The sequence below is a fragment of the Rhinatrema bivittatum genome, chromosome 3 (genome assembly GCF_901001135.1).
Source record: "Rhinatrema bivittatum chromosome 3, aRhiBiv1.1, whole genome shotgun sequence".
Lineage (NCBI taxonomy): Eukaryota > Metazoa > Chordata > Amphibia > Gymnophiona > Rhinatrematidae > Rhinatrema > Rhinatrema bivittatum.
Window position 1 is genome coordinate 471,475,544 of NC_042617.1, and position 144,179 is coordinate 471,619,722.

A 144,179-nucleotide genomic window follows, 5' to 3' on the forward strand; every position below is an offset into this window, starting at 1 on the left:
GAGGGCTAGGAGTGAAGACCACTGGCCTAGAGCAACAGTCAGTAATGCTGATAGTGTGATAAATAAATCTAAAACGTGATAAAATAGATTTTAGTGTTTGAATTTTTTAGAAGCTCATTCTTCATAGTTGCTACTGCAGTTCTAAATATAAATAAACCAGGGCACTGCTGTGCTGATCCTTATTAAAAAAAAAAACAAACCCCATAGAAGAATCACACTGATACAAAGTATGACTACAGCATAAACAGCTTAAAAGGGAGTTTAGGGAAGGAGGGGTGTTTTTTTTAGATTCGGTTGCTTGACCATAGCAAAAGGTCAAAAATTCAAAATCCTCTGCACTCAATCATCATATATATTACTTTTGATCTTTTAACAATAAAGTATAGAAGTGCTGAATTGTCAATTATATAGAAATTTGAAATTTTTTAAAATTTTGGGACCTTCATCATAATTTGACTTCACTTTGTACACATTACGTTTTCTCTGCTAAAATCTTAATCATTGGTGCACCTGAACTTAAATTCTTTTTCAAAACAATATGAAATGTGCAATTAAAATCAGTTCAATTAAATAACCACTTAGCTTCTTATAACACAGAAAGGCCTCAGTTTGTTAATGATGCTGAACAACAGCCACCCCAACATGGACCGTGTTTCAGAAGAATAAAATATATCTGGGGAACTTTTCTTCTCTCACTGTTTCTGTAAAGGAACCAAACGTCATCATTATTTAAACATTCAAAGTCCAATCAGATTTCCTTATGCCGTGGAAAGATTTATTATTAATTGTATTACAGAGCCCGACTCCGGCCGAGTTTCGCCGATTAAGGCTGCATCAGGGGATGACTTCTGATGTCAAACGAAATTACATAGGTAAATTCTTTTGTCAAGTTTCAATCTTAATCCTGTATATAATTATTTCCACTCCGCCGTCTGGCAGATATCACGCTCAAAATTATGTAGAAGTTTTGCAATACGAGAACCTGTCTTACTGCGTTGAGATATTGCAAAACTTCTACATAATTTTGAGCGTGATATCTGCCAGACGGCGGAGTGGAAATAATTATATACAGGATTAAGATTGAAACTTGACAAAAGAATTTACCTATGTAATTTCGTTTGACATCAGAAGTCATCCCCTGATGCAGCCTTAATCGGCGAAACTCGGCCGGAGTCGGGCTCTGTAATACAATTAATAATAAATCTTTCCACGGCATAAGGTTGTCTCCTTGTTTTTTTGCCTTGGCTACGTGGGACCGCCTTCCGATTTGCTTTATTGGACAATCAGATTTCCTTACATGATACATTCCTATAGGTAGAAGTTCAAAATCCTCTCCATTATTATTGGACAAGATGCAAATCACAGCAGTGAATACTATTCAACTCCAATATTCAATCTTTTGGAATGAACTGTATTTAAATTGTGTATCCAAAATTCATTCAGCTTAGCCTCCCTATTGCTCCCCACCCACTCCCTAGCATGACTCAGGTACATGATCTATCACGAACCATTTAAATGATATTTAATAAATGTCTCAAAAGAATGTTCTTTAATTCAACTATATTGAGCTAATGGAGCATTCAACTTCTTAGAATTAATACAATGGTGATGTTCATTAAGACGAATTCTAATTGCCTGTTTCATTCTTCCAACATAAATTAATTGACAGAAGCAGAGTATCACGTCGAAGACCCAAGTGGTAGTGCAACCTGTGAAATACAATAGACTTGATCTTTTAGGAGATCTTTGAAATGACTGATACCAAACCTTCTTTGGTTTGTGAACCACCCCGGCATTTAAAATTACCTCTGTTAGATGTTGTCTTGATGTGATCATCTCTCAATGCTACTTGAGTAACATATTTCTTAATATTTTGGTGTCTAGTAAACGTGACGTGTGGAAGTTCTGCAAATACTTTAAAGTTACAACATGCTAATGTTTTCGATGATCTTCACCATCTCCCCTGATTGCTCTGAATGCCTCAAAATATACTTCAAAGGGGTTTCACCTATTTTAGGATGATATGCCAACAACAGCTGTCTGTTAGCATATCAAGCTCTCTTATATGCCTTCCTTATAGAGAAGCCTGGATAACCCTGCTGCAATAATCTTTCAAACAATATCTATGCTTGAGCTTTAAATTCCATATTAGTAGAACATAATCAGCATAGTCTTAAAAATTGCTCAGTAGAAGATACAAATGGGGAAACTGGATACACCAAGTGGTCTTAATCTGCTAACATCTCCCATGTTTCTATATCTTAATAGCATATGTATAGCCCCTCTTCTAGATAGTCCTGAGAGTACAGAGGCCACACTTAGTCTGGGGGTGAAGTCCTGACAAACAGGTCGATCCAGTATCGTCCGCTCGAGGATTGCCCGTCTGTAACGTGCTCGTAGCGCACAATTCGGGCGCGCAAGGCAATTCGGCGATACAGTCTCCAGTTTCACGCGTCCGTATCGCTTCTGAAAACAGACGCATAACCCTTTCCGCACCCGGCATGTAAATGAACGAAAAAGCTGTATAATGAAGGAATTAGCTATTCCCCTGCGATATTGTAACAGGCGCTGATATTATCTCCTCCGTAACCCGCTGTTCTGCCGCGGCCTTAACCTGCTAGTTTACCGCCTCCCCCTAGTAGGAGTTAGTGTAGTGTAGTGTAGGGTAAAAACATTGCTTACCCGCCCTGGTCCCGTCCGGTCTCCTGCAGCCCCGTCCGGACCGGACGGGGCTGCAGGAGACCGGACGGGACCAGGGCAAAAAAAACAAACGAAAAAGTAGCAAGGCTCGGGCCTGCTATGGTAAGTTTAAAAAGTGTAAAAAACAAAAAACCTGTGTGTTATATAAAAAAATAAAACAATTTTAAATACCTGTCGGAGGGCCGTGGGTCCCGGTGGGCAGCGGGCAGCCATCAGCGGCATCCGGTAGTCCCTTCTCCCTTCCTCCCTCCCTCCCCTGCCTGGATGAGCGCCAAAATCGCACGGGCGGGGCGGCAGCAGGATCCGGGAGCAGCGGGTAGGCGGCAGCGGGGTCCGGGGGGGCAGCGGCAGCGGCAGCGGGGTCCGGGGGTGGCAGCGAGATCCGGGGAGCCAGCAGCGGCAGCATGTTCGATCGGGTAGGCAGCTAGGTGGCAAAGTAAAGATGGCCGCCTGCACGGGAAAATCGTGCAATTGGCTGCTGAAGACGTGATGTCACGACGTTTGGCGTCACGGGGTGTGACGTCACGTCTTCAGTGGCCAAATGCACGATTTTCCCGTGCAGGCGGCCATCTTTACTTTGCCACCTAGCTGCCTGCCCGATCGAACATGCTGCCGCTGCTGGCTCCCCGGATCTCGCTGCCACCCCCGGACCCCGCTGCCGCTGCCCCCCCGGACCCCGCTGCCGCCTACCCGCCGCTCCCGGATCCTGCTGCCGCCCCGCCCGTGCGATTTTGGCGCTCATCCAGGCAGGGGAGGGAGGGAGGAAGGGAGAAGGGACTACCGGATGCCGCTGATGGCTGCCCGCCGCCCACCGGGACCCACGGCCCTCCGACAGGTATTTAAAATTGTTTTATTTTTTTATATAACACACAGGTTTTTTGTTTTTTACACTTTTTAAACTTTTTTACACTTCCTGGTGCCTGTCATTTCAAATGTCATTTGAAATGACAGGTACCAGCGCACCCAGGTTACTGTATAGGCGCTGTTACAGCGCCTATACAGTAAAATGGGTTGCGCGGGCATAACCCTTCCCTAACGCTTCACAGCCGCGGCATGCATTTGCATGCGATTAGAGGAGAGTATCGGGGAGTTAGTGAAGAGAACTGTGCGTGCGGGGAGGAAGGGTGCGCCTGACACTACCTCACTGTTTTTACCGCGGCCTTACTGGATCGACCTGAAAGTCTCTAACAGACTTGGGGTGCATTCTCCATAAGAGGGAAAGGATATTCCTCCATAGTGCAGAATGTGAGGAGGAGAGCTTTTCAGTGGGTGATGGGCTCAGAAAGTGTAGAGTGAATGGATGTGAGTAGCAAACAAATAGGCTGGATGGATATTCTGGATGAGTGATCCAAATTACTGCAACAGATCTTCAGGGATAATTAATTGGCACCATACACATTTTTTCCTTGTTACATCCATATCCCAACTTATTCTCCAAATTTCTCTTTAACTGTGCAAGGGTCCCTCAATATCAGGCTCCTGAAATTGTTTCAGCCCCCAGGGCATGGAATGGTGAGCATCCCAGGTGGGCAGGGTTTCTTAGATCAGTGGTTCTCAACCCAGTCTTCCGGGACCTCCTGGTCAGTCTGATTTTTCAGGATATCCTTCATGAATAAGCATGAGATATATTTGCATTCACTGGAGGCAATGCATGGAAATATATCTATTCATTAGGGGTATCCTGAAAACCAGAATGGCCAGGCAGTCCTTAAGAGCTGGGTTGAGAACCACTGTCCTAGATGCTGTGGAAATTCCTTTCCCAAAAATACCTGATGTCTATATAATCTCCGAGTCTCCCAACCTTCTTCTGTTTTCCCAGGGCAGAGACTCTGGTAGGTCTCCAGGTGAAAAAAGTCTCTCATTCTCTTTGTTCTCCTTTTCAGATGGTAAAATGAGATCTTTCAGGGTGAAAGTTCCAAAACCCACAGCAGGGAAAGAAACTTCCTTTTTCCCCTTCTGAACAGGAAAGGTGACAGCAAAACATCCTCCTAAATCAAAAAGGTAAGAATTCCACAAAAATATTCAGATTCACTGATTCACTCAGCACAGAGTCACATATGTCCAACCACTGGCTGTGAGATTAGCTGTGAGATTAGCTGTGAGATTAGCAGTTAGTATAGCTGTGTTTAAAAAAGGATTGGATAAGTTCTTGGAGGAGAAGTCCATTACCTGCTATTAAGTTCACTTAGAGAATAGTCACTGCCATTAGCAATGGTAACATGGAATAGACTTAGTTTTTGGGTACTTGCCAGGTTCTTATGGCCTGGATTGGCCATTGTTGGAAACAGGATGCTGGGCTTGATGGACCCTTGGTCTGACCCAGTATGGCATGTTCTTATGTTCTTATGCTCTTATTGGTTCAGAAGATATTCTCTCTTCCTGTTCTTCCCAAAATAGGGGATTTCCCTCCCTGAGCCAGGATGAGGAGATCCAGGAAAATTCCAAAATCTCAGAGTTCAAAATATCCACAATATCCAAAAAATGAGACATCCTCACTAATAAGTTTGTGGACTGGAGAGGTAACTGTTTCCTTCTTACCCTGTGCAGCCAGGGATTAAAGGCCCAGCCCTCCAGAAATAAGGGAACCAAAAAACAATATAGATCCTTTTTCAGTTTCCAGCCAGAAATGTCACCCTGATCATCCTACCTGCCTTAGCAAGCAGGAGCATACCACTACAGCTACTACACAGGAGTGTTGTGAAAAGTGGTTTACTCCACTTCTAATCCTCTAACCTAGCTCTTAATCCCAAGGCTATCTAGTACAAATCCCAAAGGAGTCTCTACATAAGCAATGTTATTGCCATCTAGTACAATTTAAGAGTTCACCAAAGAGAGAGGTGATATTCTTGTGGAGAGTGATTTATTTAATTAATTAATTATTTTCTATGCCGACATTCATGGCACAAGTCATAACATATCGGTTTACATCGAACCAGAGTAAAACTCACATTAAAAATGTATAACAATATGTATAAGAAGCAGATACAGTAGAATGCTGCGTGAGACATAGCAGAATTGAGGGTGTGAGGTGGGTGGAACCAAAAATAATTCTATTATTTTGATGTAAGTAAAAGTATTTACACACAAGAAAAAGTATTTACACACAAGACCTCAAAACAGTCATCCAAGCCACTTTAACCTCCAAGCTCGATTACTGCAACTCCTTGTACCTGGGCCTTCCTCTCTCTAACATCAAACCTCTCCAGATTTTACAAAATGCAATGGCAAGGATGATAAGCAATGCTTGTAAATCAGACCATATAACCCCCATCCTCAAGGACCTACACTGGCTCCCCATCACATACCGCATTCTGTTCAAAACGCTAACTATCATTCACAAAGCCATCCACAACCATAACTCCTTGTGGCTCAGTGATCCCTTACAACTTACTCATTCTTCCCGCCCCTCCAGAGCGAACTGCAAATACACCTTACAAGTCCCCCCACTTACAGCCCCCCCACTGACAGCCACCAGGGACCGCGCCCTGTTGATTGCTGGCCCCATGCACTGGAACACTCTACCCCTTAACCTTTGTTTGGAGCCATGCCCTCTTAGGGTCAGAAAAATGCTAAAAACCTGGCTCTTTCACCAGGCTTTCCCTGATTAATTTTCCTCGTTTGACAACTATACACCTCCCCGGCACTCTTACTCCTCCCGTCGCTCCATGACACCTTTCAACTGCTCTCTGATGACTCCATGTAGCCACTTACTACTGCTTGTATATTTGTAGATATGTTTTTACATTTTGCATACTGTATTCTCTTTAGTTTTCATTTTTCATTTTGCTAAATTTCGCCTCTCTGTGCTTCCTTTTGTATTTATCAGTTGCCCAGTTCCCCCTTTCCCTGTTTATTGTAATTTTCCACCTTTTTTACATTAAAATGTAAACCGATATGATGTGTATTTTAATGTCGGTATAGAAAAGCTGTTAAATAAATAAATAAATAAATAAATAAATAAATATTGAATGTTTTTAGAGATTAGTTTCTTAAATATATCAACTCTAGGAAGGGATGTATGGAGCCTCCAACTACTTTTGGATTTCTCTGAATGTCCAAATTCCAGTTATTGAAATGATGTGGTAATCACGCAGATATGTAATGTTTGTGAAAGTTACAGGAAGATATCATCTATTATAAATAATGACAACAAAGCAATAAAATCAATGCAACTTAGTAAGAAATGTGACTTGGTAAGAAAAATAAGTGCAATTCCTGACCCCCACCCCCCAGACATCTCCTACCCTATAGCAGGAAGAAAACTCAGGTCCTTAAGTTCCTCAAGCCAATCAAGTTTTCAGGATATCCACAATAAATAAACATGAGATGCATCTGCATGCAATAGAGGCAGTGCATGCAAATGCATGTCATGAATATTCAGTGTGGATATCTTGAAAACCAGACTGGCTTGTGGCACTCTAAGACCAGAGTTGCCTACTCCTACCCTATGGAGTGAATGAGCAATCGCAGAAATTTAACATGCTTAGAGACCTTGGAGAACCTATCCAATATTTTCCAATCTCCAATCAATATTAAAAAGCAGCAGAGAAGCCCAACAGTTTGAAAGACTTTGAAATGAGTGTCCTGGCCTGCACTGAGGAACAGCTATTTAAGAGCATATTATCATGGTAGTCTATAGAGGTGAATTATGTATTTATTTATAAATATTTGATATTCCACCTTTTTCCAAGAATGACCTCAAGGTGGATTACAATAAAATTTAAATTAAACTTACAGGTACAATAATAATATTACGCCTTTATTTTACAAGTTACGCCTTGGGCAGGCGTAACTTGTAAAATAAAGGTAGGGGGGAATTAGTTAGGGCTGGGGGGTGGGTTAGATAGGGGAAGGGAGGGGAAGGTGGGTGGGGCCGGAGGGAACGGAAGATGGCTGCACGGCTCAGCGCACACAGGCTGCCAATTTTGCGCAGCCTTGCGCAAGCCGACCCTGTATTTTATAACATGCGCATGGCAGCGCACGTATGTTATAAAATCGGGAGTAGATTTGTTCGCGACGGGTTGCGCGAACAAATTTACTCCTGCACGCACCTTTTAAAATCTACCCCTTAGTGTTTTAGCCAGAGAGTGAGATAACGCAGGTCATGCAAATGTCAAATGAAATTTAATGTGGACAAGTGTAAAGTGATGTACTTAAGGAAGAGTAACACAAATCATAGCTACACAATGTAAGCTTCCACATTAGGAGTCACCATTCAGGAAAAGGATCTAGGTGTCATTGTTGATAATGCATTGAAATCAATGGGCAGCAGCAGCCAAGAAAGCAAATAGAATGCTTGGAATTATTAGGAAAAGAATGGAGAATAAAACAGAGAATATCATAATGCCTCTGTATCGCTCCATGGTGCATCCTCATGTTGAGTATTATGTGCAGTACTGGTCACCACATCTCAAAAAAGATATGGCAGAATTAGAAAAGCTAAAGAGGTTAGGAGTTTTTCAGTTTGAAGAAAAGAAGGCTGAGGGGAGCTATGATAGAGGTTTATAAAATAAAGGAACGAGTAAACATTAATCAATTGTTTACTCTTTCAAAAAGTATGAAGACTAGGGGACACAAAATGAAGTTACTAGGTAATACATTTAAAACTAATAAGAGAACATTTTTTTTTACTCACTGCATATTTAAGTTCTGGAATTCGTTGCCAGAAGATATGATGAAACTATTAGTGTAACTGCTTTTAAAAAAAAAGGTTTGTGCAAGTTCCTGGAGCGAAATGGTATAGTAGCAGAAATCCACTGCTTATCCCTGGGATAAGCAGCTTGGAATCTATCTACCCCTTGGGATCCTGCCAGGTACTTGTGACTTGGATTGGCCACTGTTGGAAACAGGATGCTGGGCTTGATGGACCTTTGGTCTGACCCAGTATAGCAAGTCTTATGTTCTTAGGTCAAGGGGAAGGGGTAGCCGTCCCTCATTCCAAATTACTAGTGCATAGCAGCTGAAAACACGTTGCGCGAGTCAATCTGGCAGAAGCTAGACGAGGAGAGGACAGAAGGGCCATTTGGGAGGATCAGAATTCTCTAGTGGGCTTGTAGAAGGAAAGAAGAGACACTCAGGGGCCTTCTTATTCATGTATTTAGAGTGAAAGCAAAGGGTTTTAAATGTTAAGGATGGTTTGGAGGTTGCAGTAGAGAAGAGTATGGCATGGAGATGTAGGGAGGTGTTTTGCCAGATTTTAGTCTGGAGATAAATGACACGGGAAAGAGATTTTTAAAAAAGTGATGTCACAGTGGGATCCTAAAGAGCTTGCTTCCAGATAGATACGTGAGAGATCTGCTTTCTAGGGAACAATCCAAAAAACAGGTCATCCTTGCAAGTATAATTGCTGTCACTTCCTAAGAGAACTGTCAGGTCTGGTGCTAAATCAAGCAATACAGAAGTGTCTTTTGTGGCATCACACAAACTTGAAAAGTCTAAACAGAACCTTCCACCCCTGAAACTGAAATAAAAACCTTCCTTACCATGATCATGGAAGAGCCGCAATCCCTAAAGGTAATGATGCCAGAGACTCATGATGCAACTAAAGAAATTAAAATAGAGGTTGCTCCCCATACAGCACAACTCTCTTTATTTCAAAAGAGAACAGATGAATTGGAAAAAAGGAGTTACTTTTTAAAGGATACTGTGAAAACTGTTGCAGGCCAAAGTCAAAATCATTGCTGAACTGAAAAGAGACTTTGAAGTTGCAAATAGGAGCTGGAGACAGAATCTGAGAATATGGGGGATTTCATTGTTCAAGTGAAATTTATGGGTAGATTTCTGACAGTTACTGGAAATTCAGGGGGTAATTTTCAAAAGGAGTTACATGCGTAAATGTAGCTACTATTGTAGCAATTTTCAAAAGCCATTTACTCAAGTAAAGTGCACTTATGTGAGTAAATCCTATAGACAAGTCAATGGCATATATTGTAGCAATTTTCAAAAACCCACTTACTCGAGTAAAGTGAATTTATTCCAGTAAACCTGGTTTTTACTCGAGTAAATGCTTTTTAAAATCAGGCCCTCAGTTTATGAAGGATTTTGAGGCTGAAAGAGCACATAGAGTTATTTCCCATAACACCAGCAACAAAAAATACTTGTGAGCAGTGGTGATTCCTACCTTGAGATACCCTAATACAGGCCAGGTCTCCTGTCCTGGCCTGTATTGAGGAAAAGCTATTTTAAGATTGTTCAATCCAGCAAGGATGAAAGTCATTGTGAATAATGTGAGCAACTCTGAATAGATTATGTTGTTTGCTATGTTTATCCTGTGTGCATTACAGCTCATTTTTAAAATGAAGCCACTTGCATAGTTTCCCTTTGAAAATTAATAGTGGCAAAATATATGTGGTTAAATTGCTTTGTACCTTTGTTTTATGCAGGTGGCCAAGCGTGGGCAAAATAGAGTGCATATATATATTTGAAAATACAGTGTATGCAAGCTGTTTTCTTCTCCTGATCTAAACATGTCCCTGGGAATGTCTCTTTTTTTGATCTGTGTGATATGAAAATCAGCATACACTTTCAACTGGGCAGAGGAGAGCCTCCATGAAAACAGAGAATCAGGTATGGGGGGGAGGGGTTCCCCTAAATGGTTTCAGCCCCGCAGGTAGGTAAAACAGCAGGATATCACAGCTTGAGAGGGCCTCAAAGTTCTCCAGTGAGAGTTCCAGAGTCTAACTAAATTGTTGACCTCATAGAAGCTCTCCTTGCCTAGACCACGATTCTGGGTGAAGATTCTAAATACCTGTTGTGGTCTTTGACAGCAGTGATCATCAGAATCATACCTTTTTGTATGACCTTGTGGAATTCTTAGACATGGTAAGCCTTTGTGCCTTTTACATTGAGGAATGCTATATCACCTTCATCATTCAGCCACAATAATGTATGCTATTAGTTGTGTCCTTCAACAGAGTGCAGGCTAAAAGGTTAATATCTAAATTGAGGAAGTTGTTAAATTTTTGGCTTTAGCGAGTGCATGGTAAAGAGTGGGTGAAGGAGAATATACCATACTATATCCTCTGTGCATGAAGAACCTCATTTGTATGTGATGTCCATTTACAGGCATCCACATGTTAATTTACTCTGGTTTAGCATGCACGCTAAGTTGTTATTGCATATCATGCTTTTTTCATTGTGTGCTGAATGGATTTATTGTGCGCGTTAATTCATTATTGTATAGGCCACATATTCTTGAAGAGTATTCTCAGCTCTCTCATTCATTAGATGCGACTGCTTTGGGAAGAAGGAGATGATGTACTGTATAACAGGGAAAATGACCGAACGATGGTATAGAAAAGATTTTAAATAAATAAATAAATATCTGAAACTCAAGATCTGAGTGCCAGTGCTCTTCAATGTGCATAGATCCCCCACTGTGATCATGGCAGGGGGAGCCGTTCCATGTGGTGGGTTAGCAAAAACAGCAGATGCTAAGGCAAGGATGGCGAACTCTAGTCCTCAAGTGCCAAAACAGGCCAGGTTTTCAGGAGATCTACCATGAATATGCACGAGAAAGATGTGCAATCACTGCCTCCATTGTATGCAAATCTATTTCATGCACATTCACTGTGGATCTCCTGAAAACCTGGCCTGTTTGCGGCACTTGACTGTGCTAAGGGGTTACAGGTAATTCTCGTTTACCAAATTGTGTCTACACATCTGCTTTCCCTCACTTATTCCACAATGAAAAACAGCAGCTCTCAAGGCACTTTAAAAACAAATTCATTGAGTGTAATCATGTGTCAAAAATTTACACTGATCACTAGCTACGTGAGCTGTCACCATCTGCGTGTTATTATATCTTCATATAAATAACCGTATAAATCATAATATCATTATTCTGAGACATCAAAATACATCTGCCCATTTGAACAGCTCTTCAGTTATAGGAAGATAAAGTATTTTATTTTTTATTTTGATTTTCTGCTTTTCAGCCACTTCAAAGCGGATTATGTTCAGGTACTGTAGTAGTAGTTGTTACTAGTGCAACAATTATAGAGATGCCCTTTTGCACTTCTGAAAAAGTAGGTTGAAATCCAACCTCACAGTCAAGCAGTCCTCTATTAGTGTATTCTCAATAGTATTTACTTTACACCATTTATAGGATCATGCCTGCCTTCTGATGGGATTAAATAGGATTACTGTATTTAATAAGCAATTTACAGCCAGAAAGCTCATAAAAATGGACAAGTATGGTAACTAATCTGAACATACGAAGAAATATTAAGCTTCCAATTCTTGTATCTTACTAAGAAAAGTACCAAACAATACTTTAGCAGTATTGTTTGTTTGCATGAAGCTTTCCGAACAATCATTGCAGAGTGAGACTGAAAGAAGAGTAGCAGACCATCGAGTGCAACCACCCCATGGCTAAAGAAAGCTGAAATGACTTCTTGTATCTGCCACCTATTCTATATCAGAATTTTGTTTTTAAAGTCCTTCTTTAATCAAGGTTACCAAATGACAGCAGTACTTCATTAAAGGCTGATCCAGTCCTAGTTTAAACACCATTGAATGCATTGTAGTTCATGCAGTCTAGCCCCTGACCTCTCACTTCACTCTAAATTAAATTCCTCACACATCAAAACAGATCATAAATGTAATAACTGAAAGGAAACCCAGACACATCCAGCACAGTTCTTTCATTCCATTTCATTCTTTCATTACTACCTTTTATAATGAAAGCTGATTCCTTTTTATTGGACTAAATGTATTTGCGGATAGCTGTCAAAAGAATTATACATATGCCCTTCATCAGGCAAGCATGAAATGGGTTCTTTTTTATTTTTACAATTTTTACAAAAGCAACTACACTATTTTATTCAGAATTTAAAAAAAACAGTACTGTTGTAATTCAATCAACAATTTATTTGTGTATTTAACCTACATCACACTTATCTTGTTTTGCACCAATCTAATTAAGGGAGTCCAACTCTTGAAAGCATGTCACAAATGTGTTGTTATTTCACTGAAAAGGAATTAACTATAGCAAGCTTGTTGGTCTTCATTTCTATTTGGCCACTAGGGGGAAACTTATACCTACTTTAGAGAAATGTTTTCAAGATCTACTTAAAGCAATGTTTCCCAGCAAGAGTGCCATGGTATACTGGTGTGCCTTTATACCTGTGTCACGGATAAGTCACCACTGCCTGATTCTCAGATTCAGGCCACAACCTGGGCTCTGTTTTCAGGACCTCACAGCAACAAGAGACACCAGCAGTGACTCTTAAACATGCAGGAGCTCTTTTCTGAGAACATGTGTCATCATGCATACCTCTTCTTCCCAGCTACAGCATGAGCACTGGAAGGTGGTAATTAATGGGCAGCACGCAGGGGATAAGTGGGCCCCATTTTGTGCTGCACACATAGGGGCAGATTTTAAATGCCCTGCGCGTAAATCCAGCCGGATTTACACGCGCAGGGCCCTCGCGCGCCGGCGCGCCTATTTTGCATAGGCCGCCGGCACGCGCAGAGCCCCGGGACGCACGTAAGTCCCAGGGCTTAGTAAAAGGGGCAGGGAGGGGGCGTGTCAGAGGCGTTCCCGAAATGACGCGGCGTTTCGGGGGCGTGACGCGGCATTTCGTGGGCGGGCCCGGGGGCGTGGTGCCGGCCCGGGGGCATGGTCGAGGCCTCCGGACCAGCCCCCGGGTCGGGTGATGGCGCGCCAGCAGCCCGCTGGCGCGCACAGATTTACGTCTGCTTTTAGCAGGCGTAAATCTGCCAACAAAGGGGTAGATTTTATAATTTTGCGCGAGCGCGTACTTTTTGTTCGCTAAAAGCAGACGTAAATCTGCGCGCGCCAGCGGGCTGCTGGCACACCATCACCCGACCCGGGGTCTGGTCCGGAGGCCCACGCAATGCCGCATCATTTAGGACACGCCCCGACACGCCCCCGACACGCCCCTTTTACAAAGCCCCGGGACTTACGCATGTCCCGGGGCTCTGCGCGCGCTGGTGGCCTATGCAAAATAGGCGCAAGGGCCCTGCGCGCGTAAATCCAGCCGGATTTACGCGCGCAGGGCATTTAAAATCTGGCCCAAAGGTAAGGGGGGGGTTTAGATAGGGCCGGGGGGTGGGTTAGGTAGGGGAAGGGAGGGGAAGGTGGGGGGAGGGCAAAGGAAAGTTCCCTCCGAGGCCTCTCCGAAATCGGAGCGGCCTCGGAGGGAACAGGCAGCGCGTGCTGGGCTCGGCGTGCGCAGGTTGCACAAATGTGCACCCCCCTTGCGCTCTCGACCCCGGATTTTATAAGATACGCGCGGCTACGCGCGTATCTTATAAAATCCAGCGTACTTTTGTTCGCGCCTGGTGCGCGAACAAAAGTACGCGATCGCGCAAATTTTTTAAATCTACCCCATATTGCACCAGCACCTTCTCCTCTGAGTCCTTCCAGCCTCTGTCTATCTCGAGGCTGAATGAGAAGGATAGAGCATGCACTGAGCACTGGATGAGACTTCCTCTGAGTGTTAGGAGTAGACGCAGTAAAGTAGCTCTGGCAACTACATCTGGCAGCCAAGGTAACTGAGCCGCTGTCCACACCATACTGATGTTTTCCTTATTCTGGACTTGTATATAGATGGAACTGGTTCATCATGATGGGTTCATATGTGTCTCTAGTACCCCCTCTCTCCCTTTGTTTTAACATTTGGAAGAGAGTGCTTCTGTAGCTCTTCTTTTGACTATATAAGTCCTCTCCAAGTCAACACTGCCTGCTCCATGGAGACTGGTGTGTCACATAGCATTTTTTTTAAAGTAGGTGTGCCTTAAGCTTGAAAATGTTGGGAAACACTGACTTAAAGCATAGTCTCCACAATAGTTTTACATACAGCTCTTACTATGGGACCTATTTAATACCCTGTGGTAAAACATGTTCATGCACTGTTTCAATGTGTGAATTAGTTCCCATGGGATTCACAAAACTGCTATACATGAGTACCACAGTTTAGTGAATCCTGCAGTTTGCACTGGAAATGCACGTTGCCACAGTTGGAAAACTCTCGTGTGTTACAGGCAATGGCAAAAAGCAATCTCAGTGCCCTTTGTCCATGATCTTAAAAGGGCACGAAACTCCCCAAAACGTGTCCCACCCTACCCATTAACCCCTCCCCTCCAGAATCACTTATGTCACCAAAGTACAAGTTCACCTCAGCCCCCATCTTCCCCCAGCACATCCCTATATTAACCCATCCAGGAAGCCCCACTGCTGCCAGCTCACAACCCACCTCCTACCCAATATAGCCAAAATAGGGCTCTCCTATGTTGGCCCTCAGTCTCCTCAACCCCTTCAAAACTACCCCTTATCATCCAGAGCCCATGGGTCCAAATAGGGCAGGAGCAATCCCTAGTTCCTCCCACATCATCAGCACCATAATCCAAAATGGTGCTAGCTAACCCACTGCTTCTCCTCACATGCAGAGCAAGGGGGAGCCATGAGTCAGCTGGCACTATTTTGGAATGTGGAATGGCAGGGCAGTAGCAATTGGGGATTGTTTCTTCCTCATTTGGACTCAGGACATTAAGGGAGGAGAATCCAGGTTGGGGGTGAGGGGAGGGATAGGAGGGACTTCTTGAACATATTGGGTGTGAGTTTGTGAGCTGGGATGGGACTTTTTTTGGGAGGCTTGACATGGTGACATAGTTGGCTTAGTGGGAGGGGTTATCAGCAAGGGGGGGGGGGGTCAGGTCTCTTGGGGCTTTCTGCTTCTTTAAAGTCATGGTCAAGATGTAGTTTACTTTCCATGGAATAATGTGGATGGCAAAATTTATCATAATTTGCTTAGCTCCATTTTAACATTCATGAGCTGCTGTACATACATTTGCACGTGTAAACTTCTTTCGCTGGGCACACCCTGAAAAAGGCAAGGGATCAGCTTCAAATGCTATAGGGTTGAGAAAAAACAAGCTGCAACTCTGGATCGGGATTCTTCCAAACAGGACAGCAAAGCTATAAGGTCCAGGGGGATCACTCACATAATCTCTCAGAAACAAATGTTGACAACTGGGTGTTGTTTCAAAACAAAAATATACTTTACTTATAACAAAAGTAAAATGTGTAAGTAGTACAAAAATAGGAAAAGACACTTTATAGAATTTTAACACTCTAAAGCATGACAATACAGCTTCTCATCCCTCTTGATTTAATTAGTAGGAAATTGTATCTTCCTCATGCTCCCAATGGGATCATTTCTCCCTTAAAACCTTTCAGGAATTTGTGAATCTTCCTTTTCTGTTTGGAAAGTGTTACGCTCCTGCCTACAGCAGCCCCGTGGTGCGGCCCTCTCACCTCTCTACACAAGCTTCGGGATCCAGCTCCTCGTCGCTGGCAGCGGTGGGACGCCAGTCCCGACCTCGGACTTCTACCAGTACCTCCGGCCCTGCTCCGCTTCCCGGGACCTCCAGCCAGGATGCCTCCATCCGTCGGCCCTCTCCGCAGGGATTGCAGAGAGATGGCGCCGTGCCCCTCCTTAGGCGCTCACGCGCGCACACCAGTGAAACCTTTAAAGGGCCCGCGGCGGGAACCTGGCCGTGGGCCCGGATGCTGACGTCAGTTGCCTCAGTGCTTAAATGCTCAGGCCTCACACTGAAGCATTGCTTTTGCAACAGGTCTCCTTGGTCTCCTGTTCCAGGTTTCCTCATACTCGTTGCTTCTCCATGAGTCTTGCTTCGTGTTTCTGTTTCTCCAAGTTCCTGGTCCTGTTCTGTGTTCGTCTCGTCTGTGTGCTGATTGTTTTCCTGGTTCTGACCATTGCTACATCTGACCACGCCTGCCTTCTCTGTGCCTTGACCATTGCTACGAACAACTTCGTCTCAGACTTTCTTGAGTTCAGAGTTCCACGTTGCTTGCAACACCTTCCAAGTGCTGCCAGCTTCCCTTCAAGCTTGACAGTGACGCCTCTGTCCCTATCCTCTGGACACGGACTATTAAGGCTTCAGACTCCCTATGCTCAGGCACCTTCAGTTCCTTCTTGTTCCTTGGTGCTTGAGTTCCTGTTCCATATCCTGTCCAGGATAGGACCACGCCATCTGCTAGTTGCTGTCTCTGGGCTGAACCATCTACTACCTGTATCTAACCTTGAGGCTCGCCTAAGTCCTGCCGGCCCTGGCACCCGAAGGCTCAACCTGAGGGAACGTGGGCTGGTATAAGTGAAGCTCCAGTGGCCTCCAGCTTCAGCCCACTCCACTTGCTGACAGTGGGGACCTGTAGGCCCTCGCCTACGGGTTGCATCAACCCCTCCTCAGCCCTAGGATCCACTTCCTACGCAACAAATACCTCGATATAGACAAAGTCTCCAGGCTGCATGTCTGGTGTCTCTGTATTTGGTGACTCTTTGAAGACAGGAGCAATCTGCTGATGAATTTTCTTGGTTTGATGATGCAACTGTGAATTAGTTCCTCTTATGCAAAATTCAAATCCACTGGCAATTTAGGCATAGTGGGTACAGGCATAGGTCTGCCAAACAAAATCTCATGTGGAATTCATGTTTAAGATTTGGCATATTTCTCATTAAAGCCAAAGGCAAAGCATCTGGTCACTTGTCTCATCACATATCTTAGCCAGTTTTATTTATGAGTCTGATTTAAACATTCTATTAAGCCAGGTGCCTCTAGTCTGTACAGGCAATGAAAATGCAATTTAATCCCTACTGCTTTGCCCACTTCTTGCATTCCCTATCTAACAAAGAGGGGTCCTTGATCACTTTCAATTACTTCAGGGATTCCAAATCCAGGTATAAATTCTTTTAATAGTTTTTTTGCAACAGTCTCTGCATCAACCTTAGCTGTGGGAAATGCCTCGATCCATCCAATAAACATGCAAACTACCATGAGAATATACTTCCATTGTAACACTTGTGTTATCACAACAAAATCCATTTGCAATCTCACATATGGGCCCCAAGAAACAATGAGATGTAAGGATGTAACCCACAACCCTTTCCCTATATTGTGGATTGAGCAAATAGAACACCTCTTAACCACATTTTGCATTATAGGCTCCAACTTAGGGGCCCACCAATGAGAGAGATTTTCTTTCATTACACTTGGCTTGCTGGAATAAGAACAAGCATGTACTACCCTGGCCAAAAAAGGTAACAAGTTAGAAGGGGGCAACAGGAAATGAATTTGGGCCCCTCCATAAACCATCAGGTATTTTGGTGCATCCTTGCCTCTGCCACGATACATGCTTTGAGACTGCATCTTGTTGTAATGTACAAAGTAAAGCAAAAGTCACTTGTTCAGCTATCTATGTCATGAGGTAAATTATGTGCTGCTGCATCAGCAAGGGTATTGCCTTTTGCTTCAAAGGAATCTTCTTTGGACTTTCCAGAACACTTCACCACTGCTAGCTGTTTGGGTAGAAACAAACTCCTGGATTTGTTGCCATAAAAGATTTCTGAATTCACACTGTGCTGTTTTTTGTCCCTCCTGACACAGCCTACTGGCAAAACATGGATCTACGTCAGGGGACGCACAAGTGTTCAAACACTTTAAATATTTGGCAACAATAAAAGATGTATGCATTTGGAAATTTAGAAAATACTCTATTCACTGTGTGGACTTTAAAACTACAATATGCTTTCTTGTGTTCTACCTGGGTAAAAACAAAGCCATTAGTAATTCTTGTATAAATTTAGAATTTTTAATGGGTGATCCCAATGAAGTAAGGAAACCTTGGCTTTTCCATATAGCTCCAAAATTGTACACAACTCCAAAGACATATTGAGAATCTGTATAAATGGTAGCTGTGACATCTTTAGTCCTCTAACAGGTTCTAGTCAATGCCATTAACTCTGCTATCTGAGCTGAATTACAATGTAGAAGGAGATGTGCTGATTCCATCACCTGAAAAGGAGATCAAATGGCATAACTAGAAATCAAAGCCTTTGATGGATCTCGGCTACAAGAGCCATCCACATAAAAAGAAGATCTGAATTTTGAATAGAAACAGGTAAAACATCAGGACAAAACCTAGATTCTTCACAAACATGTGGGTCCCCATCCTCTACAATAGGCAGTAGTGATGTAGGATTTAAAGGATGGTTAGTACAATTTTGCTGACCTGTAAGTAAAGGTTCATAACAAGTAAGTCATGCATTAGATAGTAACTGAGTTTTTGAATGAGTCAACAAGATCATAACAGAATGTGGGACATATAGATGTAAACTGTCATTCAAAACAAAAAGCTAATTCATCTCAACCAGGTCTGCAGCAGCCATAACAGCTTTCAAACAAGTAGGGAGTGCCTAAGCAACTGAATCTAATTGATATGACAAATAAGCCACAGGCCTATAATGACCTCCATGAGGCTGGGTCAAAGCTCCATAAGCTACCCCCTTCATGCTCATGATAGAATAGAGTAAAAGGTAATGTACAATTTGGAAGGCCCAATACTGAGGCTGATGCCTGGCACTGCTTTAACTTCAAAAAGGAATTCTTTGCTTCTGTATTCCACAGAACTTGCTATGAGGATGAAATCTGTGCATCCTATAACAAAGTATATAGTGGTCGTGTCAATGCTGCAAAATCCAAAATCCATAATCTGCAAAAATTTACTGAACCCAGAAAGGAGTGTAACTGTTTAACAGTAACAGGCCATGGAATATTTATTATAGCCACAATCTGATGTTAATGAACAAGAGTCCTATGATATTTGAAATCCCAAATAAATGATTGAGGAGAACAAAGTTGTGATTTACTTTTGGATACTTTGAGCTTGGCTGTAGCTAACTGAAGGAACAGCTAGGCTGTGTCTGTAACTGACACTGTGTGTGAAATGGAGCACAAGAGAAGATCATCAATATATTGTAACAAACCAGACTGACAAGGAAACATAAATGATTCCAAAACCATGTGCAAGGCCTATGAAAACACAGAAGGGAAATGCACAAAACCCTTGTGCAAATGAGTCCACGTATATGTTTGTCCTTCAAAAGAGACAGAGAACAAATAGCAAGATTTGTGGGCTATTTCTATAGCAAAATAGGAGGAGCATAAATCTACCACTGTAAACATGTGAACTTCAGATGGGATCATAGGCAAAAGAGTATAAGTGTCAGGTACTACTGAAGTACTATTCAAAACCACTGCATTAATTCAGCGCAAATCCTGCGCAAATATATACTTGTCAGAATGTGGTTTTAACACAGGCAAAATAGGAGTATTGCAAGGGATGGAATCTGCAGGTGACAATTTAATTAAAACCCCTTGAATCAGCAGATCCCTTATTAATGGCCGAATTCTCTCAACAGCCTCCAGTCTCAATGCAAACTGTGGTTTCCATGGCAACCGTTTTCTGGATTTACAGAAATTGCAATAGGATCAATATGCAAATATCCTACATCATTACTCCCCTTAGCCCACAAGGTATCAGGCCCTTGTGAATGATCTATTGTGAACCTGGCTATTCTTGAAAGCCTTTCCAGATACCAACTGAACCCACTCTCAACTCAAGCAACTAAGAACTCCCGTCAGGGTAATCAACAACCTTTGACAACTCAATAATGTTCTTTCTTTTTTAATTTGGCAGGTTTTATTTACCTTGGTTATTCTTTTGTTATCTCATTGTTAATCTCTCTTTTGCCTTCTCTACATTCAAGTTGCATTTTATCCCTGTTTTATTGTAACTGCTACCTTATTCTTCTATCACATGTTAATGTTTTAAGTTATTAAGTATTTATTCTTTTGTCACACCTTGTTATTTGTAAACCGGCATGATGCGACTCCCATCGCGAATGCCGGTATATAAGAAATTTAAATAAATAAATAAATAAATAAATAAATAAATAAATCTAAATCAGGGGGACACACACATGTTGATGAAGCTAACCCTAAAAAAGATGAAGGGGTAAATCTAAAACTGACTGTACATACACAAATTTTATTCTGGAAAGGTAAGAAAAATCCCATATCGAGAGCAAGAAATAGTACAATTCAATTTACATAACAGATCCCTCCCTAATAAATTCAAAGGAGAGGAAGATGACAGTAAAAAAAAACATGTGACATCTGCAGGGGATCAATCTGTACAGATACTGGACTCGACAGAGGAAGAGTCTCCACATTATTGGTTACACTCACAACCTTAATCTTTTCAGATGACAGTGGAATTGCTGCTGCAGAGTCCATTCTCAAAGTAGAGCGAGAAGCCCCTGTATCCACATGGCATTTAACGGATTTCCCAGAGACGGACAGGACAATCATAGGTTCTGAATTAGAAGCAGAAGATAAAGTGAGGGCAGCAAAATTCCTTGCAGTCTCCGCACACCCCTAGTATGTTTATGGCATTTTCACAATACTAGGACATAAAGGCTTGGCTACCAGTGACAATGCTGAGTGACTTTGTTCTCTAGGAGGTGGAGAAAGAGGTGCCAAAAGAGGGCAATCTCTTTTTCAATGTACAGTTTCATGACAATAATTATAGTACAAGGAAAAAAACCCCAGGCAATTCTTCCCCTACCTCTAAATCCTCCTCTACCCCTTCCTCTTCCACCTCCCTTTGCCCCTCATGCATTTTCAAACTGATTTATTTGCAAAGCCAGCTTATCAGCTTGCACGTTTTAGCTGCAACCATCTGTTCAAAGCGCGCTTGCACCACTGCACATACTTTAGAAGGCATTTCAGTTGCCAAAGTAATGCATGCATTACTTCTTGCAATATAGAGATGTCCCATATAGAAATAATTTGTCAAAGCTTCTTTTCTATGATCATCAATCCCTGAATGTGTCACAAATACCTCTATTAACATGCTTACTGTAAATACTCAGCCGGCTCCTCTGTAGTTAACATTTTACACATAGTAATCTTAGATCAATCTGTCTTAGGGGGAAACATTTCTAAAGCTGCTTTAAGTAACTCCACAATTTGCTGACCATTGGGGCGTACCAGATTCATTGGGAGATCTACCCCTGAAGGCCATTAAGCTTTCTTATATCGCATGGAAAAACTGTCAACAATTGAATGACATCCCTAAATGTTGGTATATATGCTTGGATAATACTTTCAATCTCTTTAATCCATTTTTTGGGTTATTTTCTAAAATTTGGTAATGAGCTTTTAATAGCCAATAAATCAGTACATGACCAAGGGACATAAACTGTTTTTACACCATTACTTGCAGCTAAGGTTGCATTTGGCACCTCACACAAAAGGAACATAACTTCTTGTTCCCCTGTGAGCAGTCTCTGCCTTTAAGTGTAATTTCTCTGAGAGAATCATGCTTACAATCAGGAAATTTAACGCAACACCTTTCAAGTCCAAGGTGTGGAGCTGATATTACCTCATTTAATGAAGTCTTTAAACTGTTTAAGGCTGGCCTCAGATTTTCAGTTTCCAGATCTATGCTTAAATGAGGATAAGTCTGGCTGCCTCTGAATGAGGAGTGGCTACTTGAGAGTCTGAACCACTATGGACAGGAGTGCAATATGTAGCCCAAGGGTCCTGACCCCCTCGACCAGGGGAGTATAATTAGAGCTTTTTGACATAGCTAATGGGGAATGCTCATGATCTATTAAAGGAAATGATGGCATCTTACATTATCCCCCTTGATAAGCTGGGTCCTCTAGTACGTATTTTAGGTGTAATTTCAGCTGACTCAACAGGTTTTGATACAGTCAATAATTGCTTAACAGGATGTAATGAAGCAGTAGGATACTGTAGCAGTGGATGTTCATCCGATCCTTTGGGCTAACATACTTTAGTTCATAACTCATTTAACTGAGCCTTAGTAGACCAAGTCTTTTTAGTTTTCTGTAAAGTGTTGTTCAATCCTCCATTAATTGATCTTTGTTTACGTAAGTATGCTTCCTGCCACCAAATCTGAAATATACCAACTTCATCTAGTGAAGTTGAATTCAGTGCTCCCTTCAAATTCTCAGTTTTGTCCCAGTCAAATCTGCCTTCTTGAAGAAATTGCAATTTAGGATTATCCTTAGTTTCAAAATGCTATTTCTTTAAATATTTCAGTTTCAGGCTTTACATTTTCCCATATGTACCTAGAGGGCATATGTAGCTGTGGAAGAGGCAATAATGATGAGTCTCTCCCCATGATAAAAAGCTAAATCAATAAACATGTCTTTTAATTGTAACTGCAGGGCAATCAAAAATCATTCACACAGCATTCCTAAGGTTTGTGCCAAGTGATGTTGTCCCATTCTGCTCTCTGTTACACTCACACCTCATAAAGAAAAGCACTTCTAAATAAGCCACAGTAATAAAGTTAAGAATTATAAGAACAAAAATTGCAGTATCAATCTTTTGCCAAGCCATGATAGAACTACTAAAAAGGGCTTTCAACCCTTAAATACCTTACCTTGCTTTAATCAAATATCAGCCTCTAACAACTGATCAAACCCTAGATCATCCAGCTACCAAAGTGAAAACTGGAATACCCAGTTTCTGGAATCTAACTGGTAAAAAGTAGGTAGGTCATAAAAATAGGTGCACCAAAACCAAACCTGAACCAAAAAGATCCGTCTTATTCCAAAACATAATAATAAAGGCAATTAAAAAATACTGACAGATACAAGCACCCCCCATTAGGATGGCACAACATCTGCCAGATCATAAGGAGAATGGGAGCAAAGGAGAGGGGAGACAAGGACTCCCATCACAAACACCACACAAGAAAAAAAAAAAAGAAAAACAGCATGTGGAAAAAAATCAAGATAGTAATACTTACAGAAGAGGAGAGAAAAAGGAGTGGTGGGGAAAACAGCCATCCAAAGATATGGGTTACTCGGCCCCAACGGAGGAAATCTTCAATAATTAGGTCTTTGGTCCTTCTCCTAACTTAGGTGAAATAAAAATCATAGCCAAGTTAACTGTAATAATAAGTATTATGATTTATTGGATGTGCACACACCAAGAGAATCTCTGACATGAACCAGTCTTATTAGAGTTCTAAAAAAGACATAAACAGACTTTCTCTTGTACTCAAAAAGCTAGCATGAATTACGTACCTTAGCTTTCTTAGGTCATCTTCACCAGTAAATTTCCATTTCTCCTTTTTTCTTTCAGCAAGCCTACATAATTACTTCTGGCATATTTTTATATTTTCATTGCTAAGCATGTCAGAAAATCTTTCTTCTATAACCTTTATCTTGCTCCTCTTTTCATCCTGTCCCAGACTTCTGAGGGTATAGCCTTAAAGTATGTTTCCCTCACAACTTTAAGACCTTATACATGCTAAATAAATATATTCTACTAATTGCTTGTCTCTATATTGCACAGTCACTGACTTCTGGCCCACTTCTGATAGCTAACACTGAGCAAGCTGAAAGCTTGGACTGGCTACTCACAATAGACCCTGATTATCAGTTGTAAGTTTCATATTCATCTCTGAAGACTTCCACTGCTGAAAGTTTACATATTCTAAGAATATAGTGAGGCTTAGTCAGGCTTACACATGCAATGCATCCCATGAATATTTTACTTGTTTTGGGCCGAGTTTTCTTTATGATATCGGCAATATTCATGCTAGTGTTGCAGATACTGTACAATGACATATGTTGGAGGTAATTTTCAAAGAATTACATGAGGGTCGTGCACATAATAATAGCATATATACAAAAGTAGTATATACTGCCTATTTTAGAAACCTCAAACATATTCATGTACTTGCAATGCCACGCATAAATGTAAACCTGGAAAAGAAGTGATAGTATAGGGGTGTTCTGGAGAAGGGAACAGAATTCTCAACAGAAAAAGACCAAATGGTCCATCCAGTCTGCCCAGCAAGCTTCCCATGGCAGCACTGCGGCTCTGTACAGGTTACTCCCAAGTGTCAGCCAAGGGCAGTAACTACTGCTCGGTGCAGGTTAACCCCCAAGACTTATGTTAAGAATAGTATATGTACAACAAGACTAAGCAACTGTCAAACCAATAACAAAATTACTGTAACGTTTTTACTTGCTGAGCAGCCTTCTTGATAATTCCGACAGTACTGCTTTAATGTTCCTTGCTTTTGAACTTGGCCATAGAAGCTTTATCCCCAATGTCAGCATATCAGTACCCCAGACCGTAAAAGTCAGGCCCAGCATGCAAGTTGCTATTTTGTAAGTGGTATATGCACATACTGTACATTGCCAAATTTATCCATACACCTTTCACTTGCTAATTGACTTGCTTTTTTGAAATTGGACTTGTCTTTTGACTGCAGTTTTTGGGTGAGAAGTCTGGGTGAACTGGTGGGTACTCAGGTTGACGTGTTAGAGGGCCTAGGTGAACCTGTTGAAGTGTTGGTGAACTGGTGATTGCAGGTACGAATGCAACTTAGTACTTTCAAAAGTGGAGTATACACATTCTTTATAAAATACCTGCCCCTGTGGTTAGTTCTGGGTTATTATGTGCAAACTTTTACAATTCTTATGTGAGTAAAATAAATGGGTAGAAAAAGTATGCATGTTCCTGCACTACAAATTTACATACATGCATACTTTTGGGGCAGAAATATGTTGTATTTTATAAACTGTGTGGCTCCTGACACACAGTTTATAAAATACTAGCATAAATCTCTGCATGTCTACTTATACACGCATTTGGTGTCTCTCAGTACATTTTTTCTAAAAAAGAAAGTTGCTGGTTCTCAGAAGCAGGTTCATCCTAGTTAAGGGTTGAGGGGGAATTCTGGGCAACTGCCTCACTCTTTGCAACTGGCTGTAGGTTTCAGTCACTGCATTATCCTCCTCTCTTTCCATCCTCCCTCCCGCAGGGAGCAGGCTTATAGTAAGAGAGTATCACTTTTGCCCCCTGTATCACCTCAACCACCATTATGCATGGGGAAAGCAGTGGAGAATGGAGATTGAAAGAGAGCACTACTGGTGCTTTTCTCAGATTTAGATTCAGGAAGCTTTGCCATGACAAAATTTGTGCATGTGTTACCAAAATAATGCATAAAGTAGTTAAAAGGAGAAAAAATATGTAATAGTGCTAATAACAGTAATTAAAATTACAGGGTTCAGAATGGTTAATAGTATGGTCAATTACTAGATTCCAGTGCTTGTCTATATTATCCCTGCAGAGAACAGACTGGAGCAGAGTAAAGCTATTCTGCTCCCTAATCTAGCCCCTCTCCTCCTCTCATTTCTCAAGGGCTGATGCAGATGAGGAAAAAAAGGTGCTGATTTTAAATATAAAGGATGTGCATTTGTTTCTTCCGTTTCAGCAGGTACGCATGTATCTTGCCAACTTTCTAGAACATGTGAAAAAATGGATATTATCACATGAATTTTTAATAATGAATTATGTGCATAATATCCATTTTTTTTCACATGTACTTGAAAATTGACAAGGGATGTGCTTACCCGCCAAAACAGAAGAAACAAATGCACATCCCTATTAAGTACTATCAAGTACTGGCAGAAAAATGTCCTGGTGCCTCCTATGTATTTTTGAAAGTTGGGCTCATTAAACACGGAATTCTGTGTTTAACATGCATTATTATGTTATTTCATCTTAGTAAATAGGCACCTAAACTAGAACAGGTGCCAGTTTAACAGGGTTATTTATCATTTCGCGTTAGGGCGTTATTGTGCGTGTTAGGACCCTAAAGCGCGCAATAATGCCTTAACGTGCGCAATAAATACCACAACACAAAATGTGTATGCAAATTCAAAATTAGTATTTGAGTGGGAGGAGTTTGGAAAGAGTAAATGGAAATGAGGGTTTGCTAGTGCTGCATGCGATAGAGTAATGCACAGTATCGCGGGATTTATTGCCAAAAATAACTACATCTTTTTTTTTTTTTGCGGTATGGTGAAAAAAATATTTATTGCGGCCGATATCGCAGATTGCAATATTATCGCAGCAAATATTGCATGTAATAAAAAGAGGAAGGATAATGGACACACCTACCAGGCCTTCCAGGCCCAATAAAAATACCTGTTCTTACCTGGTCTACCTTCCTAAAGCCATAATATTTGTTGCAAGTTTAATTGTTGCTGGATACTAGATGCGACGGCAGGCTTGCTGCAGATGATAAATGGAACAACAACAACAACCTCAAGAACAGGCAAGGCCAGTTCCAAGCCCTCTTAGGGAAGTCCCTGCATTTCAGGCAGAGCCATGGGCCCTGCAGTGTCACATCCCAGGGCAGTGCCTGGTACGCAGGTGGCCACGGCACAGGAGATACAGTTGTTGCATCCGTCGGTCGCAGACGGCCGCGACTGCTCTGCCTTACCTCTTTTTCTCCCCGTTATCTCTCTTTGGGCAAGATGGCTGCCTCCGGTGCCGAGTGTCTCGGCGTTTCCAAACCAGCATGGGCGTCCCCATCTGCCATGCTCACTCCCATGGCCTCCTAGGGCACGAGTGTGCGCATCTCCTACGCTCAAATACACGTCATGGCGGGAACCTCGGGGGCAGCTCCACCACATGATGTCAGTACTTTTGGTTATATCTAGCCTCCGCTTCCACTACAACCTTGAGTTAGCAAGGACTTCGGTTTAAGCTACTCTGACCGCTCTAAGCTGCACGCTTAGACTCTGCTTTACTCCAAGGGCCTCGCTCCAGTAGAAGCTCAAGATACCCGCTCCTCGGGGGTCTCTCGCTTCCAACTACCCTTCGGGGCCCTCTCTAACCAGACAACCGCTCCTCAGGAGTTTTTCTCTCTCTTCTACATTTCAGGATGTCAGACCATTGGGTACTCACTCCTCGAGGGCCTACCAAGCCATTATATCCTGCACCACGGACCTTCGGTCCCAACTTTCCACCATCAGGAAGATGTCATCATTCCTGTGAGTACCTCTATGATCCGGTGCTCCAGCTCCACCCACCAGCTGCAACATTACCCGTACTGTGGGCTTCCACCTATCATGAAACATCTGGGTTAGACTTCACATCTGAGCCTGTTGAACGTACTGGCACTTCTTGGATCAGTGCCTTACCTTCATGCTTACCATCTATCTACAGCAGTACAATAAAGCCTCTATCCATATTGTTTCTGCTATCTGAGTTCAGCCTATCGCAGTGGTTCCCCATGGGCGGAGTCATTTCCATTGCGATCAAGGGTTCACAATGCCACAAACACAACAGTGAGCGTATCTTTCCTCCATGAACATCCTTGCTGGGCATGCCAGAAGACTATGTGATTTGCAGATATCACCTCAGCTCTCGGGCACGATTCCTTTATACTTAGGCAGTGGAGCCTCTTTGAAAATTTCGAGGATGGCCTGTACTGTGATGGTTGGCTCGTAGGTAAGACAGATGCTTCTTTCTATATTCCATCTCTGGCTATGTGTTTGTGCCAAACAGCATGGAAATGGGCAGTGGTTGGGGGGCAGGAAAGCATCGCTGCCATGACAAGTGGCTTGTACAGTTATGTCTGCAGGCCATAGGTCCATGGGCCTGTATTTTTCAGTCCATGCTGCAGATGCCTGCTAATCTTGTCACCGGCCCTAAAGCTTGGGGAGTGAGCAAGCACTACACACTTTCAACATGTTCTTTTTTAAAATGGCCCCATTCCTATTCTCCCATTGAGAGATATTTACATCTCACTGGTTAATCATTGCTGGCACAGGATGATCACATGTGGCCAGTTATTGAGTCGTCATCCAAATTGTTGGCCAGTTAGTCTTTCAGCATCACACACCTCACCCTGAAGCAGTGTCCTGTGCATGTTGGTGGCGTGCCGTATTTCCTGTGTCGGGCCTCACAAATGGGTTTCTATTGAGGGCATACTGCCGAACCTGCAGGGACATTCACAATCACAACATGACGTACCATTTTTGCAGTTAACACAGGTTGCCAGCTATTATGTATTGCTTCAAGGTTGGCAGCCTGATACATACCAGTAGCCTTAGCTCTTTTAGGAGGGCTTGGCATGCTATTGTTGCAATACCCAGATGCGATTTAGGGTTCCTGAACAGCTGAGCAACTTTTGCCTACTGCTATCCTGCACATATACTGGCCTACAGCAATGTCATATGCACTTAGGTTTGGCCAATCAGCCTTTAAGGTTCTGGGAAAGGTTCAGGCTACCTTATATAGTCTTACAGGATGCTATGGTTTTGCTAGCCAGATCTACAAGAGACAATGATATGATTGATGGCTGAAAGCTGTCATTGACACAGGAGATTCTGGGTACAGTTGCAGGACCTGGCTTCTTACCCCCTGTTGCCATTCCCAGCATGCCAGCAGAGACAAGGTACAACGAGGCCTTATGTGCTACCTGCGGTGTCATTGAACGTACCTTCAGAGTTCTCTGAGTTCTCAAAAGTCACTTTCGCAGTTTGGACAAGACAGGTGGAGCTTTAATGTATGTCTCACCCAAAGTTGCAGATATAGTGCTGCTTTGCTGTGTCTTTCATAATCTTGCTTTAAACCATGGACTACGAATGGAGATACATCCGGATCTCCCCCAGATCCCCCATGTGTCCCCGCATGAGCCCACAACACCATGCTGAGTGGCAGCCAGCTTCGCCAAAATCTTATACAATGCTACTTTGCCTGATAGTTTCACCTACCACTTCTCCTTCCAGGGAAGGGAGGCCACTAGAGTGTTAGCTACAGCTCTTCTCACTATCATATAAATTTCTCTTTCTGCTTCTCAGTGTAGGTCAGTGTGTAACAGAAAACATGTACGCCTACTCAGGATTCGTCTTGACAATGGAGCAGTAGACTGTACTTGAAAAACTGTTGTGAAAGTAAAGAATACATTAAATACATGTGACTGTCATAATGTGTTCTGCCTGATAGTGACACAAAAAGAGGCTTGTGCGGCATGTGACTTTGTGGCCTAGCTAGCACCGTGTGGCTTGCCAGCCCTCCCCAGCAGACCCCATCCTAGCACTTACATGTGGATGAGATGGTGCCACAAATGTGATGCCACCCTAGCTGCACCTTGAGCAAGGAGAGCTACAGCTCTAGAAATGCTGTAAATCACAAATAGCTATGAAGCTTAAAGGCACAGCTTAAAGGTACAGGTAAGCAATTTAAGGTTTGAGTGACAGATTTACCTTTTTACTGCCTTATTCTGTAGCTGAGAAACATGTGCATGTGAAGTGATACACTTGTACTGAGTATGCTTACTGTCACATGGGTGTGCCAAGACACAGCTGACACCTCTGCCTCACCAGTTTCAGAGGCACTGCTGACTAGGTTTTCCAACTGCATCCAGATTTACAGGACATGTTGATCCAGTCCTGGTCTTACTCCCATGCATTCAGGTATTGATAGTCTTGGTTTTGCTCAGAAAACCTCTATGGAAATCAGATGTAATCCCAGCATGTAATGGGTTCCAAACCATGACATGATCTACCTGTCCTGAAAATTGAAGACAATTGCTATCACTACTGCAGACAACAGAGTGCTCTATTACCACTTACAGCCATGGGTAAAGCACCTGTGCTACCTGGTGCCATTCCCACAAGGCACACAGCTCCTTCCAAGCTAACATTCCTCTTGGTGGTTGTATGCACCCCAACACAGTTGCACCTAGCTGTGCTATTTAGAACTGATAATGTGCAGAAGGTGACGGCCTTGGCCATCGGGATGTCATGTAGGCTCCATTACCTTCTCAGAGAGCCTACCCCAAGATGCATGTCTGGCTCTGTGAAGGCAGGATAGGGAATCAAATGGTGTCCTGCCTTCACCTGTCTTTTCCAATGACCTCTGAGATGTCACCATCACAGTATAGTATTTAAGCACTCTTAGAGCAACCACATCTCTCCTGAGCCAAGGTTGACATAATAGAAGCCAACAGTAAGGTATGTTTGAACCTTGTTTGAACCTGCTGTTACAGGTAGCCTTACTCAGAAATGGTGATCTCAAGATGGTGCAAGGCCCTTGGCCATTATGGGTTGCTGATAGTCATGTGGTGCAGCTGTTTGGACATTAGTATGTACCAAGAACATATGCAGAGTTTTTACCTTTTAGCTATAGTTAGTATCTCTTACAGTACTGGTGCGATCAGGAGCAAAGGACCCCAGTCCACTGCCGGCATCTCCCATGATGGCCACCCGTCACCCGGAGATCCATGGCCGGCAGAACAGAAGGCTCCGGAGCAAGCATGAACACCAAGGAGGGCTAGAACACCAGGAAAGCTGAGACATGAGGAAGCATGGAGACATGAAGACGCTGAAGACCAGGACGATGAATATCTGGAACATGGAGACAGCTGAAGACAAGGACATCCAGACTCGGCCGACACCAGGACTGGGAACAAGAAACATGAAGACACTGAACATGAAGCCATCAAAGCAAGAAGTCCATGGAGGACCTGGATTGACGAAGAAACACAGACAACTGTGAGACTCAATCTGAAGGCTGACATCAGGACTGAGGACAAGGAACAAGAAGACACTGAACACGAAGCCATCAAAGCAAGGGAAGACCACGGAGGACCTGGATCGACGAAGGAACAGAGATGACTGTGAGACTCAATCCAAAGGCCCTGAGAGACTGACAAAGAATCCCTTTTATAGGGCTGAAGCAGGAAGTCATCATGAGGTGGAGCCAGCAACACTTCCTGTGGCTGGCCCTTTAAATGCTGAGAAGAGGCACGCGCCGGCACCTAAGAGAAGGCTGGAGCAGAGAGCAGGACCATGGTCAGTGGCATCCGGCCTCACAGAAGCAGGGAGGAGCTGGCTGGCTGCAGGCACCGGCAGGGACAGCCTCCCTGCCGGTCGAGGACCCCGGCAGTGGTGAGGATGGCTCCCTGCTGTCTGAGGACCCCCGGAGGAGCGTCAAAAGAAAAAAAATCCAACAAAGTACATAGAATAAAGTAGTATTGTAGGTGAATGATCGAGAAGACCGGTTGGTTTCAATAGAAATACGACAGGCTTGCTGACACCTTCATTAAGGCTGATTAATATTTGATTTGTGTGTTCCCATTTTTTGACTGAGATATACACTTGCTTGGGTAACCTTGTTGAATCTAATGATTACAGTTGAGATTTCAATTACCCCAATATTGACTGGGTAAATGTAACATCAGGACTTGCTAGAGACATAAAGTTCCTGGATGTAATAAATGACTGCTTCATGGAGCAATTGGTTCAGGAACCAACAAGAGAGGGAGCTATTTTAGATTTAATTCTTAGTGGAATGCAGGATTTGGTGAGAGAGGTAACGGTGGTAGGGTCACTTGGCAACAGTGATCATAACATGATCAAATTTAAACTAATAACTGAAAGGGGAACAATAAATAAATCTGCAGCTCTAACACTAAACTTTCAAAAGGGAAACTGATAAAATAAGGAAAATAGAAAAAAACTGAAAGGTGCAGCTGCAAAGGTTAAAAGTGTTCAACAAGCATGGACATTGTTTAAAAATACATATGTGTATTCCACACATTAAGAAAGGTGGAAGGAAGGCAAAACGATTACTGTCATGGTTAAAAGGGGCAGTGAAAGAGGCTATTTTAGCCCAAAAAAAATCCTTCAAAAATTGGAAGAAGGATCCATCTGAAGAAAATAGGATAAAACATAAGCATTTTCAAGTTAAGAGTAAAACATTGATAAGACAGGCAAAGAGAGAATTTGAAATGAAGTTGGCCATAGAGGCAAAAACTCATAATAAAAACTTTTTAAAATATATCCAAAGCAAGAAACCTGTGAGGGAGTTGGTTGGACCATTAGATGACTGAAGGGTTAAAGGGGCTCTTAGGGAAGATAAGGCCATTGCAGAAAGACTAAATTAATTATTTGCTTCCGTGTTTACTAATGAGGATGTTGGGGAGATACCAGTTCCGGAGATAGTATTCAGGGGTGATGAGTCAGACGAACTGAAAGAAATCACTATGAACCTGGAAGATGTAGTAGGCCAGATTGACAAACTAAAGAGTAGCAAATCACCTGGACCAGATGGTATGCATCCTAGGGTATTGAATGAACTAAAAAATGAAATTTCTGATCCTTTAGTTAAAATTTGTAACCTATCATTAAAATCATCCATTGTACCTGAAGACTGGAGGGTGGCCAATGTATCCCCAATATTTAAAAAAGCTTCCAGGGGCAATCCGGGTATCTATAGACCAGTGAGCCTGACTTCAGTGCCGGGAAAACTATTCTCAAGATCAAAATCGTAGAGCATATAGAAAGACATGGTTTAATGGAACACAGTCAACATGGATTTACCCAAGGGAAGTCTTGCCTAACAAATCAGCTTCATTTTTTGGAAGGGGTTAATAAACATGTGGATAAAGGTGAACCGGTAGATATAGTGTATTTGGATTTTCAGAAGCATTTGACAAAGTCCCTCATGAGAGGCTTTTAAGAAAACTAAAAAGTCATGGGATAGGAGGCGATGTCCTTTTGTAGATTACAAACTGGTTAAAAGACAGGAAACAGAGAGTAGGATTAATTGGTCAATTTTCTCAGTTGAAAAGGGTAAACAGTGGAGTGCCTCAGGGATCTGTACTTGGACCGGTGCTTTTCAATATATATATATATATCTAACTAGATAAATGAAGCTTGACCGACGTGCCCGCAAATGCGCAGTAGAGAGCAGCTCTACTGCGCATGTGCGGGCGAGCACGTCAGTCTTAGGCAGCGTCAAAAAAACCCAAAAAACATGGCGGCAGCGGTGGTGGTAGCGGCGGCGGTAGCGGGCGGTAGCGGCAGCGGGGGCGGGCGGTAGCGGCAGCGGGGGCGGGCGGCGGCGGTAGCTTGCGGCAGCGGCGGTGGCAGCGGTGGTGGGCGGTGGCGGTAGCGGTAGCGGGCCGGCGGCGGTAGCGGCAGCGGGGGCGGGGCCGGTAGCCGGGCTGCAGTGGCGGGCGGGCGGTGGCGGGCGGCCGGCGGTAGCGGCAGCGGGGCAGCGGCAGCGGCCAGTAGCGAGGGAGAGAGAGAGAGGGAGGGAGGGGACGGACTAAGTGGGAGGGACGAAGAGAGAGAGTGGGAGGGAGTGACTGAGTGAGAGGGGAGGGATTGAGTGAGGGGGGAGGGAGTGAGTGAGGGGGAGTGAGCGGGACTGAGGGAGAGGGAGGGAGTGAGTGGGACTGAGGGAGAGGGAGGGAGGGAGTGGGACTGAGGGAGAGGGAGAGAGGGGGAGGGGAGTGAGTGAGACTGAGTGGGAGGGGGAGGGACTGAGTGAGAGGAGAGGAGGGCTGGGGAGGAGTTGGGTGAATGGGTGGGGAGGAGGTAGGGGAGAGAGAATGAGGGAGTAGGGGAGAGAGAATGAGGGGGAAGGGTGAGAGAACAGAGGGATGTAGCCCGTTTTTAACGGGCTTAACGGCGTGTATATATATATATAAATGATCTGGAAAGGAATAACGACGAGTCAGGTTATCAAACTTGCGGATGTATACAAATTATTTCAGATAGTTAAATCATAAGTGGCTTGTGATACATTACAGGAGGACCTTGCAAGACTGGAAGATTGGGCATCCAAATGGCAGATGAAATTTAATGTGGACAAGTGCAAGGTGTTACATATAGGGAAAAATAACCCTTGCTGTAGTTACACAATGTTAGGTTCCATATTAGGAGCTACCACCCAGGAAAAAGATCTAGGCATCATAGTGGATAATACTTTAAAATCATTGGCTCAGTGTGCTGCAGCAGTCAAAAAAGCAAACAGAATGTTAGGAATTATTAGGAAGGGAATGGTTAATAAAACGGAAAATGTCATAATGCCTCTATATTGCTCCATGGTGAGACTGCACCTTGAATACTGTGTACAATTCTGGTCACCACATCTCAAAAAAGATATAGTTGTGATGGAAAAGGTGCAGAGAAAGGCAACCAAAATGATAAAGGGGATGGAACAGCTCCCCTATGAGGAAAGGCTGAAGATGTTAGGGCTCTTCAGGTTGGAGAAGAGACGGCTGAGGGGGGGATATGATAGAGGTCTTTAAGATCATGAGAGGTCTTGAACGAGTAGATGTGAATCGGTTATTTACACTTTCGAATAATAGAAGGACTAGGGGGCATTCCGTGAAGTTAGCAAGTAGCACATTTAAGACTATTCGGAGAAAATTCTTTTTCACTCAACGCACAATAAAGCTCTGGAATTTTTTTGCCAGAGGATGTGGTTAGTACAGTTAAGTAGCTGGGCTGTTCAAAAAAGATTTGGATAAGGTTCTTGGAGGAGAAGTCCATTAACTGCTATTAATCAAGTTTACTTAGGGAATAGCCACTGCTATTAATTGCATCAGTAGCATGGGATCTTCTTAGTGTTTGGGTACTTGCCAGGTTCTTGTGGTCTGGTTTGGCCTCTGTTGAAAACATGATGCTGGGCTTGATGGACCCTTGGTCCTGATCCAGCATGGGCAATTTCTTATGTTCTTATGCTTGTAATGCTAAAATGTAGGCCAGAAGTCAAAAACTATGTTGATTTCAGCCTTAAGATTCTTTCCTGTGGTCTGGGCTCAATGTACAAGAAATCACATGAGTTACAAGAACCCAACTTCATTAATATATATGAGATAAAATTATAATACTACAGTATTAAGAGAATGTTTTGTTAATGTTAACCAATTAGTAAAATGTTATGCAAACAAACTAGCTCATTGCTGTTTAAATTGGATTTAATCTATGATGTAAACAATGCTCTCTGAGATTGTTTCTCAAGTGCCTTGCTGGTAATCTCACATTCCCCTAGGATTTTCTATACCTTATCTAGAATATAGATCTTTCTTCAAGCTGCCAGTATTTAAATATTTATTTATAGAACTACAACACTCCTAACCAATTTAATTCAAATCCATCTTTTCGATTAGGGAATAAAAGATTCCAGCTTGGTATAGCCAAGTGATTAAATCCAGCAAGTTGCTACTTGGCCACCACCCTAAGATAAAGGGCTTTTTACTCCCTTCCCATAGAAGCATAATCACAATTTGGTCAAAGATGCCATTCCTGTGGATTTTACTCACAGATCCCATGGCGGTGTGTTCCAAGGTATTGGTAAATTTGCAGCTTCTCCAGTTGCTAACCCTATTTCTTAGGATTGCCAATTGTGATATGGTCTTACCCAAAATAGGGAGGTTATAAGGTCATGTTGAATTCCAAAGAGTTTCCCAAATATTTCCTGCATCCTTGTACCAAGAGATCACTACAGCTCTTCTCACTCTCTGCTCCTGGAGAATCCTATAGTCTTTTCTTCGGGTCCTGATACATCTCCTGCTGGCAAAGCACGCATGCTGAGGATCCAGAGGGGTGTACTTGACAGCACCATTGCCTCTGTGAAGGTATGAAATTAGATTAAGTTAAGCAGTAAGGCCTGACAGTGGAGAAAGAAGGTAGCACAAAATAGGGCATAGAATAAGGAAGCAGAGCATGGAGAACAGAGGCAGTTCAAGAAAGGTAAAACACAAAATAAGTGTAGAGACAAAATTACAATTAAGAAAGAAGCAGGGCATGGCAGAGAAATGATGGAGAAGAATAGTATAGTAAAATAGCAACACAGAAATTAATGTTCAATGGGATCTAGCTGGCTAAGTAAGGACTTAACTTGCTAAATCAAAGCCTTTGAAAATTGACAAGGCCAACTGGCTAAACTTAGCCATCTAAATCTCAGTCGGTGGCTAAATGTATCCATTTAAATTCTGGTTGGGCCTGGGGGCGAGACCAGAAAGTTAAGTAGCTTGCTCCAATTTTTAGTGCTAGCTGAGCAACTTGCTGTTGCGCTCGTGACTGCTCTTCGCCCTCGCTCCACCTCTCTACCTCTGTGGCAACTCCCTCCGGGTCTGATGGACGGCTTGCTGCCGCGGCGTCTCCATGCCGCTTCTCCCTGGCGTCCCCGGACCGGCTCGATGCTGTGGATCCGCCATATTCCTGATGACGTAGGGCGCGCGCGCGCTCCAAAATATGTACCAGCAAGGGCGTGAACCTCAGGGTTGTCCCCCTGTATTGACGTCATCCGCTTCCAACATAAAAGATCTTCACTTGCGCTTATGATGAGAGTTAGCAAGGATTGATTGCGGGGATTCATCTGGATCTGCTTCTCTCTACGCTACTCTGCCTCCTCGGACTTACCAGGGGTACCCGCTCCTTGGGGGCCTGGCTCTCTTTTCTTGTTTTCAGATTGCAGTCAGGAACCGGTACTCGCTCCTCGAGGTCCTGTGTTCCTGAACACTCAGAAGACTCTCTATTGCCTGGAAGCGATCGCAGATACAGACATTGTGAGTTACTATTTCAGATTACAGATAGGAACCGGTACTCGCTTCTCGAGGACCCATGTTCCTAAACACTCTGAAGATTCTCTACTGTCTAGAAGCTATCGCAGATACAGACATTTGTGAGTTACTATTTCAGATTGCATATAGGAACCGGTACTCGCCTCGAGGGCTCATGTTCCTGAATACACTGAAGATTCTCTACTACTTGGAAGCCATTACAGATACAGACAATTGTGAGTTACCATCGCTCTCTCAGAGCTTTCCCTGGAACCAGGTACTCGCTCCTCGAGGACTTAACTCTTTCCAGATACTGGGCCTTCTTAAGAATCTATGGCTATGTATACAGCATATCCTGTCTACTCACTATCTATAGTCTCTCTACAGCTCAGCAACTCTGGGATCGCATGTTATGAACTGCTGCCCGCGGGTTCCCCCGCGAGCAGACTCACTCACCATGCCGCTGCCGTCTTCACCCAATGCGGCAGGACGCCGCCGTCGGGCCTCCAACGTGGCTGGAGCCGCGGTCTTGCCTTCCCCTCACGGCCCGGATGCCGCCCCGGATCGTCATCTTTGCCACGGCCGGTGCAGCGGACTTTCTGCCTTTCTCCGTGGGGCCGGGACTGCCCCCATCGCCATTACCACCCTCGCAGCGCTAGGCCGCAAGCCCGGGTTCCATCAGGTGGCTGGAGCCGCCCCTGTGGCTCCCCGCAGTGGCTGGAGCCGCTGCCGACGTCAGGGCCTGCTCCTCAGGCCCTGCCTGCTCCTCAGGCCCTGCCTGCGTCTCTATGTGATGACACTGTGCAGGCCGCTGTCCACGGTCCTGCACAGCCCTGCTCCTGCTTGCTTCTTAGGCACTGGCCCGCGCCTCGCTGCCAGATTTAAAGGGCCAGACACAGGAAGTGTGCTGGCCCCACCTTTACGTGGAGTTCCTGCTTGAGCCCTATAAAAGGGCTGTCTTCTCAGTCTGTCATGGCCTTGCAGTGGAGTGTCATCCCTCTGGAGGCTCCTGCCTGCCAGAGCCTTGTAAGGTCTTCTATTCTTCGTGGAGGTCCTCGTCTCGTCTGCCTTCTACCATGTCTTCATGTCTTGGTGTTTTGCCTGAGGTCCCGGTCCATGACCTGATGTCTCGTCATGATCTTCCACCTCCTGATGTGCCTGCTTTCCAGGATGTTCTTCCCTGCATCTTCATCTGGTGCTCCTGAGCCTTCTGATCCTGTAGACCTGTTCTCTCGGATGATGTGTGCCTGAGAATGGGGTGGCTTGCAGGTGGGATTGTCCCTGTGCTCCTGAGCCTCTGTTCCCGCCAGCCATAGAGGGAGCTTCGGGTGACATTGATTCCGTCTTTGGAGTTCCTCTTTGCCTGGATCTTCCCCGCGCTTGTCCCGCTCTCCTCATAGTCCGTGACCAGCCTCCAAGGGCTGTGTAGGGCGCACAGTGGGACAGGGTGGTCCGTGACTCAGTCCCGCGGGTGGCCTGAGTAGGGCGCCCTGAGAGACAGTGCAGATGTCCTTCCTCCCAGCTGTTGTCAAGAACCAAGTGTCTTCATCAGTGATGCCGTCGCATCAACCAAGTGTCTCCATCTGTGATGCCGTCGCATCAACCAAGTGTCTTGTCCGTGGAGCCATCGCATCAACCAAGTGTCTTCGTCAGTGGTGCCATCGCATCAACTAAGTGTTTTGTCTGTGATGCCGTCGCATCGTCCATAGTCCTGTCTACGTGTCAAGGCCTGTCTGCCCTCAACCTCAGGCCAGGCCTGCTGCTCCATGCTGTACCTCGCAGCAGGTCCAAAAGGGCTCGGAATGGTCGGAGGACCATTCAACTTCCAATATCATCCTGTGTTGGCCTTGGGAGCTTGCAGGCCTGGCAGAGGGTCAGACCGTTAGCCATCGTGGGACATGCCGTCAACCCTTGGCTCGGCCCTGAAGGTCTGGGCCCGGGCTGAGGCCTAAGGGCCCACTAAACCACCAGAGTGTAACAGAATGCAAGGCCTTTAGAGGCCGTCCTTCTTGACATCGCAGTTCCAGTATCTGAAGGACTTCAGCCCTGCTAGGCATATCAGCTCACTACTGCCACCTCTGGTGGTTCTACTAACCTGTCTAATAAAAGAACTATCTGTGTCTGTCTCCATATCCAAGCCTAGCCGGTGGTCCCTCTCAGGATATCCTCCTGGGGCGCTGTCATCTGCCATCGGCCCAAGGATTCACCTATTTATATTAGAGTGCTCACTTCTCCCACTTCAAGAGCTGAGCACAACAGACTGCTAACTCTCATCTGCTTGCTCCTCTCATCAGCATAGCAGATCCTAACAGATTGCTAACTCCTCCCCTCTGGAGGAGCCATTTGATACAGATTGCTACTCCTCCTCCCTGGCAGAGCATATCATAACAGATTGCTAACTCCGCAGTCTAAACCCTAACAGATTGCTAACTCCTCCCTCTTTCAGGAGCCCGCAACACAGATTCTAACAGATTGCTAACTCCTCCCCTCTGGAGGAGCAGATTCTAACACTTGCCTGTTCAAATGTAGGGGCTACAACTACAGGACTAAATTTGTCTAGCCACTCACCCTCCCGGCTCTTTCAAGTAAAGAAAAAAAATACTCTACACAACCCAAGTCATTCCTTCCCTCTATCCTGCTCTTTAAAAATTAAAAAAATGGTCCCTTGGGTAGCCCGATCCCTTCCTCCTTCCTTCCTTCCCTACCTCTCTCTCCCTCCACTTTTTGAAATATTTAAAAATATGGACCTGCTGATGATAGTTCCTATCTCTTCCTCCCTCTACATTTTAAAATATTCAAAAATGCTGCTGGTCCTCTTCCTTTCCTCCCTCTGCTATGGCTGTCAAAATAGGGCCAAGGTAGCAGAGATTCCAACTCCTTCCCAAAAGGACAGTGATGGCTGGGGATTATTTCTCCCTCCTATCCTAAAAAAAAAAGATTTAGGAGAATATTTATCTGAAAACCTAGCCAGAGAGGGTCTGCTGAATATTCGCCTAAAAATAACTGGCAAAAATTAGACAATTATCTTACCTGCTCAGTGGGACTTTGAATATGGATCTCAAAGCAGATGATAACAGATATAGACCCATTGACCCATCCAGTCTGCCCATTTTTTCTGAGAAAAGCAGAGGCAGAAAAAGAGTGCAGGAAAAAACAGCCAAAGGAGAGCAAACAAAACATGCTCAGAAAGAGGAACGGAAGTAAGAAAACAGTGGAAGTTTGCCTGAATATAAATGAAACTTAAATTGTTCACTCTAATGGTGATTGTATTATTTGTATCTTAATGTATTGACGCACAAGTAGGACTTTCGTGTCAAGAAAAGGGAGAGAGGTCTTTTGCTTCTAGGGATAGGGGGCTCAGTAGCAGCTGAGTGGGTGATTATGGAAGGAGAGCTGTGTGGATGTTGGGAGTATAGGAGAGGAGAAGTGTCAGTGTGTGACTGAGCTCTGTGTGCGTGTGTGCCTAGGAGAGGGTGGGGAACAGAAGATTATGTGTGTTTGCGTGCGGGCACCGGAGAGAGGAAGTAGTATAAATGTGTTTATATGCCTGTGTGTAGGAGAGAGGCAGCTTAAGCTGTGACTAAACTGTGCAGCTGTATCTCTGTGGGTCTTGGAAAGGAAGTGAAATTGTTTGACTGGAGAGTGACTACCTGGCTTCAGGTTATATGAAATAGGTGAGTCAGTTCTATTTGTTGTGGTGAGATTTTTCTCATCAGGAAACTCACAGAATGTTTTGAAAGCAAGGGCTGGAAGACCAGGACTGACTCACCTCTTCCTTAAAACTGTAAGAAGGAGGTGTGTCACCATGGGGAGGATGGAGGGATAGTATAATCTGGGTAGGGGAGAAGATGGGCTGTTCATATAATTTTGAGGAGGAAAGGGGCAGCGTTTGGTGAGACAGGCTCTGTACCTTTTAGGAAGATGTGGGGGTGGTACCTTCGAGTATCCAATTAATAACTTATTGTGGAGTGATGCAGGGTGGCCCTCACTATGGAGCCTATGTACTAAAACGTGTGCTTTCAGACCCTCTGCCACACATAAGCAACCTTCTAAACACGCATACACCCCCTTCCTGCTCTCCCCCACCCTGGGTTGGCAAGAGGACAGCATCTTCCTTCCTAGAACCTCTGCCTCTAGCATCCGTCTGTCACACTTGCTGCTGGGAGGATCAAAAGGATGGGTCACAGTGCGTAGGGGGAACGTCCATTGTTGCAATGCCTTCTCCCTGTTTCTAAACTGCTTGCATGCCAAAACGTTTTGTGATAAAAATGTAGCTTGAGTATTGTGCACACTTCTTGTTACCCCATCTCAAGAAAGACATAGCAGAACTAGAAAAGGTGCAAAAGAGGGAGACAAAAATAATAAAAGGGGTGGAAGGGCTCTCCTATAATGAGAGGCTATGCAGGCTAGGGCTCTTCAGCCTGGGAAAGAGATGGCTGAGAAGGGACATGTTAAAAGTTTATAAAATCATGAGTGGGGTGGTTGGGTAAATAAAGGGTGGTTATTTACCCTTTCAAATAATACTAAAAAACAAGGGGACATTCCATGACATTAACAAAAACAAATCATAGAAAGTACTTCTTCATTCAAGCTGTGGAATGTGTTGCTAGAAGGGTTTAAAAGAGGTTTGGACATATTCCTGGAGGAAATCTCCATAACACTTTACCAGCTATCCCTGGGAATGAGTACCAGGAATTAGATCTATTTTATGGGATTTGCCAGGTACTTGTGACCTGGATTGGCCACTGTCAGAGCCAGGATGCTGGGCTCGATGGACCTTGCTCTGACCCAGTAAGGCAATTCTTATGTTCTTAAGTACACTAAATTTAGCTTCCTGGTATTTTGGACCATAAAGCAAGCTGTTTTAGAGGGCAATTTTCAAAAGCCTTTTACATGAGTAAATAGGCTGTTTGACAATTGCCCACCATGCACATGGGAAAAATGCGTGTGAGGATCAACAATACATGTACTTTTACCCGCAGAAAAGGTAGGTGGGATTAGAGGTGAGGTTAGGTCAAAGGAGGCAATAATGCACATAGTTTTGCATTTTTTAAACCATGTGCATGGGTTTTTTCAGGGAAAAAGTGTACACAGGATAGTAGGTGCAGATCTCTGTGATTACTTTTTCTCTAGGTAATTTTTAAATGGAAAGTAAGAGCATCCTTTCCCTTTGAAACTGATGCAAAATCCACTAGGAAAGTACCCACAGCCATTTTAACAATCTATACAGTTTTGAAAATTGCCCTCTTAGGGCTAATTTTGTAACATCGCACATAAAAAAAAAAATTTGCAAGAGATACACCAGTTTTCAAAGTGGCCTTAACATGCGTAAGCCCATTTTGAAAACAATCTCACCAAAAAATTGTCCAACAAATCTTTGAAAATTCATGGGAATACTTTTAAAAATCCAAAAGTATGCACAATGGGGTAGATTTTAAGAGAAGCGCGCGCGGGGTACATTTGTGCGCGCTACCCAGCCCATAAACGCCCATAAACGCACATATCGGCGCATGAGCAGAGATATGCTGCAATTTTATATAGTGCGCGCAAGTATGCGCGTATCATTTAAAATCCCCCTGCCACACATATGTGTGTGCGTAATCTTAAGCGGCGGCTCAAGTAAATGCCACTTGCGTATTTCCGCTAGGGCTTTAGCGGCTTTTACACGCCTATGCAGGCGGATTTTAAAACAAACTCGCCTGAGGGAAAAACCAGTTTTTCCAATTAGTCCACCAGTTTGTCCAGTTGATATTGAGGTCTTCAAGACCCCTCTGGGTCTTCATCCTGTAAGCCCCCCACTTGACCTTGAACCTTCACGCTGTGCTGAAAGCTCTAAAACTCGAGATCTCTAGACTTGCTCCTCGTCAGGACCTGCAGCAAAGTTACACGGATAACACATGGACGCCCGCCATGGTCATCTTTTTTTCAAATTTGAAGTCACGCGCATCTTAGCCCCGCCCTGGAACACCCATGCCCATTTTCCACCCCTTATTCTTGACGTGCCAATGGGTATGTACAGCATACTTTGTGGATTCTTAAAATGTGTGGTTATTTTTGTGTGAGCTATGCTTTTAAAATTATTTCTTAGTATGTGTTGCTTGGTAGTGGGAAATAGTGATTGAGCATGTATTGCTTTGGTATCTGCATGCTATTTAGCACATGGTAAGAACAATCTTGGAAGAGAATATGGCCCAACTACCAACTGAAGAAGGCTTTGACTGTCAAAAATGCTCCTGAGGTTAGCTGGTGCCATTTTGGAAGCAGGTGCTGATGGAGCAAGAGTGAGTGGGGATTGTTCCTGCCCCAGAAGACTGCCAGCTACATGGGGTAAGCTTTAGGGGCATGGGAGGTTGAGGATCCCAATAGGGGCTTTATGTGTTTTGGGGTGACAAAGGGGTGGGGCTACAAGCCTTTAACGTTTTGGGCCTTCAGGGGGTATGAGGGTCCAGGTTCAGGAGCCACTAAGGCCACCAGGTAATTTTGATGACACTTGGGGGATCAAGAGGGACCATTCATGGGTCACGAGGTCCTTACAAATACCAACACAGTTCACTTGAACTACCACAACCCAGTCCCGGCCAGGAAAATAATAACAGCACTTCCTGAGATATAGATACAGTATATTTGTTGCACAACTGGGCCTGCATAGCCTTTTATGAGAACCAATTTTTGATAAATGGCACATTTGTAAGATACTTTGCATGTTTTTGCATCCCAGCAACTCAGTAATACATCATTTGAATAAGCTGTTGTTTGTAGTGGACTACATACAAAAATGTACTACTACGAAGCACAGTTTCACAATTTTTTTTCACAAAAGGTGGTGTTAGAAAAAGATTAATGCAAAATGCCCACACTGTAGCATTTTTGAGTATTTATGTGCTGCAAAACTTTTCATGTAAAAACAGTTTGCAGCTTAGCACATCAGCCTCTGATAGCTTACATAACAATCAACCAGAATGGTATATTACAGGGATAGGTAACTCCAGCCCTGGAGTGCCACAAACAGGTCTGGTTTTCAGGATGTTCCAGAGAATATGCATGAGATATATTTGCATATAATGGAGGCTGTACAAGGAAATGTACAGTATCTCATATATCAAGAGTGGCCAACTTCAATTCTCTGGAGCCACAAACATGTCTGGAGTTTGAGGATATCTATAATGAATATGCATGAGATAGATTTGTATGCACCACCTCCATATCTCATGCATATTCATGGTGGATATCCTAAAAACCAGACCTGTATGTGGCACTCCAGGACTGGCATTGCCTACCCCTGGCATATCTCCTTCCTCTTCCAGTGTAGTTGGTGCACATAAACATTTATTATTGCAACCCAGTGGTAGGCAGTTCTGGTCCTGGAGTGCCACAACCAGGTCCGGTTTTCAGGATATCCACCATGAATATGCATGAGATGTACAGTAATAAATAAATAAATAAATTTGCATACAGTGGAGGCAGTGCATGCAGATATACCTCATGCATATTATGGTAGATATCCTGAAAACCAGGCCTCTTTGTGGCACTCCAGGACTGTTGTTACCTACCCCTCTTGTAACCCCCAAGGGAGGAACAGGAAAGGGAGAGCTTTAGAATTGTCACAGAGCCAAAGTGAAAACACCTTTCTTCTTCACCTTTTCTTCAATGCCAGTCACACATAAAAGAACACTTCTTCCCTGTCTTGTGATTATTAACAACACAATTAGTTTCCCTGGAGGGAGAGGAGAAACATAAGGTGCCATAAGATTTGGTTGTAGAAAAATATAATAATAAAAACCTGAAATACAATAAGTGTTAGTTCACAGCAATAAATACCTTGATACAAATTCTCAAATTCAATAGAACTTATTTTTAAGAGAACACAGATTGAAGAAACTTCTTTTGGCAACAAGTAAAATTGTTTAAAATACTTTCCAGGAACACCTTTAACAACCTGAAGTTAAATATTCAACAAGTAAGACTTTGTTTATTTGTTTTGTCTGTTAACAAAGTTTGGAATTGAAGGAGCATCCTCCCCTCCAGTAAAGACCAAGTTAAGCTATCTGTTTAAGCTGCACATAAGAAGCATGGAGCAGAGACAGAACAGAGTTTGATTATTAAAATCTTGAGTGGGGGTAGGGGGCCAGGCTATGGACTTGAAGTTCAATTAGCGATGAATACAAGGCTGAAGTTTCACCTAGGGCAAACCTATCCTGAGAGACCCCCTGCCAATCTATTTTTTGCAAGGAATGTGCATGAGATTCATTTACCTGCAGTTCTGCTCTGCTGGATGAGCCCACATGGACCAGAAGAAGATAAAGGTGTGCATGCATCAGCCTGCATATGTCAGAAAAAAAGGTGGACTTGTATTTGTGTTGGCCCACATAGGCCAAAGGAAGCATGCAGCTGCCCTCTTATCAGCTGGTGCAGAGGAAGAAAGCTGGAACAATGGGTTGGCAGCATCAGATTAACAGGGAGGAAGAGGAGGAAAGTGCTAGGATGGGGAGATGATGGAAGATGTTGGTCAATATGGAAAACTAAAATGGGGCCCATCCACAGATGTTTTCCCAGTGCCCTTAAAGTGGTTAATGCAGCCCAATAGTGTGTGGGATGTGAGTGTAGGGGTGATGGTGGGGTATGTGAAATGTGTGTTGAGGGAGGGAATGGAAGTTGAGATGTAGTGCATGCTGCCAGTAGCAAGAAAATACAAGGCATTTGCCTGATGCCTGTTGCCAAAGCTCAGGCCTAGGCCAAGGTCTAAGCCCAGTAGCTCAGGTCCAGGCCTTCTGCTATCTTCTTTCTTCTTTTGTCAATGAAAAATGATGCCATCCACCCAATGGACATACCGTTGCTACATCATTTCAGCAGCTATACAACAAAATGGAGCAATCTTGTATTACAGGGAGAGGTAATATCTTTTGCAAGCCATGTAAAGAAACAACGAGCCCAATAAATTACTTTATTGCAGAAAATTAAAGATCTTGAACTGAAACATAATTTAGACTGATCTCCTAAACATACAGATTTTTACAGTTGGTGAGGGATGAATTGGCACAGTTACAAGTCCAACAGATAGAGAAGTCCTTGCAGTTTAAGACGCAGACGTACTATGAACAGGGAAATAAACCCAGCACTTTGTTGGCAAGATTGACTAAGATGCATAATACTGGCTACGTTGTTGGTTCTAGTAAAAATAAATCTGGTTCTCTATTACATTCTCCCTCTTAAATTCTTACGGAATTTCAACAGCACTTTGCAGGCCGGTATAAGGACAGGACACTACACATGTACTAGATGCGGAAATCTTGCAATTTTTAGACTCTATTTCTCTTCTTTTTCTTCAAAATAATTTTTATTGGCAAGGAAACACACCCGAGCCGCACAGTTGGCACACAAGGCAAACTCGGATCCGCAGTAACAAAATACAATACTGTAACAGTAACTTATAAAACCAATCACAGAAAACAGAATAGGGAACAGCTGGAGCATATCCATCCCATCACATTTTACCATTTTATGAATACTCCCATACCTGAAAACCAACTTCTAACTGACCCACTTCCATTCAACCAATCAATCACTCCACAGTCAACCCTATCCTTCTATCACACCACTTCCCCCCCATTCCCTCCCCCCCCCCCCAGCCCTTCCCCCTGAGACCAGGGAATGTGTCTACTCTGAAGTATAGCCACTTTCCTGCAAATCTATTTGAATAGTATTGGGCATTAACGAAGCACAGATATTCCAGCAGGTACCATATAATTTATCAGACTTGCGGTGCCCCATCAAGAAGTCAAGACGCTCTAACTGCAAAAGTAAAGCCATGCGCTGGAACCAGGCCACTCTTGACGGTATCGTGTTAGGGTCTGCCCACACCGACAAGAAGGTGTGACACGCTGTCAGAATTGCCACCTGATTGAATTTATCTTTGGACTGGCTGGGATCGGCAAAGCAGGCCTGCAGATTAGACAAAAGAAACTTCCCTGAGGGAGGTATTGGAACACCAGTACATTGGGAAATAACTAGGGATGTGCAGAGGGACGCCATACGTTGCATTCGTGATTCAGATTCGTCGGGGAGCAGATACGTTGCATTCAGCCGTATGGCGCCCCGATGCGTTAATACGGCGATTTCTATTCGTGTCCCAGCTAAAATTAAAATTAACTACAACCCCCCACCCTCCTGACCCCCCCCCCCAAGACTTACCAAAACTCCCTGGTGGTCCAGCGGGGAGTCTGGGAGCCATCCCCTGCACTCTCACACCCTCGGTGCCGGTTTCATCATGGCGCCGATAGCCTTTGTCACAGGGGCTACCGGTGCCATTGGTCAGCCCCTGTCACATGGTCATCGGCACCATCTTGTGCTCCTACCATGTGACGGGGCTGACCAATGGCACCTGTAGCCCCTGTGACATGGTATGGGAAAAGGCTATTGGCGCCATTTTGAGTACTGGTATCGGACGGATGGAGTGCAGGAGGTCACTCTGGGACCCCCGTTGGACCCCCAGGGACTTTTGGCCAGCTTGGGGGGGCCTCCTGACCCCCACAAGACTTGCCAAAAGTCCAGCGGGGGTCCGGGAGCGACCTCCTGCATGCCAGCCATCCGATGCCAGTATTCAAAATGGCGCCGATTGCCTTTGCTCTCACTATGTCACAGGGGCCGACCATCAACGTACAGTCGCAGCACACATCTGAATAAGGCTCAGTGGTGACCAGGGGGTAGCCATTCCACTCAATAGCCCCGGTACACAGTATTTATAATCCCCCATTAGCCACTCCCCCACAAATCATAATTGACAAGTGGCATTGTAAAGCCGGAAATCTGGCAGACCATATCCTCCCTTATCCTCCCTTATCCACTTATTATCCCTTATCCACTTATTATCACTTATTATCCCTTATCCACCTTATTATCCCTTATCCTCCCTTATCCACTGTTTATCCTCCCTTATTTATTATTTATTTATTTATTTATTTATTTATTTTTAATTTTTATATACCGAAGTTCTTGTAGGGGCTACAAATCACTCCGGTTTACATAAACGAAGAACTGCTCAACAGAGAGCGGAGCTTTACATGGAACCGTATAACATATGGAACAGTATAACTGGTTTATTCACTGTTTCGTGTAAAGGCTTTGCCTATATATCCTTGTTGTAAGTTATCTGTAAACCGGCACGATGTGCAAATGGTTGCCGGTATATATAATTAAATAAATAATTAAATAAATAAAAATCCAGGGTATATGTCATGGATGCATAACTGAGATATGCTCTCTTCCCCTTCCACAAAAATTTATGTAGCACAGCATACAAACGCTTGAGATCCCCCACCCACAACCAACATGGGAGCATATGTAAAACATAGAAGATCTTGGGGGTTTTCACCATTTTAACTAGAGCACATCTGCCAAAAAGGGACAGAGGAAGAGAGCTCCAGCTCTCCAATTGCAGCATTATCTTTCCCAGGAGACTAGTAACATTAAGGTCGTACAGGTGCACCAGATCCCTGGAGACCCAAATTCCCAGGTACTTCAGCTTATCAGGTGCCCACTTGAGGGGAAATGGGCCATCCCGAGAGTTTTGCAGCCGGGGTTCCAAAGCCAGGGCTTCCGACTTCCCAAAATTAATCTTAAGACCCACCACCCCTTGAAACTGGTCAAAAAGATCAATAATCAGCAGAATGCTGATACGAGGTCGACCTACAAAAAGCAAGATGTCGTCCACAATTTTAAGAGGATGTTGGCCGACACTAAGCCCCCATATTTGCCGGTCACCCTGTAGCCGAATAGCCAAGGGCTCCAAGGCCAAAACGAATAGCAGTGGCGAAAGGGGACAGCCCTGGCGTACTCCACAATACAAGTCAAAAGAAGGGGTCGGCACCCCATTTACCAAAATGCTGGCGCTAGGATTGCTATATAAAATCTCTACCCATTGCAAGAATTGGCCCGCAAAGCCATACTGACGCAGTGCCCAAAGCAAATAGTCCCAGGACAATGAGTTGAAGGCCTTTTCAGCATCCAGACTAAGTATCGCAGCTTCCACCCCGGCAGGATAGCTGAGAGACGCTATCAAACAAGCTTTTGCCTAGCCCATCATACTTCATTCACGATTAATATCTTGTTTGATGCCTAATCCATTATTTTGTAACCTCGCATTTGTTTCTCCTCCCTCATTGTTCTCATATTGTTATCTTATTGTTACTATCCTTTCTCTTGAAATTCCTTAACTCTGTTTTTATCAATGTTACAGTTTCATGTACCTCTCTTTTCCTGTTAATTCAGTTCCATGTAAACCGACATGATATACCTACGAATGCCGGTATAAGCAAAAACCTAAATAAAATAAATAAATAAATCAAGAGGTGCACATTGCGTACCCCTTGCCAGCCTCGTACAAATCCCGTCTGATCACTGTGAACTAGGGAGGGGAGTACATCTCTAAGCCGCGCTGCCAAGATGGCGGCTAACATTTTAATAACATTTCAAAGGGGCGTGGGATAAACACTGTGGATCCATCAAGTCTAGAGGACGTGTATAAAGAGGAGGCAGCAAAACACTGCATGGAGCGGCAGTATCCACAGAGGCATTCATGGAGTGGGATGCCAGTGGTTGGTGTTTCACCTTCATGGAGCGGAAGGATGGAGGGCTGCCATCTCAAAAAAAAAAGGAAAAAGTGCGTAACTTGCTGGGCAGACTAGATGGGCCGTTTGGTCTTCTTCTGCCGTCATTTCTATGTTTCTATGTTTCTATAATATCAGTATTAAGTAAGGAAATAGGTCTATAGGAACCCACTTCCAACTGGTCCTTGCCTGGCTTTGGGAGAACAACTATGACCGAATGGTTCAGGGCCGGTGACAGGGCATTCATCTCCAGCATTTCATTATAATATTGCTGGAGGGGCATGAGCAAGGCAAATTTTAAGATCTTATAAAACTCCGACCCAAACCCATCTTGGCCCACAGCTTTTCCCAGTTTGAGTTTCTGGATTACCGCATAAACCTCTTGGTCACTAATGGAGGAATTTAAAACGTGCAATTGATCTGGTGTCAGGCGGGGCCATGCGAGCATCTGGAATAGGCCCTCCATAGTGGCCTGATCCCTAGGCTTTGTCACATATCAGTTTTGATAATATTCCAGGAATCTGTATGAGTTAGCTGCCAGGGTCGTCCTGTGGACACCCAAACGATCTTTGATACCTGCGATAACTTTCTTCTGCGCTCGGGGTTGCACCAAGTGGGCCAAGAGCCGACTCGTTCTATTCCCAAACTTATAAAGCTGGTACTGATAATATTTAAGAGATTTGGAGGCCCGCTGGTGTAGCAAGTAATTTAGGGTATTTCAGGCTTGATCCACTTGACCCTTAGCTTCTAGGGTCATATCAACCACATGGCATTGTTGCACCACCTTTAGGACTTGTGTTAGTCGCAGTATCTCAGCGTTGGTTAGCAATTTACCCTGGCTCCATACGCTATAATCTCCCCCCGCATAACTGCATTCCCTGCCCTCCCATAAGGTGGCCGAGGATACACCAGGAGTAGAGTTAACCCGCACATACTCCTTCCAGCAAGCCTGCAGATGACCACGAAATGCCAGATCCAAATATAGGTCCGGACACATGCACCACGAAAACGGAGGTTTTGTACCCGGATCACATTTAAGCAAAACAGTGACCGGGGCATGATCAGAGATGGACCTAACACCTATACTCGCCTCTTCCACCCTGGCAAACCACGTGTCAGAAACAAGCAGATAATCCAGTCGTGAATACGCTTGGTGCGGGTTAGAATAAAAGGTGAAGTCCAGCTCTCCCGGGTGCAAAACTCGCTACACATCGAGAAGCTGTAACTCACTGCACAGAAAATTTACCCCCAAATGCTGATCTTTAAGCGCAGCAAGTTTAGGCGGCTTGCAGTCCAACTGTTTATTTGCCACCATATTCAGCTCTCCACCAACCACCAAAATATGGTCAGAGAAATCAGCCAGTAGCCCCACCAACTGTGAAAAAAAAATCTGGGAATAGATATTGGGGCCATAAACATTACAGAAGGCTATCTTTTGGTGATATAAAACCCCGGCTGCAATCACATATCGACCTTCCTTATCATGGCAAGCTCTAGTGAGATGGAATGGCAAATACTTGTGAATGAGGATGGCCACCCCCCTCATGCGCGCCAAATAGGAGGAGTAGATGCATTGACCCACCCACTCTTTTTTAAGTTTATGATGCTCTTCATCATTCAGATGGGTTTCTTGAAGGAAAACAACTTGAGACTTCATACAATGGAACATAGTTAATATTTTTTTCCTCTTAACAGGGGAGTGGAGTGTATGCCATCCACATTCAAAGTGGCAACCTTAACCGTTGTCATGCTACTCAACAGCATAAGGAGGTATTTGCATAGCCCTCACAGAGGGCTCTGACCACTGAAAATTCCCTGTCGTGTGGCCCCCCAGCCTAGGCCACGAGAGTACAGAATTGCATACATAACAAATCAAGCTCCCTGGCTTCCCGTGTAGAATTTGTTTCCCACAATGAATCCACAATGCCTCCAGAATTTCAAAACAATGAACTGCGCTGAACTAACAATAACCAAGCAGGCCTCCTGCCCTGCTCAGTCTGTGCCTACACGAGATAGAGTAGCAAGAAATCCATCAGCCTACTCCTTAGTTGTGAAGAAAAGGACTTTATTTTCATGAAACATGCGGAGTTTAGCCGGGTACAGTAGGCCAAATTTGATTCCCCCGCTTGTATAATTCATTGCAGGCCAGCGACATGAGTTTCCTCTTTGCTGCGGTGCACTGCTAGCCAAAAAATCGTTGAACAATAAAATCTTACCACCATTATATTCCACTAGCGCTTTTTGCTTGAAGGCTCGCAGCAATTTCATTTTGTGATCCCAATTAAGGATTTTGGCCATCACCGGCCAGGGCCTGTTTGCTCCATCCCATAAAGGCCCGACACGATGAACCCGCTCACATTTCAGAGCATCAGAGGATAATTATAGGCCCACTTGCCTCGGTAATTGCCTCGGTAACCACTGCTCTACAAACTCAAGCAGCTCACCATCCTTCACCGCCTCAGGCAGGCCTATAATTTTGATGTTGTTTCTTCGCCCCTAGTCTTCTAGGTCTTCCAGTTTGTCTAGTAGCTCTCGCTGTTGAGTCCGCAGGGCCTCCACATGGCATTTTGCCTCCACCAGCCGATCACCATGATCAGAGATGATGTGTTCCACTTCATCCAAACGCTTGACTGGCCTTCCACTGCAGCCTTTATTTCCTCCATCAAGGATTGAATTTTTATCGGTCTGAGATCAAGGGCTGCTCTGAGAAATCTGAAGCAAGGCATCTTCCGAGACCACCTCCAGCACTTTCGTGCCAGAGGGGGCCGCCGCCATCTTAACTGAGCCGGGCCGCCAAACTGTGCTCCTCCGTGTGCTCCTCTGTCGCATTCCCTGCGCATCACTCGCGCGATCAGGAGCTCCCTAAATATGTTCGAGGGGTTCAGGTGAGAAGCTGCGATTAACAGCGCATGTTTTCGGGGTTGTTTTCGCCGGCCTGGGGAGCGGGACTTCGGAACTCCGCTTCCGTGCTGCCACCTTGTCTACGTCATCGCCGGAAGTCTCTATTTCTCTTCTTAAATTGCCTGATGAGAAGAAGGAATCGTTGTCAGTACCTATAATGTTGCCCTGAAGTGTTAAGGGCTATTAATGCATTGGCAACTCAGAAGAGTCCAGGCCCAGATGGTTTCCCCTTAGAATATTACAAGCACTTTAAGGAGGAAATGGTACCACAGTTGACAGAATTATTTAACTATCTGGGTACTCCTGACATTCAAGTTGGGAAATTATTGGATACCATCATTACTGTGGTTCCTAAACCAGGAAAAGATTCTCTGCAATATGACTCCAATAGACCCATGATATTAATTAATACTAATATTAAGAAACTAGTGAAAATCCTGCAATTTTGATTAGAAAGTATTTTACCCGTTTTGATAAGTCTTGATCAAACTAACTTCATTAAAGGCAGGTCTTCAACAACTAATATGAGATGATTATTTAACATCATTCATATAGCAAAAAAATTGAGTCCCTGGCACTGTCTTGTCTTTAGATGCAGCCAAGGCTTTTGACAGGATATCATGGCAATATATGTTCCTTGTTTTGCAACATTTGCGGTTCTCCTCTCAATATGTTTCCTGGATCAGAGCCCTATATATTGCAGCTCAAGCTCTGGTATTGGTGAATGGTATATTGTCCAACTCCTTTCAAATTTTTAGAGGAACCAGAGAGGGTTGTTCACTCTATCCTTAATTATATATCCTTCATTATAGCTCCCGGCTATCACCATTAAGCCTCTACAGATGTTACAGAATTCAGCCGCCAGGATTTTAACCAACTCCAAAAAGAGGGACCATATCACTCCCATTCTCTACAACCTTCACTGGCTCCCTATCAAATATAGAATCCGATACAAAGTGCTGACCATCATGCACAAATCTGTACACAATCTTGCCCCAATCGATTTAACTCACCAAGTTTGCCCTAATAATCCCACTAGGCCAATGAGAAGAGCTTATCAAGGCACTCTCTTCGTCCCTCAAGCAAAAACGTCGCTAAAGATCAGGGCCTTCTCTACCTCAGGACCCACTCAATGGAACAATCTCCCATCGGACCTTGTAAACCAGTTTGATTTGTATTTAATGCAAGAAGATCGGTATATAAAAACCAAAAATAAATAAAATAAATAAATTATTTAATTTAGCTCTCGAACCTCTTGCACAGCAAATTAGAGAAACAACGGGAATTGTTGGTTTTCATGTTGGTTAGGATGTACACAAAATCTCCTTATATGCTGATGATATTTTGCTGTACTTAATTCAAGTACGGAAATTTGTCCCAAATCTTTTATATTTAATTGGGAACTAAAGTGCCTGTTCCAGATACAAAATCAACTACACTAAATCAGTTTATTTTCCCATTGGACCCTCTGTGGATCTTTCTCATGTGGTTGGGGATTTTACTTTAGATACCACTAGCTTGAAATATTTGGGGATCTCGGTTTCCTCTAATCTTTCTGATTTGTATAAATTGAATTATGCTAATGCGCTAAGTTACACTCTGATCTGAGGCACTGGACAGATTTCCCCTTGTCATTACTAGGCAGAACATATTTGGTCAAAATGGTGGTACTTCCTAGGTTATTATATTTGTTTCAACATCTTCCATGTCCTATTCTCAAAAGGGTCTTTCAACATCTGAATGTTCCATTTATTGTTTTCTCTGGAGAAGGAAAACTCCATGTATCAAATTGATTACCTTGCTATTGATGAAAAACTGTGGAGGACTCGATATCCTGGATTTCTGTTTGTACTATCTATCTGTGCAATTGCTTGGTATAAGAGGATGGAGTGGAAAGATATCCAGCTAGAAATATGGAACTAGATGTGTTATTGACTCTTGCTTCATCCTCTCCTGAGAGTCATAGAGTATGTGTAATAAGAATCGGGAGCTAATGTTTTGTCTCTTACATAGAATATATAGATATCCCTTATTTTTTGCAAAGTTTAGTGCTGCAAGTCCATTGTATTTGAGAAGGTTATGGTATACCAGCTTCATATTTACATATGTGGTGGGACTGCCAGATAGTAACTGAATTTTGGTTATTTTGGGTATTTTCGTCAGAAGCTATTTTCTATTCATTTCATTTGTAACAAACTTAAAATGGCCTCATTTGTTGCAGTTTTTTGCATTTGTTTGAAACAAATGCATATCCCTAATTACTATTAACATGCCAGATGTATGCAGTAATGTGCAGAGAGCGAAAATAGATATTCCCTTCTCCTTGGATCTTTCAGTCTCATCAAGACAGACAGGACACACAATGATAAACAAACAAGAGGCTTTGAGTTAAAACAGTAAAGCCATGATCAGAGGAAATTAAACCAGTCCAGTTTGCATCTGCTAAGTGACATATCCCAAGGAGGGAAGAAGTTTGCTAAAAATATGCATTCTGCTGTACGTTTTGGGGGGACTTTTCCAGGGTGTTAAGGGAAGGGGGTGGGAAGGGAGTCTCGCACTCATCACTCAGTGCAAATATCATGATTAGATGCTCATATCAGATTTCTATGAAATAGGATCAATGGTAAGAAAGATATCTTGAGAAAAGAGTTTGGGCCAGATTTTCAAAGGGTTATGCGTGTAAATCCAGATGATTAAGCGCGTAACCAGGCTTACACGCGCCGGGCCTATTTTCAAAAGGCCCGGCGATGTGCGTAAAGCCCCGGGACGCGTGTATGTCCTGGGGCTTTACTAAAGGGGTGGTCCGGGGCGGGGCCAGAGGCCTACAACACAGCGGCCATGCCGCTGTGTCAGAGGATCGTGTGCCGGCAGGCAGCCGGCGCACGCAACTTGCGCCTGCCCAGAGGCAGGCACAAAAGGTAAGACAAAGGTCAGGGGGGGTTTAGAGTAGGGCTGGGGGGGGGGGAAAGGTTAGGGGAAGGGTGGGGAAGGTTAGGTTAGGGGGAAGGGAAGTCACCTTCTAGGCACCCCCTTGCACGCGCCGACCCCTGATTTCATAACTTGCGCGCGCCTGCGCACGCAAATTATAAAATCGGGCATACATGTGTGCGCGTCGGGGAGCGCACGCACATGTACGCCCGCACGCTCCTTTTAAAATCTATCCTTTTATGTGTATGTATGAAGGAAGAAATGCTTCCTTCTATGTTCTGAATTCCTGCCAGAATTAGGGGATTTAAAATATTTTTAAATGCGTTCATTTTTTAAACCCCATAGTCCTGGCTGAAAAATCACAATGTTTCCAGTTGTTTTACTGCTGCTTTTGTAAAATATACTAAAATAAGCCAAGGAGATTCAGTTATTTAATAGTTGATCTTAATCGCAATTTGACTGATTTGTAGAGCTGCACCACACTATGATGTCATTTAAAAACAAAAGTCCTCTTAACTATGTTGCAACACCTAACTATAATCCTCTGTCAATATAAGATCTCAACTGGGCTAAGGGGGTCTTCTCCTATTGTGAACAAAATGCAAAGATTTCCTAATGAGCATATACAACAATAGAACCATTTGTTTTACTGTATATTCTTTAAAATATTTCCTAATGTAAATGTGATGAGGGCCCTAAATCAGGTCCTTGTCACTACAAATTTGTCCTTGGAGAAATTGTAAGGGATTTTACTTTAACTTCTGCTTTTGGTGATATAGTGATGAGTCCTTAAGGGTAAGGTTTATAGAAGAGATTGGTATATTTCATTAAGAGTGTTTTGAGTGAGAACCACTAGGGGAAATCTCTTTGGGGTCAATATAAGGTGAGGTTCAGAGAGGGAAAGTGTCTTTTTGGGACTGGGGGCTAGAAGCTGAAATGAAGTCAGGGTGGGGGAAATCAACCAGTAAGACCATGGCTACAAGCTTTCCATTCTACGAGCAGATTCCTGGGCAGTGCCACCTAGGAGAAAACATGGACTACCTGGTTACTCGGGACCGACCTCCTTACCAGGAAAGAGCTGTATGAGGATTGTGAGTACGGAATACTATCCCTTTTGAAGAGGAAGGACTAATTCTCAAGTCCCTGTGCTAGAGAAGAAGAAGAAAAAGGTGGTTATACTATTTTGAGAGGAGGATTAGCAGAGGGAGTGTGTTTGGTTGCTGCTAATTCACTGCTGTGTAGAATCTGTGAATCCTGAGTAAGTGATTTTTACAAGTTTTTCTTTATCTGCTGTTAAACTCCGGAACACAAAATAAATGTTTGAGATACCTTTGAATGAGACCCTTCTTCATCCCAAGGAGTGGGTTTCTGAGAGGCATCTGTCTGTCAAGGGAAGATGTTAGGGTGCTGTCAGAGGGGGTCACAGAGAGGGCAGAAGAGTTTGATGTGGCTTTCCCTGTCCCGCATGAGAGATACAGCCCTTGCCTCTGTGCCAGGTCCACTACACCATCTGCTGGACTGTTTTTGTATTGGTGTTAAGCTCCAAAACCAGCATCAGGCACTCTTAGCATTTTATGTGTCCCAAAAGAAGGTTACACAGAAATCTAGATTTACTTGTTCTTCCTTGCAGCTAGGATTCTCTGATCATGAAGATACTGTATCCCTAACACCACTGAAAACAAGGTTAAAAACCTTGGGCACGATACTTGGGGAAAAGATGAATGACATTTTTTTTTATTAAAATCGGAAAAGGATATCATGGAGGTGGTGTGTTAGCTGTTGATCTTGTCAAGGAGCAGTACAGAGAATATGTCCCAGAGGAGGTGCATTTCTTTTGCTGGTAAGTTGTCTCCACGCTGCCAAGCCAAACTGTTGGGGGAAAGGGAGCACTGAAGATGGAAGCATGAAAAAGAGGGGGAGGGAAATAAAACTGAAGATATAAGAGAAAGCTGTGCATGATGGAGTGAGAGGGAGAAGGAAGAGGGGATGGCATATGAGAAATAAGTAGGCTGTGTTTATATATGAACATTTCTTCGGGTTGCCGTATGTCAGAAGATCCAGGGTTATATTCTTTTGGCTTGGTAACCCAGGTAACTATTCTGCAGCAGAGTTTGTAAGAGGTTTTCTAATGGGAATGCATTGTAATTTGTCTCTTGGACAGCTGAGGTCAATGTTATGCTTGCTATCCCTTGGTACAAGTATTGATTCCGGGACATTGATTGTTAAATTCATAGAAGAAGGTTAACAATAAATTGGTATAGTACACGGAAGTTACAGCTGTGCGCCTATTGAATTTAAGAATGAGATGTATGACATTCTCATATTAAACCTGACCTACATTTCTAGAGCACAAATGGAAGGGAGGACAGCTACACAAATTCTCTGAATGTTGAAAAGACACAATTAACCTGTTACAGAATGCCTTTATTTTCTCTCTCTTTGCAGTTGTTCTCGACACACCCTGTTAATTTATGAAACAGCTCCAATTTGCTAGGCACAAAATGCAGACATCTGATAACTGGATGGTGATCTCATGGGAACGTCAATAATATCCACTGGCTACATGGACAGATTTTGAAACCTTCATGGCAAAATTTAGCATTATTCTTGTTAAATGGGAATTCTTGGTATCATTTGTAAATATGAAAGTAAAGGCATGAGTTTTGCTTAATTTTTCTACAGCAAAGAAAATATGAAGAAACTACTTGTGATAAAGTCCGCATTGCAGTTTTGAAGTCTGAGTATTATTTTGGCCATTGTGAAATTATTGTAATTATAATAATGTCTTATGGATGACTGAGAATCTTCCATCAAGTTTAACAGAAAATGTAATTTTGTTTTGTCATGCCTTGCCTTCAGATATAGCAATAAGTCTGATGCTATTCAATTATGGTGAAGTATGATTATTATTAATTTTTTTATTTGTATTTTGGTTGCCCTACAGTTTCCTGCTGCTCCTTTTGGACTTCTAGCTGAATCAGAACTGGCTTCCTCCCTGAGCTACTGTGCCACGAGCCTTCATGCATAACCACCTGGGGGTTTTCCCCCATATAACATCCTCTCCCTTTCAGCCCAGCCACCGCAGCACCAGTCCTTGGAAAAGGAGCCACACATAGCAGCTCCATCTAGAGCCCAGTATGCTTATACCTTGAGTCAGGCCAAGGCTATGGTTATTGGTTGCCCAAGGAGAATGACAACCAGCAACGAATGTGCTGAACTCATATTAATTTAAGAGTCAGCAATCATAACCCTGATAGCTTAACTTTCCAAGTGCATGACTCCTGTGCTTCTGTCTGCACTTTCCACCTGTGGGAATAAAGTGACAAATTCTTTGACTATCTTTTGGAATCCAGAACTTGCATAGCAATGCAGTTAGTTATACAGGGTAATGGTGCATATCTGATATGCTATACTGAAACAGGAAATAAAAGTAATTCAACCATAAATGGTGTGTGAAACAGTAGTTTTGCCTGCTGGTGTAAAACACATACTTAATTTTTGTTCCTTTTTGGTATTGTACGCAACCTGAAAGCTAGTTCTGAACATCCATTCATAAGGGACTCAGTTCTGCTAAATTCCTGAGCAGGATACCTCAGGCAATAATAGGTCTATTGTTTAAGTTAGGAGAATGGACCACAGAGAGCTATCTGAGAGTTTTAGATGATCTTAAAAGACTCATGTCCTATGAAGCCTAAATTCACCTTTGATCTTTATTATATGGATTAGCCATCTAATTAAGGACATGGGTCCTTCTCAGTATACAGTATAGCAACTACTCCATTCCTTCTCAGTTTACCATCATTGCTCATCTTAGAAGCAGGAAGAGGCATCACAGAGATGCCCAGTGGTGGTTCTATAGACCCAAATTGGGTTTACAGAAGCTCCAGAGTGAAATACTGTACCCAGATGGGTTTTGCCTTGTGTGGCATCTCCTCTCTGAGCTGTGTGAGCCAATACTACAGGCCCACATAACCATTCATATTATTTATATCTAGAGTAGAAAGATTTTTTTTAAAACACTATGGGGGTCAATATTCAGATGGTTTGTCTAGCTAAGTTCAGAAGTTAGTTGGACAAACCAAAGGTTTACATTTCCTATTGCTCAGAATGCCTATGATTTATCTGGCTAAACTGTTTAACTGGATAAAAGTTAACTGGAAAAGTGGGAAGCATTCCGGGGATGTTCCAGGGTACAGTTGAATTAACTAAATAGCCAGATTAGTTAAGTCTGCTTGTGCCAGAGAGCAGTCTTAAAGTTAACCGGATAAGTTTGTCTGGCTAAGACTTTATCCAGGCATATTCCAAAGAGCGATGCTGATTAGGCTCTCTGCTGAATATCCATAACAATTTATCTGGCTAACTTTAGCCAGATAAATTGTCTGCTCAGGGCACTGCTGAACATTGAGTTCTTTGTTTCCTGGCTACAACTCTTTCAAGAGGTGACCAATGACAGACTATCAAACAGTTTTACAATTCCTATAATGCATTCCATCCTTCAATCAGATTCAAATGGTCTATTCCACAAAAAGTGTTAACTTTTTGGATACCAAAGTTTCTATTAACAAAAGCCATCTCCAAACATCTACAGCATACCATCTGACAGATGCAGTTACTTTCACAGTTCCACCATCCACCCTTTAGGCCTGTACCTGGACCGTGATGCTGGATCTCCGGATCAGGTAAGTTTTTTACATTTTTGGGTCTCGGTTAAGGCCCCGGCATTAGGCCTGACATCATGCTTGGGCCTAGGCTGCGATTCATGAGTTGGGCTGAGGCCTATGAGTAGGTGAGGCCCAGGCCCAGGCCCCAGCACCATGCTCTGGCCTAGGCCCAGGCCCTTGCTTTGGGTCTCAACCTATTTCATAATGAAACATGAAAATCAACAAAATTTCATCAAATTTTCAATTGTTTCGCTTTGATAACGAAATTAAACGAAATAGGACATTTTGTCTATGTTCTTATTGCTTTTCTCCTAAATGATCATCCATACTACAAACTATGTCAACACATATCAGAGGACTCTCACCCACATGGGCAAAACATTCAACATACAGGGATCCTCTAATGGTAGTGTATATTCAATGCAGAAAATGTAAAGAAGCATGCTACATTGGTAAGACAGGCAAACATTAAACATAAGAACATAAGAAATTGCCATGCTGGGTCAGACCAAGGATCCATCAAGCCCAGCATCCTGTTTCCAACAGAGGCCAAACCAGGCCACAAGAACCTGGCAATTACCCAAACACTAAGAAGATCCCATGCTACTGATGCAATTAATAGCAGTGGCTATTCCCTAAGTAAACTTGATTAATAGCCGTTAATGGGCTTCTCCTCCAAGAACTTATCCAAACCTTTTTTGAACCCAGCTACACTAACTGCACTAACCATATCCTCTGGCAACAAATTCCAGAGCTTTATTGTGCATTGAGTGAAAAAGAACTTTCTCTGATTAGTCTTAAATGTGCTACTTGCTAACTTCATGGAATGCCCCCTAGTCCTTCTATTATTCAAAAATGTAAATAACCGGTTCACATCTACTCGTTCAAGACCTCTCATGATCTTAAAGACCTCTATCATATCCTTCCCTCAGCCGTCTCTTCTCCAAGCTGAACAGCCCTAACCTCTTCAGCCTTTCCTCATAGGGGAGCTGTTCTATCCCCTTTATTATTTTGGTTGGCCTTCTCTGTACCTTCTCCATCGCAACTATATCTTTTTTGAGATGCGGTGACCAGAATTGTACACAGTATTCAAGGTGCGGTCTCACCATGGAGCGATATAGAGGCATTATGACATTTTCTGTTTTATTAACCATTCCCTTCCTAATAATTCCTAACATTCTGTTTGCTTTTTTGACTGCTGCAGCACACTGAGCCAATGATTTTAAAGAATTATCCACTATGATGCCTAGATCTTTTTCCTGGGTGGTAGCTCCTAATATGGAACCTAACATCGTGTAACTACAGCAAGGGTTATTTTTCCCTATATGCAACACCTTGCACATGTCCACATTAAATTTCATCTGCCATTTGGATGCCATATCTTCCAGTCTTGCAAGGTCCTCCTGTAATGTATCAAAATCCGCTTGTGATTTAACTACTCTGAATAATTTTGTATCATCTGCAAATTTGATAACCTCACTCGTCATATTCCTTTCCAGATCATTTATATATATACTAGCTTACCTGGACACGTGTTGCTGTGGCTCAGTCTGGTTAAATGGAAAAGAAAGAAAAGAGAAAGCGCACGTTTTGAATATGTTTAATTTCACAATGCTTGTGGGTACACAATATTTTTTGTTGTTCCATTGTCTGTGCAGATATAGAGATTGTCTGGTTTGCCAACTCTAGAACACCCAACATATAATTGTCCATGTGAGAAGCAGTCTGTGTCTAGATGTAAACCCCATAATTCTAGAAATGAAAAAGAATGAAAAAAGAAAAAACATAAACTATACTCACTAAATGAATGGTATGGTAAATGACACAGCTCAATTCCAACGCAATGTCACACGAAATAATGAAATCAAAATAAAAATAAATTGAAATCTATGAAAATTCAATTTAACAATGCAATCGGAAACATTGAAACATTGAAATGGAATCGTAAAATATATAGTCCAAGCCGTTAAGCCGGTTAAAACAGGCAAGATTTTTGTCCCTTCTCCTCCTACGTCTTTGCTCTGCTCCTTTCCTCCCCCCCCCCCAGCACCACAAAGAGCCAGAGGCGGCGGCTTTGGGCCGAGGGGGATCTCACAAGGCATAATGGTCCTGCCATCCCAACTCCCTTTCCCCTGCCCCGGTGGCGGAGGGACAGGCTCAGACCCCTTTCACTCTATCCTTACAGGCCCCAACTCCTTTGCTCTCCCATTCCCATCTACACTGAACCCCTTCCACTGTAACCTATAAGTGGAGAGCTGGGGGGGGGGGGGGATAGAGAATCTCTCTCTCATACAGCACCTTACATAGGCTTCCTCTCCCTCTCTCTCTCTCTTGCACATACACTCTCCCTCTGTCCCTCACACTTGCACGCCCAATCCCTCTCACACATATACACAATCCCTCACATAGTCTCCCTCTCTGGCACTCACACTCGCCTTCAGTGCACATTACCACACTTCTCTCTCACACAGTTAAAACGGGCGGGATTTTTGTCCCCTCCCCACCTAAGTCTTTGCTCTGCACTCACAAGAGCTTGCAAAGTTCCCATGCCAGTTGTGTCTGGGAGAGTGAGGAAAACAGTCCCCCCCCCCTCGCAAAGGGCAGGCGGCAGGCACTGCAACAGATTTGGGACACATTGCCTAGCTTACTTTGCTCTTTCTGGGAGACCTGTGCCTTTAAGAAATCTGATCGGGGGCTTGAGAGGGAGGAGGGAGCAGGGCTCTGGCTTTCCCTTTCATCACGGTGCTTTGCTGGGAGTGGGGGTGGAGCGATGCCCATGTAAACTCTTCCCGTGGCGGCTGAGACCCACAGGCGGGTTGACAGCACTGCCTTCCCCCTCCCCACCCCCTGCAGTTGCGGGATATTTACTTGGCTTCTCCTTATCTGCGGGACTCAGGGGGCGGGGGAGGAAGGCGAGCTGTTCTCTGTTCAGCTCTTTAAGCTTTGGCTGCTACAGGCTGCAGCTGCTTGTGATCTCTTCACAGCTGCTTTCTACTGCCTTTGCTCTGCTCCGGCCATCCCAACTCCCTCCCCCCCTTCCCCGGCAGTGGACGGACTGGCTCAGTGACTCTTTTATCCTTTCCTCCTCCTGTGTGTAACTGTCCAGCAGTCCCTACTCCCTCCCCCTTTCCCCAGTGGTGGAGGAACGGGCTGAGCCATTTCTCGGAGCGCGTTGCCGTGGCTCAGTCTGGTTTAATTTCACAATGCGCATTAGCTCCGCTCCGGGATTGTATGATTAAAATGGCTGTTGGAGGAATGATGAGCTGTGAATGGAGTACCAGGCATGGCAGAATGTGGAAATTAGAATTTATGGGCAATGAAAAACATACCTGATTAATTCTACTAATACTATATATATAGAACCCTACTGGATCTCTACTAAAAACACTATTCCATCAGCGTAAGCAGAGAGAAGCATACCACTGGTATTCAGCTCCCCCATGAAGGCTGCTACAGTGGCTATAAAAGGCGGAGCCCCCTGTAGTGGGTGTGAATTTTTAGTTAGGGTTTTGAGGAGGCAGGAGTGTTTTGTTTCAGTTCCTGTTTCTTTTCCCTTTTTATCTTTCATTTTGCGAAAGAAGAATTTTAAAACCCTATTTGTTGGAGTCAGGGGTTAGAAGACAGTGGACAAGGTATTCTTCCCTTTAACATTATTTTTATATCTGGGTTCTTTTGGAGAACGTTTTTAATCTACTCTGTTTGGATATTAAGTTCTGATCCTCTTTTTATTATCTGAATTCCTACTTTTGAGGGATTCAGCTCCATGTTTGCAGAATACTGGGCCCTAACTCCAATGTCCCTGAGGAGAAGGGAGGATGGGACACCATAAGTGGCACCCATCTGGTTTATATCCTCATAAAATATCATCACTGATATTATGGAGAGGAGTTAGGAGGGGCCACCCAAATACTACAAGGAAGGACAGACATTGGAAGAGCTGTAAGAAGTCTAACCAAATAAAATTATCAAAGAAATAAGGATAGAAACCTATTCCACATGCCATGTTTTTTTGTAACTATTCCAAGAGGATAAATTATAAATGGGATTCAGCAAGCTGGCAACACCATCTGACTGCACTCACAGCCGATGCTGGTCCTCTCTATCATTAATCCTGGATTCTATTTTTTTTTATGTCTAATTCTATCATGCTAGTGCAGAAAATGTATGCAATATCTCAATCCCCCAAAAAACACTATTGAAGATCAAAGCTAGTGAATATTCAAAAAATGGTTGCAACAATGTCCCACTCGTTTAAATATAGCCTACAATGGCAAAGCTGGTGTTTTGTACCACAACTGAATCAGGGGAACATATTCATATAACTTATCTGAAAAATAGTGGTCAATGTTGGGTGTACACCTCACTGTGAAACTATAGTGTCCTGGTTATGTTGCTTCCAATGGCGGTTCTTTAAACCATTTTCAAACGTGATGACGACAGTAGGTTACAAAACGTGATGATAGCTGCAGCTCACGGCAACGTCTCATCAAGAATGACCAGATGGTCGGCAATCCAATTCAAGTACTAACCAAGACATCTTCTTTAATGTATAACAAATTGGGAATTTAAGTGTGTTACCTGGCTCACTCAAGGATCCCATTCAAGTTTGAAAGGAAGCTTCATAATTGCAATCTAAAATTAAGAAGGGATCTGAAAAGGAAAATAATACATATCATAAGTTTTCCACTGTATTCATGGAATTTGAAACAACATCCAGGCTCTTGATGATAAATATTCTCCCCTTTCCCCTCATACATACAGGGAATCCTGATGAGGATTTTAGTTCAGGAATTACACATACAATCAAAGAATATCATTATTTTTTTTCTAAGCGTATATAGAAAATACTTTTAAAACCTAGACAACCACTCTTACGCAAAACATTTTCCTGTCGGAACTCTTTAAAACTCAGTGCAAGATTAGACACATAAATGGCATCACCTTTATATGTCCAGTGTTTTGTTTTTAGTTTTCTGAGAGGCTTCTAAGAAAATTAAAAAGTCATGGGATAGGAGCTGACATCCTTTTGTGGATTGCAAACTGGTTAAAAGACAGGAAACAGAGAGTAGGATTAAATGGTCAGTTTTCACACTGGAAAAAGGTAAACAGTGGAGTGCCTTAGGGATCTGCTCTAGGACCAATGCTTTTTAATATATTTATAAATAATCTGGAAAGGGGCACGACAAGTGAGGTGCTTAAATTTGCGGATGACACAAAATTATGCAGACTAGTTAAATCTCAAGTGGATTGTGATGAATTGCAGGAGGAACTTATGAGACTGGAAGATTGGGCATCGAAATGGCAGATAAAATTTAATGTGGACAAGTGCAAGGTGATGTATATAGAGAAAAATAACTCTTGCTGTGGTTATACAATGTTAAGTTCCACATTAGGAGTTACCAATCAAGAAAGAGATCTAGGCATCATAGTGGATAATACTTTGAAATCGTCAGCTCAGTGTGCTGTGGAGGTCAACAAAGCAAACAGAATGTTAGGAATTATTAGGAAGGGAATGGCAAATAAAATGGTGGATGTCATAATGCCTCTGTATTGCTCCATGGTGAGACTGCACCTTGAACACTGTGGGGCGGATTTTCAGAGCCCTGCTCGCCTAAATCCGCCCAAATCCGGGCGGATTTAGGCGAGCAGGGCCCTGCGCGCCGGTGAGCCTATTTTACATAGGCCTACCGGCGTGCGCAGAGCCCCGGGACTCGCGTAAGTCCCGGGGTTTTCGGAGGGGGGCGTGTCGGGGTGGGACCGAGCGCAGCAGCGTTTTCGGGGCGTGTCGGCAGCATTTTGGGGGCGGGTACGGGGGCGTGGCTATGGCCCGGGGCGGTCCGGGGGCGCGCCCTCCGTACCCGCCCTCTGTACCCGCCCCCAGGTAAGGGGGGGCTTAGACAGGGCCGGGTGGGTGGGTTAGGTAGGGGAAGGGAGGGGATGGTGAGGGGAGGGCAAAAGGAAGTTCCCTCCGAGGCCGCTCCGATTTCGGAGCGGCCTCAGAGGGAACGGGGGTAGGCTGCGAGGCTCGGCGCGCACCGGCTATACAAAATCAATAGCCTTGCGCGCGCCGATCCAGGTTTTTAGCAGATACGTGCGGCTCCGCGCGTATCTACTAAAATCCAGCTTACTTTTGCTTGTGCCTGATGCGCCAGCAAAAGTAGGCCAATTCGCGCTATTTGAAAATCTATCCCTGTGTGTCGTTCTGGCCGCTGCATCTCAAAAAGATATAGTTCACTAGAGAAAGTACCGAGAAAGGTGACCAAAATAACAAAGGGTATGGAACAGCTTCCCTATCAGGAAAGGCTAAAGAGGTTTAAGGCTATTCAGTTTGAAGAAGAGACAGCTTAGGGGGGAATATGATAGAGGTCTACAAAATTATGAAAGGACTTGCATGGATAAATGTGAATCAGTTATTTACTCTTTCAGATAATACAAGGCACTTCATGAAGTAAGCAAGTAGCTCATTTAAAACAAATTAGAGAAACATTTTTTTTACTCAACTCATAATTAAGCCCTGGAATTCATTGCCAGAGGATGTAATTATGGCAGTTAGTATAACTGGGTTTAAAAATGGTTTGGATAAGTTCCTAGAGCAGAACTCCAAAACTGCTATTAATCAATAAGGATTAGTAGCTTGGGATCTATTCATTTAATGTTTGGGTGCTTGCCAGGTGCTTGTGACTTGGTTGGCCACTGTTGGATACAGGATACTGGGCTTGATGGACCCTTGGTTTGATCCAGTATGGCATATCTTATGTTCTTATGTTCCTAAAATTATGGCAGGACATTTAAAGGCAAATCATGCTTCCAGATTCCCCTACCTAGATGGCCATCCAAAATTAGACATCCCCAATACATAAATGCACAAATGGAAGTGCTAAAAAATGTTACATTTCTGTCTAATGTGGTAGATATCTAAGTATAGATTTTAGACATCTAACTCAGTGGCATACTAAGGTGGGGTGCTGGGGTACAGTCCACTCCGGGTGACAGCCAGCAGGGTATGCCAGCCAGGAGGGGTTTGACATAGAGAGGAAGGTTGGCGACTGCGAGTGGAGCTCTACTTACCTGCGGCAAAAGAGAAAAGAGGCTGCTAGGCTGCAAGCAGAGCCCATCCACTTTGCTACAGAAGAAGAGGAAGGCCGCCAGGCCACGAGTGGTGGAAGACAGTGAAGAGAGTGGCTGGATAGCCACAGGCAGCTGAAGAGGGATAAGGCACAATGTCTGCATGTAAGCCTATGTGATTGAGAGAGGAAAGGGTGTGTGAGAGTGTGTGTATGTAAGTAAGTAAGAGTTTGGGAGCCTGTGTGAGTGTGTATGGGAGTGAGGGTGTGTGTGCGTCTGTATGTGATGTGGGTGTACTTGAGTAAGAGACTGGGAGCTTGCATGTGTGTATGGGAGTGTGTGTGTGTGTGTGCATATGTAGGTAAGAGACTAGGAGCCTGTGTGTGTGTGTGTGTGTGTGTGTGTATGGGAGTAAAGGTGCATGTTTGGCAGTGAGAGAGGGAGCCTGTGTGAGGGAGGGGGGAAACAGAGATCACTGGGGGTGGGGGAGATGGAGAATGAACCTTGGGGGCTGTGTGCGAAAGGAAATATTCACCCAGGTGCCAAATACTTTAGGTACACCACTGATCTAACTTCTCTATAAGCTTTGAAAGTTTAGCCCAGTCTCTATTGCATATGGCAATATGTTCATGAGCTAAATATTAGTGTCATTGTCTGCCAGCCGCAGAAGGCCTTCAGGAAGAAGTTTGCATAGTTTTGCTGTTCCTCCTCAGAAGGAGTGCAGATTACAATGATTGACTATATGGTACATTCTATTGATTACCTGCTTTCAGTTAGGGTTACTCCCTGGCTCCATGTCATAAGGAACAGGATGATCCAGTCCAGGTTTTTTACTCTATTGCACACAGTAACTTGTAGGGATGTGAATAGTTTTTTGACGATTTAAAATATCGTCCGATATATTTTAAATCGTCAAAAATCGTTAGGGCCACGATACAATACCAATTCCCCCGATTTATCGTCAAAAAATCGTAAATCGGGGGAAGGGGGAGGGCAGGAAAACCGGCACACTAAAACCCCCTAAAACCCACCCCGACCCTTTAAATTAAATCCCCCACCCTCCCGAACCCCCCCCCCCCAAATGCATTAAATTACCTGGGAGTCCTCCGTAGCGGCGGTCCGTGGCTAAATCGGGGGAAGGGGGAGAGCACGAAAACCGGCACACTAGATCGTGAGGTCTTCAGCCGGCGCCATTTTTCAAAATGGCCGCCGCAAAATGGCGGCGGCCATAGATGAAAACGATTCGACGCAAGAGGTCATTCTGGACCCCCGCTGGACTTTTGGCAAGTCTTGTGGGGGTCAGGAGGCCCCCCCAAGCTGGCCAAAAGTTCCTGGGGGTCCAGCGGGGGTCAAGGAGCGATTTCCTGCCGCGAATCGTTTTCCGTACGGAAAATGGCGCCGGCAGGAGATCGACTGCAGGAGGTCGTTCAGCGAGGTCCGGAAATCTCGCGAGGGTTCCGGACCTCGCTGAACGACCTCCTGCAGTCGATCTCCTGCCAGCGCCATTTTCCGTACGGAAAACGATTCGCGGCAGGAAATTGCTCCTTGACCCCCGCTGGACCCCCAGGAACTTTTGGCCAGCTTGGGGGGGCCTCCTGACCCCCACAAGACTTGCCAAAAGTCCAGCGGGGGTCCGGAACGACCTCTTGCGTCGAATCGTTTTCGTCTATGGCCGCCGCCATTTTGCGGCGGCCATTTTGAAAAATGGCGCCGGCTGAAGACCTCACGATCTAGTGTGCCGGTTTTCGTGCTCTCCCCCTTCCCCCGATTTAGCCACGGACCGCCGCTACGGAGGACTCCCAGGTAATTTAATGCATTTGGGAGGGGGGTTCGGGAGGGTGGGGGATTTAATTTAAAGGGTCGGGGGTGGGTTTTAGTGTGCCACTGGACCACCAGGTAATTTAAGGCATTTGGGGGGGATTTAATTTAAAGGGTCAGGGGTGGGTTTTAGGGGGTTTTAGTGTGCCGGCTCACGATTTTAACGATTATGACGATACTTTACACACACAAACGGCAACAATACGATTCCCTCCCCCTCCCAGCCGAAATCGATCGTTAACACGATCGAGGACACGATTCACATCTCTAGTAACTTGTAAATCTGATTATCTCCTACAAGTTTGGTGTTAGGAGAATTAGATGACAAATTTCAATAAATTGTTTGTTCACGGAGCAAAATTCTATGGTGGTATAAAAGATTGAGAGATGCCCATAGAACTACAAGTCCTTGCATGTAATAGGATAAAACCAGGACTGGATTAGCCTGTTCATTTTGACATGGAGCCAGATGGCAACCCTAGCTGCAATTACACTGTGGACTGTCCCTGACAACCCCAAGCATTCTCCAGGTCTCAATCTCTCTCTCACTCTTCCCTTGAGACCAAAAATGTTCTCTGAGACCCCTTTCTCTCCCCACCCCCTCCAACATCAAAGTAAGCTTTCAGGTATGATACATTATGATGTGCTGTAGGCAGGGCCATTGAAAATGTAACTGCAGTGCCAGAAGGAGGTGCATGGATTCCCTGCTATTGGCTAAGACTTTACGGTTTGCTGGGAGAATCTGAGTTCAGAAGGGTGGGAGGGAGCCAGGAGGCCCATTTTGCAGTTGGAAGGGGAGGCTGAGAGTCAAGGGGGACCCTGGAGACAGTTTTTGGTTGATGAGAAGAGGATGAGAGGCATTAGAGATCTGGAAGCTGCTTTTTAATTGTCAGAGTGATGGAATTGGCAGTAGATTTGTGTTGCGACTGTCACTGGCCGATGTCTCCACTCCGCCCACCTTACCTCTTTGGCGACTCCCTCTTTGGTTGATGGAAGTTTGGCTGCCGTGGCGTCATCTTGCCGTTCTCCTCCGGCATCCCCAGACCGGCTAGACGCTGCCTTCCGCCATGTTCTTCTGAAGCCTAAGGGCGCGCACGCGGTGCGGCCCTGACTCAAGTACCAGCTGTGGCGCGAACTTCAGGGGCATCCCCGGTGATGATGTCATCAAGCCCGGATATTTAAGGTCCTTGTTTTTGCTAGCTATTCAAGTTAGCAACGGTTTACCTAGTTTCCTCCATCAGGTATCGCCTCAGATGGGATTCGCTCTCCGCATACCTTGCTACTCTGCCTCATCGGACTTTACCAGGGGTACCCGCTCCTCAGTGGCCTCATTCTCTCTCTTGCTTTTCAGGTCGCAGTCTGGAACTGGTACTTGGTCCTCGAGGGCCCACGTTCCCGGACATGCTACTGAATACTACTTCTGCCAGGAAGTCACCGCTGCCTACAACACCAGTGAGTTACCATCTCTCTCTCAGAGCTTTCCCTGGAACCAAGTACTCATTCCTCGAGGGCCTACTTCATTCCAGCCTCTGGGCTGCTTCAAGGTTCTGTTCCTGAACTCTGCATTCTCTGCCTACTCACTATATTCAGTTTCTCTACAGCTCAGCCATCCTGGGATCACTGTTCCAATGCCTGAGGGACTACAGCCCAGCTGGGCTCTTCCAGCTCACTACTGCCACCTCTGGTGGTTCACTATACAGTTGAATAAAAGATCTAGTGTGTGTCTGTCTCCCAACTCTGAGCCTGACCGGTGGCCCCTCTCGGGATCTTCCCCCGGGGTCATGGTCATCTGCCACCGGCCCAAGGATCCACCCACAATTATCACAAATAATAACAATTTGTTGTGGGGGTGCTTCTTTTGGGGTATTGCCCTAAGGATATGACCTCCCCTCATGTGAAATGTTAAAGTGTGATTTATAGTGCAAACTGGCGACAATCAGTAACATTTTGCTGTCAGTGCTGGAACTGGAATGATGTAGGAAAGTATACTTTTGCTGGCATAGAGAGAAGAAAAGGCCAGAAAGAGAGGGCAGGTTTCTGGTTTTGACATTAGGGGGATCTGGAAAGCAGATGTCTGACTTTTACATCAAAAAGGGATTTGGATGGCTCTGAAGGGTTCCAGTAAGGGAGATTGGGTATGCTCTGAGATTTGGAGTGGGGTGCAGAAGGAGATGGGAATTTCCCCCATGCTACCCTTGCTTTTCACTTTGCACTAGTTAACACAAAGAAAATACCATCAGTTAATGATTTGCTAAATGTGGCAGGATCCCCCTTTCATCTTAAGGAATCAGTAAGAAGCGTCAAAGTTCAACCTAACAAAAATCTCATGATGCAATTCCACATCTCAAAGGTAGTAAGAGCTTCCTTCATGTTTCTATGTCAAATCAGCCAACTACGGTACTACCTAGATCAATACAACCTAACCACCAAAAATCATGCAGTAATCACCAGCCAGTCAGACTATTGTAACTCAACTGAATGGCAACTCTCAGTACAATATGAAATGACTCCAATTTCTGCAAACTATTACAGCCAGAATCTTGGTAGAGGCCAAAGGGATGGACCACATAACTCCTATAATACAGAAACTGCACTGGCACCTGGTAGAAACCAGGATTAAATTCAAAACCTTTTACTTTGTCATTAAATGTATGAACAAGCAGGCTCCTGAATACCTCTCTTGCCTTCTTGCTGGCTACACCCCCCAGTAGAGAACTCCAATCCTCTTGAAAGGCCTCTCTCACCTCCTCCTGAACCCCAACCACAACCTCTGCAAAACTGTATAAGACTTCAGGCTTACAGCTATTATGCACCCAAAATCTGGAACAAGACTACATTACCCCTTCACCATGAAGAAAGCAAAGGCATGGATGTTCAATCAGGCCTTCCCCCTAATTTTATTGTTAATGAGGTAGACATATCCACTATGCATGAGACTGATTTAATGATAATTGCACATGACCCTTGATCAAATGTGAATTTTTCCTTATTGATTGTAATCCTCTTTGAGACCATTTTGAGAAAAGCGATCTATCAAATATTTGGAAAGAAAGAAAGAATTACAATGGCTGCACCCACTTTAACATGGTCATTTTAGTGCAGCTACATTCTACACATCATTAGCTTGATCTGTTCCCCATTACTAAGGGGTTTAACTTCTGTTTTAAAATTGTCAGGTGTCATGCCTCACCCAGTGATTTTAATGCGGCTTGTTGCATGGGTTCCTTAATTTGCCAGCATGAAAGCAGATGAATGCTTTATCAGATCGCGTTCCCTGTTGTTAGGTTTGATGCGGACTACTGATAAAGCATTTACTATTCTCATACAAGTGACTCACTGGAGCTTTGCTGGTTCATGTCTCCGTCAGGAAGAGAGGAGGTCATTTGATAATGATGTGTTTTGTTTATGATCTGCACTCTGGGATAGGCAAAGAGAACAGGGAGGGGAAAAAAAAGCTGAGTACTTTGGGTTTGGCACCTCATAAATGAGCCCACGTCCCATTCATGTTTCCGAGCTTTTGTTTAAAATCTAAATGATGATGTGTTATTATTTTGTGAGGATTTTTTTTACAGTGTTTAATCATAATAAATGACAGTATGGAGTGAAGTAAAATCTCTATGACTGAGGCAATGCTCTTAATAATCCCAAACTCTTGTGGCGTAAAAAGGAAGGAATTGAACACCTTGGTAGATGCTAAAACTGTTGTTCTGTATACACCTACTTCTTTAATGGTACAGCCCCTTTCTCTTGTGCAGTAAAGAGGACCGGAAGGCTCATCTGCATACTGTTCCCAGCATCCCCTGGGAGAGGACTCAGAGGTCACAGCAAGCGATCCAATCTCTGAACTCCACAGCCCCAGCTTCCAGAGGCCCGCACCCTTTGCAGTAGAAGAGGACCGGAAGACTCATTTGCATACCAGAGGAGGAGAAGTCCATTAACTGCTTATTAATCAGGTTGACTTAGGAAACAGCCACTTCTAGTACTGACATCAGTAGCATGGGATCTAATTAATGATTGGGTACTTGCCGGGTACTTGTAGCCTGTGGATTGGCCAATGTTGGAAACGGGATGCTAGGCTTGATGGACCCTTGGTCTCACCCAGTATGGCATGTTCTTAGTTAGGGGCACCCCTTTGTTTTCCAGGTAAGTGTATGAATCTGATCATACATTTCTGGTGTTTCCATCTGAAGAGTAAAAACAGGAAGTAGAAGCTTAGGGCTTAATTTATCAAGGTTTTCCTCCTTTACACAGAATAAGAGAAAGGCCTTAGTGAATCAGACCCTTAGAACATTTATCTTCTAGATAGCAACAGTACTAGTGTAGGGAACCTCTGGTTTCCCTACCTTAAAGGATGGGAATGTTCTGTGTAGAAATTAGTGAGAGAGGTTTGGGTTTTGCTCCTCCATGTGGAAACAGCAGATGGTGTATCTTAGCTGTTATCATCCCAAAGCACCATCTATCCTCATGGATTTTTAGTTTAGCTTTAGTTCAGACTGGTTGTAGATTTTTAGTTAGATTTTCAAGCAGACAGGAGCCTGCTGCCTCCATTTGTGTAATTTTTCCTTAATTTATAGGAAAGGAATAAGGAAGTGATCCTATTTAGGGGCCAGCCACCCATTGACTCATGTGTCTAGCCTTTAAGCTTGCTTTGGACTCTTTAAAGCCAATTTTGAGAATTCCCTGTGAGAGCTGGCTCCCCTTGTTGCAGTGGATTGTGGCATTCCTATATTCAAAATAATTGTAAAATATATGTCAACTAGCCACTTCCTTCAAATATTTCAAAGAATCAAATTTTCGGAACCAAGTCCCACTACACTATATTTATGCACACGATTTATAGACCTTCATAACATCCCGCGGTCTCTTTGAGCATCTCTGCTCTTTGTTAAGCCGCTTATGGGATCATCTTTAATCATAGGTCTTGAGTTCACCCGTATTCAAATTATTTTTTTGTTTTTGTTTTTTCAAGCAGTTTTTCATTTAAGTAAAATATACCATGCGTTATTAAAGCATTTTTGTCATTCCGTTTTTAGAATAATAATTCAAGATACTTCCCTTCCGGAGATAACAGAGCACAGTTCATGGAGGGTGCTGCCCTTCGATGGTAAGAGTACAGTTCGACGTGACCACGTTTCGCGTCCAAAGCTGCCTCAGGAATTTCTCTGTGTGTCAATTCTTCATTACTGGATGGGGTGTCTGCAGTTACACTTTAATTCCTATGGATGCCTCCCGTACCACGACGACGCAATGTATACGATCGCGGGCTTAAGGAATTAAAGTGTAACCGCAGACACCCCATCCAGTAATGAAGAAATGACACACAGTCAGAGAAGTTCCTGAGACAGCTTTGGATGCGAAACATGGTCACGTCGAACTGTACTCTGTTACCATCGGAAGGGCAGCACCCTCCATGAACTGGGCTCTGTTATCCCCGGAAGGGAAGTATCTTGAATTATTATTCTAAAAACGGAATGACAAAAATGCTTTAATACCGCATGGTATATTTTACTTAAATGAAAAACTGCTTGAAAAAACAAAAACAAAAAAATAATTTGAATACGGGTGAACTCAAGACCTATGATTAAAGATGATCCCATAAGCAGCTTAACACAGAGCAGAAATGCTCAAAGAGACCGCGGGATGTTATGAAGGTCTATAAATCGTGTGCATAAATATAGTGTAGTGGGACTTGGTTCCGAAAATTTGATTCTTTGAAATATTTGAAGGAAGTGGCTAGTTGACGTATATTTTACAATTATTTTGCAACATTCGTTGATTTTGAGAAAGCGAGAGTAATTTACAATATATTCCTATATTCGAGACATTTTTGGTGTAAGAAAGGCGTGCAGTGTGCTACCTCTCCTTCAGAGGATAGATCTGACAGTGACCTGATACAGAGGAAGTATATTTTGAAATAACTGTCTTTTTGCACTATCTGCTATGTTTGGAGGCAAGGAAGATTTATTCCATTCTTCCTGCTTCTTGCTGAGTATGTTCCTGTTCCAAGTCTCCGAGTGTTTCTGTTCTAAGTCTCCAGCCTTTAGCTTCAGCCTAGCTCATACCTGGATGTGCTCGCCTGCCTGCGGCATGGACCACGGCCATCCCCGGGGTTGTGTCGGTCACATTGTGGCACAGAGGCTCACGCTCTCTGGTGCCCACTCCCAACATGGCTATGCCATCTTTTACATATAGTGCCACCCCCTCCTCCAATTTATTACACGACTTGTTAAATGTAAACCGACTTGATGCAACCTTTGGTCGTGAAAGCCGGTATAGAAATTAATAAATAAATAAAATAAATAAATCTGCTCTAACGCATCAATATAATTTATATCACAATGTTCCATTGATTCTTCTTCTTCCGCCATGTACTGAAATGCCTAATGTCTATGTACTTGTATAATGACATACTTTGTAACTCACCAATCTTATTGTTCAGACTCCTTGCATTTACATTCAGACATTTTATTTATTTATTTTTATTTATTTATTTAAATTCTTTTAATATACCGATGCTCAAGACCAAGTCTTATCGTACCGGTTTACAATAAACTAGGGGGTAAACCAGTTAACACTGAAAGCGAAAGTTACATTACAGTACTGTTTTGGTTTGGTTTGGGAAGTTTACTATATTGTTGTCATTCAGTTTACTCAAGGGCCAAACCCACACCTAACATGTTACAATAGGCCTAATACTATATGGATTCCAAGTGCCTTTTTTTGCAGGGTTTTCTGTGTGGCACCACAGCAGTGCATGTTTACAATAAACTAGGGGGTAAACCAGTTAACACTGAAAGCGAAAGTTACATTACAACAGGGAATATAGAACAGGGCTGTTAGAAAAAAGGGATAGATTAACGATTTCTAACTGGAGAGCCGTGCATGTGAGCAGAGAGCAGTTGCTTACATAGTAAAATTAAATACAATTTACACTTTAAATTTACACATGGTAAAATTTACACAGAGGGGTCGATTAGGCAAGTTATATAAGAGTGCAGTTAGCAGAAAACAGTTCCTTTGTGAGGCGGAAAGAGGACGCAACAGTGGAGTGTTGGTCCGTGTGGGTTACCATAAGGATTTATTCAGGGAAATGCTTGGGCGAACAGCCATGTTTTTAATTTTTTTCTGAATGTGATATGACAATGTTCCTTGCGGAGATCTGGCGGGAGAGAATTCCAGTGATGCGGACCAGCAGTTGATAGCGCTCGTTTTTCAATGGCGTTATGTATAGCAGATTTGTTCGGGGGAACCTGGAGGGAGTCTCTGTATGCAGATCTGGTTGGTCTTGCTGAGGAGTGTGGTTTGAGGGGTATGGTGAGTTGGAGAGAGGATTGCTGAAATATGGTTTTGTGAATGATGGTCAGTGTCTTGAAGAGAATTCTGTTGCGGATGGGTAGCCAGTGAAGTATTTTTAAAATCGGTGTGATGTGGTCCATACGGCGAGAGTTTGTGAGGATCCTGGCTGCAGCGTTTTGCAGCATCTAAAGAGGTTTGGTAGAAGAAGCTGGGAGACCAAGCAGAAGCGCATTACAATAGTCAATCTTTGAGAATAGTATGGCTTGAAGGACCGAGCGGTAGTCATGGAAGTGAAGGAGAGGTCTTAACTGTTTTAGGACCTGTAGTTTGTAAAAGCCTTCTTTAGTGGTGTTGTTAATGAATTTTTTAAGGTTCATTCTGGAGTCTAGGATGGCTCCGAGGTCTCTCACTTGATTTACTAATGGTGTATTAGTAGAGTTGGCTAGTGGGTTATTATCATTGGGGAAAATGACCAGCAGTTCAGTCTTGGACGTATTGAGAACAAGGCTGAGGCTTGTGAGAAGAAGATTGATAGCATGTAGGCAGCTATTCCAATAGTTTAGAGTGTCGGAGATGGGATCCTTGATGGCGATTAGGATCTGCACGTCGTCCGCATAAATGAAATAGGTGAGGTTGAGGTTGAGGTTATTGAGTAGTTGGTATAGGGGGAGAAGATATATGTTGAATAGGGTCGGCGAGAGCGAGGAACCCTGGGGAACTCCTTGCTTGGCCGCTACACCATCTACGGTCCAAAATTCTGAAATTGTGCAGGAATGATCTCCAGGTGCTCTTGCCCCACCTACTGGTACGTAAAAATGGCACTGGCTGGGCCTTGTAACTGGTACCATTTTGTTGTATAGAAAAACATGCACTGCTGTGGTGCCACACAGAAAACCCTGCAAAAAAAGGCACTTGGAATCCATATAGTATTAGGCCTATTGTAACACGTTAGGTGTGGGTTTGGCCCTTGAGTAAACTGAATGACAATACAGTAAGCTTCCCAAACCAAAACAGTACTAACTTCAAGCATTCAAACAGGAACAACCCTATCTATGAAAAGGCAACACTGCAAATATTACACCAGGCCCTAAAACACATCCTATTAAGAAAGCAGAACAAACCAGGCTACTATAAATCCCTAAACTGAAACAACATGCTAGCAGAATACACCACCTCAGTCACACTTGCGGAACACAGGCATATCCTCACCAAATACAGAATAAAGTATAAATAGAAACATATAGACAGAAACCGAGCTGGAAACTGCAACAAGCCAGACTCTGTATGCTATGCAGCAATGGAAAAACAGAAATATCACCATCTTCATAAATCAAACAATAAAATCAAGAAATATAAATCAGTTATAAGAAACTATACTAATAAAAAGAATATTGCAAACAGCTGATGAACAGAATAACATTCAATAATTAAGAACACATATAAAATTTTTTAAAAAATTTCTGAACAACAATAAAATATTTCAAAATAGAATAAACAAACGCCTAATAATTAAAACTAATAAGGATTGAAAAATCCCAAGCTTCCCATACCTGAAATCTTTTCATTTCCAGTCACCCTGAGCTTGTCATGGATTACTGGGTATTGCACAAACTTTCATCACACATACACCCAGGCTGGCAGGCTTCCATTCACAAACACACACACAAAACCCAGGCTGTCAATCACACAGACACATACACACACAACCCAGGCTGCCATTCACACACACACACACACACACACACACACGACCCAGGCTGCTTGTCACACACATACACACACACACACACACACAATCTAGGCTGCCATTCTCACACACACAGAACCAAAGAAGTCATTCACACACAGACACAGACACACACACACACACACAACCCAGGCTGTCATTCACATACACATACAACACACACACAAGTCAGGCTGCCATTTACAGCACACACACATAAGCCAGTCTGCCATTCACACACACACACACACACACACATACACACACAAGTCAGGCTGCCATTCACAGCATACCAACAAACCTTGCTGCCACACACACACACACACACACACACACACACATACACACTCACACATACATACATACACACACACACACACACATAAGCCAGGCTGCCATTCTCACACACATAGAACCAAGGAAGCCATTCACACACAGACTCAGACACACATACACAACCCAGGCTGTCATTCACATACACATACACACACACACACAGGTCAGGCTGCCATTTACAGCACACACACATAAGCCAGTCTTCCACTCACACACACATACACACACACACAAGTCAGGCTGCCATTCACAGCACACCAACAAACCATGCTGCCATACACACACACACTCACACACACATAAGCCAGGCTGCCATTCACAGCTCACACACAAGCCAGGCTGCCATACACACACATACACACACTACCCAGGCTGGTAGGCAGGATAGCTCCCATTCTCACACATCCCCTGACCCATGTTTGACAACAGGCCACACCAGCAAAGTACTTCTCTTTCTCATCTTACCAGGCTCCTTGTGTTGCTCAGAGCCTTCTGTTCCTATTCCTGCACTTTTTCTTTTTGGTGGCCCCATGCAATTCAAGTGTTTTTGGCAGTACATGGCCTGAGACAATTATACCTCCCACCTTATGACACAGGAACTGACTGTATATAAAAAAAAAAGCTGCCAGGAGGGTTCAGTGTCTCCTAAGTTTCAGCAGGAAGCGATCATTGAATTCCGATCTAAAAAAAAAAAGATACTGGCTTCTGTGACTGGCACCATGGGGGAGGAGGTGATAGAGGGAGGAAGCAGAGTTTACAATGTCTGCTCTTGTCGACACTGCACTGGACCACAGGGTTTTGGGAGGACAAGGTCACACTGACTCCACCCACTGCTGCCACCTCCTCCCCAGGTGTGCTGCCCCGTGCAATTGCACAGTATGTACAATGTGTTGCACTGGGCCTGAGAATCATTCATATCTGGGTGCTCTTTGTCTACTCCCATCTGGGCTATTTCTGCCTTAAACACAACATCTCTACTGGGATATTCTAATTCCCCTGTTTTGCAAGTATCTTTGGACGATATATCCCTTTGAACCATATGCTTCTGAGTGAGTGTTAACTTTCCCCCATGGTCTAGTTTAAAAGCCGCTCAATCTCCTTTTTTAAATGTTAGCACCAGCAGCCTAGATCCACTTTGGTTAAAGTAGAGCCCATCCCATTGGATTAGGCTTCCCCTTCCCCAGAATGTTCCTAAGTTCTAATAAATCTAAAACCTTTTTCCTTGCCCTATCATCTCAGCTATGCACTGAGATTCTGAAGCTCAGCTTGCTTCTAGGGTACTGTGCATGGAATAGGAAGCATTTCTGAAAATGCGACTTTGGAGGTTCTGGATTTCAGTTTTCTACAAAAGATCCTAAATTTAGCCTCCATGACCTCCCTTCTGTACCTTTGATGTGAGTGCTCATAAGCCCTTAGTCTCAATGAAACATTTTTTGACATGTCACACAAGAAGTCATTATTCCTGTTCTCCTAAGTTTTTAATTTTTCATAAGCAGCCTTTATAATTGCTAACAAGTATAACAGTATACAGGACATTTGTGCTACAACCTTGTAATTGTTTACCTAGGCAGACCAGCACTATAAGCTAGTTAAAGATGCTGAGATACAAGGTTGTAAAACATTTTGAACTGATATGAGGTTAGTTGATATTCCATGCAAAATCAGAAATGAGACCAGTTTACATTCCATTTAAGATTATAGAAACATATCTAGAAATAGAACAGGATGAGGACAATTGACATTCCATCTAAGATTATAGAAAATATTCTTAGAATAAACACAAGATTGCTAATGCTGGCAAATTCGAAAAAAACATTTATATGTGAGACGAATTAAATTACCATATGGACATTCAGATTATTTGTTTATAATAGAAAGCCAATAATAGAAGTTTTGACAGTTATGTAACTTAGTTTAGGGGTTAGAAATATACAACTGAAATTCTATATAATGCTTTGTTATCACTAAAATCATTTGCGAGGGAGTTTATGCTATTGCCTTGCATAGCACTCTGTCTCTCCATAAGGCTTTATTTTTTTATATTTAAATAAAAAAGATTTTCTCTACAGCTAGTGGCTTTAAGTATTCTTATTTCAATGAACCACAACACCTTCCTATGTCATTGGCACCCACATGTACCATGACAGTCAACTCCTCCCCAGCACTTTCTAAAATCGTATCCAGCTGGTGTATGCTTTCCATTACCTTCACACAAGACAGGCAAGCTATCAAGCAATCCTCATGTCCACCAGTAACACAGCTATCTACATTCCTAATTAATGAATTACCCAAATAATGGCTGTCCTAACCCTTTCTTCCTGGACACACTGCCCTGGAAACACATCCTTGGTGCAAGAAGATAATGCATCACCTGGCAGGCTGGTCCTCGCTACAGGATCACTTCCTGTTATACTAAGATGATGGTCTCCTGCCAGGTGACCTTGCTCCTCCAAAGTAGCACAAAGGCTGTCTGATCCAAGTTGGGATTGCTCTACTATGTCCCTGAAGGTCTGCTCTATATAAATCTGTCTAAATCAATTTTTCCAGGTCTGCCACTCTGACCTGCAGAGATCAGGCTCATTCTCTGAGAGCAAGAGCTCTTTGCTATGGGTGCACGTAAGCAATCTCTCATCAACAGATAGATAATAATACATATGGCACTCACTGCAAAAAATTGAATAGCCCCCAACTTGCTGCTGGACTCATTTATTTATTTATTTCAAACTACTTATTGATCACTTTACTAATAAAATCTTCCAAAGCGATTTGCAACATAGCATAACATCATTAAAACAATATAACATAAAATTATTAAAACAATACAAAATCATAAAATCATAAAACTGCTCCCATGGGGCCTGGAATCAACCATTTTCAAATCTTACCACTTAGATATTAAAAACTGTTGATATAATCCATGTTTTTAATTTCTTTTGGAACTTCAATACATCTTTTTCCTCCTTCTGATCTTGCAAAAAACTATTCCACGTGACTGAAACAGTGGCAGGAAAGACCTGTTTAATAACCGCTTTTGCCGAAAAGCCGTTCCCTTGGGAAGCTGTAAACGATGTTTTTTTATATATCGTAAATTCCTACATGCCTCATATTATTTAATCTCCTTTTCAGATGGGAGGGATAAGGGCCATGCAACATCTTAAATGCAAGTAATAATACTTTAAATTTGCAACTCACATTCACGACAGCCAACGCAAAGCCAATAACAACGAGCTAGCAAAAGTTCTTCTAGAGCTGCCAGTGAGTATGTGTGCTGTAGTAATCTGGATTACTTGTAGTTTATGCATTGATTTTATTGGTAATACCAAAAATAAGGCATTACAATAATCTATATGGAAAAGTACAAGTACATATGCTAGTTTTGAACATAGTCAGATCCAAGTAGGGCCGAAGTTGTCTTACCATTTCATTTTTAAATAGATGTTATGTACCATATGTGAGGTATGATTCTCCAAGCTGAACTGTGAATCCAACATGATCCCAATGATCTCACTTCTTCTTTAGTCACCAATCCAATGCCATTTAAATTCAGCCGTTTTTTAATATCTGCGGTCCCCATCCATAATACTTATATTTTATTAGTACTCAAGATCAGTTTACTAGCCTTCAGCCATTCTGCCACCTTCTGTAAACACTGATTTATATGCAGGCCTGCTCCCTCAGAGTTAATGCCTAGAGGTGCCAAAATCTATACATCTATGTAAATATATGCATTAAAACCAACTTCACATATTACGGTCCCTTCCTGCATCATAAACATGTTAAAAAAACAACGGGAGAGAGATGAGCCCTGAGGAACTCCCAGTTTTACTTCTTTCACACTAGAGGCCTGTCCCTGAAACACAACCATCAGTTTCCTATCCTGCAAAAAATGTTCTAACCGCTTTAAACAATGCCTCTCAGCCCTAACAATTCACAGGATTGTAACAGTTGCGGGAGGGACCTGCAGCCAGCTGCTCTTATGTACAGCCCCAGGCCGCGGGTGGAATCCTCCAATGTTGGGGCAGACCCCCTGGAAGAAAGCACAGCAGGCCGCCATGCCTGAATAGGCCTAAGGAATGCCAGTGCCTCTAGCATCCTTAGGTGTCTGGGATGCTGAATTTGCTGCTATTTAAAGGGCCCATGGTGGGAAATTCCCTGTGATGCCCTTAGATGATGTCAGGACCTCCTCCTATAAAGGGTTTTCTCCAACCCTCCACAGATGCCTCGGCAATAGGTCGACTCCATTGGAGTAGTGGTTTTCCTCTGGATTCCTGGTTCCTGATCTTGATCCTTGCCTCCTGGTTCCTGTTTCTGCTGTGTGTCATCTTGTTCCCGTGTCCTGTTCCTGGTTCCCCCGCAAGTCTGGTCTTCTCCTGAGTTCTTGTTTTTGTGGTTTGCCTTCTCTCATCTGTCTTCAGCATCTTGCCTGTCCTGTTGTTCCTGTTGTTCCTCTTCTCCATGCCCTTTGGATTGGACTCATGGCTTTGACTTTGGATTGGACACCTGGTTTTGACTTCAGATTGTACTTTGATGCTGCTTGACCTCCACCTGCCTTTCGACCATTGCTTGCTCATCAACTTGCTTGAACTCTGCTTGACCAGACCTCTGCCCGGTCCACATCACTGCACAAACTCTGCCTGTCTCTGACCACAGTCTGCACCAGTCTCTGCTGCCTGCCACCTTCCCTGACCACTGCTTATACTGACTCTGCTTCTTTCCATCCTGGCCTGTAACTCCCTATGCGATAGATCTACATCTCCACAGAGGCCTGCGCCTAAGTCTAGCAGGCCCCGGCAGCCAAGGGCTGAACTTAAGGGGAACGAGGGCTGGTACTGGTGAAGCTCCTGTTGGGGCTTTACTCCAGCCAGCTCAGCCTGCCAATGGTGGGTACCTACAGGGCTCCTCGCTGTGGGTTGCACCAACTCCACCTCAGTCCAAGGGTCCACTTTTGCAATATTTCTCTAGCACTTTAACAATAAAAGTACTCAGGCCAATACAGTACGGTGCGTTCAGCTGAGCGCACCATTTACCATGCAATTGGCTGCTGCATTTTCAATGAGCGTCTATTACCCCTTATACTGTAAGGGGTTTAGCACATCAAAAATACAGGTCCAACCCCCCTTCCCCTCCCCCGCCGAAAACTAATAGCGCTGATCACATGGAAATGCATGTTGATGAGACTATTAGTCCCCGGGATACTGAAAGTAAAATGTGAGGCCAAGCTTTTCTGTACACTCTCCAACTTAATATCCTAGCAATATTAAGTCAGAGGAACCAAAAATTAAAAAAAATAAAAATAAAAATAAATCTGCCCACCAATCAGCAGGTTAGAAAAACAGATGCTCGATTTTACTGGCATCCATTTTCCTAACCTGTGGCTGTCAGCGGGTTCGGAAACTGATGCCAGTAAAATTGAGCGTCGGTTGTCGGAGCTTGCCGGCAGCCATCTCTATGCTAATAAGGAGGAGCTAGGGACACACTATTATCCCTAGCGCTTCCTTATTAGCGCGACCCCTCATTTAAATACTGAATCGCACACCTAGGAGAGGTGGCTGGGCATGCGTTGGGAGAGTGGGTGCTCAACACAGAGTGCCCGTTCTCCCACGATTCTTACTATATCGGCCTGACTGTAAATTGGAGATTGGATGATAGTTTCTACATAACCTTGGGTCTAACATCATTCTTTAAATAGGGAAGACAACAGCAATCTTACAAGTTTATGGGACAATTCCAATTTCTAGAGAACAATTAATCAAGCTCAGCAAATATCTCAACACATTATCTGAACATCCTTGAAACAACCAAGGACAAGAGTCTAAATGAAAGCTTAAAGGTTTAATTTGAGCAAGGAATTCTTTCAATTCCATCAAAGAAAGTAAATCAAACTCCTCCATACAATTCTTCATATTTTTCTCTTCTCTTAGAAACAAAGACAATTTTCCCTCATCCAACCTATTTCCCAACTCATTTCCCTGCCCAAAACTATCACTCATACCATCCATTAATACATCCTCCTTCTCTTTAAAAAACAAAGACAAGGCTTCAGAATCCTGAATATCTTCATAAAGTAGAATCTTACTTGTTTTATCCCCCATCAAGGACTTCACTATATCAAACAATACTCTAGGATTATTGCTAATAGATTTCACAACTCCTGTGAAATACTTTCTTTTTGCCAACACAATCTGATTAAAATATTCTGTGTTTGTCTTATGCCATAAATTCCTATCCTCAGCATTTCTTGATGCAGCCAACGCCTTTCCAATCTGCAACATTCTCTCTTCGTCAATTCCATGGAATACCAAGGAGAAACCACACCCTTCCTAGAAACATATCTCTTTGTTTCTACCCCTCCAAGCCTCATGGCATCTCCCAACAATTCATACCACCCACTAGTCATGCTCTCTATATCCCCCACATCCACCTTTGTTTGATACTGCTCCACTAAATCCTCCAATATAGCTCTTAATTTATCTGACTCAATTTTTGCCTATTTATACTTAACGTACTGTCCTCTGTATTGCTCTCTCTTAGTTTATCATTCAAAAAGCAAATCTTAATTTAACCAGGAAATGATCTGACAGTGTGACCCTTTCAGTCCCCCCCAAACCTCTACCTACCCTCCTGACTGTGCACGGGAAGAACTAAATGCTAAATCTAAAGTATGTCCCTTTTCATGTGTTGACCCCACAATCTGGGTTAAATCACTTATCCCTAAAGTGTATAAGAATTCTTGCATCCTAAAACCTGTCCCCAGGTCTGAATGTAAATTAATATCCCCTAGAATTAAAAATAAGGATATTTAGAGGCTTGAATCAATAAAACTTCTAACACTTCCTCAATCTGTTGAACTGTGGACAATTCCATTATGGCATAATTATTGGTGTTGCAAATCCATCTTAGCCAGTATATATTTACAACCCTGCACATATTCTATTAAAAAGTCATTTTAAAGGAAGTAATATCCTAAAAATAACAGCTACTCCCCCCCTTGCTTATGCTTTCTGTCTTATGATATTAAATCATACCCCTTTGGGCAGATTTGTGACCTCGCAATCCCCATAATTCTTAGGAAGCTAAATTTCAGTAATAAAAACTAAATATAAACTCCTTTCTATAACAAGGTCATACATTTCTAGCCAGTTTTTCTGAATAGATCTAGTATTTATCAGAATACTGTTCAATTCCCCTTCCTCCCCCAATTTCCCCATTTTTCCCTGGGAACCAAGAACTCTTACACACCTAAACCAATCCTCCTCCTTCCACTTTTCCCCCACCCCCCTGCTAAGAAATAGTTACCCTTCTCCATACTATAACAATATGTTTAACTTTCATAGTAACTTGCCAAATAGTTTACCAAAGAGATAGCCTGATGCAGCGGCTCATATCTGGTGCTTAAACGCACCTGAAGATGATGTAGCAGGAGGTAGCAGGTCAAGGGGGTGGGGGTGGGGGGGGGGTTATCAAGTCCAAGTGTTCTTGGGCTCTGCTTTTTCCCAATCCGCTAATGTAAAAATGACAACTGGGAGCCCTAAAGCACTTGCCCGAGAGAAGGCTCAAATTTCTGTCTCTATTTTAATTTTATTGAGTTGCTAAAGTTTTAAAATCTGAGAAAGGAGTATATATACATACAGAGTAGGTTTTTCTCTCAGTTTAAGGGTTTAAAAGTATTTATTTGGTGTCTTTTAAATCTAAGGTTTTTATATTGATAACTAGGTGACTTATAGTTTGTAAATTACTAAAAACACTAAATTTAGTCAATCACTAAAATCAGGGTTAATTGTATGTTATTGTAAATCACTAATTGACTCATGTTAGTGTTAGCTTGTGCTAAAAATTGTGTGTGTTTAGGAATAATTTATTCATTATTTATTTAAAATCTTTTCTATACCGCCTATACAATTTTGATAGGTCTAAGCGGTTTACATGAAAAACGTACACAATCATAAGTAAACAAAAATATAAAACAGTATGTTAAAACATTAAAATTGAAAAGTAAGAATAAAAATAAAAGTTTAGAAATAACAGATTATAACATCGTACTACATAAAAGTATAAGAAGAAAAGGCTTCAAGCCTAGGAGTTGGTAAATGCAGTTCAGCATAAGTATGTTTTTACAGACTTTTTAAATTCTTTTGCATTTGATAGGAGCCGGATTGAGTTTGGTAATGAATTCCATAATAACGTATACAGAAAACAGCTTCAAGGGTATTAACAGGAGTGAACTTAAGGATCACCTGTTTTGCAATTTCTCCACTCACTACCAATGCAGTGGCAGAACAAACATAAGATTCTTTCATTGATCCATAAGGCTCTGAGTGCAGAGTCTCCAGTATGTTTTAGTGCCATTTTGAAAATAAATAAATCATTAAGGATGTTGAGATCTGCTGAACAGAACATTTTTTAGAGAGATATCATCATCATGGCAAGTCTGGTTGGCAAAAACACCAGCAAGGACTTTTTCAGTTGCTGGACCTCAATTTTGGAATTTCTAGAATAATAGACTTTAGATTAAGTTTCTGAGTTAATAAAAGTTATTATTTGTATTAGATGTGAGTTTGCAAACATCACTCATTTGATCTGAAAAGGTGAGAGTACTGGTTCCTGGACAACTAGTCACTAGTTTGACTCTCACCTACCCACCCTCCTGTCACCTTTTTTTGTTATATAGATAACCCCAGCACCACCACAAGGTAGGAGGAAAATCCTCAAATTATACTAACTCACAAAATGAATCTAAAGTCTATTCTTCCTAAACATACACAATTCTTAATAGTTGCAAACAAATACAAACTTTAGGTTCTCTTTAGTGCAATCGGACTTAGCTAGCTAAGTCAAGCGGCTAACTCTGAATATTGGAATTAGCAGGTTACCTTAGCTGGCTAACTCAACTCCTCCCAGTTATATCCCTGGAAAGCCCTCAAATCCAGCTAAATTATAACATCCTAATTTAGTAGCCAGTTAGAATTTAGCCAGATGAGTTCCCAAATCTTCATTTACAGGCCGATACAGTAAGGAGCGGTAGGAAGAGCTGCGTTAGTGCTGGGCGCACCCGCGGTTGCCGCACGCACAGTCCGGCTCACCTACCGCTCAATACTGTATTTAAATTGCTTGCAAATGCAAGCTGCGTCCAAGAAGCGTCCGTGAAGCGTTAGGCCCGCGCAACCCATTTTACTGTATAGAGAGCTATACAGTATCCTGGGTGCGCTGGCCTAACGCTTCACGGACACGCTGGTATCTGTCATTTCAAATGTCATTTCAAATGACATTTGAAATGACAGGTACCAGGAAGTGGATGGTTCTCCTACGCTCGGGATTGCCAGTCCTCTCTCCCCTCCTCCCGAAGCAAGGCGCGTAAAGCAGCCTTGCTTCGGGAGGAGGGGAGAGAGGACTGGCGGTGTGAAGCGACTTACTCTTCTTGCAGCCCCCCTCCGGAGATGGACATCGGCGGAGATGGACCGCAGCTCTCTCCCCTGCCTCCCGGAGGCAGCTGCCTGCGAAGATGGATGCCTGCACGGGCGAAAGCGGCCCCTGTGCGGGCAATTGGGCCACTCAAGATGTGACGTCACATGCCGTGACGCCAAACGTCGTGACGTCACGCCTTGAGCGGCCCAATTGCACGCACAGGGGCCGTTTTCACCCGTGCAGGCATCCATTTTCGCCGGCAGCTGCCTCCGGGAGGCAGGGGAGCCGCGGTCCGTCTCCGCCGATGTCCATCTCCGCCGATGTCCGTCTCCGGAGGGGGGCTGCAAGAAGAGTAAGTCGCTTCGTTGTTTTACACTGCCAGTCCTCTCTCCCCTCCTCCCGAAGCAAGGATGCTTTACGCGCCTTGCTTCGGGAGGAGGTGAGAGAGGACTGGCAACCCCGAGCATAGGAGAACCATCCACTTCGTTGCTACTTTTTTTTTTCGCTTTTTTGATTTTTTCGGCTTTCGTTGCTTCGGGAGGAGGGGAGAGGACTGGGGCTGCCCTGGAAACCAGTACCCATGGACGCGGTCAGGGCAGGTGAGCGGGGGCTGGGGGAAAGTTTGCCGCCTACCCTTACCCCTGCCTCTAACGCAGGGGTAAGGGTAGGTGGTAAGTTAGCAGGTTAAACGCGCGGCAAAACGGCAGGTTAAAAAAGCGATAGTCGGGGCGCGCGTTACTGTATGGGAGGGAATAGCTAATTCGATCGTTTACATCTAATATACATGCCGCGGGCGGAAGGGGTTACCCGGTGATTTAAAGAGGCGGTAAGAATGGGTTAAAGGGGATAGTGTATCGCGGGTTGGACTAACGCGGCCGAAAAGTGAGTAGAAAGCGGGTTAGGAGCAGGATAACCGGGGCCGCACTTTACTGTATTGACCTGTTAGTTAGCTTCTCAGTCAGCTAAATGCTTCTGAATAGGGACCTCTGTATATACAGTTACATGGCTCTGCGCAGGTGATTGTGCTACTTTGACCAACACAATAGGTAGGGAGGAAGACGGAAACTATATTCACTAGTTACAGGCTGCATCCTGTTTACATGCTCATGCAGTACCACCCATTCCCGTGCAGCATCAGGTGACATAGCCGGGGAGCATTTCATTCCTTGCTGTCTGGTCTACAGAATGACCTTTTGCTGTCAGACCTCCAACAATTAAAGTAATTTATTTATTTATTTAGATTTTTACCTGTTTATCTATGTGTAGATAAAATAAAGATAAGTGTGGATAAAAATAAAGATGATAACTTTTAAACAAGTGTGCGGTCGCACATGTCCGCACGCTCGTTGGTCCCTGGCCATTTTATAACATATTGTTAATTTTTTTATTTAATATATCTTCTAGCCCGCAACTTCCTAACACGTGTTCAGTGCGGCTTACAAAATAATATATACACGTATATGCACACATGTTATAAAATAGCCTCAACACAGACACATGTGTGCACAATATTAAGTTGGTGCACGCCGATTCTGCCTCGTAAGTGGGGGGGATTTTAAAAGATACGCGCGCTGACACCATTACCAGTTTTCCCAGTTCATTCCCAGTTCACCCAATTAAGGGATAGGACTTTCAACCCTCCCCAGTTTAATAGCCTCCCTTCTCCCCTGTTAGCTCTGACCCTTAAAATCTCACTGATCTATTTATCTTAATTGTATTACTTACACGTTCTCCATAGCAGAAGTTACGCAGCAGAGGACACAGGCGAACGCTTGTGCACGTACATATTTGCACGCTAATTTAAAGATGGAATCCAGGAACGCCCATGCCCTGCCCAGACCACACCCATACCCCACCCCTTTTTCTGAACTTTTCATCTGTGTGTGTAGCGGGAGATAAGCGCATACATGGGAGACTTTTAAAACCCGCTCAGCGTGTGCCGGTCCAACTTGCGCGTGTATCTCTTAATTTTGGCGCATGGAGGGCTTTTAAAATTCACCTTAAATAATCTAAATATGTACACCCTAGTGGGAAGGGGAGATGGGAGGACATGATAGATATTTAAATACCTGAATGGTATTAACACAAGAAGCAAATCATCTTCAATGGAAATTAAGTTATAGAACTAGGAGTAATAAAGTGAAGGTCCAATATGGTAGGCTCAGGAACTTCAGGAAACATTTTTTTTCACAGAAAGAGTGGTGTATGCCTGAAGTGCCCTCCTGGGAGAGGTAGTGAAGACAAAAAAGGTAATCGAATTAAAAAAACAAACAAACATTGGGATAAACACCGAAGATCCTTAGCAGCATGAGGATGGTTATGAAGCAGTGGGGTGACCTGAACAAGAGCGACTGCTCTGTGCTTCCAAGAAAGCATGGGTGATATTCTGCACGGAGTGATGGTTACAACCCTACACAGTAGCGGTGCAACAGCATCAAGCTTCCGTGAAGGCTGAGGTAAACAGCACGGGGGAACCATTGTTAAAAAAATAAATACGTCAAATAAAGGGGAGGGGAGTGTTTTTTTCTGATGTTTATGAACTAGAGCTTGCAGTGCAACACGTGACACTTTGATGCAAACCAGTGACTTTCTGACTTCCTCAACCAGTTTGCAAATTTCCTGTTATCCTGACTAGCAGCACCTTTCTTTCTTTCTTTTATTTTGCTATGAAAGCTGCCTATGTCAGTCCGGCTTCCTCTGGTCATACAGAGGTCCAGAAGATAGCTTTGAGATCCTATATTTATATATTTTGTTTAGTGCTCAGCAGCAAAATCAACCCTCAGGTATTCAAGAAAGATTCAAAAGGAACTTCTTTATTCTGGGACGTGTTACACCTTATTTCTTCACTTCCAGCTGGTCTTTGACTCACTCCCATTGCACCTTTTCAGCTTCAAGGCTGGGGTGTGCCCTTTCTCCTGCTACAAAGATAGATTTTCTCTCTTCTAAGGCAGCGGCGTGTAAGATCTGCATAGACCTGAAGTTCCCTGATTTAAATCCCAGCTATATCTTTCTTCCAATGTCAATAGAACAGGGCTTTCCAAATCCGCTCTGGTCACCCCAGAGCCAATTGGGTTTTTAGGGTTCCCTCAATGAATAGGTGTAAAATGAATTCAGAGTTTAATTTACAGCCTGGATTGTTTTCATTTTCCCTTTGGGAAGCACTTACCAGCTTCTCCCAAAATGCCATTGAGATGGAGAAACAGACAGTTATTTGTTTTAACCACACTAGAACTTGCACTGATATGCTTAGGACTGATATGGATGGCAGTGGAAGGAAAGGGGATTGAACATTCAGGTAAATGATATGTGGGAGTGGGGAGCTGGTGTTGGGTTCAGTATGGGAATCCCTTTTTTGTTTTTTTCTAGATTTCCCTCGCTCCTTATCGTTGGAAGCTCAAGACAAATTGCATTCAGGTACTGTAGCTATTTCCCTTTCCCCAGGGGACTCATAATCTCATCTACCCAAAGTGGAAGAATCATGACGGGGCAGACTGGATGTGCCAATTCGATCCTTTTCTGCCATCATTTACTATGTCAAAAACCCATGAGCAAACTGCTCACTGGTCGCAGCAACTCCCTGAATACCAGGGCTGTGAGGTGCAAGAGTGGAAGCAGTGCCCATGAAATTGTTTGTCAGTCCTTCTGCAAGTATTGGAGAAGACCCCTTCTGTCAATGCTGGAAAATAGTTGCAACTTCTATACCAAGTGGAGGAAGTATCAAAAATACAGTGCAAATTATTTTTATTCTGAACTTTGAGAATGAAAGCAGCCAATCTGGTAACACCACTTTAATGTGACTTTCCTTCTTGGAAAAGTCTAGCAGGTTATGAGTCCAGTTTCTCTCTGAGGAAGGGACAATGCTGTGTTTTCTTTTCCATCCGAAGCCCACGGAACCATCCATTTGAACTATTATTACGTGAATTCACCAACATAGTTAAGTCAGAAGTTTTACTAATGCAAAAAAAAGTGTGCTGCTTTGTCACACAATCAAACTCCGATGACTGAAGATAAAGGTGCAAATCAAACCACTGACATTAACACACATATGATCAAAAAGGAGGTGTCACCAAGCCTGTAATGTGCGTGGTATAATCTGAAGCTGGAGATGTGTGGTTCTGTTTGAGATTGCCTGGTTGAGCTAAGCATTTTTTTCAATTCTCCCCTGATGCAGTTTGCGTAACGAAACATCGGCTGATGCCAGCTTCGGTCCATATTTGCAGTAGATGGCAATAGAAGTTTTTATCTGCTATCATACACATATTATATAAAATATTTTTTTTTCTCGAGGTAAATGATTGAGAAGACCAGTGGTGGTCAAACTTATACCACATTCATTTTTTGAACATATGTGTATTATTAAGTGCAATATTAGGTAGTTTGTTTTGCATACTTTATCTTTGGGCATCAGAAGTTTTACTAAGACATGTCTACACTTCTATACTTACGTAAAAACATCATCTTTAGCTCATTTTGCATTGACCTTAGAAAGGGGACATGGTTCTCAGAAGCTACTCACAGATGTATTAAGGTAATCCAATAAAAAGGTGTCATCTACTACTTGTTTGTAGAGTGTTTTTAAAGCTGAATGAATCTGACACGATCAATGGGGAAAAGAGAAGGCAATACATCATTTTATTAAAAAAGCAGGAACTCATTGGCAAAGCTAGTTTGTTACTGAGGTGTGTAAGCATTCTTATTTGTCGCTGACCATACAGGAAAAAAATAATTGGAAATGGGGGTAAATCATGCAGACCCCGGAGTCGCTGTGATAAATGTGCTCCCTTTCTGAAAGCTCCATACTCGGTAATTACCCCTGCACATTTTTTTCTTCTTTATGGAGTTTTTCAGTCATTTATTTATTTATTTATTTTAAGTTTTTCTATACCGGCATTCGCGATAAATATCGCATCATGTCGGTTTACAATTAACAAGTAGATAGGGAACAAAAGGCAATAAATAACATTGATCTAAGTAATAATAATAATAAAATAATAGTAATAGTAGTAAAAAACGTTAAACAAGAGAAGGCTAAGGAATGCAGTTACAATAAAACAAGGGAGTAATATAACTTGGATCAGAGAAAAAGAAGCAGTCATAGAAAAGGCAAACCATTGGAAGCAACATGTGGCGACCTGCTTATACCAGTCACCACTATTCATGAATGCCAGTTGTAGAGAAAATGCATCCTATTGCTTCACTGTGGCAGAGAATCCCATTGGGATGCAAACAGCAATTAAGGAGGAGGAGGTGTTTTAAGCATAATGGGCCTCACCTTAGCATCTTGTGCTCAGCTAACAATTTGTCTTTCTCAAAGCTTTTTGCTTAATTGGATTGTATTTTCTCATCCTTGACTTCAGATTTAGGACAGTAGCTAGAAACAAAAAAGGAGAGCGCCCGTGAGCTTGAGACTGAATATGTAAGAACCTGTCTAGAAACTAAGCAGCGCTGCATTTTAAGGACTGCAATGAGGTTTTCAGTGGCTGAAAGCTCATGGCATTTGTCTGTCTTTCTGATATACGGGCCGATACAGAAAAACACACGGGAGAGCTGGCGAGCACCCGCTCTCCCGACGCGTCACAGGCCACTCTCCTGGGCGCGCGATTCAGGAGGGTGGCCTATGCAAATTAGGGCCCGTGGTAAAAGGAGGCGCTAGGGACACTAGCGCATCCCTAGCACCTCCTTTTTGACAGGAGCGGTGGCTGTCAGCGGGTTTGACAGCCGACGCTCAATTTTGCCGGCGTTGGTTCTCAAACCCGCTGATAGCCACGGGTTCGGAAAACGGACGCCGGCATAATTGAGCGTCCGTCTTCTGACCCGTGGGCCACAGGCCGATTTTTAATTTTTTTTTACTTTTGGGGCCTCCGACTTAATATCGCTATGATATTAAGTCGGAGGGTGTACAGAAAAGCAGTTTTTACTGCTTTTCTGTACACTTCCCCGGTGCCAGCCAAAATTAACGCCAGCCTTTGGGCAGGCGTTAATTTCTGAAAGTAAAATTACATAATATCCCTCTGTAAGTTTCCTCCGATCTAAGAATTAATAATCGCCTTATGTCCGCTGATCTCTGTACTTTGTACACTGCTATTTTTGTATATTGTTATGTAAATAGTTTTTTGTTGTACCTATTTACTGATTTATTGATATTACGCTGCCTAGTCAGTTATCTTATACTCCCCCTGTTTAGTGTATCTCTTGGTTAAATGTAAGGGCTTCACCCAATAGTTAATTGTATTTTTTCTGTTTTTCTGTTATATGTAAGGGCTCTGCCCAAAAGTTCTTGTTTTTTGTGAACCGATGCGATGTGCGAACGGACATCGGTATATAAGAGATTTTAAATAAATAAATAAATAAAATAAATAAGTAAGAAATGCACAATAACATACACACAGTAATAAAGGCAGTGCCAAATATGATCAATTGTTATGCAATGTAAATACTGCAGTAGCAAATACAATAATAATATTAGTATAATTTATACAGAACCAATTAAAATTGACCTCCCCACCACGCAGTTTTGTCATTTATTACCCCTGGATTCAACCCCAAGTCTCACGGTCCTCAGTAAAAATGTGTTACACAAAAACAGAAGAAGGGAGAAAAAAACCTGGGCCCTTTGCTACTTTTTAAAAAAATAGAAGGTGCACGCACAAAAGATGAGAGCTGTACCTGGGGGAGTGTTTACTTCCTGAGGGGAAAACACAGTCCTCTGCTCTTTCCACTGGCGAGGGCTAGACTTAAAGCTAAAATGTAATTAGCACTGAATCAATGTCCTAGCTGGTTGTATCCACTGAGAGAGTGTGTGCCTCACTTGCAGTAGGGCTGCAATCCAAATGGTGCTCTGCTCCTCTCACTAGAATGCTTCTTAGACAAGTTAAGTTACCACAGATGCCCCTTGGTGGCTAGGGGGTGTGTATGTAACACAGCTGCCGCCCCTTGGTCTACATGCCCTAGTGTGGATTAGCATAGGGGTTGCAACTCCTAGCTGTTGGGAACCCTTGAGGAGGGAGAACTATCAGGCCGATTCAGTACGGTGCGCTCAGGCTGAGCACACCGTTAGCCCCCATCTGGACGCGCGTTTTCAACGCGCTATTATTACCCTTTATACAGTAATGGGTAATAGCGCGAGGAAAATGCGTGTCCAACCCCCCCAAAACCTAATAGCGCCCGCAACATGCAAATGCATGTTGATGAGCCTATTAGTTATTCCCGCGCCATACAGAAAGTAAAATCGGCAACCAAGCCGCACATTTTACTCAGAAATTAACATCTGACCAAAGGCAGGCGTTAATTTCGGCCGGCACCAGGAAAGTGTACAGAAAAGCAGAAAAAACTGCTTTTCTGTACACCCTCCGACTTATTATCATAGCGATATTAATTTGGAGGCCCCAAAAATTAAAAAAAAATTAAAAATCATTAAAAAAAACAAAACAATCAGCCCGCGGCTCGCGGATTGGAAGACAGATGCTCAATTTTGCCGGCATAAGTTTTCTGAACCTGTGGATGTCAGTGGGTTAGACAACCAACGCCGGTAAAATTAAGTGTCGGCTGTCAAACTCGCTGACAGCCGCCACTTCTGCCAATAAGGAGGCGCTAGGGACGCGCCGGCCATCCATTGCTCCTACCATGTGACAGGGGCCGACCAATGGCACCGGTAGCCCCTATGACATAGTGAGGGCAAAGGCTATCGGCGCCATTTTGAATACAGGCAGCCGACAGCCTGAGTGCAGGAGATTGTGCCAGGACCCCCACTGGACCACCAGGGACTTTTGGTAAGTCTTGGGGGGGTCAGGAGGGTGGGGGGGTTTATTTGTTAGATACGTTGTATTCATGGGGGTTCGCCATACGTTTCGTGACCCCACAAATACAACGAATAGAGACATATACGTTGTGGATTCCCAATACGTCAAAAACAATGCACACCCCTACTGACTACTCCTTCTAGTAGGACAGCAGCAGAGGCAGGTTGAACTGATGCTACACAGTTGGCTACCTGGCTTCCTCTTGTGCCTATGGCTATGGGATTGGCTAACTTGCCCTGTGGTCTGACCACATTTATGTTTTTAAGGTTTAAAAGGAAATACAGCAAGTTTAATAAACCTACCTGGGAACACTCCGGAAATTTAGACAAATTTCTGGGTCTCCAGGGAGGACCATATACTCTCCGGGTGGCGCTGCATGAGGACCTCTGGTATATATATGAGACACAGAGAGAGAGAGAGCACTGTAAGAGTACCACTTTCAACTCAGGGTGGGTGAGGTGGGGGCAATGTTACATTGGTCTGCCTAGGGTGCTACAGACCTTTGCACCAGCCCTGAGCACGAGGATTGCAGGGGCCCCTGGCAAAGAATGCCCGTTGTTGTTTGTTGGGGGAGGGAAGAGAAAAGTGTGTTGTGTCGCTGTACCTGCTTTCCCCCTGCTTTCCCCCTCCCCCCTCCACTAATCTTGAAAAATCTCAGGGTCAGCAGAACGCAAAAGTTCCCAGGTATGTTAATTTAGCACTTAATTTCACATTAGGAAACCCAGCAATGGCAAAAGGAAAAAAGACTATTTCCACGTTCTGCTCCTAAAAAAACTCCACTTTTCCAAAGTCTTTCAAAGAAAAATTAACATATCTGCCTCTTCTGTCCCTCAAATCTCCCAAGAGATTACAGATATTGGCACATGTATAAATCCTTGGAAGATCACTTCAGAAGAAATACATTGCTCCTAGGGGCTGAAGATGTCCGCTATGCAGCATGCAGCATGGTGAGCTCCTCAGCTCTGAGGCAGGCTATTATTTTCCTGGTTTAATCATTTCCTTAATATGGGGGTAAACAAAAGGCAAAGCCTGAGGCTTACCCTGCGATCTCAACTGTGGCTGCATCTGCTGGGCCAATGGATGCCCATGTTTTTTTGTGGACTGAGGATGCTGCTGGAGAGTTCACGAGGGGAAGTGAAGCTCCCGTCTCTCCCTGGCTCACCGCCTTCTCTGAGTCCAGTGGTTAAAATGCTCCTATTGGATCCAGCTCCTGATTTTGTGTCTGGGCAGCGCTGGGAATTGTCACTGAGTGATGAGGTTCTCATGATGGCCCTGAGGACAGGGAGCATGGACAGATGCACAGCAGCAGAGTCAACCAGCCATTCATTGATTTGAGTCCAATTGGAGGAGGTTAGTGTAGAAGAAGCTCAAGCTGCCCCTTGATGTATGCTGCTCAGAGGAGTTTCATTCTGATGAGACTCACACAATTTATTCTCAAAGCTATATGGGATGTTTTAGAGAAATTTGGAAATACTATAGTATCTCACCTCACTCCCTTGGAGGAAAAGAGCCTTAATTTTGAACTACATATTTAGGCTCTGGAAAGTTCCAGAGTGAATACTGACTGTCAGATTCTTGAGATACATACCAAGCTGGAACAAGTCAGCTTGTTGCCAAGAATCTGTGGCTAAAGGGAATACCTCTATGTCAGTGAAAATGGAAAACCTTGAAAATATGATTAAAAGTAAGAACTTAAAGTTTATTAATTTTTCTGATTTTAGACAGTGCTGGGGAGGAGCCAGCTGTCGTGGTACATGTGAGCACCAACGACATAGGAAAATGTGGGAGGGAGGTTCTGGAAGCCAAATTTAGGCTCTTAGGTAGAAAGCTTAAATCCAGAACCTCCAGGGTAGCATTCTCTGAAATGCTCCCTGTTCCACGTGCAGGTCACCAGAGGCAGGCAGAGCTCCGGAATCTCAATGCGTGGATGAGACAATGGTGCAAGGAAGAGGGATTCAGTTTTGTTAGGAACTGGGGAACCTTTTGGGGAAGGGGGAGTCTCTTCCAAAGGGATGGGCTCCACATTAACCAGGGTGGAACCAGACTGCTGGCGCTAACCTTTAAAAAGGAGATAGAGCAGCTTTTAAACTAGAACAAAGGGGAAAGCTGACAGTCACTCAGCAGCGCATGGTTCGGAGAGAGGTATCTTCAAAGGATATTAATGATGCATTAGAATTAGGGCATCCCGACAGTGAGGTTCCAATAATAAGAAAAGTAGTCCAAGTGCCTGTAACTAAAAACCCATCTGAGCTAAAAAATTCTAACTTATCCCTATCAATTAAAAAGCAGTATGAAAATACAAACAAAAAAACAAACTTTGAAATGTTTATATGCTAATGCCAGAAGTCTAAGAAGTAAGATGGGAGAATTAGAATGTATAGCAGTGAATGATAACATAGACTTAATTGGCATCTCAGAGACATGGTGGAAGGAGGACAACCATTGGGATAGTGCTATACCGGGGTACAAATTATATCGCAATGACAGAGAGGAGCACCCGGGAGGCGGTGTGGCGCTTTATGTCTGGGATGACATAGATTCCAACAGGATAAACATCCTGCATGAGACTAAATGCAAAATTGAATCTTTATGGGTAGAAATCCCTTGTGTGTCAGGGAAGACTATAATGATAGGAGTATGCTACTGTCCACCTGGTCAAGATGGTGAGACGGACAGTGAAATGCTAAGATAAATTAGGGAAGCTAACCAAATTGGTAGTGCGGTAATAATGGGAGACTTCAATTACCCCAATATTGACTGGGTAAATGTATCATCGGGACACACTAGAGAGAGAACATTCCTGGATGGAATAAATGATAGATTTATGGAGCAATTGGTTCAGGAATCGACGAGAGAGGGAGCAATTTTAGATCTAATTATCAGTGGAGCACAGGATTTAATGAGAGAGGTAACGGTGGTGGGGCCGCTTGGCAATAGTGTTCATAATATGATCAAATTTGAATTAATGACTGGAAGAGGAACAGTATGCAAATCCATGGCTCTCGTGCTAAACTTTCAAAAGGGAAACTTTGATAAAATGAGAAAAATTGTTGGAAAAAAACTGAAAGGAGCAGCTACAAAAGGCGAGGTCATTGTTAAAAAATATCATTCTAGAAGCACAGTCCAGATGTATTCCACACATTAAGAAAGGTGGAAAGAAGGCAAAACAATTACTGGCATGGTTAAAAGGGGAGGTGAAAGAAGCTATTTTAGCCAAAAGATCTTCATTCAAAAATTGGACGAAGGATCTAACAGAAGAAAATAGGATAATGCATAAGCATTGGCAAGTTAAATGTAAGACCTTGATAAGACAGGCTAAGAGAGAATTTGAAAAGAAGTTGGCCGTAGAGGCAAAAGCTCACAGTAAAAACTTTTTAAAATATATCCGAAGCAGAAAGCCTGTGAGGGAGTCAGTTGGACCATTAGATGATCGAGGTGTTAAAGGGGCACTTAGAGAAGATAAGGCCATTGTGGAAAGATTAAATGATTTCTTTGCTTCGGTGTTTACTGAAGAGAATGTTGGGGAGGTACCCGTACTGGAGAAGGTTTTCATGGGTAATGATTCAGATGGACTGAATCAAATCACGGTGAACCTAAAAGATGTGGTAGACCTGATTGACAAACTGAAGAGTAGTAAATCACCTGGACCAGATGGTATACATCCCAGAGTTCTGAAGAACTAAAAAATGAAATTTCAGACCTATTAGTAAAGATTTGTAACCTATCATTAAAATCATCCATTGTACCTGAAGACTGGAGGATAGCTAATGTAACCCCAATATTTAAAAAGGCTCCAGGGGCGATCCGGGAAACTACAGACCGGTTAGCCTAACTTCAGTGCCAGGAAAAATAGTGGAAAGTGTTCTAAACATCAACATCACAGAACATATAGAAAGACATGGTTTAATGGAACAAAGTCAGCATGGCTTTACCCAAGGCAAGTCTTGCTTCACAAATCTGCTTCAAGTTTTAGAAGGAGTTAATAAACATGTGGCTAAAGGTGAACCGGTAGATGTAGTATACTTGGATTTTCAGAAGGCATTTGACAAAGTTCCTCATGAGAGGCTTCTAGGAAAAGTAAAAAGTCATGGGATAAGTGGTGATGTCCTTTCATAGATTGCAAACTGGCTAAAAGACAGGAAACAGAGAGTAGGATTAAATGGACAATTCTCTCAGTGGAAGGGAGTGGGCAATGGAGTGCCTCAGAGATCTGTATTGGGACCCTTACTTTTCAATATATTTATAAATGATCTGGAAAGAAATACGACGAGTGAGATAATCAAATTTGCAGATGATACAAAATTGTTCAGAGTAGTTAAATCACAAGCAGATTGTGATAAATTGCAGGAAGACCTTGTGAGACTGGAAAATTGGGCATCAAAATGGCAGATGAAATATAATGTGGATAAGTGCAAGGTGATGCATATAGGGAAAAATAACCCATGCTATAGTTACACAATGTTAGGTTCCATAATAGGTGCTACAACCCAAGAAAGAGATCTAGGCGTCATAGTGGATAACACATTGAAATGTCAGTTCAGTGTGCTGCGGCAGTCAAAAAATCAAACAGAATGTTGGGAATAATTATAAAGGGAATGGTGAATAAAACAGAAAATGTCATAATGCCTCTGTATCGGTCCATGCTGAGATCACACCTTGAATACTGTGTACAATTCTGGTCGCCGCATCTCAAAAAAGATATAATTGCGATGGAGAAGGTACAGAGAAGGGCTACCAAAATGATAAGGGGAATGGAACAGCTCCCCTATGAGGAAAGACTAAAGAGGTTAGGACTTCTCAGCTTGGAGAAGAGACGGCTGAGGGGGGATATGATAGAGGTGTTTAAAATCATTGGAGGTCTAGAACGGGTAGATGTGAATCGGTTATTTACTCTTTCGGATAGTAGAAAGACTAGGAGGCACTCCATGAAGTTAGCATGTGGCATATTTAAAACTAATCGGAGAAAGTTCTTTTTTACTCAACGCACAATTAAACTCTGGAATTTGTTGCCAGAGGATGTGGTTGGTGCAGTTAGTATAGCTGAGTTTAAAAAAGGATTGGATAAGTTCTTGGAGGAGAAGTCCATTACCTGCTATTAATTAAATTGACTTAGAAAATAGCCACTGCTATTACTATCAAAGGTAACATGGAATAGACTTAGTTTTTGGGTACTTGCCAGGTTCTTATGGCCTGGATTGGCCACTGTTGGAAACAGGATGCTGGGCTTGATGGACCCTTGGTCTGACCCAGTATGGCATGTTCTTATGTTCTAATGTTTAGGAAATACTTAGTTGAGGTATTGGGAGTACCTGAACAATCTATACCATCAGTGTCCAAGATTTACTACCTTCCTCATTTAAAAAGAAAAGAAAAGAAATTTTAGTGAGAAGGCAACAAGAGCTAACTCCCATTTATACAACTGGAGATAATCTTGATTTAACTGCTGTTCTTGAGACTTTTGATAAAGCAGTGGCACAACCATCTATTTTGATTGGTTATCTTGCTCTCGAAATGGATAGAGATTGGTTATTGAAACTTTATTTTAGGCACCAAAGTGATACCTTTTTGCAACTCAAGGTTAAGGTGTTTCCACTCCAGATATTGCAAAACAGACCAAAAACGTATAGGCATTTTCTTCTTATGAGGATGTTGCAGCTAGGAAGAGTTTTTTCTTGAAAATGTTGTATCATATATAATGATGCTTCATATATTTTTATTGAACCTAGCCAGCTATCTCTCGCTTCTTAAGTGATAAGGTAGTGCAGCCAGAGTCATCATCATCACCTCTGGCAAACTTATCTGGACTAATGGGCCTTGTTAGCTATTAGCGTTCTTATTTTTGTGAAAGGCCACATTGCTGCATGCATTTTCTTTAGGTTGTGTAATTGAACCCCTCCCATTTTTTGAGGACTTGTATAAGACTCGGACTTGTTTATTTCATATTAATTTTGAATTGCATGTATTATTTCTTGATCAGTTCTTAGTTTCTTTTCAATGTAAATCTTGTGTGCTACAGAAAGTGTGCAAAGTTAATATAATGAAAATCTGTAGTGTTAAGGTGGTGATTTGACTCCTAAGGAAATCTTATAGGGTTGGGTTAAAGTTGCTGGGAGGGTTCCAGTGACTAAAGGTCATCTGTTGGTCACAGGGTGTTACACACCCCCTTTGACAGACAGTCTGCTACAGCCCCTTTGGTCTTGCTTTAGGCACGGTTATACAAACCCTGACTATCCTTGGTCCGGGGCATCTCCAGAGTGAACAGGCAAGCAGGAGGATGTAGCTGTGATCCTCTCCAAGGGTTACAGGGAAGGAGAAGCAGGAGTCAGGCAGAGATACTCTTCCAGTGTTTCAAGGAGCCTGAGGGAAAAAGATTTATGGCTTTTGTGTTGAAGAATGAAACAATGAGAGTATTTTTTTTTTTTTTTTGCAATTTATACTTTATTAATTTTCAAATCACATTCAGTGATAACACATTTTTCAAACTTTTTAAATAGGGCAATTAAAATGTGCTACCATAATAAATCAAAATCATACATACATAATAATAAATTAATTTTAGCACATTTTATCAAATAAAGGGAGCAGTTCTTAAGAAGTAAACATTCTAATAGAAATTTTTAAAGAGAACGAGGATTAAATTTCAAATTCTAACCCACTTCTGTTATTGATGCTTGATTAAACTTTTCTAATTCTTTATCCCTTAAAAGAAAAAAAAAATTTTCCATATGTGATGGAGTGGTAAAGATAAACTTATTTCCTTAATAATTCACAAAACATTGGCAGGGGAACTTAAAAAAAAAAGTCGCCCCTAATTCCAATGCTTTGTCCTTCATTTTAAGAAACTGCTTTCTACGACCCTGCGTAGATTTAGATACATCAGGGAAAGTATAAACCTTCTGTCCACAAAATAAAATTTCCCGATTTTTTTAAGGCTTTCTCAAATATGGACTCTTTATCCCTCTCTTGAACAAAAGACACAAATAAAGTTGTTCTCTTATTAATTATATCCAGGGAATCCTCCAGAAATGTTGATATCCCTGGGGAATGTAAATCATTCATTCCTCCTGGCCCATCAACCACTCTTAAGGGAAAATAATAGATTTTCGAAATAAGAGGAATTTCATCAGCCTTATAGGCTAGTATCTCCTTAAGATATTTAATAAACATCTCCTGTGGTGACAATAATCTCGTGTAAGGAAAATTAACAAAACGCAAATTCTTAATACGAAATACATTTTCCAAATTCTCTATATCATTATGTAAGATCACATTATCTGACACACGTATAGTTTCAATACTTTGAATATTCTGAACATCTGTTGTTAATTTATTCACTCTAGTTTCTATATCTACCATTTTCTTCCCCTGTTCAATAATAGTTACTTTATTACTATTCACCATTGTTGAGAGTGAGGAGTTCATCTGGGTAACATTAGAATCTAGTTTTACTAGCATCCTCCACAATAAAAAGTCCCCCATTGTCACTTTGGATGCATCCATCTCAGCTACCTGGATGCTCCCATGAGATGGAGATAGTATTCCCATCTCACCTTCCTGTTGTATAGAAGACAAAGGATATAGAGGTTTGGTATCTACCACTAGGGGTAATACCTCCTCTCTACTTACGTCGGAAGACTCATTTCCAGTGGTGTTATCCACGGTTGCTGCTCCTGGGGGCTGTGTAGGGTGGGTCTCATGCCCAGACTTAGAGAGACTTCAAAGGAGTCTCTATTTCTGTCCTCTCGTGGCGTGTTGAGTCTATTTAGATGGACGTCCATCGGACCGGTCTTTGGGGTAATTGGAGAGGAGGTGTAAGCCTTGGCCTTCCTTTTTCGCCCCATATATCAAATAATATTTCCAGGCAAATAGGCAGTCAAAGGCGGTCAAAGCTGGTCTAAGCTGCGCGCGCCAAAGGGGCGCGCGCGGCTTAGGTGACGCGCCGGCGGCGACTCCGTGCCGCAGTCTCGCGGGGTTTTAAGGCCCCGGATCAGGCAGTGATGACACGTGGCTCCCAGCTGGTCAGGTCTTTTAATTACCGCCACCTGCAGAGCTCCAGCGATCCTCCGCTCTCTCCCTCCTACCGCTCCGAGGTACGTCGCAGTCTCGCGGGGTTTTAAGGCCCCGGATCAGGCAGTGATGACACGTGGCTCCCAGCTGGTCAGATCTTTTAATTACCGCCGCCTGCAGAGCTCCAGCGATCCTCCGCTCTCTCCCTCCTACCGCTCCGAGGTACGTCACAGTCTCGCGGGGTTTTAAGGCCCCGGATCAGGCAGTGATGACACACGGCTCCCAGCTGGTCAGGTCTTTTAATTCGCGCGCGGCTTAGGCGACGCGCCGGCGGCGACTCCGCACCGCAGTCTCGCGGGGTTTTAAGGCCCCGGATCAGGCAGCGATGACACGCGGCTCCCAGCTGGTCAGGTCTTTTAATTACCGCCGCCTGCAGAGCTCCAGCGATCCTCCACTCTCTCCCTCCTACCGCTCCGAGGTACGTCGCAGTCTCGCGGGGTTTTAAGGCCCTGGATCAGGCAGTGATGACACACGGCTCCCAGCTGGTCAGGTCTTTTAATTACCGCCACCTGCAGAGCTCCAGCGATCCTCCACTCTCTCCCTCCTACCGCTCCGAGGTATGTCGCAGTCTCGCGGGGTTTTAAGGCCCCGGATCAGGCAGTGATGACACACGGCTCCCAGCTGGTCAGGTCTTTTAATTACCGCCGCCTGCAGAGCTCCAGCGATCCTCCGCTCTCTCCCTCCTACCGCTCCGCACAAAGAGAGTATTTTAACTGTAGTGGGAACTTGCTTGGACCAGGAGATAAACTTTGCCAGCAGGAACTTGCTGTGGGGCTCGATTGAGAATCGGAGGGGATTTTTTTCATTGAGTTGATTAGGACACTGTGAGTGACTAAATCAGGGTGTGGGACATTGAAAAGGCCAGGGTAAGCCAAAGAAAGGATTATGAAATGGAATACGAAGTCTGAGAATTTGAAGCAACATGTATCAGAGTTTCTGCAATATTTTCTACTCTATTGTTCTCTATTTTTTTGTTGATTGAAGAACTTTTGACAATAAACTATTTTTCTAGTTTGGAGCACAACCTTTTAGAGCGGACAATGGATTTATTTGTGGGTGAAGGCAGGGGCAGATTCCCGCTGACGACTGGCCCGGGGATTCATCGTCCCGGCTGGCCCCGGAGATACCACGTGGTCTGCCGAGCATGTCCCAGCTCATGGCTCAAGCTAGACTGTGTGTTTCCTCACTTTAGGTGGGTTCCCCCCATGCCCCCCTGGCCATTATGGACCAGGGGTTACATCAAGATTTAGTGTCTTGATTGTATTTGCAAAGCAAAAGGAAAAAGAAAAAAGAAAAAATACATTGTTCCTTGCATTATTAGCTGCCCTTCCCTCTGAGGGATGCTGCTCTGAGGCATCTCCTCTCCTCGGAGTCTTCGCACATGGATCTAGAGCTGGAGTGGAACCAGCTCACACCATGACCGATGTCATAGGTGCTAGAAGCAGAGGAAAAATTCTTTTACCCATCTGCTTCCAATTCGTTGCCTAGGAGCAGGATAAACAGTATGGTACAAACCCAGCTGGGTTGCTAGACAGGCACAGTTAGGGTACAGCATACTAGAGGAGAATCAGCAGCAGCCCGGCGAACAGGCATCCATAACACAAAGGCACATTCTTCAAGGTGGGTGTGTGGTGTTTAACACTCATTGGTCTCGCTGGGTGGCCTGGTGCTTGGTATTCACTGCTCTTTCTCACTTTCCATATCTCCTTTGTAGTTTTCAAGCAGTATCATAAGGTCTGGACCCTTTATGTGTAGACCATGGTGAAGCTTGCCAACAGGCCCCAGAATTTATGAGTGAGAAAGAGATAGAGGAGGAGTATGTATGAGTGACAGGGAAAGGGGTAGTAATTCATAAGAACATAAGAACATAAGATATGCCATACTGGGTCAGACCAAGGATCCATCAAGCCCAGTATCCTGTTTCCAACAGTGGCCAATCCAAGTCACAAGTACCTGGCAAGAACCCAAATATTAGATAAATCACAAGCTACTATTGCTTATTAATTACCGTAATAGCCGTTTATGGATTTTTCCTCTAGGAACTTATCCAAACCTTTTTTAAATCCAGTTACACTAACTGCTGTAACCACATCCTCTGGCAATGAATTCCAGAGCTTAACTATGCATCGTGTGAAAAATAATTTTCTTCGATTTGTTTTAAATGAGCTATTTTCTAACTTCATGGAGGGCCCCCTGGTCCTTCTATTATTTGAGAGAGTAAATAACCAATTTACATTAACTTGTTCAAGTCCTTTCATGATTTTGTAGACCTCTAACATATTCTCCCCTCAGTCGTTTCTTCTCCAAACTGAACAGTCCTAACTTCTTTAGCCTTTCCTCATAGGGCAGCCTTTCATGTCCCTTATCATTTTGGTTGCCTTCTCTGCACTTTCTCCAGTACAGCTATATCTTTTTTGAGATGCGATGACAAGAATTGCACACAGTATTCAAGGTGCGGTCTCACCATGGAGTGATACAGAGGCATTATGACATCCTCTGTTTTATTCACCATTCCCTTCCTAATAATTCCTAACATTCTGTTTTCTTTTTTGATTGCCACAGCAAACTGGGCCGACGATTTCAATGTATTATCCACTATGACACCTAGATCTCTTTCCTGGTTGATACCTCCTAAGATAGATCCTAACATTGTGTAACTACAGCAAGGGTTATTTTTCCCTATATGCATCACTTGGCACTTGTCCACGTTAAATTTCATCTGCCATTTGGAAGCCCAATCTTCCAGTCTTTCAAGTGTTGCATGGGTCAGCTTACTTTTGCTGCAGTGCAGCTGACGGCACAGCCAACGGGGTTCTGGGCTCCCTGGTCACATCCGGGGCCCACTGCTGCATCCGAATCCACTTGTCTTTGCGCTTGGCCCGCCATTGCATCCAATCCCGCTTCTCTTTGCGCTTGTCCTTGCTGCAGCACAGTTGATGGGGTTCCGGAGCCCATGGCAGTCACCGGAGTTCGCCGCTTTTGCCTTGTGATTGGCCTGGTGGAGGCTATTCCAGGCTTAACTCAGAAGATTCTAGAACAGCAAAGGATCCTGCAGACATTAGCAGTGTCCATGAAGCATCTTGGCGCCTGCCTTGACTCTGTGGTACCTGCAGGTGCTGCTGCAACCCCATCTACGCTGAGTCTTTCGGTGCCAGCACCACCCATGCGCTAGGTCATTTCACTTCCTGCTTCTTCTCATTATGCTGGGGACCCCAGCAATGTCGGAGATTCCTTAACCAGTGCAACATGTATTTTTGCCTCCAGGCTGGCTGTTCCCAGACAGTATTACGAAGTACCTTCATTCTGTACTTACTTGAGTGTAAGGCTTTAGCCTGGGCTTCCCCCATGTAGGAACACTCGGACCCCATTCTCCAGGATCTTCCCTGATTCCTGGACCTTTTTCAGACAGTCTTCGAAGAACCAGGTTGTTTGACGGCTTCTGGATCTGAACTCCTGCGTATCCATCAAGGCAGGCGTTCCCTGATGGATTATACAGTTGAATTTCGTACACTGGCTACTGAACTCCATTGGGGAGAGGACTGCCTCCGGTCTATCTTTTTGGATGGGCTAGCACCCAGAATCAAGGATAAGTTGGCAGCCCATGAACTTCTAGCCTCTCTGGACAGTCTTATCTAGTTATCAGGTAGGATTGACTGATGCCTGCAGGAGAGAGTCCACAAGCTAAAGGGTCCAAGGAGGCATAGGGGTGCCATCAGTAGTCCCCGACATTCTTCTCCCACCTCATGTCCACCTTCATCTCCTGAAAAACAGACGGAAGAACCCATGCAGTTGGGTCATGGTCGCTTGTCTCCTGAGGAATGTCAGAGGTTCCAACGGGCTGGACTCTGCCTGTACTGTGGAAAACCCAGTCATCTATCGCTTGCTGCCCTGTCCATCCGGTAAACTCCTGGGCCTAGGACTCACTGATTAATTGATCCTAGGTCTGACCTCACCTGTTCCCCCATTAATGCTGCCAGTTACGCTGTCCATGGGAGGTCGTGACTTCTCCACCTTAGCCTTGGTAGACTCCAGAGCCAATGGGAATTTTCTGATGCAAGATCTTGTGGAGCAGTTGTTAATTCCTACTCATTCTTGCCCAGTACCATTGACTCTCTCCATTCTTGGGGATCCTCTCCCAGGGAAAATCACACACATCACCACTCTGCTGAAATTCTGCATGAATCCACACCACTTGGAACGTCTCACCTTTTATGTCATTCAGAAGGCCATCCATCCGGTGGTGCTCAGTAATCTCTGGCTACAGTTTCACAATCCCCGGTTTGACTGGTCCTCACTTCAGCTGACCCAATGGGACCCTGGTTTCCAAAAGACCTGCTTGAAGAAACCCACTGATCTACTATGCTTACCCACCACTTTGGTCCCCAATGGCTTACCTCTACAATATTCCCAGTTTGCAGACGTCTTCTCCAAAAAGGCAGTGGATACACTGCCCCTATATCAGGAGTATGACTGTGCCATCAAACTGGTACCGGGTTCCACACCTCCTCGAGAAAGGATCTACCCCTTGTCCCTACCAGAGACCCGTGCTATGTCAAAATACATAGGGGAAAATCTACCAAAGGGCTTCATTCGATGGTCTTCCTCCCTGGAAGAAAGGTTAAGAGAGAATTTGAAAAGAAGTTGGCCGTAGAGGCAAAAACTCACAGTAAAAGCTTTTTAAAATATATCCGAAGCAGAAAGCCTGTGAGGGAGTCAGTTGGACCGTTAGATGATCGAGGGGTTAAAGGGACACTTAGAGAAGATAAGGCCATTGCAGAAAGATTAAACAATTTCTTTGCTTCGGTGTTTACTGAAGAGGATGTTGGAGAGATATCTATTCCGGAGAAGGTTTTCATGGGTAATGATTCAGATGGACTGAACCAAATCACGGTGTACATAGAAGATGTGGTAGGCCTGTTTGACAAATTGAAGAGTAGTAAATCACCTGGACTGGATGGTATAGACCCCAGGGTTCTGAAGGAACTCAAAAATGAAATTTCAGATCTATTAGTAAAAATTTGTAACCTATCATTAAAATCATTCATTGTACCTGAAGGCTGGAGGGTGGCTAATGTAACCCCAAAATTTAAAAAGGGCTCCAGGGGTGATCTGGGAAACTACAGACCAGTTAGCCTGACTTCAGTGTCAGGAAAAATAATGGAAAGTGTTCTAAATATCAAAACCACAGAACATATAGAAAGACATGGTTTAATGGAGCAAAGTCAACATGCTTTTACCCTCATTGTGGTAAACAAAAAAGGGATAGATCTCAAGTCCTTAAGAAATCTTTATTATTATAAAAGCAAGCTGCTCAATAATAGCCAGATTCTGACCAAGATTCTCCACAAAAAGCAGGCTGCTTCAGGGTTGTTTTTTGGGTTCATCCCTTTTAAGGAAGATATCCTTTTCCCCATGGAAGGACGTCCTCAGTTTTAACTGTCTTCCTTGTTGCTTTTTGGGTTTACTCACATTGTGTAACTATAGCATGGGTTATTTTTCCCTATATGCATCACCTTGCACTTATCCATATTAAATTTCATCTGCCATTTGGATGCCCAATTTTCCAGTCTCACAAGGTCTTCTTGCAAATTATCACACTCCGCTTGTGATTTAACTACTCTGAATAATTTTGTATCATCTGCAAATTTGATTACCTCACTCATTGTATTCCTTCCCAGAGCATTTATAAATATATTGAAAAGCACCAGTCCAAGTACAGATCCCTGAGGCACTCCACTGCCCACTCACCTCCACTATGAAAACTGACCATTTAATCCTACTCTGTTTCCTGTCTTTTAACCAACTTGCAATCCACAGAGGACATCGCCTCCTATCCCAAGACTGTTTAGTTTACTTAGGAGCCTCTCATTTTATTTATTTATTTATTTATTTATTTATTTATTTACTTTTATATACCGGTGTTCGATTTTACATATCACATCGGTTTACATTTAAACAAAATTTGCGGGACTTTGTAGAACAGCTTCTTAATTCAGTGTGGAAGAATGAGATTAAGAGAGAGGGAGAAAGGAAGAGAGGAATGTGAGTGAGAGATGTATGTAAGTGAGAATAAGTGTATGAGTAAGAAAGAGAGGGAATGTGTGTATGAGTGCGAAGGAGAGAGGTTTGGGAGTGAGAATGAGTATATGAATAAGAAAGAGAGAGGGGGAGTATGTGTATAAGTGAGAGCTAGAGAGGTATGCAAGAGAGAGAAGGGAGAGAGGTACAAGAATGAGAGAGTATATGAACTGAAGGAACGCCAAGGGTGATTCCTCCCCCCCGCCCCTGGTCACAAATGAGAGTTTGCTCACCTCTGCTTTAGAGCCATATGTCAGCATAGCTTTAAATGGGTGTCACTGTGGCACTCTGTTTATGGGCACCAAAATCTTAAATCTGGCCCTGCCCAGAAATTTGTACAAATACAGTTCTCCAGACTCTTAAGAACATAAGAACATAAGAAAATGCCATACTGGGTCAGACCAAGGGTCCATCAAGCCCAGCATCCTGTTTCCAACAGTGGCCAATCCAGGCCATAAGAACCTGGCAAGTACCCAAAAACTAAGTCTATTCCATGTAACCATTGCTAATGGCAGTGGCTATTCTCTAAGTGAACTTAATAGCAGGTAATGGACTTCTCCTCCAAGAACTTATCCAATCCTTTTTTAAACACAGCTATACTAACTGCACGAACCACATTCTCTGGCAACAAATTCCAGAGTTTAATTGTGCGTTGAGTAAAAAAGAACTTTCTCCGATTAGTTTTAAATGTGCCCCATGCTAACTTCATGGAGTGTCCCCTAGTCCTTCTACTATCCGAAAGAGTAAATAACCGATTCACATCTACCCGTTCTAGACCTCTCATGATTTTAAACACCTCTATCATATCCCCCCTCAGTCGTCTCTTCTCCAAGCTGAAAAGTCCTAACCTCTTTAGTCTTTCCTCATAGGGGAGTTGTTCCATTCCCCTTATCATTTTGGTAGCCCTTCTCTGTACCTTCTCCATCGCAATTATATCTTTTTTGAGATGCGGCGACCAGAATTGTACACAGTATTCAAGTACAAGTAGGGAAAGACACTGCTTGACTTTCTTATTATCCCTTTCTCTTCCATTTCATCCAAAATTTTCTTGAGTTTTTGATAGTCTGTTGGAGAAACTTTCCAACCAAAATAGTTTTTCATCTATTCATTCAACAGATGAATTGCTGAATGAATTCCTTAGCTTCCAAAGTCTAATTGATTTGGAGAAAATGTTCTAATATCTCACAATTAGGTTTAGAACTTTATATTTCCAGTACCCTGAGATCTCCCTGATTCAAGCATTAGGTCATCAAGTTCCAATCTCTGCAAAATGATCTGAATGGTATGACTTCTGGTCTGTTACTGGTATTCATCACCTCAGTAACTTCCAAATTCTTTTCATCAAAATCTGCAAATGTTATACAAGGACTGACATCTAAAACCTTGGCATTTTGCCTCAAGATTACAGGCATATTCAGAAAATTGATCAACTTCACCCGTTTGTCATCCCTTAGTGTAGTCACCGCTGTTCTTACCAAGACATTGCTGGTTGCTATTCTGAATGAGGTGTGTTTGACCATAGCATCCCAATGCACGAACATCTAACTCCCTCATTAGTTAAACCACTGGCTTCCAATTAAATGGCGAGTCCAATATAAAGTTGCTAACAATCCACTGACTTATTTTTCTGACACTGATTGCTAGATAAAATCTTTATTGAGAATTTATAAACCAGTTTGTTCCCTTAGGTCCAGTGATAAGAATCTCCTAGAAATTCCATCTGTCAAAGCAGAACATCTGGACCTGACCCGTGAGAGAACATTCTCCACAGTTGGCCTTCGGATTTGGAACTCGCTACCGGACTATGTCAGAGCAGCTGTTTGTAATTCCACCTTTAGAAAGGCTTTGAAGACATTTTTGTTTAAACAGGCATATAACCTAGACTAAATTTGCTCTGATTGAATGCTGATTGATGGCTCCTTGTAAGAACAATGTCTTGTTTATTTTGTCTTTTTGCAGCATTTTATTATTTTATGTCATAATGTTTTGTTTTATAATTTATATATGTTCTAATCTGGAATCCGCTTTGAACTACTCTATGACAAATATGGAATATAAATTGTAATAAATTCAAATTCAGTGCAACCAACTGAAATAGTGGTTGATTTGGAAAGCTTTTCCCATTCCAGATTCTCCTTCTGCAGTTCTAGAATGATACATCTCATCAATTTAACTACATCTACTTTTTGGGGAACATATTTAGTCCACCATCATATTAAATTGGAAAGCAGATCCAGAGTTTCCTCATCAACAGATCTTTATGGATTGTACATTTTTTACCATAATTCTCCTGCCTTTCTGAGATATCCAGTAGATGTTTGATAACATTAGTCCCAATATTAACATCATTATCTTGTCCTGGAACAACCCAGTGGGCACAATAACTTTACTACCATATACTTCAAACTCTAGGTCATTCTCTGCCTTTGGATTTGTTTGATGTCCTCTGGAGCCCACTATAATAGAATGAGTTTGATAGGAATCACTTGTGGTCACTATTCCTCTCTCTAGCAGCATATGCTAGATTTGAATGGAAGATGAGGTGACCATCACTAATCTTGTCCAGCTAAGTGGAGGTTGCTAAATATCCGGTTACGTTCAGCATCCACCACTTAGTCGGATAAATCACTTATCTAGCTAAGTAGATAGCCAAATAAGTTGTGGGCAGGCAGTGGGCGAATCAGGGCGGCACTACTTATCCAATTAACTTAGCCAGATAAGTAGCAATATTCATTCTTATTTGGTTAAGTTAATCAGATAAATTAGATCTGCCGTGCAGCAAGTCTAACTTAGCCAGATATAACTTATCTGGCTAAGTTCTGCCACATAGCCTTGCTGCTGAATATCCCAGGTAAATTAGTTGAATAAGTCTTATTGAATATTGAGGCCCCTAGGTTCACTTATATACTCCCTAATTGTTGGAGGATACCAGTCAGTGATTCTGAAGGGTTGCTAGTGTTGCAACGGTCCCTTTCCGATGTCTTCATTCCGCCTACCTCTTTTTATTTGCTCCTCCTCATGCTGTGGATGGACGCCTGGCTACCGCAGCGTCTGCCTGCCATCCTCTCTGGCGTCCCCGGACAGGCTTGGGCGCTGCCTCCCGCCATGCTCTGCTTGTACCATAGGGCGCGCGCACCGCACAGCCCTTCTTGGCGCAAACCTCCGGGATGTCCCCCCCCCCCCGTGATGATGTCATGATGCCCGGATATTTAAAGCCTACAATGTTTGCTAGCCTTTGAGTTAGCAAGGGTTATCCTACGGAATCCGACGGGTGGGATTCGCTCTCCGTACCCAGCTACTCTGCCTCTCCAATCTCTATTGGACTCTCTAACGCTAACGGGGTACCCGCTCCTTGGGGGCCTCACTTGCTTTCCAGGTCACTATCAGGAAACCGGTACTATCTCCTCGAGGGCCCATGTTCCCTGACTCGCTGCCTACTCCTACCTTCTCTTCTGTCTAGAAGGATTTGCTAATCTTCAACGTCCGTGAGTACTACCATCTTCACCTCAGAGCTGTTCCCTGGAACCAGACACTCGCTCCTTGAGGGCCTGCCTCCATTCCAGCCCCAGTGCCATCTCCATGGAACCGCTGCATGAGTACATCATCTGCAAGCCTCCCAGCACTAAGGGTTCAGATACTCACTTCTCGAGGGTCTGCTCTCCCTACCCTGGGGATCTCCATACTGGGGTCTTGTATATTCTCCACTGTACTCATTCTCTCAGTTCTTTCCACTACAGCACTGCTACCGGAGGAGTCGCTGTCCAGTGCCTGAGGGATACCAGCTCTGTCGGGCTATTCCAGCTGCTCACTACTGTCACCTCTGGTGGCATCCTTACACAGTCTAATAAAAGATCAAACTCTGTGTTTGTGTGTCTTGAGCTAAGCCTGACCTGTGGCCACTCACGGGACTTCCCCCTGTGGTGTGGTCAGCTGCCACAGTGTCCAAGGGTCCACCCAAACCTCATAGTTTACAACAGCTAGCAACTGAGATAGTGTCTGGTCTGAATTTAACCCAACTATCCCACAAGGGACAGAGAGAACAGGACTTTTTTCCAACTTTAACTACTGACTCCTCCCGCCAAAACTGAAACTGAAACATTGTTAGAAGTATACATTGTATTTGCAGGCTCATATGCATTCAACTTATCCACCTTGCTACTGAAAAAGGTTTCTTCCAGCTTGCGTGTCAGAGGAGGCACCAGCAGTTTGGCTGCACCCCAGCACTTTTTTCCTGGAGCATATACTTAGTACAGACTCTGACAAGTTCTCATTTTGCTACCTTCCTAAAAACACTTTTGCATACCCTTGGGAAATAGCTGTCCACTCCCTCTTTCTCTTCCAACAAACATCATTTACGTTAATGCACAGGTCACTAATACACTCTCCTGTAGAATCTTAAGCTCATAAATAAAAGATAAAAGCACAACTTTTGGATTCAGCACTGTAAACAATTAAGAAGAAGCAAACATTAAAAGAAAGCATTTAACCACAGTTCATATGCAACAACTCCTGTAGCTCTGTTTTGTGTTACCAGCTCACTGCTGACAGCGGACAAACTGGTCCTGGCGTGGTCATCCTCTGAGGCTGGTGAATCTCCTGTCTGAAGTTGTGAGAGACGTCACCAAGAATATACTGGATAGCTTCATGCAACATGCCAGCAGCACGGCTCAAATGTACAAACTACCTGGCCAGTTGATAACAGTTCACAGGATTATATTAACTGGTCATCTGGTCAGGAATCAGAAGGAACTTCTTAATAATTAACCAACATAGTTTTATAGGAAAACACAGCAAGTGATTGTACAGTGGATTTTTTAAACATTCAGAGGTCGAAATTCCGTGTCACTTAGCTGCATAAGTGGTGGCAGCTGAATGTCTGACCACTTTCAGCAGCTGCTACTTAGACAAATAACTATTTATTCAGCTAGTTATCTGGCTAAGTGGTGGGCGGGTTGGGAGCATAATGGGAGGAGCTACTTATCTGGCTAACTCACAGTTATCCAGGTATATAATTACCGAATCTCTCCAAAAAACTCTGGACTTCTGGAACACATGCCAACAAGCCATCAACAACTTGCTCACAAGCCTCAATCTGATCCTCAATCAAAACAAAACAGAATACCTACTCATCTCCCAAGACGAAACCTACACACACCCAATTACCAACCTGTCTTCTCAATTAATATTGTCACCACAAGTCAGAAATCTAGGAGTTATACTAGATAACCAAATGAACTACAGATCTCTCATCAAGAACATCGTAAAGGATGGATTCTTCAAATTACAAGTCTTAAAAAGACTGAGACCTCTCCTCCATTTTCAAGATTTCCGATTAGTTCTACAGGCAATCATTCTTACTAAAATAGATTACTGCAATTCACTACTACTGGGCCTCCCTGCAAACGCCATAAAACCTCTTCAGATGTTGCAAAATGCTTCAGCAAGGATCCTAACCAAGACTAACAAAAGAGAACACATCTCACCCATTTTAAAAAGCCTACACTGGCTTCCCGTCAAATTCAGAATACTCTTCAAAGTGCTCTCATCAATCCACAAGGCACTACATAACATTGCCCCACTCGAGCTCAAAATACCTCTCCAACTCCACACCTCCACTAGACCAGTGAGACAAGCCTACAGAAACAACCTTCAGATTCCACCGATGAAGTCAGCATTAAGCAAAAGAGCCTTCTCTACAGCCGGTCCCAAACTCTGGAACGCTTTCCCGTCAGACCTCAAATCAGTACAATGCCCTACTACATTTAAAAAAAGACTAAAGACCTGGTTATTCAACCAAGCTTTCTCATAATCATCAATCTGCGGAACTTTCCCTGCCAAGGATCCCTTCTTTGGTAACCAGTAGAGAACTATATAAATCATCTCTAGTTCTCTCTAGTACCCCCAAAGAACTATCAGGTCATCTATGAATCCTTGGCAGTCTAAAAATCAAATACCCAGCCTTATACCTATCACCTATTTCCTTAGCCAACATTTGGCTCCGTAGCATTTATGTTATGTTATTAACCCCATATATCTGTATCCAAGTTCCTGCTACCTGTTCATTGTAAGACATTAACTTGTCAATGTTTCTGTTTAGAATGTAAACCGAATTGATCAGTAACTCTGTTATTGGAAAGTCGGTATATAAAAGTGCTAAATAAATAAAATAAATAATAAATATAATATCCCAGCTTTGTTAGCCAGATATGTTTATCTGCCTAACTCTCCTAGCTGGCTATCTTTTGAATATCTATCTCATAGAGTAACAAAGCACACAATAGGGAAACAAACTGCAATACATTTTCCCTGCAGAGACGGCTCTATCATTAGGTAGAGTGAGAAGGCCACCTCAGCAAGTCCTCTAAACACTCCTGTGGTGGGTGACTCACCTTTTCATTTAAATTGAGGATACAAGTGGTGGGGGGGTGATAATGTGCCCAAATGGTTCCCACACCCTGTGGGTGGAAAGAAGCCCTCAGCAGCAGCAGCAACACCACTAAATGATGACATCCCATGGGGTTCCCAGGCCTGCGGGCAGAAAGACCTCAGCAGCGGAACCGCCACTAAATGATGATTGTCCCACAGGCCAGAAGACGACTCCAGTGGTGTGGGAAGATGTCATGACCAGGGGAAGAGGATTCTGTGCAGTGTGGGAAGCTGAACTGCCCATGGGGTACCCATACCTAATGTACCAGAAATAAACATAGACCACATGCGAAGGGAGGATGGGAGTGTGAGGGAAGAGAAGGAAGGAGGAAGTGGGATTGAAGAGAAGAGAAGGGAAGGGAAGAGAAGGGAAGGGGATTGAGAATGGATGGGATGGGATGGAAGGGAATGAGGTAAGTGAGAGAGTGAATGGGAAGGGGTGAGTGAGTGGGAATAGAAGGGGTGGTGGAGAAGGAATGAGTGCATGAATGGGGAAGGAAGTGAAGGTGGGTGAGAGAGAAAGGATGGAAGGAAAGAATTGAGCAAAAGTGGCGAGAAAGGAAGGAGAAAATGAATGAATGAGAAGGGAAGAAAACAAGTTAGCCAGTTTTGAATTTAGCCAGATAGGCTAAGGGGATTCTGAGGTTGTAACCAAGAAGAGTTGAACTGAATATGACCCTCTCTGTGTTCTAATGTGTGATGGAGGTGAGGTACTCTACTACTGTGTAGTTTATGTGTAGGGACCTATAGCAGCCTGACTTATTCTGTTTTCTTAATATTTATTTATTTATTTATTTTTAACTTTTATATACCGACATTCTTACAACAAATGCAAATCATACCAGTTTACATAAAACAGAAAATGCATGAAATATATTTCCATAGTCTAATACAATGAACATTTATAACTAAAGTTGTTAACAAGCCATAAAGTAAGAACTTGGAAAAAAAGGGTTAATTAACAGAAAAAAATAAATGAAAGAATTTTAAATAAAGCACAAAGGGATGCACGAAGGGGTGCACAAAGGGGAGAACCCCTTTGTCGCGTCCCTTCGGCGCGCGGCGCCTGGTGGTGAGGCACTTTTCAACTGCCGACGAAGCTCTCAGTGACGTCGTGGGAGGGGGCGTGGTCTCTCGATCGGGTTCCTCTCAGTCACACATCTCACTGTTTCCCTCACCTGCTGATATTCGTTTCCCTTCTTTATTCTAATAGGAGGTGTATTGGTGTTTTAAGGCCTCGTGTAATATTCACAGTGTTGCATTTTCATGGGTAGGGTTCTTACTGTTTAAGTGCTGTTTTTGTTTGAGAGGTTTACTATATTCTAATTGTAGTTCATAAGAAATTGTAGTTCACTTTAATCATGGCTTTCAAGGGCTGGACCCAAATCCAATGCACTTTACAATAGGCCCAATACCATTTGGATTTCAAATGTCTTTTTTGTAGGGTTTCCTCATTGGCACCACAGCAGTCCCATGTAAATATAATATATAAAGTGTTAGTGTGGTAGTGATACTTTTACCTCAGAAGACTTTGAATATACTTTGACTATCATTTTTCATGTAAAATGTGTTCCTATAAATGCATAATTTGTAATTGTGTATGGAGAGATTGCAAGGTTGTAAGGTTTACCTAGGGCATCTAATACCCTTGCACCAGCCCTGACAGGCTGCATCACACACACCCTCTTACCTTTTTCACCTTTTTCATCTGTTTCCCACTTCCCTAGGAAGTAAATACTAGAGAATGATTGGAGACAGGTGGTAGACTTCCCAGGAGTGTGGCAGAATTGCCAGTTGTTGCAGGAGCACTAAGGAGCAGTTCCGATTCCAGGGAGGTTGGTGTGCCCTTGGACCATGGCACGACTGCAGAGGAGCTCCGAGGAAGTGCTGAGGCAGGCAAGGCATATCCAAGCACAGGCGGACAGGCTGAAGACCAGGAGCCCTCACCTCTGCCGAACCTGAATGCACCAGAAGAGACCAAACAATGCAATGCTGGTCTCTGGGGTAGCCCTCCGGCCACTTGATGACACTTTTGGACCTGCCGCCTGGAAATGGCAGATGCAACAGGACAGACAGAGGTCAAGGACAGGTGATGGTACTGGAACAAGATGAAGACACTTGGAAACATAGTCAGGTCGAAGGTACGTGGAGACATGGAGGAGGGAAAGACACTAGGCGAGAGGCAAGGCTGAGGCAAGGCTGAGACAAGGCTGAGGCAAGGATCCGGGAGGCTCACAAGGCAGAGGTCCAGCCGGAAGAGGCTTCAGTGACCTGGCGTATCCGACGCCCTGCAGGTCCACTGCAAGCAAGGTCCGCTGGAGAAGGCTAAGACTGAACCCCGGAACCTAGAACATCCTAAACAAGGACAGGCGAAGGGCAGTAGAATCCGGATGACACGCAAAGCTGAATCCGGCCCAGGCAGGGGCTTCAGTGACCTGGCATTTCCGATGCCCTGCAGGTCCACTGCAAGCAAGAATCGGCAGGAGAGCTAGGAGTCGAAGCCAGAACCAGGAACTTCTGAGGACAAGGCTTCCAAAGAGAGAAGCCGGAAGAAATAGGACATCTGGGGACGTATCATCTGAAGTATCTGAAGACGAGGACATCAGGGATATCTGGAAACAAGAACATCAAGGCATCTAGAGGCAAGAATATCAGGGCATCTGAAGACAAGGACACGAGATCTGATGAGAGACCAGGAACCAGAGAAGAAGACGACAAGGGAATTCCCATGAAGAATGGAGGCCTTGAAGAAGCTGGAGATGAAGTGAAGTCCAGGAGCAGACTGGCTCCTTGCCAAGGTGAAGACAAACTGTAAAAGGACCCTTTTATAGGGCAGTAATAGAGACGCCCGATGACATCATCATTTAGAGCTGTGGGGTCTTTCCCGCCACAAGCCCTTTAAAAGAGCAGGAGAGGCACGGCCATGCACCTAGGAGGCAGGACCAGGGACAGCAGCATCCATGCCGCGAAGAGGAAGCTGGAGGTGGCACTAGGCCGCAAAGCAAATCCTAGCGTCAGCGGCTTCCAGGCCGCATGGAAGCACAGTGGCACAACCCGCCATGCAGGAGGGTGACGTCAGCGGCCTCCAGGCCACATGGAAGCACAGCGGCCCAGCCCGCCATGCAGGAGGAAAACGTGGGCGGCCTCCTGGCTGCAAAGGCAGGATGGTGGCGGAAGACAGACAGCGGCCTCTGGGCAGCAAGATACAGCGTTGGGACGGCCTGGGAGACTAGTGGCGGAGGTAAGAGGCTGCTCGCAGCTAGGCCCATGAGAAGCATCGCAACATCAGCTTCCTAGAAATATTATCACTGACACTCTATCTGCCATTCTTCTGGGAATCCTGGTCCCAGCTTCTCCCCCTTCCCCAGTATTTCAAACAACTGAAAGGGCCAGACTCCAATGGGGACCCCATCTGGCCCGCTCGGTGATTTCACCTGCTCTTTTCCTTGCCTCAGGCAGCAGATTGTCTTAAACCACCTCTGTTCCCCTGTTAATTAAGCCACAGAAATGCAAGCTGCTAAAATACTGCATCCTGAACTCCCAGACTTACTTCCCCATCCAGCCAGAACTAAATGTAAGCCAGACTTGAGCATGTTGGATAAAAACTCCATTTCTAGTTTTCTTTATGCTTAAGAATACAGAGAAGTTAACACATCCTACTTGATCAGAAGTCAGAAGAAACTTACTTAATGATCTTGGAAGAAGGGAAGAAAGAAAGAAAGAGGAGGGAAACATAGAGGGAACAAGGACATTTCCCAATAAATTAATTATGCTCATAATTGACTTAAAACATCAAAATTATATGGTGCTTCCATTATTACAACTTCATAATATGAAACAGAACTCTACAAAAGGATTAAGGACTTCTGATTGCTTTTGGAAATAAATAATTACAATAGCCTAACTCTTCTGTAGGTTATACATTGGAAGAGATTAGCACAGCTCATAAGTGCACCTAAAGAAAATCCACTCACAATTAAAAATAAGGGAAAAGTTCTAGCAGAATACAGTCAATAAGAGAAATATTTTTCATATTAATTTCATATTTATTTATTTATTTATTTATTTATTTAACAGATTTTCTATACCGACATTAAAATACACATCATATCGGTTTACATTATAACAGCAGGTAGAAAATACATAGAACAGGGATGTGGGTGTGGATAACAACAGCATAACAGCATAAACAAGAGTTAGGAGGGCTCTAACAGGGAGCCCTCCTGCTATAGCTGCATTGCAGACAAGCGTCCAACAGAATCAGCAGTGTCTGTTTAGCACAAACTGGAGCAGGCCTGTAGCCTGTATTCCATCACCAATCCTATATGCAAGTTAACCCTGTGTATGCTGTTTCTTTCTCAGTCCTGGAACAAATACATATTTCAAACACATAATCACAATTGGCTCAAAGCTAGCAGCTCCATCTAGGTAGACAGGCTTTACTAAAAGTGTCCAAATGTCTGACCTCCTATAAACTGAGGACTAGATCCTCAGTTTATAAGGGTATTTGTATTATTATTGTTTTTTTTAATGAGGTTTTTTGGGTGTAGGACATTTGAATTGAGAGAACAGTGCATAACCCAAATATGCCCTGTGGGCTGTTCTTTTTTCAATCTGATAGAGAAGGAAGAAGGGGCGTGGAGTGGGGTGGGTTGTGTGTTTAGCGATACCTGGGCAGTTTTACAACTTCCTTGTGAGGAGGCATCAAATTGTGAATGCCTCATATTGAGGTTAAATTTAGAAGTATTTGTTGGTATTTTAGTACATTATTGCCCACTCTCTTTGAAGATTTCTGCTGTGGCAGAGCTTTGTGAATTGATAGTGGAAGTTAGCTCTCAGTTTACTTCCTAGTTGATTGATGGAGATTTTAACATTCATTTTGAGGATGTAAAATTGTGTGAAAGTTCAGAATTTTAGAAGTTTGTTGACTGTTGTTGTTGGTCCTAGGATCAAATCAACTTATTTTTTCTCAGAAATTATGTTCAATGGTTGTGGACTTAGGCCTGGATTCTCTAAGGTCGCAGACCTTAGAAATCCAGCAGTAATGGGGGGGGGGGGGGCGAAGCGGGGGGCGGTCCTGCAATAGCCGGCAGCGATCGCACCTCCACGGTGCGATCGCTGCCGGCTTTCGCATCGAATAATTACACCTTAAAAGGTGTAGTTATTCGGTGCGAAACTGGCGGCGATAAGGAATCTTACCTTTTGTCACCAGCGATGTTTCCGCAGCATCGGCCCCCGGTGCCACCCCGACTCCTCCTCTTCCAGGCCGACTCCGCCCCGAGCTAGCTATCACACCCGAAAAGTGACTTTTCACGTGCGATAGCGTTAGAGAATGACCCCCTTAGTTCATTACTCTGATCATAGGGTGGTATTTTTTTAATTTTAGTTGGGTGAGGAGGGGTGTGAATGGACGTCTTGGGTCTGGATGCTGAAGACAAGGACCAGAACAGAAGACTTCTTTTAACATCTGAAAGGTGGCTTGTGCTTTGAGGGTCCACACATGAGTGTTAGCCCCTTTCTTGGTCATGGCGGTGAGCAGAGCAGCTAGGGTAGAACAATTGGGAGTGGTGGAGGGAGGCAGAGAGAAGAAAGTGAATGAGGAGTGCACATGGCATTGCTCCCTTCCTTCTACCCCCAAGGAGATAAAGAGCAGGCCATGATTTTGAATTTCAGGCCCTATACCCTTGTTGAAGGAGATTGAGGACAGCAAATAGTGCACACAATCTGTTCCTGCCACCCCTCCCTCCCCCCACTCCCAAGGCAGAGGTGAGCCAGCAGATTCTGGCTTGAAAAGGAGGCCTGTACTTTACCAGCTGAGGAAGTAGAGGAGGAGAGTTGTTGGAGAGGGAGAGGAGGGTGTTCAAGGACCAGCAGGAAAGGGGAACAGACTTAGGACCACTAGGTGATGGGAGGGAGGGGAACAAGGATCTCTGGGAACTTTATGAGAGGATGGAGGATCAGGATCACCAGTGCAGAGAGGAGGAGGAGTTTAGAGAGAAAGTAGCTCATTCTCCTTTCCCACCTTCTTCTCCTCCTTACCCCAGAGATCCTGGATCCCGAACCCCCAGGCATCCTTCACTTAACAGTGTTCATCGAGCATGTTAAAAATGTGATGAGTGCGTTCAAGAATATGAGTGTATGTGAGAACGTTAACACACAGTCCTTGTTCCACCCCTTTGTTCAGGTCACACTTGGTCCTGGCCTTGCTCATCTCACCCTCCTCCACACTTCTACTTCTTTTTTGTCTACCAATTAAGTCCTAGTCCTTAGGTGGGCTGAACTAGGCAATTGCCCTGGAACCCACATTTTGGAGGACCCCATACCACCTGGGAAGTCCTGCTTCCATGTGACATAATTAGGCCTATTTTCAGCCTGGCCAGCAGGAGAATGAGTCTGGCACTTCTATCTCGCTCCTCTTGCTGCTGGCTCTTCTCCCTCCTCCACCAATCAAATTGCTGATCTGACTGGTATGGGAGGAAGAGAAGCCTATTGGCAGTAGGAGAAGCCAGAGGCACTCTGCTGGCTAGGCCACGAAATTGGAAAGAAAGAGAAGCCCCTGGAGACTGGAAGAGCAGTCTTTTATTTGGTAAATCAGGGGCTTTGGGGGGGGGGGGGGGGGGATAGTAGCAACTCAGGAATGAATTTGGAGCGATGAAACAGTGGGGACTGAGGAATGAGGTTGGGAAGCAGTGCTGTCCTGGGGGTGGGAAGGGAATTAATGCAATGCAACCTCCAGTGGCCAAGAGATGCCATAGACATCAAGTATGAAGAAGGCCTCCAGAATCTTCAGTCCCTGGGGGACCCCCATGCCAAACAATTTTCCCTGAGCCCTGCACAAATCCCCCTGTTTCTCCCACCCTCTGCACTCTGTACCTACGGCCTTGGTGAGAATGCCCCTCACTCACTGCAATATCCATAGCCCATCCTGCTCCTATGTTTCCTCCTCACTCACTGCTGTGATGACATCAGCTTTCTCCTGGGCAGTTGCAGTAAGTGCTTGTGGTATGGTTAGAGGGCAGGTGCTGCAGGTCTGATGTCACTGTTTGGCCCCAGTGTCTTTCTACAATGTCCTCTTGTGACCAATGTCTGAAGCACAATTGCAGCATGATAGGGCAAGTGTCATGGGTCTGGTTTCGCCACTTGGCTCAGACTTCTGGATGATTGCGGTGGATGTGTGCAGGGGCTTCCAGCACGCACCTCAGGCTTATATTCCTTTCTTCTCCACCCCCATTGAAGAATCTCATATCTGCCACAGCACCCCTATGGGAACTGCGAGGATCAAAGACAGACAGATAGCTGGAGAGACAGGACATGGATATGAAACACTCTGTCTTTTCCCACTGAAGAAAAGAAACAAGGCCGGATTTTGGACAACTGGCACCCTGGAAGAAAAGCACCTCCCGCCCACACCTGATGGCACCACCGCCTATCTGATTGTGCCCCCTCCGGGCCTCTCTTCGGTCACAGCAGGATGGCATCTGCCACAGCCATGCTGCCGTGGGATGGGTGGTGCTGGCAATGCTCAGGGTGCACCCCAGCTGATGGTGCTCCAGGCAACATCAGTTAATGTAAATCGGTTATTTACTCTCTCAGATAATAGAAGGACAAGGGGGCACTCCATGAAGTTAGCAAGTAGCTCATGTAAAACAAATCGAAGAAAATTCTTTTTCACTCAGGGCATAGTTAAACTCTGGAATTCACTGCCAGAAGATGTGGTTTCAGAAGTTAGTGTAACTGGGTTTAAAAAAGGTTTGGATAAGTTCCTAGAAGATAAATCTATAAACTGCTATTAAACAATAGTAGCTTGTGATCTAATGTTTGGGAACTTGCCAGGTACTTGTGACCTGGATTGGCCATTGTTGGAAACAGGATACTGGCTTGATGGACCCTTGGTCTGACCCAGGGTCCATCAATGACTGCCCAACTCGCTCACCCCAAAATCTGACCCTGAAAAGAATGTCTAAAAAAGAAGTAACATATATTTGAAACATTGAACAATTTGCTAAACAATTCATAAAAAATGAAAAAGGTCATATCAGATCCTAGGGCTACAGATGTACTACTCCAAAGTTGTGCAAGTAGCACAGCAGAGTTGTTGTTTCAACCCGCTTGCAATTGCGGAAATAAAAGGTCAAACAAACAATGGGCAGTTCTATTTGTCCTCATCTGAGGGGTAGGAATGAAGATTTCTACATCAAATGAAAAATCCTGTTTTGTTTATGCTGCTGTTAAATTGCATCACCTTTCCAAAAGCAAAAACTAGAACAAAATCCAGTTTGCTGAGTTGCCTGTGCCAGTGATATTTACCATGAAAACATTTGCTTTGGACAAAAAAATTACAGAATCCTTCTTCCCCCTTTATTAACCTTTATATGACCATTAGGACTGTAGATGGAAAATATTTCTGCTTCATATCATTATTTTGTTTCATTTAAGATTTAAGATGTTTCTATTGTTTTGTTTTCCCTTGTATATATCATTTTCTACATTTGCTTTGCTTTAGCATGTGCATTTTTTTTTATAATATTCATGTTTTACTAATAGCGCCCCAAAGCACTTTGGTGCATGCTAAAGCTGCATAACAACATCACAGAAATTTTGTGTGTGTGTGTGTGTTTTTTCAGATTTTTCATGTCATTTTCAAATAACAATATATCCCTATCTACCTGTTTAAAAATTGATATGGATTAGAATATTTCATAAAGCAAGTCCAAAAATCAATTTGATTGCGCAATTTGGAAACAGCACATCTTTTGCCCAATTCTTAGTTTCCCACAAAGGAACACATGGTAACAGATACAAAAAGGGGTTGAAGTCAGTGATGACACTCCTAGGTACTGTTGGTGCTGTCCCTGCTCTCCTCCCCCCCCCCCCCCCCCTTCCCTCCGCATATGACAGGAAGGGAGGAGGCGGCTCCAGTGTGTTTAGTCTTTTGGATGATTGTGGTGCTTGAACAGGCATTGCTAGGTACCTAAAAGATCCGGGGCATTGGTCCATAAACTCTCCTTTTCCCTCCCCCTGAGATTTGGATAACTCAGTCACAATCAGCAGCTTCTCCTTCCCCCAAGAACAATCATCTAAAAACACATAATTGGACATCACACAAGTGACCTCTGTTCTCTGTTCCCCATACAGTTGTCTCTAGACAGAAGAACCTTCTAAACAAAAGCATCACTCAATAAAAAGTCTTCAATATGGAAGTGAAATCTGGGAGCGATACAGGATAGGACAGAATCCCAATATAAAACCTGTACCTCAAGCTCTGCAATACTCTGCTCACAGAAACTCCCCTAACAAAGGGTGCAGAAGAAAACAAGGACATTTCCCTTTTATCACTCATCATAGAAAAATAATATTCAAAATCTAGTACCACCTCAGTAACAGCAACACAAACTCCCTCCACTAGAAGCAACATTTTAATAAAATCCTGCAACAAATGTTCTCAGAACCTATAGGAAACCTGCCATATCATAATATCCTAACTGGCAGACTCAAACAGTAAGAAACCGACCTATGAAAAGACAACCCTAGAAAAATTACATCAGGCCCTAAAACACCAATATGCCTCCTATTAGGAAATCAGAAAAAGTCAGGCTGCTATAGATCCCTACTGTCAAGAAGCTGCTCTTCTCAGGGTGTTGTCCGCAAGGATTATTTTCTCTGTTGGCTGTTATGTTCTGTCCAAACACGACCTAGGCTGCTCTCGGTTAGTTAACTGTATCACTCAGACCTTCCCAGATTAGTCTATAGCTGTCTCCTAAAACAGACAGGCCTCTGGAGTGTGTCACTTTAATTAAACTTTCAAGTTCTTTACTTCAGTGGGCTGGAGCTTTACCTTCAAGGAGGGTAAAGCAAAAACAAATAAAAAATGCCCTAGTCTATTCTCTTAGTTCACAGGTCTAATTATGTAGCTCTGCAAACAGCTATTAAAGCATGCACTGTCTAGTGCCACCACCCATGGTAGTCTCAACAGACTGGACGACTACCATCCATCCACAGCTGTTTGTTTAAAAAAAAAAACCAATAGAGCTTCAAGCTGCATGAGGTGAGAGAAAACAAAAGCATGCACTTTGCTTTAATATTGCAGAGCTGCCAGACCCTCTATATATTCCATCTCCTCCTCCACACTCTCCTCTGAAGGATTGTCATGTAGTTCAATCTCCATGCTCTCAGGTTCATTATTCAAGTCTGCTCCAGCTTTCAGTCTTTCCTCCTCCCAGGGCCAGCTCTCTTCCTGCTTCCGGTTGCACACTGACCTGATTAAAATCACATCATGGGAGTGTTTCCCTACTTCCCTCCTGCAGTCGTCAATCAGGTAATCTAAGCCTACCTCCCGAGGCCTTCTGGGAGATGTATTTTCCTTGGTAGTTCTATCCTCTTAGACAAATCTTTAAATGTACCTTCCCTCTTAAAGTACCCTCTATCCTTTCTGTCCTTTGGGGAACAACTGTTATGAGTACCATGGCACCTCATCACACTACACAGAAACTACAAAGAGCAGAATACTTCACCTCAGTCACATATGCAAACACAGTCAGACCCTCACCAAACACAGAATAAAGAGTCCATAAAGTAGAAATACCAATGTTCAGACAAAAACTGAACTGGAAACCATAAGAAGCCAGACTCTATATGAACTGCAACAATGGAAAAACAGAAACATCACCATTCCTCATAAAATATCAAACAATAAATCAAGTAATATACAACATCAATCATAATAATAAAACCATACTAATAAAAATAATAAATATTTCAAAAAAGTTAATGAAGAGAATAACATCCAATAATTTCAACTTTTTAAAAATTTACCAAATAATAACAAAATATTTCTAAGCAGCACACACATCAATTAACACTCAATAATTATAACTCAAAAGGATAAAATCCCAGTGTTGTCCATATCTGGGAACATTTTGATTTCCATGTCTTGGATTAGTGGTGTTTATCCTCTCTCTATCATATACACATATTCTGTAATGCACACATGTTCAAACTTTCATATAATTCCTGTCTCTCCCCCTCTCGCACACACAAACACAGATGCTCTCACACATACTCCGTCTCAGGCACATGTTCTCTCTCTTTCTCACACACACACTGGTTTTCACTCCCGCAGGCTCCCACTCTCACATACTCACACAAATGTACTCTACCCCACAGGCTTCCTCTCTCTCTTTCTCTCTCTCTCTCTCTCACACACACACACACACATACACACACACACACACACACACACATGCTCTGAATTTGATAGGCTCCTTCTCACACATACACACATCTACATGTTCTCAACCTCACAGGTTTCCTCTAAGACACACCCACACTCCCACAGGCTCTTAATCTCACAGGCTTCATCTCTCTCTCTCTCTCTCTCTCTCTCTCACACACACACACACAGGCTGTCAACCCCACAGGTACCCTCTTACACATACACCAGATTTCACTCTCACAGGCTCCCACTCTCTCATACACATTCTCTCTCACTCACACACACTCTGTCTCACACCAACACACAAACACATACTTATGCTCTCAACCCTACAGGTTCCCTTACTTACACACACACACACACACACACACACACACATATGCTCTCAACTCTCTCTCACACACCCACATGCTGACATATACACACATTACCACAGACTCCCTCACATATACACACAGACACTCACTCTCACACACTCAGACACATTCCCACATGCTCTCTCTCTCACTCACACACATTCACTCACACAGGCTCTCTCTCTTCTGGACTAGCCTTTGCAGGATGGGGTCCATGGCAGCCTATCAGGCCTCTTCTTTGGCTGCCATAGGATGGGGGCCAAGGTGGCTTGTTGGGCCTATTGTTCAACTGCCAAGGGATGGGGGCAGCAGTGGACTGTATGGCCTTTTTTTTAGCCACCATGGGGTGGGGGCCACAGCAGCCTGTCAGGCCTCTTCATCAGCTGCCATGGGATGGGATCTATGGTAGCCTGTCTGGCCTTTTGTTTGGCTATATGGGATATGAGGAGGACCACTGGGCCTCTCCTTTTCTTTGCAGCCTAACAGTTGCTGAAAGAGACTTGGTGCATCGAGAATGAGACTTCGGGAAAGGCTCCCATATGCCCCAGTGGCATCGCTATTTGTGGGCCTGGGCAGGCCATGGCCCACCTACTTTGCATTCAGGCCCACCCACTCAGAGTTACCCAGTGCCTGAGAAGAGAGGCCCGATAGACAGCCATCGCAAAACTCATCCTGCATGGCCCGACCTTGACTTGTCCTTCACGGGGCCGTCGTGGAGCTCATCCCATGCTACCTAACACTAGGGATGTGAATTGGGTCCAGAATCATATCCAGAATCGGAATCTTGGGATTGGGATTGGGATCGGAATCGTAGCCATTTTTTTTTATCTGCTGTGACCGATCCCGATCCTGATAAACTCATCCCGACCCCTAAAATCAAATTCTATAGAATCCCCCCACCCTCTCGAGCCCTCCAAAACATTCTTTAAGTACCTGGTGGTCCAGCGGCCCTCCCGACCCCCCCCCCCCAAATTTTCTTAAAGTACCTGATGGTCTAGCAGGGATCCCGGGAGCGATCTCCCGCTTTCGGGCTGTCAGCCGAGAATAGGCCCGACCGTCACAGGGCTGTCGCGGAGCATGAGAGAGCATGAGAGAGAAACCTGTGTGTGTATGTGTATGAGAAAGAGCATGGGAGTGAGAAGCTAGTGTGTGTGTGTGTGTGTGTGTGTGTGTGTGTGTGTGTGTGTGTATGAGAGAGAGCATGGGAGTGAGAAGACTGTATGTGTATGCATGAGAGAGAGCATGGGAATGAGAAGCCTGACTGTGTATGTATGAGCGAGAACATAAATGAGCGAGAACATAAGAGTGAGAAGTCTGTGTGTGTGTGTGTGTGTGTGTGTGTGTGTGTGTGTGTATGAGAGAAAGCATGGAAGTGAGAAGCCTATCTGTGTATGCTAGGGAGCATTGGAGTGGAGAGCAGCTGTGTGTATATATGAAAGAAAGCATGTGGGTGTGAGAGACAGTTGATGTGAGAGAGAGCATGTGGAAGTGGAAGCCTACATGTGGGAGACAGCATGTAAGAGAACCTGTGTGTGTATGGGAGTAGAAACCTTCATGTGAGAGTGGGAACTTGTGTGTGAGAGCTTGCATGTGAGAGTGAGAGCCTGCATGTGAGACAGGGTATGTGAGAGTGGGAGTGGGATTCTGTCTGTATGTTAGAAAGAGCATGAAAGAGTGGGAGCCTGTGTGAGAGAAAGTATGTGAGAGATAATCTGTGTATGTGTATGAAGGAGGAAGGAAAGAAGACAAGAGGAGAGAGAAGAAACAGAAAGAAAAAAAGAGACCCTGAAAAAGGAATTAGGAAAAGACAGACAATGGAAACAAAGAGACTGGGACCAACCGATTAGAAAAATAAGATCAGCGATTGGAATATGCCATCTTTGGGAATGTGCATTTCTTATATATTTGTGTTTTGCAGTTTCTTCAGTATTCTAGTGTTCACAAGAGGCTGAGGCTGGTTTCTCAGGCTTTCCATTTCAATTTTGTCTGTATGTTTATTTCTAATTTGTAGTCCCTAATTCTGTATTAGGTAAGGCTCTGTCTGTGTTGCACATATGTGACAGTAGTGCATTATTTTGGTTAGTATGTAGTTTCTCAGTAGGGAATTGCAGTAGTTCAGCTTGCTCTGTATGCCCACTACATAGTGTATTAGTGTTCTAGGGCTTGGTTTAATGTTTGCATTTGCTGCCTTTTTTTAGATAAGGTTGCTGCTGTTTGACTCCTGAGAGTTACTGCTGTTATGGTATGGCATGGGAAAGTTATAGGTGTTGTTTGTTTTGTTTTGTTTTTGTACGGATTTGCCTTACTTCACAAAGTGATTGGCATTGGAGAGCATTTGTTTTGCTAACACTGAGGTGGCACCAGCATTTGAATATATATTTTTTTGCATGTCCTAGTTCTTTTCTGCACCTGTTGCAAATCTTAAATTCTTATGATGATTATTATGATTATTGCTGTTTTATTGTAGTTATGATATTCTCTGCATTTTGGGAAAGAGGATTCATAAAAGAATACATTTATATTTGTTTTATTATATAATATGATCTGATGTTTCTGTTAAACTTCTGTTACTTTGTACATGATGAGTATTTATAAACTGCAATAAATATAAAATAAATTAATATAGATTAATAAGTATTTTTAAAGTGCTTGAAATAATAGAATTAAAATATTTTAAAGCAATACTCATGATGAAACTACTAAGAAATCCATTGTCAGATGCACTCTAAGGCATTATTTATTGATAAGAGTACAAATAGTAGGGCCTAGACTTGTATTTCAACTGCCCACCCACCTTAACCTTGGGCACCCCCAAAAATTCATTTCGGGCTACACCACTGGTATGTCCAGGGCTAGTGACACCCATGGTTGCTTGAGTCAGCCTCACTATCTCCCCTTCTGTTCTCGGCATGCTGCCGGGAGGGGAGGGGCTGAACAGAAATCAGGGGCTGTTCTCCGCTGAGTTAAATTCAGAGAAGCTGAGAAGCAATGAATCTTCAGCCAGCCTGCTGCCTCTGTTTTTGCACCTCAGGCACAGGCTTATTGGCAAAATCAGGCCTAGTTGAACTAGCACAAGGTTGGAACTTGCGAGTGATAGTACCAATCATCAAGGCTTCAACCCTGGCTACTGTCCATTCACATCAGGTGCATAGCTATGAGTTGTCATGGGTGGGGTCTGTGTCCCCCTCACATTTTACTCAGGTCCCATCCCCTAGCAGCAGGATCATGTCCCATCTGAGTCAGCCCTTAAAGATGCAGCAGTTAGAGGGTCTGGAGGCACTGGAATCACTGCCACTCTATGATCCCCTGCGTCTCTAAAAATGCTTTGAACAGGGAAACAACACTGTTCTTGAGCTAGTCCCATAAAGATTTGAGGTCATCAAAGTCTTCTTGTTTACTTTTGGCAGGTAAATAGTCTCCCTCTTCTCAGCACCTTTCAGTTGGAAACCTTTTTACATAATTGCTCTGTAGCAACTTGACCCCCTTGCATAAAGTAGCTGCCATAATAACAGAGGAAGAATGAGGGACAGCCAGGGTAAGGAGCGAGAGGCTGAAAACACAGATGATACTGTGTTGCCAGAAATTAAAGGCTTTTGTAGCCACTGCCCTGAGGACCCATATAGGATGGAGGTAAGAGATGGGGGTCTAGCATAGCGCCCCCACAAGTTAACCTTGAGCTCTCTCTAAAATTCATTTCTGGCTATACCAGATTCACACATCTTTCATATGCCTTCATAATTCAGTCAACTTTTAAAAAATGTATCTAAATTAGAGAATATATTTCTCATTTGCATACATCATGCTTGGATCAGAAATGATGGAGCATTCAAGCCGCAAATTCTTAAGTCGTTTCCTTGAGGAATTTAAACAGCGATAGGGAAACTGGTTTGTAGGTATATGTGGTTCTCCAGGGAGGTGAGGGACTGCGAAGGGTGCAGCAGCAGCAGAGATAATAGAAAAAAACACAAAGGAAGCAAATCATCAAATGCATAGCCCACAAAAAAAAAACTAGTTAGAGATTACTGTAATTCTAAAAACAGACAGAAGAAAGAGGTGGTAGATTTCTGAGGTTTGTTATAGCTGAGTTCTACTGATCAAAAATACAGAACTAAGACCAGATTCAGGTTTCAGGCAAAGCAGGGCAAAAATACCCACAGGCCCATTTGCTAGTACGGTTTTGACATAAGACTCATCTTTTGCCCAAGGATTTAATTTCCCGTATATTCAGGAAGGCAAATAATCTCACAGGGCAAAAACTTGCAAACAAAACTCACGCACAGAGCACTGTGGGACTTTAGCCTAATTCCTAAAGGTTGCACTTTTGGGCAAAAGCCCTGCAGCACCTTTTGCAGAAGTTTTATTTTGGCTGCACAGTATTTTCTGTATTTTTTCTTCTTTTCCTAAAACTGCAGGATATTAAACCTGAGGGCTACAGGTGCACTATTCCCAAACGTGTTCACATCGTACAGTAGCTGTGTTAGCTCGCTTCCATATGTAGAAAGGAAAGGTCAAACAAATTATAGGCAGGATCTCCAGTCCTGCAAAATTCATCCCTTGCCGCAGAATTGCCAGGCATGGCCAAATTGCCACAGGAGACTGGGGACCCTCTCAGAAGAAGCACATTGGTGGCAGTGGATGGCGCAATGTCCCTTACCCCCACCCGTTTCTCTTCACTCACCGACTCCTATCACTTCAAAACAGGAAGAGGAGGAGGAGGGCCATGCGGCTCCTCCAGCACATCCTTCCTCCTCCGCTGCTGGGGCCTGGATGGCGCGCTTTGAACCGCATGCTTCTTTTTCCTTAGCCTTCCTGAAGCCCCCATCCTCTCCTCCATCTCCCTCTGTCTTCCTCCATCCCTTCTCTCGCTATCCCTTCTGCCTAAAATGCCTTCTTCATCTCCTTCCTCTGCCATCTCCTCTCTTCCCATTCCAAGAACCCTTCCTTGCCTTCCTCCCCAGCCCCAATCACTAAGATCCCTTTTCCTTTGATAAAGAACCAAACAAATTAATGACAGAATGTCAGGAAATTACTTTATAATATATATATATATATATATATATAATTTAAATTGCAAATACATGCAAAATTAGGAAACTTTGCCACATATTTTGCACGGAATCTTGAAAAATCTGTAGCAGGAAGTTGGGGGCTCTGGTTAAAGGTAAGGCTTTGGCCTTGGCCTTTCCTTTTAGTTGCCTGTACTCTCTTCTTTATGTTCTACTATGCATCCTGCTTCATTTTCTGTGGTCACAAGCCTTGTGCCTTAGCCCAGGAAAATATATACTACTCACTCACAAAGAGAAACTAAAGATGCATCACTTTTCTTTATACATGCTTATTATAACAACAAACCTTATATCCTATCTAGACATTAAAATTCTCTCTATCACAAACACACCTCATTCATCCACTTTAAAAACAATATTGCACCTGTCCAAAAAATATTGCATTTAAATATCATATAATTTTTATTCAAAAAACAATTAATTGTAATTATCTCTTCATCACTTTCTTTGCCACGTTGGTTTCTTCATGCAAACAGATGTTGAATGTACTTTATCTGCATATCTTCTTCATTATCCATGTGCCCCTCTTAATACATTTTATCTTCCCAGTCCAACAAAGATATCTCCATTTCACCCTGTTACTTAAGGGCTTCCTCAGGGACTAACTTAAATGATTCTAAAAAAATCACGATTGATGCCACATCTCTCCAATAAAACCCAACCAGATCCTACTGTGCTTCTTCTGTATTTTAATCTCAACGTTTCTCACAGTGTAACCGTCTTCTCTATTTATCTCAACAAGTCCCGACTATTATCGCGACTTCTTTCACTTTTTCAATATTCAACAGTCACAGTCATCTCTCAATATTGTCTGAAAGCAATCCATTGAAAATCATCTATCACCTTCACGAATCCAATACTCAATAAGCCATACTGAAAAAGGCATACAGGAAAAGGCAGAATATCAAATAAATAAATATAAATATACATTGGACTTCTGTAATATATTTCTAAAGAGCTTTCAGTGTCTCCACATACTTAGTATGTTGTATTTATATTGTATTTTGTTGTCATGCATTTTGCTATGTAATCCACTGCGATTTATAAACAAAGGTGGAATATTAAATCAAATAAATAAATGCATAAGCGTTGCACTCCCTTTATTGTGAAAGTTCAGTTTGTTAAGCTAAGTATAACTGTACAAGCAAACTCACTTGCAGGCATTTTGTGCTTTTTCTTGCCTTCCTCATGCCTGAAAATGAGATCTGTCTCTTACTATATTGAGCAGAGAGCTGCTTCTCACCCACCTCTGCTTCGCCAGCTTTCACTTAATGGGAAGGCTATATAGCTATTAGATTCTGACACTGCTGGATTTGCAGTCCCTTTTTCAACCTAGACAGCCTTCACATACATAAAAGGATCCAGAGCTGCTGCTGATCACGAATCCTTTCTTATGTACACAATCTGAAAATAAACAAATTGCATAAACAGGAAATCGAGTTGATTGATTCACAAACTGACCTTTGCGGCCTTTAAAGATGAAATGAAAGGACACAGCCTGTTACTTCAAAGGCAGACTGGTTCGGACCAGGACAGCTTCTTGTTTGCCAGAGTTCTTTAACCTGGGAAGCCTGCATAAAAGCTGGAAGGTCAAACTCCAGCAGAAGGGGCAGGGATTATCAGTATGTAAAGGTACAAATGTCATCCCCCCCTCATTCTCCCTTCCCCCAGCAATGCGGCCCTGGCAAAGCCTGAACTCCTCAGATCTCAGAAAATCAGCAGGAGTAGGTCTGGCTGGGATAGGAAGATCAGGCACCATGGACTGAAGCAGAAGGCGGTAGAAAATCACTCGAGCACCCTGCCAAGAATGTCTCAGATATGACATAGAAGCTCCTGTACAACATCCATGAAGAGGTTGGCCCAAGAAAAGAATCAAGGTATAAAAACCTATAGAGTGCCCAGGTTTCTCGAGAACCACATGGCTACCTGCACTCTCTACGGAAGCAAACATGTAAATCTGGATGATAATCATATCTAACTTTTTAAATTTGCAATTATCTATTGCATTTAATTTTTAAATGAATATGCATTATAAGCATTCAAGCAATACAGCACAGATCAAAACTTGACTGTTATGACAGAAAAATCAACAATGTGTTACACTTGAAATTTCGAAAGCTGCCATGCTGAGATCTGCCTTTTAATTAAAATTGTGATTTAACATCAGTAAGGGTTAGATAATGAAGGCAACAGGAGCAAAAAAAGCTAGGTGAACCCACTTCCTTAAGCAATAGTTGAAATTGTCTTAACCATTCCCCTTCTGACCAGCATGACACTAGACAAAGCAAATCTCGAGCTTCTGCCATACGAGCCGTTTTATTATGAGTGGAAAAAGACAAAAATAATGTTCAAAGTCCTCAGAACAGTAAAACAAGCAACGTAGATTTATAGATTGTATATGACACACTTGGCTCAGGTCCTTTTCTGATATAGCCAGAAAAGCAGGATAGCATTTTTCCATCTGGCTTCAGATGGACTATTTCAGGATTATTAAGTGAACAGGGTCACTTATTGTAACTCTACAAAATCCAGACAGGACCATGCATGCAACCTTTACCCATTTACCAAAAGAAAGTTAAGTAGCTTCACTTTTATTTCTTCTGGGATATCCAGATCTTAATGCCTATGGAGCTCATCAAGGTTTATTATTCAGTTCTCTTTCATTAAAAAAAGAAACAGACTATCTAAAAGAAAATGTTAACGACACATGAAAAACATATTAGGTCTCTGTATCAGACTATGGATAAAGAAAAGAACAGTGAAGCATCTTGAAGCCATGAAGTTACAGGATTATTATTGCTGTACATCACTTTGTATTTATGGGAAAGCACTGGTGATTTTCTGCCAGATCACGCCACATCACCAATCTGGAAACTTCTGTTGCTGGCCTGGAAGCTTTTCAAATTTTCTTCCCTATGCTTGTGCTGCTGGCCCCTAGCAATACTTTTTTTTTTTTTAAAAGAAATTCAGCTCTGTGAGACAGCATGATTTCACCAAAGGAGATTGTGTTAAACAAATCTAAACAATTCCTTTTATTGTGTGACCTGTGAATTAGATCAAGGGTGTGCGCTGAATTTTGAATGCTTGGATTGCAATAAACCATTTGGTAATGTCCACATGGTAGGCTCATAACTACAGGGAGCAGCCTGGGGGTGGGCCCCAAGGAGTTTGACTGAATTAGAAACTGGTTAAAGAAGAGATGACAGAGGGTAGTGGTAAATGGGATTCAGCCCGAAGAAAGAAAGGTGATTCGTGGAGTGCCTCAGGAAGCTGCCCTGGGGCCACTTCTGTTCAATGTTTTTGTGAACAATATTGCTTATTATAGGGTGGGTTAGTAGGGAAAAGTTTGTCTTTTTGCAGATGATGCTAAGATATGCAAACAAGTGAACACCCTTCGTGGAGCAGACAAAATGAATAATGATATACAGTAAGAGAGCTCAAGGAGTAGTTTGAGTGACTGGAAGCTAAGTTTTAATGCAAGACATTGCAAAACTATGTGTTTGGAGTGCAGAAATACAAGTGAGCAGGAGAAGATAGGGGTTTGAGATAATGATGTGCACTAAGAAACAGACAGAACTTGGGGTGAGTATCTCTGGTGATCTCAAGGTCACGTAACATTACAACAAGGTGAGAGGAATGTTAGGGTACATAGAGAGAGGCTTAAAAAAATAGAAAAAAGGAGATGAAAATACCTCTGTACAGGTTGATAGGGAGACTTCACCTCCTAGCAGCCAACTTTTGTAAATGATTGGGGGTGCTGAAATAAGCACAAATTACAGCACCCCCAGCAACAAAGCAAAAATGAGACATAGTGGGTAGTGAATGTGACTGACCAGCCTGTATTTAAATGCCCAGAGAGGGGCAGGTAATGTAGCCATGGGGAAGACTGGTTTCTAGATTGAGTGATAACAGAGGGACGCGCGCAAGCCCCGGGATGCGCGTATGTCCCGGGCTTTGAAAAAGGGGCGGGAAGGGGGCGTTAATTGCTAGCCAGAGCAGCCCCAAAGGAAAATAAATATGTCTATGTGCCTTTGGGACCTACCCACCCCAAGTAAGGGTTACATTTCCATCAGCGACTGATTTCCCAGGCAATCATGTCCTCTGTCTCTGTTCAAGGATTTCTCCTTTTCCTACATTTTGTTGTGCTCTACAGCCAGGGCTAAAAGTGCTACAGCAGTGATTTAATCTGTCCGTCTGTACTTCTGTCCAGGGGCATCTCAAGGCAATCTGTTGCCTGAGGCGAAGGATGAAATGGTACCCTGTCCCCCATGGCCAGGTGCAGGTCAAATCACCAAGGGCCAGGGCAGGGGGAAAGCAATGGAGGGTGAAGTGACTTGTCCAAGGTCACAAGGAATGGCAATAGGATTTGAACCCCAGCTTCCCTTGTTTGCAGCCCACTGCTGTAACCATTCAGTTTTTGGGCCTGTTATTTTTTTGTTCTCAGTCTTCGGCATCCGCACTAGGGGGCACCGGAGAAATGTCGAATGGGGCGGGAGGCCTTTGGCCACCCCACCTCCTGGGTCTAGAAATAGGACTCCTCCATTCCCTATTGACTGCCCCCCACCCTTCTCCAGGATCTGCGACCAGGGGGTGTGAGAGGTTGGTAAATGGTGGGAGTCTCTCTCTCTGTGTGACACACTCTCTCTTAGGGCTGATACAAGGGTATTACATGCCCTAGACAAACCTTACAGCCTTTAATTCCCCCTTCCCTCCCCTCCCCAAATAATTAAAACTTATGCATTCTTTTTATTTTAAAATTTATTAACTTCCCCAACCTAAAAAGGCAGAAAATAGACATTCAAAGTACAATCTTCTGAAGTAAAATAACATACAACAACTGGAAAATTGGGCATCGAAATGGCAGATGAAATTTAATGTGGATAAGTGCAGTGATGCATATAGGGAAAAATAACCCATGCTGTAGTTATACAATGTTAGGTTCCATATTAGGTGCTACCACCCAAGAAAGAGATCTAGGCGTCATAGTGGATAACACATTGAAATCATCGGTTCGGTTCAGTGTGCTGCGGCTGTCAAAAAAGCAAACAGAATGTTGGGAATTATTAGAAAGGGAATGGTGAATAAAATGGAAAATGACATAATGCCTCTGTATCGCTCCATGGTGAGACCGCACCTTGAATACTGTGTACAATTCTGGTCGCCACATCTCAAAAAAGATATAGTTGCAATGGAGAAGGTACAGAGAAGGGCGACCAAAATGATAAGGGGAATGGAACAGCTCCACTATGAGGAAAGACTAAAGAGGTTAGGACTTTTCAGCTTGGAGAAGAGAAGGCTGAGGGAGGGATATGATAGAGGTGTTTAAAATCATAAGAGGTGTAGAATGGGTACATGTGAATCAGTTATTTACTCTTTCAGAAAATAGAAAGACTAGGGGGCACTCCATGAAGTTAGCATGTGGCACATTTAAAACTAATCGGAGAAAGTTCTTTTTCACTCAACGCACAATTTAACTCTGGAATTTGTTGCCAGAGGATGTGGTTAGTGCAGTTAGTATAGCTGTGTTTAAAAAAGGATTGGATGAGTTCTTGGAGGAGAAGTCCATTACCTGCTATTAATTTTCTTTATTTATTTTTTTATTTTTTTAGAATCTTTTAATATACCGATGCTCAAGATAAATATCTTATCGTACCGGTTTACAGCAGAACATGGGGTAACCAAAAGTATAGGAGGAAGTTACAAAAAAAACAGGGTAATGCAATTCAGGACAAGAGAGCAAGGAAGAATTAGCTAACATAGTGTTACTATAGTGTAAACAATAAGTAGTTTATAAAATTAACTTGGCGAGTAACCATGTAGGAAATCAAACAAACAGTCTTGACTTAGAAAATAGCCACTGCTATTACTAGCAACAGTAACATGAAATAGACTTAGTTTTTGGGTACTTGCCAGGTTCTTATGGCCTGGATTGGCTACTGTTGGAAACAGGATGCTGGGCTTGATGGACCCTTGGTCTGACCCAGTATGGCATGTTCTTATGTTCTTATATATATTATATAGGCATACACTGCAAAAAACACATTTTCAATAATAATAGTTTAATAGACTTAATAAACTACATTTCTCATAGTAATCCCGTATGGTATTAGGCCTATGGTAAAGTGCACTGGGTGTGGACTTGGCCCACAGAAAGCCAGGAATAAACTGAACTATAATTCCAATATAGTAAGCCTTTCATATCATAACTGCCAGTACTCAACCTATGAAAAAGCCGTACTGCAAATATTACATCAGGCCCTAAACACCAATACGCCTCCTATTAGGAAAACAGATTAAAGATAGGTTGTTGTAAATCCCTACATGCTAACAGAATACCTAAAGCCTCAGTCACACAAGCAGAACACAGTTAGACTCTCACCAAATACAGAATAAAGAGATGTGCAGACAAAATCTGAACTGGAAATCACAAGAAACCAAACTCTGTAAGCAATGCAAACACAATAAAGAACTATAAAATATTAAACATACCAATAAAAAAGAATGTCAAATCTGCTGGTAAATTCAGCCAATGAAAACCACATATAAAAATGTTTAAACACTAATAAAATATTTCAAAACAGCAGATATATCGCATCCAATAATTAAAACTAACAAGGATAAAATCTCACTCTCCACACCTGGGATCTTTAGATTTCCAGTCCTCCTGTGATTGTCGTAGATTGGAGGAGGGTGCACAAACTTTAACCTCTCTCACACACATTACAGGTACTCTTACACATATACACACATACGGTACACACAAATACACATAGAAACACACAAAAACCCTCTCATATATACACATATACACACACATACATACATACACACAGAAATATCCTTCTCATATATACACATATACACACACACCCTCTCATCTATACATACCCCACTATCCTCTCATACACACACCCACCCCCTCATATATACATACATACACACACTCCCACCGCCCTCTCATATACACACACACCCACCCCACCACCCTCTCATACACACACCCACCCCACCACCCTCTCATACACACATACACTCTCACCCCCACACACCCTCTCATGCAGACACTCCCACCCTCCTTCTCATACAGACACACACCCTCTCATAAAGACATCCACCCATACCCACCCTTCTCTTATACACCCACCCACGCTTTCATATACATACACACATATATACTCCCATCCTCTTATACACAACACACAGGCACTCACTCTCACAGGGCTACTCTCTTTCACACACACATTTTGGACCTTTTTTCTGGCTGCATAGTAAGGCCTCTTCTGCCGCCGGCTGCGGGGGAAATGCTGGCGGCACTGTAGGCCCTTTCCTGCTGCCGGCTGTGGGGGAAATGCTGGCGGCACCACAGTGACTCTTTTTTGGCCTCTGAATCATCCATTTGCTGGCAGGGCGTGGGAATCTTGCCAGTACATCGCAGTTCCACGCCGCTGGGACCTTCCTTTTGCTGGCAGGGAATGGAAACCCCGCCAGCATGTCGCTGCTCCACACTGCCAGCACTGCGGGTTTTCCTGACGCCAGAGTTTGCCTGAATGAAGGGTGATAATAGATCATAGGTGTTTATCCTTTTTTTTATATTCAAAACCAAAATGGTTCAAAAACTTCAAAACTTACTTGAAATAACGCTTTTCATATTAAGACATAAATTACATATTGGTTACCAAGGAAACATTTTTTTACCAAGGAAAAAAATGTTTAAAGAGTGTAAGTGATGCTTCATAAAAATTTTTAGGGCATCCTCCCGGTGTACCTTATTTAGGGGTAGATTTTCTAAATTTGCGCGATCGCGTACTTTTGTTCGCGCACCAGACGCGAACAAAAGTACGTTGGATTTTATAAGATACGAGCGTATCTTATAAAATCCGAGGCTGGCGCGCGCAAGGGGGTGCACATTTGTGCAACCTGCGCGCGCCGAGCCCAGGTGCGCTGCCTGTTCCCTCCGAGGCCGCTCCGATTTCGGAGCGGCCTCGGAGGGAACTTTCCTTCGCCCTCCCCCCACCTTCCCCTCCCTTCCCCTACCTAACCCACCCCTCGGCCCTATCTAAACCCCCCTTACCTTTGTTTCATGATTTACGCCTGCTAAAAGCAGACGTAAATCTACGCGCGCCAGCATCCTGCTGGCGCACGATCATCCGACCCGGGGGCTGGTCCGGAGGCCTCGACCACACCCCCGGGCCGACGCCACGCCCCCTGGCTCGCCCCCAAAATGCCGCATCACGCCCCCAAAACACCGCATCGCTCCAGGCACGCCACCGACACGCCCCCTCCCCGCCCCTTTTACAAAGCCCCGGGACTCACGCGCGTCCCGGGGCTCTGCGCGCGCCGGCAGCCTATGCAAAATAGGCGTGCCGGCGCGCAAGGGCCCTGCGCGTGTAAATCCGGCCGGCGTGCAGGGCATTTAAAATCCACCCCTATGCTTTTTAATCATGAGCACCACCATCCACCCCAAAATCCTTTTTATTTCTCAACAATAATTTTTTATTAATTTTTTATATTGTTTTTCTAAAATATTATTTCAAACTGCTTCATGAAAAAATGTGAAAAGCAGCACAGAGGATCACAGTTCGCCAAAATTGTTCCAAAATCCAAGCAGGTAAATCTGAAATCACTTAACTTAAGCACGAGTCCCAAAACTTTGTTGTGACCATTGGTTATTCATGCCAATGGTCACAACGAAGTTTTGGGACTCGTGCTTAAGTTAAGTGATTTCAGATTTACCTGCTTGGATTTTGGAATAATTTTGGTGAACTGTGATCCTCTGTGCTGCTTTTCACATTTTTTCATGAAGCAGTTTGTAATAATATTTTAGAAAAACAATATAAAAAATTAATAAAAAATTATTGTTGAGAAATAAAAAGGATTTTGGGGTGGATGGTGGTGCTCATGATTAAAAAGCTAAATAAGGTACACCGGGAGGGTGCCCTAAAAATTTTTATGAAGCATCACTTACACTCTTTAAACATTTTTTCCTTGGTAAAAAATGTTTTCCTTGGTAACCAATATGTAATTTATGTCTTAATATGAAAAGCGTTTCAAGTAAGTTTTGAAGTTTTTGAACCATTTTGGTTTTGAATATAACAAAAAGGATAAACACCTATGATCTATTAATACCCAAAAGGGTTAATTAGTGCGGGTTTTGTGGTGCTATTTTCAATAAATACCCCCACTGTGTGTGGATTGGCAGAGTTTCAGTGAATGAAGGGTGAGGCAGCTGTGGCAGGAAGGTTTCAGGGGGCAATTTTTCCACTTCAAAATCTTGCCACCTGAAGTGGCCGCCTCACCTTGCCTCATTATAGAACCGCCCCTGATCATAACTTACATGAAAATTCATGGATCAAGTCCACCCTTGGGTGGAATCATCAGACTGGCACTTACCCTGTAGATATGACCTTCATGTGACTAAGGTTAGAGTTATAGTCAAATGTCAATAGAGTCAATGCTGAAAAGCATTAGAAAACCCACGGTTTGTACTTCCTTCTGTGCTTTTCTTCAGCTGTAAAGGGGGTCGCTCTCACCCTTACACTTTAAAAAATATATATATTGCTAAAGAAACTGAGTTATCTTTATTATTTTCAATCAAAGTGTTCAAAATCTCTTTTAGCATCTTTGATTGCAATTTGACAATGCTTTCTTGAGCAATCTATAGTCCTACATGGGAATACACATTTGTTAAAAGGCAAATGGAGAGATTTATTGCAAAAAATGTGAAGAGGCAAAGGAAGCATAATCTAATGACACAGCAGACCATGGGGTTAACTGGGTTAGTATTTTCAGGCTATAACTCCCCTGAGAGCAGACAAGTAGTGCAGTAGGTTGTGGTGATGGTGAATTCCCTGAAGTCAAAAGGATGAGTCTGAGCAGGGCACAACAAGCTGCCAGAACTGATGGGACTTGAACTAGTGATCCTAGAAGATAGAGACTGGGGAGCTGCAGAGGAACCATAGAGTTAAGAAGAGAACAGGGGACGTTCATCACCAGGGATTTAGATATGTTTTCTAAAAACCTCATTTGCTCAGCACAAGGCATGCCCCGATGGATGGCAGTACAGAATAAAAGCAACAATGATATACCCTTGCTGGCACAAGACTCCTAGGATACATCCTCTAGAATCTCTGCTCATTTGGCCCATGTTTCTGCTCCAATTCTGACTCTGCATATCCTGCTCTAGTATTCCTACTCCATTTCTGACTCCTGGGTTCCTGATCCTGTGGCTGCTCAGGCACTATGGCCTTTTACACCAATGCTGACCACTTCCTCTTGGTTCATCATTGGAACCTCTCCTTATCAGGAAGGCCCCTGCTCCACCCACAACCTTGGACTCCACCATCCAGCTGGATGGCATATTAGCAATGGCAAAGATTAAAAGATTTATTAAATGTAATATTGTGCAGTTGTACACTAATCTCAATACGGGGTTAGTTTTTATACATTTCTTTTCTACATCCAACCATCCAGCTTGATGGCATATTAGCCATGGCAAAGTTGATCAATCACACATATACCTTCACCCGGTGTATTATTTTTGTCAATGATTTTCCATGAATACACCCCAACTACTTGTTATCCTAATTTCATGTGTTTTAATATATTTAAATAATATAGGAAAACGGGTGGATATTTCATATATTATGCGGCACCGTCCAGGTGTCGATGTTTTCTCTTATAATCATAAATAGCCTCCCGCCTCCAATTTTTATTCAAATTTTATAACATTAAAATATGTTGAACTGGATCATGGAAAATCCTGTTTTTTTATAAATTGATTTCTGTTTTTATTATTATCTCACAATCTTCTCTCCGTGGCTACCACTTTTTTACTTATTTATATCTCTTGTCATCGCCGGAAAAGATCACCATTACTTAGCTCTTTTAAATGTCTGTTACTCCCGACTTGCGCAAGTTTCGACGATGTGTCTTCCTCAGGGTATTTTCTTTCTCTTATTGTTCTTCCTCAAAGAAACTGTTTAATTCCTTCGGGGCTCTTGAAAAGCCTCCGTCATTACTGAATCCCCGAGCCGCCGGGGATTCAGTAATGACGGAGGCTTTTCAAGAGCCCCGAAGGAATTAAACAGTTTCTTTGAGGAAGAACAATAAGAGAAAGAAAATACCCTGAGGAAGACACATCGTCGAAACTTGCGCAAGTCGGGAGTAACAGACATTTAAAAGAGCTAAGTAATGGTGATCTTTTCCGGCGATGACAAGAGATATAAATAAGTAAAAAAGTGGTAGCCACGGAGAGAAGATTGTGAGATAATAATAAAAACAGAAATCAATTTATAAAAAAACAGGATTTTCCATGATCCAGTTCAACATATTTTAATGTTATAAAATTTGAATAAAAATTGGAGGCGGGAGGCTATTTATGATTATAAGAGAAAACATCGACACCTGGACGGTGCCGCATAATATATGAAATATCCACCCGTTTTCCTATATTATTTAAATATATTAAAACACATGAAATTAGGATAACAAGTAGTTGGGGTGTATTCATGGAAAATCATTGACAAAAATAATACACCGGGTGAAGGTATATGTGTGATTGATTAGATATTTCACTGGTGAGGATCTTAATTGTGGAAAATGGCAAAGTTGATGGCATATTAGCAGGGACGGTGGAAGCACTAGGTGGAACAGGCAGCCGTCTAGGGTGCTATCGATCAGGAGGCAGCAACGGCATGGT

General features: G+C 43.3%; 1 long non-coding RNA gene across 1 annotated transcript; it reads right to left on the reverse strand.

Annotated features, from left to right (window-relative positions):
* Positions 1-46,582: 46,582 nt before the first annotated feature.
* Positions 46,583-114,073, reverse strand: LOC115088832. Its single transcript, XR_003855921.1, has 4 exons — positions 113,953-114,073; positions 64,413-64,484; positions 61,359-61,384; positions 46,583-46,681 (listed from the first exon to the last, which is right to left on the reverse strand). It is a non-coding gene; the product is annotated as an uncharacterized LOC115088832 (long non-coding RNA).
* Positions 114,074-144,179: the final 30,106 nt, after the last annotated feature.